The sequence below is a fragment of the Clarias gariepinus genome, chromosome 16 (genome assembly GCF_024256425.1).
Source record: "Clarias gariepinus isolate MV-2021 ecotype Netherlands chromosome 16, CGAR_prim_01v2, whole genome shotgun sequence".
NCBI lineage: Eukaryota > Metazoa > Chordata > Actinopteri > Siluriformes > Clariidae > Clarias > Clarias gariepinus.
Window position 1 is genome coordinate 21,694,550 of NC_071115.1, and position 129,005 is coordinate 21,823,554.

Consider the following 129,005-nt stretch of genomic DNA (forward strand, 5'->3'; position numbering starts at 1 on the left):
CTTTTGCAGGAGAGAAGAGAGCATGCATACACACAGAGGATCCTTTGTAGCCACACCCACAGCTGAGCTGTCCAATCAAGAGGAGTCGCTTGTGGGTGACATTCTAGACTGGAGCCTTGATGCTTCCTGCTCAGGCTATGAGGGAGATCAGGAAAGTGATGAAGAAAGAGAGTGTGAGGGTGAGTAATGAAGTACTTGCTTGTGTTAAGTTTTGTTGTACTGTAAGTTTCTGCCAAATCTTATTTTAATATTGAAAACACATTGTGATATTCTGTTTTTACACCAAAATCCCATCCTCTTGCAGATAATGCAAGATCTTTTTTTTTTCAGAACACCATGAAATTGTACACAAACCAAACTTTATTGTGGGGATTTTTTTTTTTTCATAAATTATGAGTAATAGAGAAATATTTTGTCCCCACAGTCTCAGTCTTCCCAGTCCAGCTACCACTGTGTGTGCAGTCTGCTGATGTACGGTGCCACTGCAGTACTTTCTCTAGTGATGAGGACAACACGGGTGAGCCTGCCGCCTCCTGCTCTTCCTTTTCCTCCAAACGCCCGCTCCGCATCAACCTCCACAGTTCTGGATACTCTTCTGTCCAGAGCAGCAGTCCTTCCACAGCCTCTTCTTCCTCCCTGGTGCACTGCCATCTATCCCCAGTCAACCTGGCGCCAGCATCACTCCAAGCCTCGCCCGGCTTCCGTCTTCTGGTGCCCATGCAGAGACCCTCTGGCTCCAACCAACGGCAGGTGAAGAGGAAGAACACGGCAGCCCACAGTGGTGAAGAGGTGGAGATGGATAGGGAAGATGATGAGATCTCAGATGATAAACAGGTTTTCTTCAGCTTGTGACAAAACTGTTTACTCCATGTTTGAGATTAAGGGTGCCACTGTTACCTCAAACGGCAGCTTTCCAAACCTTGTTCCACTGTGAGCCTTAGAGGATGCTCCAAAAGCATACATTGCTAAAAATAAGAATGCATTAGGGACCAGGTAGCATTATGTAAATAAAAGTTTGCTAACTGGCTTTACCAGCTTTTATTCAGTGTTAGCTGATTGATTATTTGGATAAAATGTCTCATTAAGACAAAGAGGAAGAACATTGCTAATGGCCCTGTTTCCTTCACCATTGCCTTATGTTGTGTTAAATTATGTGTTTAAAAAAAAAAAACTTTGGGAATACCTCCTTTACAAGTTCATTTGCTGGCTTATTTTCCATTAAACCACTGGAATTCTTGAAAAAGGTTTGCTTGTGAACTTGTAGCGTCTCTCTGAGACCTGAGCCGAATGAAAAGACAACCTCCTCAAAATACAGCTGTTTCATTGAACTCTCTTCAGGGCACTGGTGTTTGCTTTTTTTGGCCTGCTGTTATGTGGAAAAGTAAATTATACTTAGCATTTTTGTTTTTTGTATGTAGATGTATATATGCTTATGTGCCTTTTTCATCATTTTAATGACTTCTGTCTTGTGCCATGTTATGATGCCAAAGGTGTTGTCACTATTTTCAAGTGTGGTCAAGTTATTCATGTACTGTAACATTTCATACATAGCGTGCATACTGCAAAGTGCTGACTGTGATACCATTTTTCACCTGTAAAAAGTTTTTAACATTATGGGATAACACAGAAACTGTGTTGCAACATGCTCAGTTTTAATGCACAATATCAGACATGTCATTTCTTCTTAACCTCAAATGAAGCAAAGCACTTTTTTGTTTTACAACACTGGAGAAGCAGTGTTCCTAGACAGTGGTGTACGACTAGTGAAAAGTCAGTTACATGTGTTATTCAGTGCTCTACAAGCAGAAATGTTCCTGTATTTCTGAAACATTACAATCAGTGAAATGATTTTGTGATGACTCTCTTCAGTACTGTAATTAAGGTTTTGTTTTTTTACTTACTGTAACTGATTTTCATACCTATGTATGAAGCTGTGAAAAACCACTACTTGAAGCCTATAGATATTTGAGAAGTGTTTTCAAAAACAATAAAATAATGCTGCAGTAAGACTTTCCCCCCCAATCTAGTTTCATTTGAACATATTTCTTGATGTTTAACAAGCAGTAAGCCACATTAATAAATATTTTGTATGAGCGTTTGGATTGAACCTTATATATAAATACAATGTGTACATACATTTAAAGCAACAGTGAAATAACTATTGTGCCATTTTATTTCTTCTCTATACCCCTGGTCAGGCTTTCTGTATATCTGGAGTAGCCATGAGAGGAAAATAAACCCTGAATGAGTTGGATAGCCATTGCATACCACCCATGTACATATTTACACCTAGGGACACCAGTGTAACCTTTTCAACTCCTGGCATGCTTTTGGGATGCAGGAGTAAATTAGAGAACATATAGGAAAAAATATCTACACGTAGAGAGAAAATTCTCCACATAGACACCCCATGGTGTCAATGCTGCTTCCCTTATAATAATTAATCTTTCTACAGTATATTAAATTTATAAAACTGAAATTCTGTTTGCTTGTATGGGCAGGCAGGGAGTGTTTGGACAAGTAGACAATAGCCAGCATCATCAACTTTTAAGTCATACTGTGAGCATGTCACAGGCACTCCTTGCCAACTGTAACAGTACACAGTGTCCTCGTCTACGTTAATATCATTCTCTGAGAATGTCACATGCACACCTCACCGAATGTAAAGAAAGCGCAAACGGGTACATCAGGCCGAGCTCACAGGCACTGAAACCGTGATAAAGACTGGAGAGGGTCTACAGAGGGCTGCTGAGTGACAGCAATTGACCATAAATGCACTATTTGCAGGTAATGTTATAATGCAGATGTCAGGACCCTCTAGGGCATCATAGAATAACCATAAGCTACTTGTATGAGTAGTGAAATGTATCAACATACAAAGAAAGTACAAAGTCCAGTTGACATAATTCTAACTTCCAGATAACCTCACTTTTCTTGCTTGTGAAAACCTATGTATTCATAATTAGCAATGTAAAAATAATTGCTACAGTTATAAACAGTTTCTTCTTTACACTTTCTCTTTACTCTTTCTCTCGAAGTTAATAAGAAAAAAATGTCCCAATATGTGTTTAAATGAAGCTTCATATTCCACTAATAATTGGAATAATAGGCAAATAAAAATAAAAATCATTATGTACTCTAAACAGGTTGGCCTGATCCAGTCCAATTAAAGGTGTAAACCTTTAATAATCTGTTTAATAGAAAAATATCAGTCACTTACTCCTCGTCTATTCCATTTATCCTGTATACAGGGTCGCTGAGGCCTGGAGCCTATCCCAGGAGACATAGACCCAGGTGCCAATCCACCACAGGGCACATATACACACACACACACACACACACACACACTCACACTTCTTCTTCTGGGCTTTAGAGTGAGTGTAACCACATTGTCAAATAGTCAGATTAAATGCTTTAAGAATGTAAACACTGCGTGTTTCAGTGTCCATGTAAACAGATAAGCTGGCATCTTTAATCAGACTGATATTAATCAGAGGCGATAATAAACAGCTGATGAGAAACTGAAATCCACTGTCCTGAAGACCTGGGGTGAAAGTAAACTTACTGTTACAAATGCTGACACCTTCCAGAAATCTCTTACATATAATAAAACTGTAAAGTTGGTGTTTGTACATTGAAGATGAAGATTTGCAAAAAAAAAAAAAAAAAAAAAAAAGATTAATAATTTGGGGGGATGTAAAATGAGTAATAAACACATCAAGATTTCTGGAAATTTTTGTCCGTCTGTGCGCATCGTGTAAAAACTGAATAAATTTTATGGATCTTGATGTAATTTATAAGGTTTGTTTTATCACGGCCCACAGGAGGAGAAGATTTTTTTTTTTTTCTTGGAAGAGAAGATTTGTTACTTTAAAAGTTAAATGGACACAGATTCGACACAATTCGACAGATGGCGCTGTATAGATATTTTGTAATGCGCGCGGATGAGTGTGCCATTGAAATCTGCTTAATAGACGCACGTGATCTCACAGCTTCACTCCACGCACGTACAGTAACACGTAAAAAATGTAGTTAACTCCAAAATTCACCAGATGGCGTTGTACATATTTAAAAACTCGCTTTTAATTGTGTATTTAAATTACACGCGAACGAAGTCGCAGACACACCTAGTGTAGTTTTAAACGTAGTGGTTAGCACTTGGCTTGCGTCTTCTCCTGTGTGTGTGTGTGTGTGTGTGGGTGTCGTGCTTCCTCCGGGAACTCCGGTTTTCTCTCACAGTAAAAAGACATTAGAATAAGGCTAATTGGTGTTCCCAGATTGCCCGCAGTGTGTGTATACATGTGTATGATGGACTGGTACCCTGCCTCGTCCCTGAGGTCTTCTGCGATAAGCTCCAGGTTTCCCACAGGATCAGCAGTATGATGATGAATGTCTCCTTGTCAAAAGTTTCATTTTTATTTTATTTCCTATCAAAAGTTTATTAATCAACGTCTAAGCAAATTCGAGATTCAATACAACACAAAATAACATTTCCTTAATTAAGCTTTGACGTGTCGTACATCCTCGAGACAATGATGACGTCATGTAAATTATTCCCTGTTCTACTCGTTTTCTGGATGAAGCAGGCAGTACAACAAACAAGATCATTTACAAAACAATAAACAAATTATATTTGTACCGAGGGTCTGAAATGCTTGTATTATATTTCAGTCATAGTTGTTTTTTTTTGTTAGTTGTTCCGGACACGTGACCATAGCCGGTCCGTCACGTGACTCCGTTTGTTGACGAAGGTTCGTGTGTGTTTGATCGCAGACGAAAGCAATGTCATTCCAGCGGAGGCGATGTGTTCCAACATAATGTCAGATCAGGGATCTTTTTAAAACAGACCGGACGCATGGACACCCCTCCGGATGATTAGGAGCAGGCTGACAGATTTAATGTCTTTGTCTTGAAAGGAAGGATTTTTCTTGCCAGCCGGTGAGAGAACGGCGCATGAAGCTCATCCTGCAGGCCCTCTGTACCGAGGTAATGGCTTTACACCGAGCTCCAGGCTTTTAGAGAGAAAGATCTCCTGCTGTGATCAAGAGCCGGTCAAATACATGGCACTGTCACACACACAAACACACACACACACACACACGCAGGGAGGGACACACGCATACGCGCGCGCGCTTCCTTTGTTCTGTGTGTGTGACACAGCTGTGAATGTTTTTATTTCTTAGTCATCATCCACTGCAGCTCAGCTCTCTGACGGATCTGACTGTAATTTATTGAAATACAATTTCTGGAATATTTAAGTCTCATACATTGCTACATATGATATAATTTCTTTTTATTATCACAGGCAATGGATTATATATCATCTATTTTCTTTTTTCATATATTTTTTTCTGTTTAGTTAGAATTTTTTGTAAGAACAGTTATAACAATAGAGTTTTACAGAATTCCTGGTGTAAATATAAAGCCTCTATCTATCTATCTATCTATCTATCTATCTATCTATCTAGCGGTTCACTTGCTTCAGTGCTTGCGAGCACTGTGTATTCTTATCAGCCATTTCACAACATCACAAGTACAAAAAGAGAAATCGTTCAAAATAGTACACTAGGTAATGTATGGGGTGTGGCCTTAGAAACAGGCAACATCCTGAGCATCCTGACCGAGCTCACATAACAGCTTCTGGCGGTGAAGGATTAAGAGATCCAAAGATCGTTATTTATACTTGATAATGAACACAATATGAATATAATTCTTAAAATTGAATATAACTTCCATTATGATCTTCCATCACAGCAAATATCTGCTGGTGTGTTTCTAAAGGAAACCCAGAAACACATTAAATATTTTCATATTGAAATATTTATTTTCATATTTGACTATTGATTCTGTCATTAGCGGTTTGACATCTTCTTGCTTACAGTTACTATAACAAGAAAACTAAATCAGCAACCTTAAACATAATAAAAAAAAAATATTTTTGTTCTTAATGTCTAAAAAAAGGAGGGAGAGGTTTGTTTTTTCTCATGGTTTTCCCATTCTACTCATTTCCAATGATTTGCATAATTGAAAAAAAAACTAAAGTCTACATGCAAAGTTTGTATTAACTTTTTTAAGGATGTGTACTTATTAAGTATTGTTAGCTGTTGGTATGTATGGTTTTAGAACAGTGAGCTACCCCTGTCCCGTGATGCATCAGGAATGTGGTTGCTTTATATACGTTAAATGATGTTTAAACTAATCCTTCTTTTTAGGGGTAGCTCAGTGGTTAAGGCACTGGACTACTGATCGGAAGGTTCCAGGTTCAAACTATGTGCCACTGTTGGGTCCTTAACTCTCAACTGCTTAGATGTATAATGAGATAAAATGTAAGTCACGCTGGATAAGGGGGTTTGCCAAATGCTGTAAATGTAAATCATTCTGTAAGTTTTGTGACTTTTATGCATAATGTCTTGAGTAATGAGATCTAGAATGATATTAACACTTGGTGAACAATAACTTAAAGCTGTTTTTTTATGAAATTCCTTATAAGTTGTAGTTGTGTATTGCAGGTCTAACAAAACACACAAACTGTTGCTTGTATGTTTTTTTACAAGCTCCATTCTTAACACAATAAATAATTTTGTATTTAAATATTGGTGATGGATTTGGAGATTGTTCTTGGTGCTATATTGTGATTGTTATTTCTGTGAAAACGTAAAAAAAAAGAGGAAGAGCATTTTTTTTCACTCACCAGTTCCAGCATAATTTAATTTCATATTAATCAGAAATCCAGCAGACACATTGTGGAAACTGTAAACAAGGAACCGGCTACTAGAGATGTGCCAAGAGACAGCTGAGTTAGTCACTGATACCAGTATTAATGTTAAAGCTTTTCAACCTCAACTGTTTGAGGAAGTGAGAGTGCTGGACAGACTGAAGGCATCTATCTCTTTAGCTGGAGATGAAGCAAGGTTTAAATCCCACTGGGGAAAACCATTGTGTAAATGAAAGTAGAGTAAACCAACAATGCTAGCTTAGGATTTGACCACGTGTTTGTTGTATATTTTTTTAAACAGGGATTTGTGACGTTGGTGTCACTTTTAAAGTTAAAATGTTAATAACAGCAATAAGAAAAAAACATCAATTGTATTACTAATAATAAATATAATTGTTTTCATCATCATCATCATCATCAGAATATTAGCATTTTTGTATTTACTCAATCCATGACTAAAAATGAAAACGCCATTTCAAACATTCAAAAAGAGCACAAACTATTCCAAAAATCAAAGCACAAACGTCTGGAAATAAATAATTTCATATGTTGTGCTTATTCTTTTTCTTCATCTTTCCAGGTTGTGAAGCATTGGCTGTAAACTAAACATGGCTTTGTGGCGACAGTTTGGGCTCCTTCTCTGGAAGAACTACCTGCAGCAAGTGGGTTTTGATTTTCTATATTTCATTACTAAACGGGTAGCTGAATTGAGGGGGAAACCCAGCAAAGGGAAATTCTGTGCATCTAAAATAACATGCAGTTTTGTTGCTTTATATCTCAACAAGCTATTGCTAATTATTCATTAGTAAGGATATTTCTATGAATATTTCTATAAGAAGAACAGATGATGCTTATAGAACAAATTGGGAATTCAAGACAATCAAAATGTTTTCAGGGGCCAAGTTCAGTGCTGAGTTCACTGCTTGTTGAAAGCAAGGCTGTTTAATCTGGTAAAGGTGATTCACAAACTCAGCTAATACTTTATCTAATCAGCTCGTGGTGAGCAAAGAGGAGCTTCCTACTCAGGCATAAGACATCACTAGGTAAACCTTTTAGACCTCATGAGAATCTTGGCCAGTGATACTTTTTGGTTTTTACTTAGACAAAACGATTTATTTTAAAGACTTACTATCAGGAAAGTGTATGCATTTTTCATATTCTGTAATGGTCTTATGCAAAATGCATCCTGTTTAATGCACTTGTTGACCAGATCAGTGATTGTTTAGTTTGAATTGAGAATATAAGCAAATCTTTGGGTGCAGTTTGGGTAAAATGACACATTGATTCATTCCTTCAGCTTCACTTTCAGTGAAAATCTGTACATGAGGTGGGATTAAACCAAGATGCTGGTGTCATCACATATAGGGGAAATTTTGAGTTTCTAATTCACCTACATAGGATTGTTATTCACATTTATGCTACACTATACATTTATTGGAACAGCCATTTAGTGGAGGAAATTAGACACTGCATTTCATAGAACATATTCTTCGTGATTTCTCAGCACCAAATAATGTTTAGTAGTCATTAATTACTGATAATCATCATTCATATCCAGTGTTACAGACAGGATATATATTTCATAGTATTCACAAGTTGCCCACCTGCTTGTATGCTACCTTTATTTTTAGGTGACCCGCACGCATGTGCAACCACTCAGCGAGTTAGTGATCGAACGAGAGAGAGATTAATTCAGTTTTTTTGTATGTTTGTATCTATACAACACCACTACAAACAATTATATTTAATACATATTTCTATGCTACTTATTTGCCTGCTAACAGACATAATTAAGCTAAATCAGGCTACATTGCTAACAGCACAATTAAGCACTAGTAACCTTAAAATAAATGTGCACACGGATTATACAGGATTACAGCTGCCGGCTCCCCTGTTTATATCAGCTAAAAAAGAAAAGAAAATCATGTACACATGAACTACAGATATAGACATAAGTGAGATTATTGAGTAAAGACTACAACGACAAAATATAAATCCTTTTTCCATATTAGCTAATGGCACATGGACCTAAACTGTTGTGGTAATTTCAGAAACAGGTTGATGCCTGGATTCATGCTTACAGTAGGTGGTGGATAGTGTGTTAATTAGGTTAGTGTCTATCCAGTGCTCTGCAAGTTAGGTCAGCAGTTTCTTCAGATGTGAGGAAGAAGTCAGGATCCAGACTGTAATAGTGGATGTGAGAATGCTGTCATAGATTTCTCAAAAATGAAAATGCCATTTCAAACATTAGAAACTGCCACAGGAAAAAAAAAAAACATCTGCTATGTGCAAAACAAATTCTCCATCCATTTGAGGTTGGTGTGAATAGATTTAAGACTTTGAAAGTCTTAACTCTGGTCAAAGTGGTGTCATGGGTTACCAAAGGTGGATAGATTGGGGTCCACACTAACCAGATGACTATTCTATGGTTGGTTTTGTATGAAATAACTGCACACCTGCTGCAGGCTTTAGTTATCTACTGTAGGTACTACTAATAAACCTGCATCAAAGCAGGTGTGGCAGATTGTGGCTTAAAAATTGTCTCCTGCAACATATTGAGTAAGGGATAAGGAGGTGAGACAAAGAGCCACTCTGGTTAAGCATTGGATTTTTGTTAATACTCATACTGAAAAAGATGGTCTTAACTAAATGCATTTTCTTCTGGTTGTCACGACATTATAATATTCTGACAGATTGCAGATGGGAACAGCAGATGAAGGAGCTTGAAGGTCGAGGTGACATTGACAAAAAAAAAGTCTGATATACCTGTAGACAGCTTGCATAGGTGATATTATTGTAGACTGGAATAATTCCAATTTAAAGACAACTGGTTGTTGTGCATCTGCTTAAATGTGTGATTAATTAAATTCAAAGCTGTGCAGATGGAGAGCAAATTTGGAATGTTTTAAAGAAATAACCGGGGTTAGATGGGTAAGAGAAAAGAGGTAACCTGATAGCTTGTTTGTCAGGATTGACTGGTTTGTCTTGTGTAAAACACAGTAGTGGCTCAGTGGCCAAACAAATCAAATCAAAGGATATAAATTAAATCCCCTCAATGCCAAGGTGCCAATATTAAGCTCTTGGGTAAGGCTTTTAATCCTCAGCTGGGTTTGCCAGGGGCAACATCACTGATCCTGTTCTCTGAGTTTAGCCCCATCTAGGCCATCTAGTAAAAATAGGAATTTTCTTGAACTGTCCATATACAGTTGTGGTTGGAGGTTATGATACTCCTGCTTGGATTGTACAACAGACTTTTTCTTTTCTTTTCTTTTCTTTTCTTTTCTTTTCTTTTCTTTTCTTTAAGAGAATAAAAAAAAGAATTAAGTGCACAAACTTTAAATTATGCTTGGTTTTCCTGAAATTAACACAGGTTAAAAACTATACGTACAGGGTCAAAAAGTTAAGGACAGTCAAGCTTATGATTCGAATATGTTGCCTCTCTACTTTGGATTTCCTCTTCTTCAGCACATTCATGGTCATCACATTTACCCACTCAGCTTTTATCATAGATTAAAATGTAGCATGCTGTTTTAACATTTTCAGCTGTTCACACAATCTTGAGAATTGTTGGAGCACTCCCAGCCTTTTCATACTTAGCTATAATGGTAGGAGTGGGATTCAGTCAGGGGTGAAAGTGTCACCTTCCAGCATCGCTCCCAGTATAGATCTTACGAATTTCAGCCGTACAGTCTAAAACGTCTAAAGGTCATTTTAGTTACTTATAAAAAATAATTTCACTTGTTGTAACATTCGGTTTTAAAAATTCCACCCCATCCTTTCCCAATATCTCAACAAGCTCTTTGTATCATCTGGCAGCTACCAGGTATAAAGTGTGAGGGGAAGCAAGTGCTCTTCCCACATCACTTCAATAAATTGCTAAATTTAAAAAAAATATTTTAGCCGTAAAATCTGTATACAAGTGTTAATGGTCTACAGTGGCATGATCTAGACATGATCTAGGCAACAAACACAAGTAATATCTCTTGCTTTTTGTTCGGTCAGTTCACAGAAACTGACCTGTGACTCATCTACTCGTATAGTAAGAGATGATTGGAAAAATGTATTACGGTTTCTTGAAATTATCTGGCTGTGGACTTGGTGCCTTTTTTCTTCATTTACTCATGCACACAATCAATAAATCAATAGTGGAGTGAGTCACTGAACCAGCCAGCCGCCTCCGCTTCCTAACCACTGCAGTTACTGCAGCTCTAACTCTGTTTGTTTGTTCTTTATTTCCTTCTTAAATAGGGACATTTAAGCTTTGTGAACTGACCATTCAAAAGTCCTGTGAGAAGACTTGTTATTTCTCCCAAAGATGAGGCTCGTTCTTTGTCCTTGTTCCTCTTGCTGCTGCAGTCAGGGTTGCTAGGAAACCAAGTCCAAGGGAGGATGGCTAGGAAACCCAGGAATAGCATGTGTCTTGATAAAAGAAAAAAGGGTTATACAGGGTCTAGAATTTGAAGACGTGGATTAATCACATGAGTAAATCGAATCTGAAAATACAACACAAGTACACTTCCATGGATGGTTTTTATAATATTATTATAGTAATATATAAAAATTATAATAAAAGTTGTTAATTAATCTGGTTGAGTACTATTATAATGTACAGATATGTATGAAATTAAAATATGTATGAAATACATATTTGATGAAATTGCTATTACCTCTTCATTGTGCATGTCCACTGTGAACATTAGGATAACTCTGGCCAGAGTTAACCATGGAAATCAGTTTGTCCTTTTGCCCTTTGTCCCTTTTACCCATTTCAGCCAATTAGGTCATCCGTATCCTTCTTTAATAAATTCTAGTCAGTTGCACTTATACATAGTATTGTGAATGCTTTGAGTGTCTATCAATGAAATACATAAACCCTGCACCAATTCCAGTATACCTACTTCCTTCAAAGCTCCCTCTTCTTTCTGTCTACCTGTCTCTAATGATAAAGGGAACAGTTATGTGACAAACTTCAGTTCAGCTTTCACACAGTCATCTCAGAAGAGTTCAGAAAAGCTGACTCTGAGCTGAGGTATTCAATACTCCCTCTGCAGCGGTATTTCTGTATCATGTGTTAATACGATTTCCAGCACCACAATGGTGCTTTGCAGGGTTGTGTGCTCAATCTGTTGCTGTTTAGAATCACTTGCTTAGTTGTGAAGGCCCAGCAACATTTTCAATTTCTTCTGGTTGTTGAACCTTCCCATCTCCATTCCCACCACCTTTTACAGAAGGACAGTAGAGAATGCCCTGAGGAGCTGTCGTACTTATTGTTATGGGAACTGCACAGTTTCAGACTGTAATAGAGATCCTGCCTGTTTGACTCCTCACCCTCCTCACACCTGGCAGAAAAAACTCTAGCATCCTAATGTTTCCACTGCTGCCCTCCACCCCTCACCTAGAGTAGTCAAACTATGACCCAATGATGACAGGGTCTAACTATGTACCATGGAGGCCAGTGGTGATTACCATTGAATTTATTCCCATTTTAATGACTGTTATAGGACCTCTTTACACACATTACAGGCAATTTTGGATCATGGGAGGAACATGCATGCAGTCCTTGCACACAGACCCTGAGGCGGGAATCGAACCTGGACCCTGGAGGTGCAAGGCGACAGTGCCAATAAGCCTATAACTATAACGTTGTTATAGTAATATTAGTACTACTACTAACAATAATCTAGTGTCAAGATTTGTACATCAGCAGTAATATTGCACAACATGAATATAAAAAACTGCATTATATTTACATGACAGTACAACAAAATGTTTTTGTCACTAAAATTAGTTTATATTCCTGATAAGTTATTTTGATCTCAAAATTGATAAAAATAATTGTGATCAATAAAACATGCAGCCTTAACCAAACTTTCACTGCATGACCATCTCTGCAAACCTGCCCTTTATAATGCTTTTATAATGAGATTATACTTTTTATTTGGCTGTCATATACACAGTATTGCTGATAAACATTTCTTGCATTATCATTGTAAAAAAAAAAAAAAAAAAAAAAAAGGTTGCTGTAATTAAACGGGAACAAAATATAGTAAAAAGGTCAAACAAAAGACAAGTGTATGCTTCATTACTGACCAAAACATGGGTGATGCTTGTGCTGTGTGCTGTGGTGCTGTGCTTCTTGCATGTCAGGATAGGAGTGAGGGCCACGCCTCTAGTTGAGTTCCTGGATTGGGCTGCTGTAAAAGCAGTTAATGATGTTTTCAGAGTAAACATGGTTTTACAATCAGTTATACTGGATATGCCACAGATTGCCGCTCCACTATACGAGAAATATTTATATGGTAATATGATTTTTATAGACATTATTGTAACATATTTTTACATATGTACTGGGTGAGGCAGTGATGGCTCAAATGGGTAAGGCTGTAGGTTACAGGGCTTCTGTTGGAAGGTCGGGGGATTGAGCCCCGCAATGCCAAGTTGCCACTGTTAATACATTGTGGCTGTCATATACATTTGACCCTAGCTTCTTAACTAGGATGTGTGCAAAAAAATTTTTTTTGCCTGTGCTGTAAATCATTGAGTCTTATCTTATCTTAACCTATCCAAGGGCTATATTGAAAATAATGCAACCGTGGGCATAACTGTTTTAATATATAACATCTCATAACACCTTTGTCACAGCTGATGGTCATCTGTGGACCTTGCTCTTATCATTGGTGACATCTCTGTAAACATTTTTGCAGCGCAGTGAGAGACCATCAACTAAAGGGGATTCTCAAAGAGTATTTGAGAGTTGGATAAATGTTTATATAAATTAATATAAAAATGTATTTTTAAAATGTTGGGTTGCAAATTTTGCTAATTTTTAATTAACTGCTAGTAAAACATTTTAGCATTCAATAAAATAATAATCCTTATAAATAATGATAACCACATGCACATTTTTCCCTTGGTTTACGTTTTATTTAAACCATACACATTTTAGGTACATTTTCTGTTCTATATTATTTCTCAGTTTTTTTGCTTTAAATCCTATTATTTTGACCACAGCAAATTGATTTGCTCAGTCCCTCTCTCGCACAATAACACACAGACCAGTGAAGAGCCTTCCCCTCTGTGCACACATCGGATGTGCGAGTGAAGTGGTGTATCTCATAAAACACTTACCTGACAGTGTGTATTAATAAATGGTCGGTTTGCTGAAAGTGTTTTAAACTCTGGGTGGGTACAGTTGAGTTAATTTGAGTACGAAAAAAAGTTATTTAAACAAGCATAATTTAAAAACAATAAAGCCATTGAAAATACAGCTAGCGGTACAATGTCTGAAACCGCATACTGCTTGAAGCGCAAGTAGGAAACTTTTATGATGTACAAGGAAAACACAAAACAAATCTTATCGGTTAATTCGTTTCTGATCTGTTAAATTCTAATTCTAATTTGTATTCTTAAATTATTAAAATAACATTTTAAATTATAAATTAACTATATTCAATTAATAATTTTTTTTTCAGTCAAATAACAGCTAAAATCTATGAAACAAAAATATATTTGCTGTTTTTAAATATGGTAAAAAAATTATTACATTTTACAGTCGATGATTGCAAAAATCCAGTAAGTACTTATAACGAAACAGATATTTTGATTTACAGTTTGCCGTGTTTTATAAAGAATGACATGAAAATTACTATTTTATTCTGTAAAGTACACCCCTTTACTATTTGTAATAAATGTTAGTTGTTTTGGCGGCACGGCGCAAATCTCCAGCTGCTTTGTCCAAACCTGTCACATAAAAATAGCAACTATATTTTGAACTACAAATGAACTAGATTGAAACTCCACTTTGTTTCTATATCTCACTTTCTGTCTTACACTTTCTCACTGTCCTTGCAGAAGCGTCAGATCTTGGTGACATTGGTGGAGATCACACTGCCCCTCCTGTTTTCCGCCATCCTGATTGCATTGCGGCAGAAGGTGTCCTTTACCAATTACCCTAATGCCACACATTACAGTAGCTTTTCATTGGAATGGCCTCCTGCTTTCCTACCTTACGGCTTGCAACTTGCCTACGTGCCAGGAAACTCCAGTATAGTACGGCAGGTGGCTGAGGATGTGCAGCTCAGCCTGAAAGCGGGCTTCATCAGTGCTGGTGAGGCCATTATAGAAAGAGCAAATGTTTAAATTATTGAATTATTCATTCTGTGTTCTTTTTCATCTCTCCACACATCTGGAACAGGTATAATAACTAAGTTACTTGTCTTAGGTGTATCATGTGGTGACTTTTTACAAAGGGGGAACTTTATAATTGATTTATTTTATTATTATTATTTTTTTAGTTGCTATGTGTTAACATTCTGCATATTGGTATTTGTTTATATAATCTCACAAAAGTGAGTATGCCCCTCACATTACAGCAACCAATGTATTATATGTTCTCAAGGAACAGGACTATAGAAATGAAAATTGTATATACTTTAGAGTAGTCAATGTGCAGCTTGTATAGCATAACTGGCAGCGAAAATGAGTACACCCTAAGTGAACATGTCAAAACTGTGTCCAAAGTGTCAATATTTTGTGTGAGCACCATTGTTATATAGCACGGCCTTAATCCTCCTGGGCCTGAAATTCAGCAGAGCTGCACATGTTGTTGCTGGGATCCTCTTCCACTCCTCCTTATTGATATCACGGAGCTGCTGGATGTTAGACGCTTCACCACCTAACCGCCACCTTCCGCATGAGGATGTCCCACAGGTGCTCAATAGGGTTCAGGTCTGAAGACTTGTCCACTGACAAACATATGAACATGATGGATTGAACATGTATTGTTATAGAATTCTACATAAGTATTCATTGTTTGGAATCCCTGCAAGTAATCCTGAATAGGTGAAGATAATGGAACCTGGATTTATGGTGAGTCATGTTGACTTATTACTCTGTGCTGTGTGCAGTAACTGCACTGTATGGAGGATGTAAAGGGCATGCCATCTGACCATATTCTCTTTTTGCACTAACAGCAAGACAGCTCTTTACAAGTCACAAGGTCAATTCCAAGCCGCTCACAAACAAGCTGACTGCTCTTGTATTTTTCTAGAAAAGAGGAATGAAAAGTGCTTATTTTCCTGATAGTGCAGTTCAATCCAGTTTGCTCAGAGTGGATCATATGAGGGAACTAATTGCTTGGGTAAAAACAAGATCTGCTTCCTGGAGCCCATGGATGTTATTTCTTTGCTTTGTCATTCTTTGGTGCCATGTTGCAGGCTGAGCTTGCAGTTTATTGTGTAACTGAAATGTTTCCTGTACCACTGAGCATGTGCAGTAACTATTTGTCTACATATAAAAAACTGGTGAAACTTGTTTCTCCAGATCAAACAAAAATGAGAGGACAACAAAGGCTGTTCTTCAGGCAAGAGAGGTGAAGAGAGTAGTCAAAGCAGACCAAAACAGAATCATACTGTGGAACCTGTCTGTCCTCATTTTTTTTTCCAGCTAAGGGCTGTAGCTCTTGTGGATGACAATTTTATTCTGCTTATCTTTTTAAAACCGAGCCTAAGTACGGTAGATATTAGCAAGAAATTTACCATGAACTAAACTCAGAACTGAAATACTATACCCAGCATCTAGTGACAACATATTTAACATTAAACTAAAAACCATCACACAACTGTATATCCTAGGGATTTAAAGGTTCCATATTGTCCCATTTCTAAAAAGTTAACAAGTGTCACCCAAATTGTTTATGTGTTAATGCTCCAGCTAAAATTACCCTCAGTGTATTTTTTGCACGTCAAACTTCCTCTCTTACAGTCCTCATCCAAATGAGTTGAGAAATTTCTGTATCTATGCAAATGAGCTGCTGCTGAGTCACGTCCCTCAAGAGAACAGCAGACCTGAGTAACAATCTGGGGGAGGGTATCTTGTTATATGAGGTCACAATAGGGGGAAATCTAATTGCCTTTTTAAACCCTGGCCAATAGAAAATTAGGGAATGTATTTTTTTCACTGGGAGATCCATTTGAATGTCTAAAAATAAATTTGTTTATAATAGATGCTCTTTAAATATAATCACAAAAAGTGGTAAACAAAAAACACCTAAAACCAGACAAACATGGCAAGTAAACAGAACACAAATTAGGAAATTTAAAAACTGAAAAAAATTATGTATATGTATATCTTGTCATAGAATCACTAGGTATTGCATAATAATGTGTATATTGCTCTACCATTAGAAGCATCAACAAACATGATTTGTTTTGAACTGAAATGAAATTTATAAAGTCCGTCAAATGGTTGTAAGACATGGTGTGTGTCTAAGCACTTGTCCATTCAGTGGGTTAGTAACAAAAATTAGCATTTTGTAAGACTGCATCTTTAACCTGTTCCAGAATATATGGTGAGAATAAATGTTTGATCACCTGTAGATATTTTTTTCAGCGATTAGAAACATTGAAAAATGTTACCGAAAGCATAGATAGAAAATGTTTTTGTTTAGTTAAAGCAATTGTACGTAACTTTAGGAACATCACACAGGAGCTTCACAGTGAGGAGTAGGGAGGTTCAAACAGAGCATAAATAAAGAATTGAGACACTGAACTCAAGGAACAACAAGAGGAACTTGTTCACAACAATGACTCTTTTTGCCCGCCAGCTGTCTGGTGTTCTAGACCTCAGCTGAGGTACTCGTTCCAGTTCTACCTTTTATATTAATGGATTTAGTTTCACACTGGCTTTATAACACTGGCACTGATAGGCATCTGACCTTCTTTGTTGCATGATTATGCATGTATGCATGAGGAATGCTGTTAGTTCCAAATCCAGCAAGATGGGTTACATTGCCAGTTAATTTACATTTTAATATAAAGTAATATATTTGCTACCTATGATTTTATTTTTATTAAAAGTGTTGTTTTAATTATAATACTTGGTACTTTATAATGATTCAATGGAAGTAGTCTTAGTATGCTTAGTATATGAGAAGAAACTAAAGGATTAGTAGTAAAAAGTCACACACACCAAGTTTTTATTCAGTCACTTTTAGTTTTGAGTAGGACACACAATGTGGTGTCCAGTTCATGTGTGAAAATAAATCCTCATGCTCCCAGAGCCATTATTCAATAACCTGGACATTCAGTACATACAGGTCATCAGCAACCTCAGATCATCCAGAGTCGTGTGCATTATGGCACTATGCATGACTCTTCAAGCGCTTCCCTTCTTACACTGATGCAACAATGTCTCTGAAATAGGGTCAGTCTGAACTCATTAGGTCATATGGTCAACGCTCCACGATTCAATCTTTATGCTCTTTAGCAAGTGGTTTTCTCTTGGGGCTGTTTAGTCCCAATCCTGGGTGTTCTCATCATATTGCACATGGAAATGCTCTTACTTTAACTGCTGAACATAGCTGTTTTTTACTGTTGATTTTTTTTTACTGCGAAACTCAAGTGAAACAACAAGTGTTTAAGTAATCACCATTCATGATTTTTTTTTTTTTTGTTTTTCCAAATACATTTCTTCTTTTTTTTGGTCAGGCAATGTAGCATTGAATTGTTTCCACATAAAAACATAAAAATATATTTTGCTTTCTTTTTGCAGTGCGTGGGTTTGAAACTGAACATCAGTTTGAGGAGTTTGTAAAGACAGACCCTGAATCAGCAAAGATCCTGGCAGCAGTGGTGTTTGAGCACTCTTTTACTCAAGATGATGAACCTCTCCCACTTCAGGTGCAAGATGAATGCCTAAAAAACAAAACCCTGTTTCCTGCTAAACCTGTTTAAAAAATGCTTAATAAAATGTTAACTGTTTCTGTGTTGTGTAAGTAGTGATCATGAAGTGTGGAACAGTCAAAACAGTAAACCTAAGCATGAGGAATTTGACCTTTAGAATCACTGGGCTTGAATTATATTAAAACTACTGTAGGTTTAATTAGTTGCACTGGGTTCATGCCCTGGTGTCTGTTTATCTCCTTGGTGGAAGGTCACATTGCGGGATAGTTATAATGTGATAATTTATTTATTTGTTTATTTATTTATACATTTATCACATCTCTGTCAGTAAATGTCTCCAATTTCATATTTTTCTTTGACCTGACTTCTCCCTGCAGGTCAGCTATGATCTGCGCTTCACCTATAGCCCCCGGAATGCACCTTCCAGGGAAAAATCTGAGCTGAACCCGAACAATGACCTCGACTGGCACACTCTCAGCCTATTCCCGCTTGTTCAGCTGCCTGGACCTCGAGAGCAGCATGATTCTTATGGAGGCACTCCAGGTCAGTAGATTAAATGCTTCACCATTTTGTTATTGCCGACTTCATATAAGAGTCAATTTAAATTAGTCAGCTTTTATAAGGGTTTTCTTCAGTTCCCAAGCAGTTGATATCATATAGTAAGTCATGGCTTAGTCATCAGTCAATTATCCACTACATCAAGCAGTAAGGACTGTTTATGCTTTCTTTCCATGTATTTAACTGGTTGATTAACCTGAGGACACAAGCTACATGCAGTAATGTTATCAGCACTTGAGGTGATTTGAGCTCATGTAACAAATAGAGTTGTGTTTTTATTTGGGGAGTTAACTGGATCTTATTCAGATTCATTTAGTTTCGAATATAATAATGTCTTCAAGTGCTACTACTGTGCTACTACTCCAAGTGCAGTTACAATCTAAGTTCTCAACTTAACATGAACATCTCTCCAGGTTATAAGTGAGAGCTTTGTAAACACATGTTTGTTACTTATTGCCTTTTCAATGATGTTTCTGTTTCAGGGGTTGATGATTGTTAAAAATGGTAAAATGATTTAAAGGCTCTGCTTAGTGCCTATGTAACACATTCATTATATAAAGCATTGGATAAATACGTAATTAATGAATGATGGAGAATTTATAAAAATAGGAATTTTATGTCAAGTTGAGAACTTTTACACGCTAGCATGCAAAGACAATATTATATAAAAATAAAAAGATCTGAATAAGATCCAATCAAGTTCCCATATAAAAATGCAAACGCTCAAGCCTACTAATGCTTAAGAAGTGTAAGTGTCTAAGAAGTGTAAATCTCCAACCTGAGCTGAGAGAGTTGGTTTTATAAACTCTATGCCTGCCTGCTCTCACAGATGTTGTTCAATAGTCACACCTGCTCTCTTCAGAATTTTAACTTGATGGATAATTTATCCATTTTGGTTATTTAACCATAAAAGTCATATAAAGGCAGGCTATTAGTTGAGGTTCTAAATATACATTTTCTGTCTTATGCTATGAATAAATCGATAAGTGCAATAAAAAAGCCTGCATGCTGGAGTTTTACTGTGGATATTAATAAGGTAGATGTGAATAAGCACTGATTTTCTTTTCATGATTTTTAAAAATTAATGTTCATAAATGATGCTAGATCATAGTTGCAAAGGGATTGTCTAATATGGGTGGTGTTTTGGTGAAATTATATTGGTGACTCACAGCTCAAGGTCCAAGATTCAGGGTTGGATTACTGTTCGTGGAATTTACATGAGCTCTCAGGTTTCTTTGGGTTCTCTGATTTCCTTCCTCTGGGTTCTCTGATTTCCTGTTAGAGTATATGGAAGTAGGTATATAGTGCCTATGCTAAACTGTCCCTAGGCATGCATTTGTATGTGTGTATGCCTCCTCCATCGAAATTTGTATAAAATAAAAAAAAATGTGTACGAATCAAAATGATAAGATAGTGAAAGTCTTGAGCCACACCTTATTTCTGCATATTAAATTAAATTAAATTAGATTATGTGGGTTAAATGAAAGAAAGTGCTTAAAAATAATACTTAAGAATTGGTTGTTTAAGTAACAACTTGTGTAACCTCTTTTTCCTCCTCTCGTCTATTCTAACATCTCAGAATTCAGCATCACCAGTAAACTAATCACCGGCCTGATCATCTGTCATCATGTCATCTGTCATACCTGTTTTCAACTGGTATATGCCTTAAGTTAAATGTTTATTTTTAAGTGATTCATAGGTCACTGTGTGGCTTAAAAACTAAAAACGTTCTGAACGTATCTGAAACTGGTCAGATACAGAGACTGGACTGAAAATGAGAGACAAAAATTTACCAAAAATAAGTGCCAAAAAGTCCTTGAGGAATCCTGGAGAACTATTCCTCTACACTATATTAAAAATACACATCTGGCTCTTTGGAAGCAAAAAATGGAGAAATGAGGGATGTTTTAAGACTTTTTCCCAGTACTGTATGTATTAATTTACTCTATACTGATTGTTCTGAGAAACCCATTTATCAATGTCTAGCAGCATAAAGTTGCTGAGTATTTTTCTGATTTACACTTGTACAGGCGTCACAGGCGGATATTTTGGGGGATGCAGCTGAGCATGTATACCTATAGTCATGACTGTGTGTGCTCCTACTTAGTGTCATATAAATTACAAACCATAGGACGAGTAAAAAAAGCAGGCATTTATCATTGCTGTAGTGATAAATGAGTAAGAAATATATTTTTTTGCTGTCATGTACAACAAGGTTATTACCGTGAAGGCTTCCTAATGATCCAGCATGCTGTGGACCGAGCCATTATGAAGGCGTACAACAGGACAGCGGCGACTGCCCTCTTCATGCAGACATGGGTTGTGTTGTCACGATTTCCTTACCCAGCTTTCATCTATGATGTCTTCATCTTGGCTATCCAGAACCAGCTGCCCCTTCTGCTGGTGCTCAGCTTTACTTACACCTCCCTCAATATTGTCCGAGCCATAGTGCAAGAGAAAGAAAGAAAACTCAAGGTATGTTTGTGTAACTTGTGGACAAGATGCATGAAAATGGTATCCATATTTAATAGTGTTATTTTGTGTAATTCCTGAATAACGTTGTAATGTTTTTCCCCCAGGAATACATGAAAATGATGGGTCTGAGCAACTGGCTGCACTGGAGTGCCTGGTTCTTCATGTTCTTTCTTTTCCTCTCAATCTCCATCTTCTTTGTCACCTTGCTCATCTGTGTCCAGGTGAATTTTCCTCATCCTCCCTGGCTTTATTTTGTAATGCTGTTTACTCAGTCATGGGTTAGCCTTTCAGTTATAAATACATCTTGCTGTTGATGGTTATCTATCTCTAAATGAGCCTGTTTATAAAGCATGTCTTATTGTGTTCTTGATGTTAAAGGTGAGTCCAAATGGAGCAGTGCTGACCTATAGTGACCCTACGCTAGTCTTTGTCTTCCTCCTTGTATTTGCTGTGGCTACTATCAGCTTCTGTTTCATGATCAGCTCCTTCTTTTCCAGAGGTAACATCTTTAGACTTAAAAAAGATATATATATGTGGTACTATGTGTGAATCCCTTCCATAATCTGAACACAGTAATCTATATACAAGAACCAGCACCTTGTTCATAATGAACAGATATTTAAGATCAACCCTTTTCCATCAGTATAAGTCTTTTGCCCTAGTTACAAGTTTATCAGCCATGCTGACTGTCTTAATCCCAAATTTGCTTTATTTGTATTTACTGTAGCTCAAGTGTTTACAAGACCAGGTCAAGGTTATTGAGAATGTTTCCAGCTAACTAATTTATCCAGCATTAGTACTTTAAAAACAAAAAGGCTGAAAGGGAATTTAGAGAAAGTTTGCTTTTAATAAAAAAGTGCAGTATTCAGGGGCTTTAAATGCTTGATGAAATCTGAACTAACGTATTATTGTATATACAGTTGCATTCAGACGTTAACATACTGTACACTCCTCATGCTTATTGTGGGCTTTCAGTGATTTTTTTTTTTTTGAGTTTTCTAGGAAACATTGATTGTAGAACATATAGAACACTTTCTTCTTCTTTCACAAGCAGGGTTTCTTTTTGCAGAAATTAGAAAACAAACACAAAAAGGGTAGATAAGCAGGTCTCGGTGGACGTTTCAGGCTCCATAGCTCTATAGTTAGAGTGGTGGCTGAGTGATTAAGGCTTTGAACTATTGATCAGAAGATTTCTGGTTGAAAGCTTAGTATTAACAAACAGGAATAAGGCCATTAACCTCTAATTGCTCAGTTGTACCACGACCCAACTCAAGCTGCTTTCAATAAAAGAATCGGCTTAATGAGCCAATGTAAATTTAAGAGTTGGTAGGAAGCTACTGTACAAGTTTGCCATTGTTGACCTTTAACCATGTTATTTTGCCCTTACATAGACCTCAAAATGGTTTTTACTGTCTAGTTTTGTTTTAGTTATTGACTGGTCTTTCAGTAATACCAGTGCAGTAAAAACATCATATGGCCAAAAGTAAAGAAATGCGTGACAGACAAATCCAGATGTGCTTGCTGACAAACTTTTTTAAAACCATGGATAGTAATTTGGGCCCCCTTTGGCTTTTAAAAAACTTTGCTGGGAAGTTTTGTACTGTGGATGTGTCTATTTTTCCATTCAACCACAGAAGCATTAGTGGGGTTGGGCACTGATTTTGGGGAAAAAGCCCTTGTTCCTTAGTTCAAGTAAAGGGTAATAAACTGTATGTGTACAACATTGTGGCAATAGTTTGAAGAATATAGTTTGTCTCTCACATCATCTCCCACATTAATTTATTGTCAGGTGTCCACAAGAGGGACGTGAGTGTGATAATGTCATATTTGCCTATTGCCAGTGTTTCCCAGCATCATGCCACAATATTTTTATGCCCTTTATTTACTCTCCATTTTTTCCCAATTATTTTTTGGATGTGTGTCTGATGAACTACAATGGACATCCTGTCATCCTGCCATCACCCCTCTGGATACCTAACAGCCCTGACCAGGTTAAAGCAATACTGAAGATAGATGAATAAATAAATGAATGAATGAGTTTGTTTTCATTGGTAAAATAATCATTACAAAAGTGTTGTTTGCATTGCTGGCAAATTTGGAGCATTTTTAGGTCCCAAACCAATTAGAGCCACATGGTCCACATTTTTGTCCATCCTCATGTGATGTGATGGCATAGAGCAGAAATGTGAACTAGACTGGTATGAGCTTCACAGGTTTATCTCATGTATTTCTTACGGTTTCTTGATGCATGAATAATTTATTAGAAATGTATCAAGTTACAAGTGGTTCTCACTGTTTCTCACTGGTTCATGCCTTAAGCTAGATGTTTGCTTTTTTTTGAAGTGTGAATGATTCATAGGTCACTGTGTGGCTTAGCAAACAAAAACATATAAGAAAGTCTGGCTCTTTGGAAACAGAATATGAAGATATGAGAGGTGGCTCAGGACTTTTGCACATTATTGAATATATCAGAACATACATTTCGAATCTGCATGTTTTGTTAACATAAACTTATTTCATTTATAATTTTTATATATAGACAATATATGGTGTGTGAAGCACTCAGCACTAAAATAAAATTACTTTAATCATCACAGAGGTTCATTTAAAACAGAAATACATGTGTGGTTTTCAAGATATCATTTAAAAAAGTTATTAATAAATTATGCCATGAATTTATTACTATTAATAAATTCATGGCATTTTTATTCTATGGTTAATAATCCAGTGACGTTTAACATTGAAATCCTTCTTTCTCCCTTTCTTCCCTTGGTGTTAATATTTCTATACGCTCAGCATAGGGAGTTCGTAAATAAATCACTTCTGTGTTTTATTAATCACTTTAATGGTATGTAAAAATAGGACTTTTGGCAGGGAACAGCTCTTTCTTTTTCTCCAGTCTGTAAAGGGATGAAGCACTCGGCCTCCTACAGACATAAAACAAGTTGCAACTGGGCCTTAATAAATATCTGTGCTGTCTCATTACTTTCTGTTCTAACACAGAATGCCACATTGTGATGTGTAAGGGGGCCCTAAGAACCTTTTGTGCTTGTCCTTGCATGTGGATGTAAAAATAACCAAGAGAACAATTTTCTTTTACACTGGCACAAGGCCTTTACCATTTTCTTCTTTTTTCTCCCCATTTTTTTCCTATCTGTGGCTCTGTCACATGGCTGCGGCACACAGAAAGGAGTGTGTGCACATAATAGATTGAAGACATAAAATATGTGGAATATCACATGTACCTGCCACGTGTGTGTGTGTGGCCATGTGTTTTTTTTTTTGTGTGTGTGCTCCTTTTTCAACTAGTTGCCTCCAAAGAAAAAAAATGTCAGTTTGACCTACAGTAGTGGGGTTTTGACTATTTATCAGGTCACTATGAGAAAAACACATAACAAATGTGGTGCATTTGTTTCTCAACTGGTGGGTCTTGAACCACAATAACCATGACCTATTATGATTATGTTGCGGATGCCTGGGTATGAAAAAAAAATGGCAATAAAGCAAATGACAGTTTTTGAAGGTAAAATCATGTCACATGTAATGTATCTATAAACAATTTGATCTAACTTTTTAGATCAAATTGATTTAATTTCCCTCTTTCTTAGAAGGAATAGAAGAAACTAAATGTAAAGGTTTTATTGCAAGGTCGATGTAAAGACAAGCCAGTTTACATAAAATATGGCTTCATGTGCAAAAAAGTCAAGTATGGTCTGTGCAGACAACAGTGTGTTTTGTGTGGTTGAGAATCCTTGCTGAGTCTGAGCCAGACTGTGGGTCCAGGTGAAAATATTTATGTTGGCCTGGTCAGTATATCTAACTTGAGGTACTGCGGTTCACACTGCTCTATCTGCCATGTGCTTTCTATAGATTCATCTTTTATGTTTGAGTCTCCTGAAGATTTGGTGCATTAGAAAGATGTCAGACCTGTAATTATATTGTAAAAAAAAATGCAGTAGTTAAGTTAAGGCTGGTGATCATTACTTTAAAACCGTAATAGTTTAATTGCAGAATCCTGGTGGGTGGACATATTATTGGTCTTCTAATTTACTCTCTCTCTCTCTCTCTCTCTCTCGCCCTCTCTCTCATACACACTCTTTCACACAGCTAATGTAGCAGCAGCGGCAAGTGGTTTCCTCTACTTTTTTAGCTACCTGCCGTACTTGTTCCTGTGGCCAAGGTATGACCTGCTTACTCACTCTCAGAAAGTGTCTGCCTGTCTCATCTCCAATGTGGCCATGGCTATGGGTGCCCAACTTATTGGCATGTTTGAAGGCAAAGGTATCAGCATGACTGTATTTCTCCCCAAGACTATATTTATTCTTAATGAATAAGTTCATTATCTTTTGTTTTCCCATGTGGTAATTGCATTAACCAGACTAGCTTTCTTATCCTATTCTAATTAGGCATAGGGATCCAGTGGAGTAATCTGTTTGAGCCTGTGACTGTGGATGATGACTTCTCACTGGCTCAGGTTCTTGGACTCTTGCTGCTGGATGCCATACTGTACAGCCTGGTGGCTTGGTACATCGAGGCAGTGTTCCCTGGAGAGTACGGAATGCCACGACCATGGTACTTTTTCATTCTGGTAGGTGGTTTTGATGTTCTAATTGTATTATTACATTTATGTATATCCATTTCCACTTTATCATGTGAAATCCTAACATGTATGAGGCTTTTGCTAAATTCAGGTAAACCTCAAATGTTCATTTCATTGATATTAATTAATTATTAATTTATTTTTTTCTTTGCTATTATAGTTTTCTATTATTAGTATTAAATAAATGTGGATTGCATTTCATACAAACCTCTGTAAATTAGTTGGGACTAGAAGTGGTTTAAACATTAGTATACAATATGATTGATTAGCATATTTGACTTCCTTCCCTTTTTTTTTTTTAATGACATATTTTTGGGGGGATTTTTCCCTGATTTTCTCCCTAATTTAGTCATGTCCAATTCCTCCCCATCACCAGGGGGCTCTCACATTAAGGCTACTCCTACTAGTCAGTCAGGGAGAGCTAAAGACTATCACGTGTTTCCCCCTAACCACGTCACGCCAGCCGGCCGCATCTTTTCAAACTGCTCGCCAACCAGTCTTCTGACCAGTAAAATTTGAGAAATCAGCAGTGCAGTGGTGTACATTAATTGTTTATTTATTATTACACATTTTTTTACAGTCTTGTGTAGTTTGTACACCCTCTTTTCATCCTATGCATTTTTGTGTAAAAGCATGATAAAATATTTTGATTGTAGTGTAGACAACAACATTTTCACTGTGCCAATATTAATTTAACAAAAAGGAAACCAAAAGGGAAAAAAACATGTGGGCAATACAAAGTACCCCTTATGTTTTTACAGAATTTAAGAGGTTAAGTTGCAGCCAGATACTGATAATCATCAGCCCTTGATTAATTGATCATCAGCAGATGTGAAGACAGTTTTCTGGTCTAGAACATGTGGGTGTGTGTTAACACAATGCCAAGAGGGAGACCTAAGCAATAGTCTTCACCTACAGGCCTTACTGAGCATGTTAAATGTTTAAGTCTATGATAGCACAATTACATTGACTGAACTACTCTGGTTTATTTGGAAAGATTTCCATGAGAAAACTAACATGGAAGCATGACTGAGGTTTGCAAAACTCCCTCTGAACAAAGGCCAAGACCTTAGTGGAGTTACAGTACTTGACATTAATGCACAGCACCATGTTTGGTTTAACATTTTAGCAGAAAAACCTGAAAGTCACTGTCACAGGTGATGATAAAAGCTGGTTTTGCAGCCACAGGACTGACAATGAACTTCTCTATGTACTAGACTATTCTAAAGGGAAATGTGAGGACATTTGTCCGACAGCTAAAGTTAGGTAAAAATGAGTTCATGCAACAGGACAGTAATCCAAAGCACACCACTAAATCTATATCAGAGAATGGCTAAAAAAGAAAAAAAATTGGAATGGCCAAGTCCAGATCTCAACCCAACTAAAATGCTGTTACAGGATCTTAGGAGAGCTTAACATCATAAGCGAATGCCCAAAAACCTAAATGAAATAAAGCAATGTTGTAAAGAAGAATAGACCAAAATGATGTGAGAAACTGAAAATTAGTGATGAGTCGTTCATAAACGATTTGTTCTTTTTGACCGATTCTTTAACATGACTCAGAAGAACGTATAGTCTCAAAGAGTGATTTGTTAATTTTTTACTGGGCATGCATGCGCAAAGCATTGCAAAACCTCTGTAGGTTATGTACAGGAAACAAAAATGAGTAGTTACCTTTAAGTCTTTTAGTCCGAATCGCTCGTTCTTCTGCTATGTAGTGCGTCTAATAGATTCAAAAGAACAAACGTCTCGGACTAGAAGACTCATTTAAAATACTGCTCAATTCTGTTTCCTGTATAATGCACTGCATAGCGTCTATAAGAGTCACATGACGAAAGAACAATTCGGAGCAGGAGATGTTATGGTGAGCTGCTCGTTCTGTTTATCATAAAATTTCCTTAGCTGCATTGTAATATTTTCATCGCTGGAACTATAGACCAAATTGTTGTATGTAGATGTGTTGGGGGTTTGTTTATTAAAAATGTAGCATTTTATTTAATTTTTGATCAAAAGAACGAAATTATCTAAATTACTGATCCAAACTTCCCATCTCTACTGATAATGTCATACAGTAAATGATTACCGATTACAATAGTTTAAGTTATTGCTCCCAAAGGTGGATCTACAAGTTATTGAATCATGGGAGTACTTAGTATTTCCCATGTTTTTCTTACGTTTTTTTTTAAATTGCCTTCTTTGTTGTGTCTGTTGAGCACTCCATGTACCCTCCATATCAGACAACATTATATTAGGTTTTAATTAAAAAACAGTAAAACTGAAATTCACTCAGTAACATAGTTAACAGCCCTGCACATGTTTAAGCATGAAATATTCCTATGGATGCACAGTTTAAAGCTAAGGAGTATATCAGACTCAAATAAGCATATAGCATTTTTTTTAAATAAAAGAATATAAATATTTCATAATGTGTAACACTTGCTACGACAGCCTTCATACTGGTGCAACAGCCCTCGAGTTGCCCTGGTAAAAGAGAAGGAGGAAGAAGAGGATGCAGAGAAAGCACTAAAGGGCGAGTTCATTGAGGAGGAGCCAACTGGATTAGTCTCGGGGGTCAAAATCAAGCACCTGACCAAGGTACAAGGAATGTGTGTATTATTTCGAGGGTAGGTGGTTATTTAGTGTGCAAACACAGTCATTATGATCTGCATGGGGGCTGTTTATATTAGGCCCTATCCATAAATCATGTAAAAGATTTAGCTGTAATTAATATTTTCTTGATTACAGGTTTTTAAAATGGGCAATAAGACCAAAGAAGCAGTAAAAGACCTTACATTAAATATGTTTGAAGGCCAGATCACGGTGCTGCTTGGACATAATGGGGCCGGAAAGACCACCACACTGTCTATGCTGACTGGTGAGCTACATAACTGATTTAACCAGTGAATACTAGGTTCCTTCTCCTCATAGTCATCCTGCTCTTATTTGATCTTGCTTCCCACTCACTTAATGTGTTATTTCTTGTTTTTTCAAGGCTTGTTTCCTCCCAGCAGTGGCCGAGCTTACATCAATGGCTATGATATATGTCAGGATATGGTGCTGATCCGCCGTAGCCTAGGTCTGTGTCCACAACATGATGTGCTTTTCGACAACCTCACAGTCCGTGAACATCTGCTTTTTTATGCCCAGGTAATTAAGTTTAGCTCTAGAAATTAGAAATAAAAAAATTATATGATACAATGTAAAGATTTATAATAGAGAGTCTAAAATATGTGAAACGTCATATGGACTTGTGTGTTACAGTTTATTTTAGAAAAGTATAAAATTGTTATTACCTGGTAATTTTTTTATTATAGCACATGACTGTTTAACTTTCAAATCTGATTGGTTCCAGGGTACAGTGAAATCTCAGATTATGAGTAACTCGGTTTATGAGTGTTCCACAAGACGAGCAAAGATTTTTAATCAATTTTGACTTGGAAAACGAGCATTGTCTTGGTTTGGTCCCGGGAGCACTGAGTATTATGTATCATGCATGCGCTTCTTGATTTGATGCCGAACGTCATGTGATCACAACTGAGCCAACATTTTTTTACTCTCTCTCTCTCTCTTTGTCTCTCTCTCTCGCCTTTAATGTGTTTGTGTGTGTGTGTGTTTGTGTGTCACTCACACACAATCGGCACGGTGTCAAATTACGCGCACACACACACATAACACACACTCAGCAGCGCAGGGGAGAGAAAAACGCACACACATGCCTGTGCGCATAAATGGAAAAACTTATCTGTCGAGTTTTATTTTTACTTTATATTTTGTGTTAATTATTTTTATGTATTTATTTTTTTGGGCTGTGGAACGAATTATTTTAATTTCCATTATTTCTTATGGGAAAATGTGCTTGATTTACGAGTGTTTTGAAATACGCATATGCTTTCGGACCGAATTATGCTCGTAATCCGAGGTTCCACTGTATTTATAATTTTTTTAACATCATGACTAACAGTTGTGCTGACTCTTCTTTGTAATGTATTTGTTAACATAGTTATAGTTAATTACAAAGTTCAGGTCACATAATTAAGAACTAAGCAAAGTCAGTGGATTATAACATAATCGTAAAAGTATTAATCTATAGAAGCGTGGCTGGTAAGGGAGCGATTGATGATAACATAAAGTAATTGATGATAGGAACAGGAACTAACCTAATAAACAGGATAGCAGAAACTAACTGGTTTTGTCTATATTATACTATAAAAAGTATGTCATGTTAAAAATATAATGGTAGACAAACTGCTATGTTACAAAAGGAGTAAAACACACTGGGACATGCTGTTATACTATAGTGAAATAATCAACTTTTATTCATGCTGTCTTATTCTTGATAATTTAATAGCACATCTTATTTTAGGTCTTACATATGCAGTTTACGATTGTAATGTTCCACTATTTCTCCTTTGTATCGCTAGCTAAAGGGCTACCCTTGTGAGCAGATTCCAGATGAAGTGGAACGCATAATGCTTATCCTAAATCTGGAAGATAAGAAGAATGCACGGTCAAAGACCCTTTCAGGTGGAATGAAGCGCAAGCTTTCTATTGGAATTGCACTTATAGGAGACTCAAAGGTCAGTCATGTTTTCTATGTTGTATGTGACTGTAATGAATAAATATCATGTCTTTATTCATTATGCTTTTGGCTTAGTGAGATCAGGTGGCTGTAAATAATCATTAAATAATTAAATAATATTATATTCTGTTGATCTTAGGGCTCAATGAACTGCTGAAGTTTATGTTTTTTCATGTTCTCATTGATCTCCCGTACCAGAAATATCAGCAGTTATTTAAAAAAAAAATGTTTTTCACAATTAGAGAATTTAGTATAAATACTGGATGCAGTTACTTAGACCATCACTGTCACGAACTAACCGGAATGATCAGAAGACTTAGCACTTAGCGGTTAGCCCTTTGTAGCGTGGATGGTAAACCCAAACGCGGAAGCACGCGAGTAGGCAGGATAACCACGCGATTTGGTCTAAGGACTCTCACGAAAGGGGAGCAAGGGAAAAACACAAATTTAACCCGCGTCCTATAAACACACACTCGAATCAGAAAGTAGACCCAAGAAAAGTGAGTACTCACAAAATGGCAGACAGGCGATCTGAATCGGCATCGGGCGAACTCAATGACTGAGTGATGTGAAGCGCCATCTTGGCTCCTTTTATGCTTCCTGTTTTCGCGACCGTTCTACTTCCGGGTCCTAGTGCCGGTCGCAAAACGGGTGTGTGTGACAGTACCCCCCTGTCCAGGACCGACTCCCGACGGTCCTGGGGTGGAGGATACCCGGCGACGGTAGTCCCTGATAAGTTCCGGGTCGAGAATAAACCGGGCCGGAATCCAAGATCGCTCCTCGGGACCATAGCCTTTCCAGTCGACCAGGTATTGGGTGCCTCGGCCCCTAGGACGCGAATCGAGGATCCGACGTACGGTGTAAGCAGGACCACCGTCAATGATTCGGGGGGGAGGAGCAGGGGGGGAGGGTGGAACCATAGGAGACGTGGTGAAGGGTTTCAGCTGTGACGTGTGGAAAACCGGATGGATTCGGAGCGCCGCAGGCAGCTGGAGCCGGTAGGTGACAGGGTTGATGCGGAGTGTAATGCGGTATGGGCCGATGAATCTGGGTGACAGTTTCTTTGATTCTGTGCGGAGATGCAAATTCTTTGTTGACAGCCATACCTTGTCACCTACATTATACATTCGTCCCGGTGGGTGTCGGCGGCGATGTTGCGTAGCGTAGCGGTGGTTGGCCCTTTGGATAGCTTGATTAGCTTGTCTCCACAGCCGCCGACACCTGCGAACCAACTGTTGGGCCGACGGTACGTCAACCTCCGGTTCTTGATGTTCGAACATCGAAGGCTGGAAACCGTGGCATACCTCGAATGGACTGAGATTTGTGGCCGAAGAAACATGGAGGTTGTGAGATAGCTCAGCCCATAAGAGATAGCGGGCCCAGGAGCGCTGACGATCGGCGACAAAACATCTGAGATAGCGCTCCAGTTGTTGGTTGGTCCGCTCCGTCTGACCATTAGTCTGAGGGTGGTATCCTGATGACAGACTGCAGGTGGAATTAATCAGACGGCAGAAGGCCTTCCAGAACCGGGCAGTGAACTGGGGCCCCCTGTCCGAGACGATGTCTTTTGGGAACCCATGCAAACGGACTACATTTACATTTACATTTAGGCATTTGGCAGACGCTCTTATCCAGAGCGACTTACAAAAAGTGCTTTAATGTTTACAACATTGGATACATACTTACACTGGGTTAACTAGGTTAATAACTAAGTACCATTAGTCCAACACAACTGAGGTTTTTTTTTTTTTCGGGGGGAGGGGGGTTAGTCCAAGTACTGGAGAAACAGATGCGTCTTGAGTCGTCGTTTAAAGATAGTCAAAGTCTCTGATGTACGGACATCTAGAGGAAGTTCATTCCACCATCTAGGTGCCAGAACAGAAAAGAGCCTGGATGAATGCCGCCCTCGATCCCTGAGAGATGGTGGGATGAGGCGAGCAGTGCTGGAGGATCGGAGGCAACGTGGTGCAGTGCGTGGTGTAATTAGCGCAGAGAGGTAAGTGGGTGCTGGGCCATTTTTGGCTTTGTAGGCAAGCATCAGTGTTTTGAATTTGATGCGGGCAGCTACAGGAAGCCAGTGCAGGGAGCGGAGGAGTGGGGTGGTGTGGGAGAACTTGGGAAGGTTAAAAACGAGTCGTGCTGCTGCATTCTGGATCAGTTGCAGAGGACGAATCGTGGACAGAGGCAAGCCTGCCAGGAGTGAGTTGCAGTAGTCCAGTCTTGAAATAACAAGGGACTGAACAAGCACCTGAGTAGCCTGTGAAGAAAGAAATGGGCGAATTCTTCTGATATTGTAAAGAAGAAATCGACAAGAGCGAGTAAGGTTAGCGATGTGTGGGGAAAATGACAGATGATTGTCCACGGTTACCCCAAGATTGCGGGCGGTGGTTGAGGGAGTGATTTGGTTGTTGTCCATGGATATCACAAGGTCTTGACCTGGAGATGAGTCACAAGGGATAAACAACAGTTCGGTTTTACTGAGATTGAGCTTCAGCTGATGAGCAGCCATCCAAAATGAGATGTCTGCCAGACATGCTGAGATCCGGGTGGAAACCTGAGTGTCAGAGGGAGGAAAGGAGAGGACAAGTTGGGTGTCGTCTGCATAACAGTGGTATGAGAATCCATGCGATGATATGACCTTACCAAGAGACCGGGTATAGAGGGAGAACAGAAGAGGACCAAGTACTGAGCCCTGCGGGACACCAGTAGAGAGTCTACGTGGGGCAGATGTAGATCCCCTCCATGTTACCTCATATGACCTATCTTTAAGGTAAGAAGCAAACCATTGCCACGCTGTTCCACAAATTCCAAGGCTTGTTAGGATAGATAATAGAATCTTGTGGTTCACGGTGTCAAATGCAGCTGACAGGTCCAGGAGGATGAGGACAGATGAAACTGAAACTGAGGATGATGGACTACGTGCTCTAGAATCAGCTCGGCTGTCTCTTTAGCTGACGGGAGTCCGGGAAGAGCCACCAGGTGCACAGCTTTGGAGAACCGATCCACGATGGTCATAATGGTCGTCTTTTCTTCTGAAGCCGGCAGGCCCGTGACGAAGTCGACGGCAATGTGCGTCCAGGGTCGGCGAGGAACCGGTAGTGGCTGGAGCTCACCAGGTGTCGGCTGGTTGGTGGTCTTGGCCCTGGCGCACACTGGGCACGCCTGAACGAACTCCTCGATGTCCGGGATCATGGAGGGCCACCAGAAGGCGCGTTGGACGAACTGGAGGGTGCGTCTGGTGCCGGGATGTCCAGAGATGGGTGATGAGTGGCCCCACTCCATGACGTCGCTCCTGACCGCTTGAGGCACGTAGAGTCGTCCAGGCGGCACACCTGCCGGTTCGGTCTCCGCTGCCTGTGCCTGGCGGACTCTGGTCTCTAGATCCCAGTGGAGAGGTGCGATGATTTTTGAGGAGGGGAGGACAGGCGCGGGTTCCGCCCGGGTGGCTTCCCCCTCATATTGTCTGGAGAGGGCGTCGGCCTTGGTGTTCTTGGACCCCGGGCGATAGGACAGATGGAAGTTATAATGTTCAAAAAACAGGGCCCACCGCGCCTGCCTCGGGTTGAGCTGCTTGATGTTCTGGATGGTGATTAGATTCTGGTGGTCGGTCCAGATGATGAACGGCTCGCTGGCGCCCTGGAGCCAGTGTCGCCATTCCTCCAATGCCCACTTTATGGACAACAGCTCGCGGTCCCCTACTCCGTATCGCTGTTGAGTGGGATCAAATTTTTTGGAGAAGAAGCCACAAGGGTGTAACTTCTGATCTGGACCTCGCTGGGAGAGAACAGCTCCGGCGCCCACATCCGAAGCGTCCACCTCCACAACGAATTGTTTGTTGATGTCTGGATGGAGAAGGATTGGAGCGGTGGTAAAACGTCGACATAATTCATGGAAGGCGGAGATGGCGGTGGAGTTGAGGTGGAAGTGATGAGACGATGGACGGGTCAGGGCAGTTAGGGGTGCTGCAACTGTACTGTAGTCCCGGATGAAGCGACGATAGAAATTCGCAAACCCGAGGAACCGTTGAAGCTGCTTAAGGGTCTTGGGTAGGGGCCAATGACGCACAGCTTCTAGTTTCTGCGGGTCCATGGCCACACCCTGGGGCGAGATGACAAAGCCCAGGAACGTGGTGGAGCGCTCGTGAAAAGCGCACTTCTCCAACTTACAATACAGTTGATGGGCGAGCAATCTCTTAAGGACCGCCCTGACGTGTTGGGTATGTTCTTCAACTGTTCGTGAGTATATCAGGATGTCGTCCAGGTAGACGAATGCCCACCGCCCCAGCATGTCTCGCAGGACATCATTTATGAAACTTTGAAAGGCGGCAGGAGCATTACAGAGTCCGAAGGGGATAACAAGACTTTCATAATGTCCAGTGGGAGTGATGAAGGCCGTCTTCCACTCATCGCCCTCTCTGATACGCACCAAGTTGTAGGCGCTCCGAAGGTCCAACTTCGTGAAAATGGTGGCACCAGAGAGGGCGTCCAGGGCAGAGTTGGTAAGAGGCAGAGGGTGTCGGTTTTTGATGGTAATGTTGTTTAGCCCCCGATAATCGACACATGGGCGAAGTTCACCCCCTTTCTTCTTTACAAAGAAGAACCCCGCGGCGGCGGGCGAGGAGGAGGGCCTGATGGTACCTTGGCGAAGGGCATTCGACACGTATTCCTCCATCGCCCGTGTCTCGGTGGGTGTGAGAGAGTATAAATGGCCGCGGGGGGGAGTCGAGCCCGGCTGGAGGTCAATCGCCAGGTCGTAGGGGCGATGAGGTGGAAGATGGATGGCGCGTCTCTTGCAGAACACTTCAGCCAGGTCTCGATATGCTGGAGGGATGGCGTTGGTGTCGACATCGGGGGCCTCGGACCCCCTAGAGCACGTCCCGGCCGATGCCGGTAGGCAAAGTTCGCTGCAGGCCGGTCCCCATTGTAGAATCCGGTTCTGAGTCCAGGATATGAGAGGGTCATGTTGTAACAGCCACGGATGTCCAAGGATGATGGGTGGTGATGAAACGGATGTTAGATGAAATTGAACCTGTTCGTGATGTTGCTGGATGATCAGGGTAATGGGTTCTGTCTGGGTGGTGATAGGGCTGGATGATAGGGGCCGGCCATCTACAGAAGTGATGCGAACGGGCTGGGATAACGCCTCAGTCTTTACCCCCAGTTCTTTGGCATAAGAAGAGTCAATGAAGTTACCTGCGGCACCGGAGTCGATGAACGCGGTGCTCCTGACTCGTTTGTGGCCAAACTGGAGGCTTACTTGGACCGTGAGACGGGAGATATTGGTCGTGGTGGCGAAGAGTTGGAGGCGACCCGGTGAGCTCTTCCCCTCGCTCACTGGGTCTGGGCGTTTCCCGGCCGGAGAGGACAGATGGCTCTGTGGTGGGCTCCTGACCCGCAGTAGGCACAGAGTCCCTCCCTGAATCGCCGTTCCCGTTCTGCAGCGGTCAAGGAGGCGCGTCCTAACTGCATGGGTTCCCCGGCTCCGGTGTCAACCACGGCAGGAGGTGGAGAACCGACAGGTCCATGAGTAGTGGAGGTGACTGTGGTTGGAGTTCGTGGAGTGGAAAACGCGAAGGTGGGTGTTGGCGGCAGGGTTCTCGGAGCTGGCTTCGGGCGAGATAAGAGGCGTTGGTCAATTCGGAGGGCGAGTTGAATCAAACCCTCCAGGGTGGCAGGAAGCTCCTGCCCGGCTAGCTCGTCTTTTATCCTAGAAGCCAACCCCTCGTAATAGGTGGTCCGGAGCGCGGCGTCTCCCCAGGTGGCTTGTACGGCGAGAGTGCGGAAATCAGCCGTGTAGCGGCTCACGGACGAACTTCCCTGCCGCAGGTGGTACAGCTTGGTGTCGGTCTCCACCTCGCCCGCAGGGTGTTCGAATGTTAACTTCAGCTGACGGGTGAATTCATTGTAGGAATGGGCGGTATCCGAGTCAGCACGAAGAACTGCCGTGGCCCACTCAGCTGCCTGCCCCGACAGCAACGAGACAAGGAGAGCAATGCGCAATCGATCGGTGGAGTATTTGGTGGCATTGAACTCAAACACTAGATCGAGAGCAGTTAGAAAAACACTGCATCTCCCGTCCGTGCCATCCCACTTATCCGGTAGAGCAAGAAAGACATCAGAAGTAGGGGGGGGGAGGGGGGGCGGAGCTGCGGCCGCTGCGGCGGGCGAACGGTTAGCCGCGCTAGCAACAGCCTCGCGAAGGGCCGCGTTCTCCTGCCGGAGCTCCGCCACCGCGCAAGGCTTGGACGCTCCGGCGAAGAGTAGCGAGCTCTCCGTTTAGCTTGTTGATTAGCTCGGCGTGCCGATCAACCACGTCGCAAAGGTGCGCATAATCCGCTGGGTTTACCGCGGAGGACTCAGTCATTCTGTCACGAACTAACCGGAATGATCAGAAGACTTAGCACTTAGCGGTTAGCCCTTTGTAGCGTGGATGGTAAACCCAAACGCGAAAGCATCGCGAGTAGGCAGGATAACCACGCGATTTGGTCTAAGGACTCTCACGAAAGGGGAGCAAGGGAAAAACACAAATTTAACCCGCGTCCTATAAACACACACTCGAATCAGAAAGTAGACCCAAGAAAAGTGAGTACTCACAAAATGGCAGACAGGCGATCTGAATCGGCATCGGGCGAACTCAATGACTGAGTGATGTGAAGCGCCATCTTGGCTCCTTTTATGCTTCCTGTTTTCGCGACCGTTCTACTTCCGGGTCCTAGTGCCGGTCGCAAAACGGGTGTGTGTGACAATCACTTTATGATGAATCAGCCCACCCAATTCAATGACAGCATAGTAAGCGCATGATAAGTGCATGATAAGCGCGTGGTCAGAGTGTAGTACAATCTGATCGGACATAGTAATAATTCGGTTCGATCTCACTGGACCTGGTGAGCTCATGATTATGTGTGTGATGGGAAATCAGTGACGACATGATAGCAGCATTGAGGAGCTGACAGAGAAGTGTCTAGAAGGTAGAATGAACTTGGTAAATCCAATTTTTGTTCATTTTGATCATGTTCCCGCTGCATTCTTGAATATTTGCATGGAGATTGACGGAGAGAAAGTAACGTTTGTCTTAATTTAATCCATGTGCGAATGCTTATCTGCTTACATACTAATACTGATCAGATTTAATAAGGCTGCACATTACTTAAAATTCAGCAACAATTTTGTGTTACACAAAAGAAACAGCAACGTCTGTTTCTAACCCATTGTGGAGTTATTGTTTAATGCAAAGTCAGCTTTGCTGCCATTTTTTTGTAGGTGGTAATGCTGGATGAGCCTACTTCTGGCATGGATCCATCAGCTAGACGAGCGACATGGGATCTTTTGCAGGGTGAGAAACGAGGTCGAACCATTCTTCTCACCACGCACTTCATGGATGAGGCTGACCTACTGGGAGACCGCATTGCTATTATGGCTGGTGGGGAACTCCAATGCTGTGGCTCACCTCTCTTTCTCAAGAACAAATATGGTAAATAGACCATAAACTTGGGGAGGGGTCGACGGGATTTTTTTCAGTTTACATGTATACCTTATTATTGTTTCACAAGTCTTAAATACTTATACACATGTTAAGATGCCTTAGCTTCCTTTCCCTACACATGTACTACTGATGACCGAAAGCATCATACATGGGGGTATATGTAATAAACTGTTAAACCTTGTTCTGTCTATTTCTCCCAGGTGCTGGTTACCACATGGTGATAGTAAAAGATGCGATGTGTAATGTATCAGAGATCAGCCGACTGGTCCACATGTACGTGCCGAATGCCACCCTGGAGAGCAGTGCTGGGGCTGAAATTTCATACATCCTGCCAAAAGAGAGCACGAGCCGGTAGGACAGCACTCTGAATGTGTGTATTGTCTAAACAATACACATACAGTACATATGCTTCACCCATAAATTTAACTGCCAACATTTTTAATTAACAGTTGAATTAACCAATTATGATATATCGGTGATATGATATATAGCTCATCCATGATGAGCACCTAAATTGAAATTTTTACTTACTGTTGAGTTGCAGAATGTTTGTACGCCATTTCCTCTGAGTCCATAGCCTTCAGTAAACTTCATATACCAGCTTGGCTTTTAAACCCAACATTTTATTATCTGAAATTTGCTGATCTACTACACTAGTGTTCATAACACTAACTAGAGTTAGTTTGTGAAATAGACCAGTTCAAATATTTAAATAAAACTTTTGTACTTTTTTAAAGAAAAGTGAATAATAAAAGTAAAAGATGTAAGTAAAAACTCATTGAACAGGCCTAGACAAAAATTATGGTACCCCTAACTTAATAGTTTGTTGCGCAACCTTTTGAGGCAATGACTGCAATCAAACGATTCCTGTAACTGTCAATGAGACTTCTGCACCTCTCAGCAGGTATTTTGGCCCACTCCTCATGAGCAAACTGCTCCAGTTGTTTTGTTGGAGGGCGCCTTTTCCAGACGGCCTGTTTCAGCTCCTTCCAAAAATGCTTAATAGGATTGAGGTCAGGGCTCATAGTCCACTTTAAAATAGTCAAATGTTTTCCTCTTAGCCATTCTCGGGTGTTTTTTAGCTGTGTGTTTTGGGTCATTGTCCTGTGACTGAGACCAAGCTTTCTGACACTGGCCAGCATATTTCTCTCTAGAATCCCTTGATAGTCTTAAGATTTCATTGTACCCTGCACAGATTCAAGACACCCTGTGCCAGACGCAGCAAGGCAGCACCAGAACATAGCATATGCCTCCTCAATGTTTCACAGTAGGGACAGTGTTTTTTTGTTTTTTTTTGATATGCCTAATTTTTTCATCTGTGAACATAGAGCTGATGTGCCTAGGCAAAAAGTTAAATTTTTGTCTCATCTGTCCATACATTAGGACATTCTCCCAGAAGCTTTGTGGCTTGTCAATATGAAGGTTGGCATATTTCAGTCTGACTTTTTTTATGATTTGTTTTCAATAATGGTGTCCTCCTTGGTCATCTCCCATGTAGTCCCCTTTGGCTCAAACAATGACGTATGGTGCGATCTGACATTGATGTTTTTTGAGCATGAAGTTTAACTTGGATCTCTTTAGAAGTCTTTCTGTGCGCTTTTGTTACCATTCGAATTATCCATCTCGTTGATTTGCCATCAATTTTCCTCCTGCAGCCACGTCCAGGGAGGTCGGCTACAGTCCCATGGATCCTAAATTTCTGGATAATATGTGCAACTGTAGTCACAGGAACATCTAGCTGCTTAGAGATGGTCTTATAGCCTTTACCTTTAACATGCTTGTCTATAATTTTCTTTTAAATCTCCTAAGACAACTCTTTCCTTCACTTCCTCTGGTCCATATTAAGTGTGGTACACACCATGTCACAAAACAACACAGTGACTACCTGAAGCCCTATATATAGGTCCACTGACTGATTATAAAATTTGTAGACACCTGTGATGCTAATTTGTGGACACGCCTTGAATTAACATGTCCCTTTAGTCATTTAGTCACATTATTTTCAGTCTTTTGTCGGGGGACCATAATTTTTGTCTTTGTCTCTGGCCTGTTTCAGTTTTTTATTTTATTTTTTAATTACGTTGAAGCATGTTTGAAAAGCAACGTCTGACTTTCATTGGTTAACATTCATAGAATTTTTATTATTATTTTTATTATTACAGATTATTATTTTGTCAGATTAAAGTTATTTCTGTGACCATTGAGTTTTTCTTTCATTGACCGAAGGGTACCAACAATTTTGTCCATGTGTTTAACTGATTTAGCATAATAGCTTTAAAATCACTGAGCTAAAACTGTGAAGAAAAACATCTACAGTATTTTCATCCTTAATCAGCCTGACCTTGGACTGTCCTTTGACTGCTACACCTTTTTTTTTACTTTAATTTTAAAAGCTATCTTAGAGCCAGGAAGGGGAAATATAGCCATTGATTTGTCTGTTACAGAGTGTCTGTCTCCTTCTCACATACTAACCACCATTTAGGCAAAATCAATAATGCCATGGTCCTCCTTATGCTTATTTCGCTACAGCAACCTGTGCTTTAAGCCTTTATATTAGCCAATTGTTTAGTTTGTTTTTAATATCTTTGTAGTTCATATGGCCATTTTTTACGCCGTGTGTTAATAGATGAATTATTGGTACACAAAAAATGTAAAACATTTCTGTACTTAATTTTTAAATGTTTACATTGCTTGCTTTTTATATCAGATCTGCCTGGTGCTCATTTTCTGCTGCTGTAAATGGTCCCACATCAATAAGCTAAAGATATTTTATTTCAACAAACCAGTTTATTTTTCTGTAACTGTAAATTGTAACATGTCATTTGTAGTCACCTTATTCAGTGTTACCCAAAAGAGGATAATTTCCTGTTTATGTTTGCTTTTCGTCAAGGTTTTATCCTCATGCCATCTTGAGGGCTTTTTTGCCACATTGTCACCTCTAGTTTTCTCACTATGCACCTAAATCTTGGTTGGTTTGTTTATGACACTGTGAAGTGCAATACAAATGCATAAACAATTTTAATACAATTTTATGCACACTTGAAATTTTATAGTATATGATTTATCAACTTACAGCCCTTGTGGACTTTTGCAGATTTGAACTCCTGTTTGCTGAGCTGGAAATGAACAGAGACGAGTTGGGCATTGCGAGCTATGGAGCATCTGTTACCACCATGGAGGAAGTTTTTCTTAGGTACTTGGATAGGACCAAATGAATATACATTATTTAGCTGAAAGCTTTGGCCACCTGACACATCACATCGATGTGTGCTTGTTGAACATCCTATTCCGGATTTATTCCTTTTGCTTTTATAAGAACCTAGACTCTTGGGGGATTTTACTAGGCTTTGGAGCATGGTTGTGTGTATTTATGCTCATTCAGCCACTAGAGCAATAGGGAGGTCGGGCACTGGTGTGCAGTTTCATGCACAGGGACTTTGTCACACTACTAATTGTTATAAAAGATGGTACGAAAGTTCAGGGAACAAAGATTGTACTGCTACAGCATACAAAGACATAAAATTGTTTGCTTTCAACTTGATGGTCAAGTGTCTAACATTTTGGCCATATGGTATACAAGCTTCTTTTGTCCTACTACTGTTGAAAATGTATATCTAATCATACGTTATTAAGGTGCTATGATGTTTGAATGTTAAAATTCCTTTAGCAGGATGCTTAAGTCTTCAAGAAAGGGCTTCAAGAAAGTTTTTTAAGCCCTGTCCATTTCAGCCTGAATCTTAAAGGACTGGAAAAAGTAACAAATCTAATTTATTTGCACATGTCCTATCCAGTCTTTTCTATTCCTTTTTCAACATATTGTGAAGCTTTGAATAGATAATTAATATTGTCTCAGTACAAGGTGACCATGTTGCTCTATAAGGAATAAAGCAAAGACCAAGAATCAGAAATTTTATTTGTAAATTGTGCCAAAAGCACGATTAATAGAATGTCTTGGAGCAATTTACAAGGTGCCTTTCTGTCACTCTATTTTCCTCCTTTATTTGTAACCCAATCCATCTGCAAGGTTAGGTATAGCTAGGTTGTTTGTTGACCCGATTGTTTTATATCTTTGTGTGTATGTGCATGCACAGGGTCGGCAAGCTGGTAGACTCCAGTCTAGACATTCAGGCCATTCAGCTTCCAGCTCTACAGTACCAGCATGAGCGCAGGTCACATGACTGGACAGTTGATGACGCTAGCAGTATCAGTGGCATGACTGATGTGACTGACTTCACTGATAGTGGTACATTGATCTCTGAGGACTGCTCTAACATCAAACTCAACACAGGGGTCAGTGTCTAAGAGCATAAAATAATATAGTTTCTGTTTTGAATGACCTCTCTTTCCTTTATGTTATTAACCAAAATTCTTCTATATTAGGCTAAGCTGTACATTCAGCAGTTCTATGCCATGTTCCTGAAGAGGGCACTGTATAGCTGGCGGAACTGGAAAGTGATGGTGGCACAGTTTTTAGTGCCACTTATCTTCACAGTAGTCGCCCTTGTGGTGGCCCAAACACTCCCTGGACAACACAAAACGCCGGAACTTCACCTAGCACTCAGCCGTTATGGCCAAACCACTGTGCCAATGGCCCTGGATTCCGACGCTGGACCCCTGGCTACAGCACTTGCTGAAGCCTATGCTGCCCAACTTGCTACCCAGACAGTCACACCAGTGACCAATCTAACTGGTAACATCTTTGAAATGAGATGAACATACAATAGTGACCTTTGTGAATAGAATGCAGTAAGCAAAAACTAAAAGTGAATCAGAAGGGTTGAATCAGTGTGTTCTATCTTTCCAGACTTCTCTGAGTATGTATTGAACAATGCTATGAGAGAAGGCGGAGCTTTCAACGAGCACTGTGTGGTGGGTGCTGCATTTCGGGGTCGAACCAGCAGGTTTGCTGAAATCACTGGCTACTTCAACAACCAAGGCTACCACACACCGGCTACTGCGCTTATGCTGGTGGATAATGCGCTGTACAGGCTCCTCGCTGGCCCTAATGCTTCCATCCAGACAGGAAACAAACCCATGCCCCGCAACATGTCTGAGATAGCCCAGAGCCAGCTCTCACAGTGAGTCTGAGTGGATTCCAGGTGTTGGTGATGGAATAGTTCTTACTAGAAGACAAATCCATCTGAGCACATGACAAAGGTGCTTCAAATGATGGAACTAAATTTATGTTTTAATTCTGCCCCAAATTCTTTAATTTGTTAACCAAGCTTCAACTGAACTATACTGTATGTCATTGCCAAAAAAAACCTGTGCTTGCAGTGTATTATGTAAATATAGTTTTTCAGCCAGTAATAACACTTGGAAATAGCAGTTAACCAATACTTTCTTCAGCTCAAATCTAAATCTGTCATTTTAGTTTCTTGTCCTTTTTATAGTTGATTTTTTCTTTTGCTCAGGGGTCAGACTGGCTTTGCCATTGCTATTAACCTCATGTATGGAATGGCATCTTTGGCCAGCACCTTTGCACTACTCCTGGTTGTGGAACGCTCTGTGAAGTCCAAGCACGTACAGCGGGTCAGCGGTGTCTACATCTCCAACTTCTGGTTCTCTGCGTTGCTCTGGGACCTGATCAACTTTTTGCTGCCTTGTCTTTTAATGCTGGTCAGTGTCTCTCTACATCTTCTAAAAAAGGAAGAGGGCAGACATAAAAACATCATTCACCTACTTTGTATGTGAAAATGAGTTCATATGCATGAATTAATTTCGGCTTCAAGATATTGTGTTACAAAGCTAAAATAACATTATCTTTGTAAATGTGCAAATATTTATGTGGCAGGACATGGATCCTTAGGTAACTGTCATGTTTGAGTCTTACTTACTTGGAATGTTATGGAATAGTTTGAGATTGATGCAAGTGTAGAGTATTTTATTTAAAGTTAATTAAAATACTTTACACTTGCAAAAGTCCTTTTGTTATATTTCTTGCCCTTATACTGAATATTCATAAGGATTATTAATACTATACTGTCTTCCCTACACTTTATTTGAATGCTAAAATACACTACTCACAATAAGTTAGGGATATTGTTATTTACATGAGTGCTTTTCCTATTTGCTCTGAATTTGAATGAAATAAATAAAAGTTCCCTTTAATTTTACTAACAATGTATGAGAAGAAACACCATTTTCATTAGTTTAATATTTATTACCCCAAAAATTTAAATAGCCCCAAATAAGAAAAATTGACAATGTCAGTAGAGGGTGTTTCCACCATTTGCCGCAATGACAGCTTGACAGCGACGTCTCATGCTCCTCACTAGCCTCATGATGTTGTTCTGAGGCAATGCATTCCACTCTTCCTCAAGTGCTACATGCAGTTCTGACAGGTCATGTGGAGGTGGGGTACAATCATCCAGTCTCATGGGGTTCAGGTCAGGGGACATTGATTGCCATACCGTATGAGGCACTCCAACTTCCTGAAGTTGAGCTGTGACAATTCTACCCTGATGTGGTGGAGCATTGTAATCCATGAACAGAAAGTTGGGGGTGTGCTGGCAAAATTGGGAGATGATGATGGGTTCTGTGATGTCTTTGAGGTAAGAACGTGCAGTGACTGAGCCATGTACAATAACCAAATCTGTTTTGCCCTGACTGTTGATGGCTGCCCAGACTGTTGATGCCTGTCCAGAATGTTGCACCTCCTCCACCAAAGCAAACCCTGGGGACCATATTGACCTCAGCGTATCAATTACCTCGCCTTCTCCAGCAATGCTGACAACAACCATTTCTGTGCACATGACGGTAGACCACTACTGCATTGTCCAAGTCACATGGTCGCTTGTGGGGCTCCACTCCTGGGTCTGTCCTGAACTCTGCTAGTAGTTCTGTGTCTTGATGCAAGCCTGCTGATGACATTTTGAGACACACCAAGTTCACAAACAAGATCTGACTGCCTGCCACCGACCTGAAGGCGCACCATGGCCAGGTGGCACTGCTCGTCCGTTAAGTGACGTTGTGGGTTTATGGCTGTTTAAATGATGAACTTGATTGAAATTGATGCCACAATCCAATACAATTGCCTTCCCATTCCAAAAATGTCTGAAATGAAACAAACACCATATGTATGACATCCACCAAGTCTCTTACAATATCCTTAACTTATTGTGAGTAGTGTATTTACATAAATGAGCCAAAGAATTATGATCGATCACTGATGAAGCAAATAACACTGAACATCTTGTAACAACAAGGCATGTCAGAATCTGTAATACATTAGATACTGTAATAAGCAAATAGTCGGGTCTTGTAATTTACATGTTGGATGCAGGAAAAATGAGCAGGCTTGAAGACCTCAGCGACTTGACCTCAGTTTAATGTGTGCTAGTTACCTAAACATTGTGGTGGACCAGTTACACCACTCCATTGAAGTGGTATCCCAACATAAGAGAGACTTCTTTCAGCAAGATAATGTATCCTTTTCAGCCTGCACACAGTGCCATGGAGTGATTTAGGCAGTGTGACAAAGAGTTTAAGGTCAAGAGTTTAAGTTAAGACAAATGAGCATATGCGTTATATACCCGGCTCGATCCACAGTGGCTCCATCAGACAATAAGAAGAATTTCTGCTGATGTCTAATTGCTGAAACTTTGATTATTGTAGATCATATGTCTTGTAGGGCTCATGCCTCAGCAGGTCACTATTGTTTCGGCAACAGCATGTTAGGCAGGTGGTCGTGATGTTCTGGCTCATTGTTTACTTTTCCCCACTGTGGTTTAGGTGGTGTTCCGTGCGTTTGGTGTGAAAGCCTTTGTTGAGGAAAATCACCTGGTGGATGTGTTGCTCATGTTCGTGCTTTATGGCTGGGCTGTGATTCCACTCATGTATATTCTCAGCTTCCTGTTCTCTAGTGCTGCTACTGCCTACACACGCCTCACCATCTTCAACATCATCAGTGGCACAGCGACATTTCTTGCTGTCACTATCATGAGCATTCCTGGTAAGCGGTCTTATACACATGTATCCAGCTACAAAAAACACTGGGACCTGGTTAAGAGAAGAGTTTTTCAAACAGGCTAATGGTATAAATAAAAAATGAAAGAGGGCTCGGTTAAGAATGCCAATGAGTCTGTTGGCAACTGACTTGAAAAAGTTTAGACAAAAAAAGTTTTAAGTATCTATAATCACTTTTTTTATTCTGCTACTGTTTTTAGAGTTGCAGCTGCAGACACTTTCTCGGCTTCTGGACAAATTATTTATGCTATTCCCCAACTACTGCCTCGGCATGTCCTTCTGCCAATTCTACCAAAACTATGAGACCATCAGCTTCTGCACCACCAACATCTTAACTAAGGAAATCTGCAGAATTTACAGTAAGTTTTATTTTTATATTGTTTAGTGCTAATGACTCAGCAGGAAGTGTTACTGTTTTATTCTCTGTGTTTGTACATTATGGCAAAAGGCATTTAATATATTAGAAATAAAGGGGGAAAATCAGATACTGTATGCCTAAGCTATATCCTAAGCTACTTGTATATTTAATCATTCTTATATTCTATTAATATCATATGTTAATCTTTAGAATTCACTTTCCTTTTGATCAGAACTATGGTATGTCTTTTCATGCGATGTTGGAATATAAGTTTATTTTAAAATCATTGCAATCATTTAGTAGAAACACCTGTACACTGGACATGCAGATCTCCTGAGAATTTCACACATAACATTCTCAGAATGGTGTGAAAAACATCTTTTTAGTGGACTGAAATGATGTTGATGAGAGAGATCAAAACATGAATGACCAAACTAGGTTGAGCTGACAGAAATTCAGATATGCACTATTTGCAACCATGTTGAGCATAAAAGCATTTTAGACTTTTACAATCATCTGGTAACAACCATGGTGTTGTCAAAGTCACAGGGATCACAGTTTTTATTTATTTTGATGTTAAGTGTTCTAAGTCACATTAGAATTGTATTAATTTTAAAAATATGTGATCAACCAGATTTATCCCAGATGTTAAGGGAAAAGAGTATTTATTCATATTATTTACATCGTTGCTTTACATCTTTACAAGTTGTAGCTTTAATTTTTGTGGTTTTCTACAGATATCACCTACCAACTAAACTACTTCTCCATGAATGAACCCGGAGTAGGGTGCTACCTGGTGGCCATGTCCCTCCAAGGTGTGGTTTTCCTTGTCCTTCTTTTTGTCATCGAGCTCCAGTGCATCAGCACAGTCTTCAACATCTGCAGGAGATGCAAAAAGGTGTGGGAGCAAAGGAAAGAAAGCAGCAGTTATGTTTTATAGTTGGCCATGTAATATTTTGCTGTACAGAGGCTTAGACATGCATTTAGACAGAAAAATTTACTAATCTTTAATATGCCTAAATGCATGTCAAATGTAAGGTGTTCTAAGGCTGAATTTATACATGGTGCGTGGATTCACACAAATCTATTTTTATGTCCAAGGGTAAGCTGGTCAAAGATGAAGCCCTTCAACCTGAAGACAGAGACGTGGCTGATGAGAGAAAGAGGGTTCTGGAATGCCAGCCTGTGGTGGAGTCCATGGTGGGCAGTCCTCTCATTCTGCAAGAACTTACAAAGGTATCAGTTAACCTGCATTTCTCTTTTTGTGTTAATATGTAAATGAGCATCAACAATCCTGGAGAGCTACAGTAAAACAATTTCAAGGCCTTTAGGTAAAGGAGGCTCTTGATGAGCATGGACTAAAATGTTTAAAACAAAAGCAGCACCTACAGTACACTATTTTCAACTTTATTTTCTAACATGATTCATAGAACAAGCCATTTGTCAAACAGAAAACGTACCTTTGGCTTTTGTTTTTCTCTTTTTTGCATATTTAGCAAAATTTGAATTTAAAGATTATGTGAACCCACTTAGGTGAGAAGATTACTTAAAAGTTTTTATCGCGGTGCTTGTGAAATGAAGGGAGATAATTTTATTCTGTGAATGATAGGATAGGTGACATTTAAAGGGTAAATTTGTGGTCATTAATTGCAATGACACTGCCATAATCAGCTAGGCATGATGGCTCACTGAATGTTTTGATAATTATGGAAATAATGGAAATTATATACTCTGATTTACTCACTAGATTTCAGTCCAGGTGAACACTGGTAGGAAATTTTGAACCAACGTCCAGACAAAAACCAGGCTTTTAGACAGCCCCCTACACCCCCACTATCAAAACAACACCTGAGGGAATATCTAGTGTAAAAGGGACAAAATAAGATTTTTTTTTTTTTTGCATATTATGATTTTCTTTTCTTTTTATTATCTATTTGTCTTAATTTGTTGCCTTTATATTTGTCACTTGCCTGCACTGGTACTGTTAAAATTCCATATTACCATGATGCACAATATCACAGAATGGTTTTGTACAGGGTTCAAAATTTGATTTATTATTTTATCTTTTAAAACACCAGCATACACAGTACATGTTTAAATTAAAATTAGTTTAGCCCCAATTTGCTTGCTGGTTACAACTCTTCAAAAATCTTGAGAGAGATGTTTCGGAGTGATGTTAGCCTCTGTACATGTGCACATTTTCAACAGTATAAATTTACCTTGTCTCTTATTTACATTGTCATACTTAGGTCGGCTTTTAGAGTAAGGTGTGTTACTGTGTGAATAGGTGTACCCAGGGAGTCAGTCTCTGCTGGCAGTGGACCGCTTGTCCCTGGCTGTGGGAAAGGGTGAATGCTTTGGCCTGCTAGGTTTTAATGGCGCTGGAAAGACAACTACGTTTAAAATGCTGACTGGGGATGAGACTGTGACTGCAGGAGACGCTTTCATCGATGGCTACAGTATTCTTCGGGATGTAAAAAAGGTCAGACATTGGTTCACAATTTTGCATATATTATATAATACAATAAAAAATATTGTCTCTAAAGAAAATTGGAATGCATTTTTAGACATAAGTACTAGTAGGTGCAGTATGTTTGTCAGAAGGTGCTGGTTAATTTTTTCTGCTTTTATTGTAACCATGACATACAGGTACAGCAGCGGATTGGCTACTGTCCTCAGTTTGATGCTGTGCTGGATCACATGACTGGCCGGGAGACTCTCAGCATGTATGCAAGGCTTAGAGGAATCCCAGAGAAATATGTGTTTGCGTGTGTGGAGAATGTGCTCCGCTCATTGCTACTGGAGCCACATGCTGACAAACTGGTCCGCAGTTACAGGTATTAAGATAAAGCTGTAGCTTGCAAAGGAGCAACCAAATATTATGCATGCTGTATGTATAATTTTGATGTTAGGTAACAAAATGGATTATTATGCCCTGACTGAAATAGAATTGTTGTTGTCGTCAGAAGTTCATATACAATTATCATGGCAATATTAGGCTTGCTATAATTTGCTGAATAGGTTATATCATAAGGTAAGTAAATTATAGCAAGCCTAATATTGCCATGATAATTGTATATGAACTTCTGACAACAACAATTCTATTTCAGTCAAGGAATAGTTAGAAAGTGTGTTATCAGAACTGTTTAGAGCGTATTGATTGAATACAATACAAAAAAAAAAACATTGGTCTGCCTTACAAAATGAGCTTATCGCATTTAATGTTCTGTGTGAATGTTTTTCTGCATGGTTTCTGTCATACAGTGGGGGCAACAAGAGGAAGCTGAGTGCAGGTATGGCTCTGATTGGTGGGCCACCTGTCATCTTCCTGGATGAGCCATCCACTGGCATGGACCCTGTGGCCAGACGCTTGCTCTGGGATGCAGTCACGCGCACCAGAGAATCTGGCAAAGCCATTATTATCACTTCACACAGGTGATTTCTTCACTGTACAAGAAATGGAAACAAAGACAAAAAATGATTAATTGTATTCCTATAACATGATGATAAGGAAATAAAAAAAAAAACTCTTGTACGTAATCCTAAATTTATAACAAAATGCTGTGACATCTTTTCTATAAAATGTTTTTTTTTCCTAAAGCTTATTTTCTTTTCTTTCACCTTCATTTACTTACTCTAAAAATTTTACATAGGCAATGCTCCATTGAATATAATTATACACACCATGCCCAGAAAAAAGTTAGAAATAGCATACCCATATTACCTCACTTAAGCCACTGTTAAACTTAGTTCTGGTATTAAATGCACCAAATAAGATACAGTAATTGTTTAGATCAACAATTGTTTAGATAAAGCACAAAGATGGCCATTTGGAGGCCAGTTAAAACATTCGTAAAGTTATTTAGCGTTAAGTTTGTGATGGATATTTAATTATGCAAGATGAATACATTTGGACACTTAAAATAACCAACTGGCGACATTTGAGAATTATACTAACACATATTTTATATATATTTTACACAAATGGTACAGTTGTCATTAATTAGATTAAATTAGTTTTATCTGGGTTTTGTAGTTTCTTCCTACCTTCCAAAAAATGTGCTGACAGGTCAGTTGGTTACTCAAAGTTTTCCTGCGCAGTATCATAGTGCCCTGTAATAGATTGGCATCTGTAAGGGTTAAATTCCTGGGTTTGTTTTCACATCCACTGTGACCCTGACCACAATAAAAATTAACCATAACCAACAAAGAAAACAGACCAGTTTACACTATAGGGCATTTGCTACAGAGTGGTCCAGAGCTTAAATTTTTGCAACTTATAAAAATGACAGGACACACCGTTCCTCAAAATAATCTAATACAGTACTTAAAATGACTAAACAACAATTGACAATTGACCTGTGTCTCTAAATAACAATTGACCTGTGTCTCATTCATTTATTATGGGAATGTGTGGGGTTGAAAATTGTACTGCAGCCAGACACTAGAGGGCCTCAGACATATTTTGGAGTCACATGTACAGTAATGATGTTATTACATGCATCTATATGCATATACTGTACGGTACAATTATTAGTCAGTACTAAGTAAGCTGTAATAAATCTGATTTGGCAAGTGGATCAGGTGAAAAAGAATACTTAGAAGAGTCATTTAACTAATCAGATTTAGTATCAGATGACTGACCAGTTCATATCCAGCATATTCAGAGGGCTATACTTAATATTACTGTTCATTATTATTAGGTTATTATAATAGTTACTTCATACAGTTGCAGAGTAAGTAAATATTTTGTATGATATTTAAAATGAAATATTTTTTTAAATTAGGATAGAGATAAAATAAAAATAATAAATAACAGAAAGCTCTTTTTCCTGTTTGTTGCCGAGCATCTGACATACCATACAACGATACAGTATGTCAGCATGCTCTCAATGGCGCAACAGTACTAGGGAAGATAGTGTCACTGTTGTGCCTTCTTTGCCAATACTGTGGTGTTTGTGGTCTGGGAGAGATCATCAGTGATGCGCCAAAATATACAGTACTGAAATAAAAAAGACGAACAGTATTACCTTGTTGGGATGTGTATGGGAAGGAGTTGTTCTGTCACATTTTTTAAACTTACATTTATGACCACATCCATATGAGTGGAAATAACACACAACTATAAATATTTTTCCTCTAAAATAAGCTGTAGATGTTGAATAATCTGCTGACTTCTGACTGTGTAACTGTGTGTGTGTGCTTGAAGTATGGAGGAGTGTGAGGCTTTGTGCACTAGACTGGCTGTGATGGTCAATGGACAGTTCAAGTGTCTGGGCAGTCCACAGCATCTAAAGAGCAAATTTGGCAGTGGATACACATTGTTGGCAAAAATCCATATGGAGGCTGATTTAGAGGAGATGGACCTTCAGCTCTTTAAAGACTTCATAGAGAGCACCTTCCCTGGTAGGTGTCCTAGATATACACTATGGCTGCCATCAATGTCTCATGCACTCACTCATGTACTGTTTGCTATATACAGTGTAACATCTCAAAAGATTAGAACATTTCTACTAATATGTTAAGATGCTGGATTTTTGATTTTCGTAAGCTGTAATCATTGAAAATAATAACAAAACAGGCAAGAGATATTTCACAACAATGTAATGAATCAATATAACATGAGAGTTGCAAATTTTAAATGAAATTATGAAAAACAAAAAAAAAAACTGAGTGCATCTTGCATACTTCTCTATATAGCACTAATATACTAATGTGTGTAGAACAGTGCTATATAGAGTAGCAGTGAGGGGGAGACAACACTGATTTTAGATTTGATAGTGCACTTAAAACACATCACCGTGACCCAACATGGCATAAACCATTATGATTTGAAATACACATTAATAAGTTGCTGTTGGGTTTTGGTTGGTAAAGCCCTTTACATTTGTACATGATGTAGACACTGTTGGATTTAGTGCACTACAAGTAATAATATAGAGAACACTACAAAATACCTGACGCCCATAGTTCACTATATGGTTAGTAAAAAACAGAGGTAGACATTTACCATGGGTTAATATTGAACTGATGCTAACTAGTCTGGTAAACATTAACAACTGTGTTATTACTGCACTTATATGTTCACAGGAAGTTTACTAAAGGATGAACACCAGGGAATGGTTCATTATCACTTAACGGACAAAACATTAACCTGGGCTCAGGTACTTTACCCGAACATGCTGTTCTTATTCTATATATGTACATCATGTTTTCTTTACGAAATAATGTTTGTATGTTGGCTGTAATTTTGCATCATGTTTAATAAAATGTGTCATATTTGTACCACCTTTTGATCCCGTCAGGTTTTTGGGACCCTTGAGGCAGCTAAGGAGAAATATGGCATTGAGGACTACTGTGTGAGTCAGATCTCGCTGGAGCAGGTTTTCCTGAGCTTTGCTCAATTTCAGCACTGTTCAGAAGGCTTGAGAAAATCAGACTGAGGAAAAAAAGAAATTCACACTCTTGCACTCTTAAACCTTACTTTAAGCCTTTATGGTGCAAAATGGGCTTGAGAGAAGTTACCTCACAAGTTCAGGTCAACTATTTTTTCTCCTCCCCATTCACAACACCCAGGTTTCAACCACTGTATTGCACGGGTACTGTACTTCAGTAATTGCAGATCTTGGACAGTACTTTGGAGGTTTGGACTAAGCATGTTTTTGTTTAAACATTTTTTTGTTTAAACTGTATGTTTGTGTGTGTCTGTGTGTGTATGGAGGGGGCAGGGTGGTTCATAGCAAGCAATGTGACATGATTGGAGAGGTTTTTGTTTGCCATCACCAAGGACCTGTTGAGATTTAAAATCTTTGCACTAGTTGTTGTGGATAGAAACTCCATCCGAATCATGATTATCTATGATAGTCTAGATGAAGTGTAAATGTCTACATAGTATAAAGCTGCTTGAGATATGTATGAATTTGCGGTGGGGTTTTTGTTTGTCTTTTTTATCTTTTGCTGCAGTCATACATTAACCTTATGTGTATTTAGGCTGTACTGCAAAATATTTCCCCTTAAGGAATTTAAGAAATCTATAACAATGCCATGCCATCCCCATCTATAAAAGCAATCACATACATTGCAATACATAAATGTTACTTTATTATATATTTTTACTCTGTATTTTTTTTATATAAAAGATGAATAATTTGAACTGTTTGCAAAACTTTTTGCAAACATATTACCTTATAATTATACCTTTTTATAACATATTACACCCTTTAAAAAAAGCCATGCTACAGAAACTGCAACAACAACAAGTACATCCCAACAACTTCCTGGGCGGGAAGACTCCCCTTCATTGGGCCCATGATGTGTGCTGGTAAAAGCCTTCGGGAAGCCGGCTCGCCGATAAGTCTTTTTATGACCAAGGCCAAGACCAGGATAGGAACCTGGAACATCAGAACCCTGTATTAAAGTGGTAAGCCACCTCAGGTGGCCAGCGAGATGAGAAATTACAACATCAAGGTTCTTGGATTATGTGAGACCCAATGGAATGGAAGCAGCCAGACCAGACTGTCTTCAGGTGAAACCATAATTTACTCCGGGCACGAAGGGACCACGATCACACCCAAGGAGTCACGCTACTGTTGGCGCCAGAGGCAATTAAGAGGGAGAAGATAGTGAAGAGGAAGGAGGTGAAGCAGAAAATCAACAGATGTGAAGATCAAAATGAGAAAATAGGCCTCAGAGCACAATATTGGGAGGTGAAAGAAGTGAAGAAGTGTGCCAGACGAGACAGAAGGCAATTTGTGCACAGTATGACAGAAGAGGCAGAAACAGCAGCCAAGCAGAACAACATGAAGAGAGTGTATGAGATCACCCGGACTTTGTCAGGAAAGAGTTTCAACCCAAGTAAGCGGGTCAAGGACAAAAATGGGATAACCATCACAAGTGACGAGGAACAAAGAAGAAGATGGGTGGAACATTGTGAAGAGATCCTAATTCGGGCACCACCACAAACAGTTCCAGACATCCCACCAGCAGAAGAGCCCCTCTGTATCAACACTAATCCACCAAAAGCCATCAAGTCCTTGAAAAATGGAAAGGCACCAGGGCCTGATGGCATTCCTTCAGAAGTTCTCAAGGCAGACGCGGCAATAGCAGCGAAGATGCTACATCCTCTCCTAGTAAAGGTATGGGAGCAGGAGCAAGGGCCTGTCGACTGGAAGCTTGGGTACCTGGTGAAGTTCCCCATAAAGGTAACACATCTTAGTGCGGCAACTGGCAATTATGCTGCTGTCCATCCCCAGCAAGGTGCTGACCATCTTGGAAAGAATGAAGAAGGCACTGGACAAGAGACTGAGATCAGAGCAGGCAGGATTTAGACATGACAGATCATCCACATACCACATCACCACTATGCGCATCATCAACGAGCAGTCCAACGAATGGCAGTCCGCCTTGTATACAACCTTTGTCGAATTTGAAAAAACTTTTGACAGTGTGGACAGGGGGACCATTTGGAAACTGATGCAGCACTATGGAATCCCACAAGAGGTTCATCAACATCATCCAACAGCTATACGAAGACTCGTCCTGCCAGATCATCCACAATGGAAAACTGACCAACAACTTCCCAGTGAAAACCGGAGTGAGGCAAGGCTGCATGCTGTCACCAACAATCTTCCTGATCGTCATGGACTGGATCATGAGAAGAACTATAGAGGGCAACAACACCGGTATTCAGTGGACCCTCAATAAACAGCTGTAGGACCTGGATTTTGCAGACGATGTCAGCCTTCTGTCCCACATGCAGCAACATGCACAGTCTAAGCTTACCCGGCTCGCTGAGGAGGCAGGAAAGATCGGCCTGAAGATCAACGTCAGAAAAAAACGGTGATGCGGCTGAATAATCAACAACAAGACTTGGTGGAAACTGACCGCTTTGTCCATCTAGGAAGCCTAGTCAGCAGTGATGCAGATAGGGATGTTAGGAGCCGGATCAACAAAGCAAGGCTTGCATTTAACACCCTGAGACCCATCTGGAATTCCAATGCCTTATGTCAGCGCGGCAAGATCCGCATCTTTGACACCAACATGAAAGCAGTTCTCCTGTAGGAATCTGAGATGTGGCGACCAACCAACACCATTACCAACAACATACAGAGTTTCATCAATAAGTGCTTGCGGCACATCCTTAACATTAGATGGCCTAAGAAGATCTCAAACACAGATCTGTGGAAGAGAACCAGCAAGAACCTGGTCAATTAAGACACACTTCAAAATACACTTCGAAAACCATTCAACAATGTCACAAGGCAAGCATTGGAATGGAACCGACAAGAAAAAAGGAAAGTGGGGAGACCTAAACAGATGTGGAGAAGATCTGTCAAGAGCCAAGTGAAGGCCGCCGGAATGACGTGGACCCAGCTGAAGAAAATGGCTCAGAACAAAGTCTGCTGGAGTGGTGTTGTTGCGGCCCTATGCTCCACCAGGAGTCTACAGGCTTAAAAAAAAAAAAGAAAGAAGATATCTTATACCATGTTACAAAAATTATATTTGCACTGGAACCAGTCATCCAAAGAACTAGTTATTTTAACCTGGTTAAAATAATTTTGCCCCTTGGCTTACATATGAAAAATCAAATTGTATACGTATTGTCTATACAGTATATAGTGATATCTTTTTTTTTGAAAATATAGAACATAAACTACATGGCCTAAAGTATGTGGTCACTGACCATCACACCGATATGTGCTTTTTGAAAATCTTATTCCAAAGTAGTTTAGCCCTTTGCTGTTATGTTACAATAAACTCCATTCTCTCAGGAAAGCTCTAAGGTCTTCACATTCAACCACCAGAGCATTCAAAAATTCAACCTTGGCAAACCAAGGTATTCTAGACAAATGTGTGCTTTCACCTATGTGACAACTGTTTAGGTTAAGGCATGATGGTCAGATCACCAAAAACTTGCCCCCCCCAAAAAAAATAATAAAATAAAATAATAAATAAAAATAAAATAAATTTTATACCTTAAATAATAGAATTAAGCAGTTTCAAGTGTTGAGGCTCTGTGGATTACATTGTGATCAACATACTAGTAAAACACCATCTATGTTGTAACTTAACATAAACATGCAAAATCTTTCGAATCCAATTCAAACATCGAACACTTACAGTTAATGGCATAGTATATGTAAGCTTTTTATATGTTGAGTAAAGAGTAGTACCTAGTAGTCCTATTCACTATCGATTCCAAAGGAACACTACACTACTGTGTTGTTTGCAAGTACCCATTTACCCATTTGTAAAAAAAAAATATATATATATATATGTTTACAACTATGTTTTATTTTACAGTCCTGGACAAATAACTGCATTAGTGATTTGGGCCAATCATTTGTTTTTAAAAACTGATGTCAATCTTCATGAAAAAAGAACTATTTAAATATTAAGTATAGATGACTAGTAGTCATACTAGTGTACACTATGTTGTGATTGGTACATTCCAAATATCCTGGCTAACATTACATGTCATATTCACTTTGTTTTTATTGATTGATTTCTCACTAGTGCATACTCTACTGGTGCCGCTTAAAGGTCTAATTGTGTACAGGACTTTTTCAGTTTTTATTGTTTTTTAACAAGAATGAATCGAGTACTTATTATCTTAAATGGTTAAAAGGGAATTTAAATCATATGTACTGTACCATTAAATTAATCTTGACTAAAATGTTTTCAATACCATTTATTTGTCTTTATTTATTTTTAATAAATTTGCCTTAAGAAAAAATGGACTGAATCTGTTTTGTCATCAAGATATTTTGTCACCCAAGAAGGTCACCCTGATCACACACTGTTTATGGTTTTATATTTAAAGTACTTTGTGCATAAATAAATTGTCATTGCTAGAATATGGAAAGGCTATAGCAAAGGCTGGACCCTCTTAGTTTCAGTATTCCAGTCCCATTCACTAACTGGATGTCACAAACACAAAACTAAATCTTTAGTGTGCTAATGCATCATTCGCAATGCATTTTTATATAATTTGTAAAATCTTATGCTTATGACTTATGTGTATATCTTAACATTTGTTCTTTAAAAATTTGGTTTAAGTCAGTAGACCTCTGAATTTGAGTGATGAATAATTATGCAGTGCATAATGGATTTTTAAAGATAGTTCAAATATGGATGCTACTGTAGTTTATGCCAAACATGCTGGCCATGTGCTGTTTTGTTTTATCATTAGGAAATTGTTATTAAGTAAAAGTGTTTTCTTGCTTTTTCCTTCATAACTGTTGAGTGGTGATGAGCCCACAACCAAAGAAATCATTAAACAGAACCTCTGGACCAGAGACATGTATTTTCCCAACTACTGCTATTACTATATGTACTACTACTGTAACTACACTTTACTGCTAAGTACATTCTGGTCTACATATTTTTGTTAAATAGACAGCTGACTTAAAAAGCTTGTACATTTGTAAATTGTTAATCTTCAAAACAAACAAATAAAAACCCTGTAATAATATAGGTGAGGTATTTACAGCACTTTGCTCCATCATACAGACTAAAACCAGACTAAAGGTAACATCTGAATTGACTGACAGCTCTCGTCTTGTGCAGTGCTGTATCAGCATTTACATATTCCCCACTCACAAGTCATTCAAATTAAACATTGCACAATATATTAGGTAAAACTGTGGCAGAGTGTACAGGAATAAAACCATAAAAGGACATAAAATGTCTTTGTCTTTGAAGTTTGCAGTGTAATTAAAAGTAACTGAAGAGTTGGTCTTTATTCACTTTTAAATCTTTGTGTTGTGGACTGAACTGTCAACAGAAAACAAAGTAATTTAAAGGACAATCAACTGAGTAAACTATAAATGTGTATATAATAATATAAATTCATATGCACAACACCAGGACTTCTTTGCCTGAAACTTGTTTGCTTTTGGCAGTAGGTTACATGGACACTTGTAAAATTAAAATTAAGTAAAATTCTACTAAATAAAATCACACAAATGACCTGGGAAAAGAAATATTTATTTTGCAATGGCCATGTCAGTCTTGCTGAAAAATGTTGGTTTAAATGGAAAAGGATAGATTAGCACAAAGAAGTTTATGAAGGACCTTAAAAGTATGTAGTCAACCTGTCACTAATTATGTACATTTTTCAGTCATTTTAAATGTCATTTTAGTCATTTGTGCAATGTAATTTGTGCCAATGCATACAGGTCAAAATGTCAATCAATAAAATACTATTGATAAGTTCAACTACACAAAATAGGTATTGACTCAAAAATATGAATACCCTCTTTCCCCACTTTTGTTCTCTATTATTTACTTAAAGGCTTATAATATACATATGTCCCTTTATAGGTCAATTCTTGAGGAGCAAAAACATTATAAATATATGCTGGTTTAAATTAATAATAATAAAAATAAAAAGGATGCTCGTTCATGACCTGATGACTTTTTTAAATGAAATGCTTTAATATCATTAGGCAAAATTGTGGAGTGCTTCTTTTGTCCTTGTTCCTAAATAAGACCTTCTACTTTTGGTGATTGGTGCATTTTTGTTAGTGAAAAAGGTCAAAATAAGTTTTTCTAAAATACAAATTTCTTCTTTCTTGTGGTCCAAGGAAGGTCAACCAGTTAACTGCCCTGTCTGATCATGTCCCACAAAAGGTACTGTAGTACGATTTGCTGAAAATGTTTATGCGGGCAGCTTGTGCCCATGCTGTCCCCCTGTCCCATGTGTGACAGCAAGAGAGGACAATTCTTTACATGAACCACAACTTTCATGATTTCTCTTTTTTTACTTTAAGTGTAAACAATATAATAAATATATATTTAAATATAATATAAATGTTTGTACATGTGTTGAAAATTATTACAAATATAATTTTTAATGAGGATAAAAAGGGCTGTAACTGCACTGCATGCATGGTATCTTTCCACTTTCTAAAATAATTGTAAAAAATCTGAATGGTTGTTACAACACTCTTCACAGTTGTTTCTGCTGCTTTGTGATCAACACCCACAGGATTGTGGTAAAGGTTAAACTGAGCACTGATGACTGACAGCTCTGACACAGCACAGAATCACCTTCACACAGATTAAATAAACTGAACAATAAAAATCCTTTAACTAGCCATAATACTTTGAACTGTGTGAAAGGGTTTTGTGTTAGGAGAGTGACATAGAAAAGAGGGAAGGCTGTTAAATAATGTATAGTTTATTGCCTCCTGTACAGTAAAGAACACTAAATAAAAAAAAAAGTTATTCATTTATCTTCCATGCTGCTTTTCGTGAAGGCCTGGAGCCTATCCCAGGAGACTTAGGCCACAAGACGGGGTACACTCAGTAAAGGGTGCAATTCATTGCATGGCCCACACACACTACCGGCAATTCGGGAATGTTGGACTGTTGGAGAAAACTGGAGTACCCGGAGAAAAGCCACCAAGCTGGTGGGAACATCCAAACTCTATGCACACAGCCCCAAGGTGGGGATCGAACACTTGACACTGGAGGTGCGTCCACAGTGCCAACCACTATGCCATCATGCTGCCATAACAAAATACACTCACTCCTTCACTCATCGTCTATATCATTTTATTCTGTATTCAGGGTCACAGAGGGCCTGGGTCCTATCACAGGAGACTTAGGGCACAAGGTGTGGTACACCCTGGACAGGGTGCCAATGCATCACAGCATTACAAAATTGACACTAAAGTAGTGAGGAAAGTATCAAGAAAGCTATAAAGAAGAGTTTTATGAACTTTAATTTTGTCTGAACATTCGTTTCTATGCAAACGACACTGTAAAAAGTGCAATACATAATTTGAACCAAACTGTTTCTGAATATATGTAACTTCATAAAACATTATGTAACCACTATGTTACATAATCTTTTAAGTAGTAGTAGGGAGTTTCTCAATACTCAGGGGAGGAGTTCTCCTTTCCAAGAACTCCTCCTCTGAGTACTTGTGGCCTTGCCCTTCCTAGGTATGTACAGTATATCTGTTTGCCAGAGCATTAGAAACTTTGGTCAGAGAGTTAGATTTTTAGGATGGCTGTGGTAGAAGGTCTTTTTCTGCAGGCTACTGGTACTACCATATTACTTGGGTTTGTGGTTCTCCTGGTGGTTATTTATTTTTATTTATCAGGCTCTAGTTTTAAGGAAGAACCTAATGAACCTCCAGGACCGAAACCCCTGCCTTTTTTGGGAAACCTGCTTCAAATAGACTTGGCCAGACCCCATGAATCACTTTCTGAGGTAAGGTAGTGGCATCACATATAAAATTAGGCATTTGGCAGATGCTCATATCCAATGCGGCTTAGAAGAGTGCTATGTACTGTAGTTTCCATCATTGGATGGTTACTTACACTGGGTTACTAACTAAGTCGTGGCTTTATCTTAAGTCGTCGTTTTAAGATCATCAGAGACGGAGATCTAGAGGAAGTAGAGACTGAGTGGACGTTACACGATTTTAAACAGGAGCTTGTATAGGATGCACAGTCGTACCCAGTCTGTCCATGTTTGCACAAGCTGTGGCCAGTTGGTGCAAAAATCTCTTAGGCTACGTTTACACTGTCAGGTAAATGTGACCCAATTCCGATTTTTTGCTCGTATGTGACACATATCGGATATGTTCTATGTTCTATGTATGTAAACAGGAAAAAACGCATGCATTCCGATATTTCGAGATCGGTTTCAGGCCTCCTTCATATGTGGAAATAAATCAGATATGTGAGAATGTGATTGTTGTATAAACAGACAGATCGGGTTTGCTAAGGCATTGTGTTCTGCGACATTAAACTGCGACTTTTTCGCGGTTTAATGACGTAATGTTATTCTCCGGTAGAAGCGCGTGTGGAATTATAAAATCGCAGGTGACATGGTAAAGGAAAAGCACCCATCCCCCCATTTAAAACTTATTTGGGCTAAATAACATTAAGAAATCAGTATTTGGTGAATGAAGCATATGCGAACTTTGCATATTTCGCAGAGTGTCAAGCATACTTCACCTTCGTCTATCTTGGCTAGTGTGTAGCGCAAGAACCTCCCTCTAAGTATGCGCGATGTTTCAGAAGGCATGGCAAGTGTAAACACGTGTATCGGATATGGGTCATAGTTGAAAGAATGTGTAAACAGACGGTCGAAAAAAATCAGATAAAGGCAACAAATCAGAATTGGGCATCGAGACCTGCAGTGTAAACGTAGCCCAAGTGTATGAGGTGTACAGATTCGAATCGGCAAGTGGAGAAAAAAAAGCAGGTAAAGCAAAGTCGCGCGCGCAGAAACGGTGCCTTGACTTCATAGAACTCATTTTCTTTGTATAAGAAATACGATATATTTTTCTTGATACTGACTTCAATTACCTGCCTATTACTAAGGTTTTTTTCATTGCACTGGGGTCTTGCACCTCCAGGGTTGAGGGTTCAATTCCTGCCACGAATGCGTGGAGTTTGCATAGGATAGTTTATGTATATGAGCTGTTTGGATTTGTAACAGTACAGTATATATTTACAGATTTGTGGTTATATTTATTGCAGGATTTTAGACTCCCTTTTGTGCCAATAGTTTCACATAAAATAAACTTCGAAAGCAAAATATCAAGGCATATTTTTACAAATGTGTACTCTACTGGGTTTTTAGGTTCTTTCACATGCCAAATTCCACTGTAAACCATGGCTATAATATAGGCTATCCCTGATTTTATTTATTTATTTATTTTTTTGACAGTGAAGCAATCTATTACTACTAGTGCAAAGGAACATGCTGATGAAAATATCACTGGCAATTTTGGCCATAAAGGTTTCACATAAATTGACATCAGCACCTTTCATTGATGCCTGCCATGCATAACAAGATGTACAGTAGTAGCAGTGATAATGGCACTCCACATTTATTGGGATTTAACTTTTGCAGCGTACAGTATTTAAAATTTGAGGGAGCTGTACCCTGAATAGGCAATACTGCTTAAAAATGTTAGGAAGACGTTGGTGAGGAGAGAGTTAACTATGTAATGTACTCTAATGTTGATGGTTCTCATAAATGTTAACTTTTTTCTCTAAATATTCAATTAAATTCTTTCTTTCAGCTCGCCAAGACGTACGGATCTGTGTTCAAAGTATATTTTGGTCCAAAGAAAGTCATTGTCTTAGCTGGGTACAAAACAGTCAAACAAGCACTTGTTAATTTCGCAGAAGAATTTGGGGAAAGGGAACTCAATCAAACATTTAAGTTTGCTGAAGACCATGGTAAGCAATGCCTACAATATATTTACATTATATTTAGACAGATGACGCTTCATGTCATGTCTCACTTGATTACTGTCGAGCTTAAATTACAGATATGTATTTCACATCTAAAAATTATTTGGTAGTCATATATTTATTATCCAGCAAAAATTTTACCTTATAGCTAAACATGAAACATTAAACTAAAGTGATGAAGAAATACCGGATGAACACATCCTCTGTTGTCTTTAGGAATCCTGTTTTCTAATGGAGAGAACTGGAAAGAGATGAGACGTTTTGCTTTAACAAACCTTCGAGACTTTGGAATGGGCAAGAGAGGCAGTGAAGAGAAAATCATTGAGGAAATCCAATATCTTAAAGAAGTATTTGAAAGCTTTGGAGGTACCCAGATAATTTAATTATACATAACCTCCTAAATTCAGCTTCCATAAAGTTCTTTGTAAACCTTCTTTGTAATATTTTGTAATGAGACAAATTATTACAATATTTTTCTTCTCCTAAGGAAAGCCATTTGACACAACTCAACCAGTAAACCATGCAGTCTCCAACATCATCTCGTCCATTGTGTATGGAAGCAGATTTGAATACACTGATCCTCAGTTTAAAGAAATGGTCAACAGGGCAAATGAGAATGTCAGGATTGGTGGATCGGCTTCCATACGAGTAAGTATTGACTAGATATCCTTGCTCATCTATAAGAAATTCTAAGGAAGTCAGATTGGTAAAATTAAACATTTAAAATATATGGATGAATACACATACCAACAGTGGGGTGAAAAAGTATTTAGTCAGCCACCAATTGTGCAAATTCTTCCACCTAAAAAGATAAGAGAGGCCTGTAATTTACATCATAGGCATACCTCAACTCTGAGAGACAAAATAAAAAAAAAAATCCAGAAAATCACATTCTAGGATTTTTAAATAATTTATTTGCAAATTATGGTGGAAAATAAATATTTCCTCAATAACAAAATTTCATCTCAATACTTGTTATATACCCTTTGTTGCCAATGACAGAGGTCATACGTTTTTTCTGTAAGTCTTCACAAGGATTTCACACACTGTTGCTGGTATTTTGGCCCATTCCTCCGCTGGGCAACACGGACATTTAACTCCCTCCAAAGATTTTCCTTGGGGTTGAGATCTGGAGACTGGCTAGGCCACTCCAGGACCTTGAAATACTTCTTACGAAGCCACTCCTTCATTGGCGGGGCGGTGTGTTTGGGATCATTGTCATGCTGAAAAACCCAGCCACGTTTCATCTTCAATGCCCTTGCTAATGGAAGGAGGTTTTCACTCAAAATCTCACAATACATGGCCCCATTCATTCTTTCCTTTACACGGATTAGATGTCATGGTCCCTTTGCAGAAAAACAAAGCATGATGTTTTCACCCCATGCTTTACAGTAGGTATAGTGTTCTGTGGATGCAGCTCCGCATTCTTTTTTTTTTTTTTACTATTTTACTGAAGTGACTCATACTATATAGATTCATTTTACACAGACTCATATAGTTCAATGTTTATTTCTTTTAATTCTGATGATGTGGCTTACAGCTAATGAAAACCCAAAATTCTGTATCTCAGAAAATTAAATTAATTAAGACAAAAAAAAACAAAACAAAAAAAACGTTAGACTACTGAAAAGTATGAACATGTACAGCACTCAATACAGGTCGGGGCTTCCTTTGCATTGATTACTGCAGCAATGAGGCATGGCATGGTGGCGATCAGTCTGTGGCACTGCTGAGGTGTTATGGTAGCCCAGGTTGCTCTGAAAGCAGCCTTCAGCTTTTCTGTGTTGTTAAGTCTGGTGTATTGCAATCCTCCTCTTTACAATACTCCATAGATTCCCTATGGGATTTAGGTAGGGCGAGTTTGCTTGCCAATCAAGCACTGGGATACCATGGTCCTTAAACCAGGTATTATTACTTTTGGCAGTGTGAGTAGGTGGAAGTTTTGCTGGAAAATAAAATCAGCATCTGCATAAAGCCGGTCAATGGGAATTTAAAGCGTGACATGCTTTAAAACTTCCAGGTAGAGGGCTGTGCTGACCTTGGACTGTGGACTAACATCAGCAGATCACATGGTTCCCCGAACCACCACTTACTGTTCAATCTTTACACTGAACCTCAAGCAACTTGGATTCTGTGCTTTTTCTCCAGACAGTTCTGCAACAGTTGTAGTCCATGTCCTGAATACATCTGTTCATGGTGGCTCTTGAAGCACTGACACCAGCTGCAGTTCACTTCTTGTGAAGTACGATATTTTTTCCCCTCTATTCAACTTTCCATGATTGTAGCCTACTGAGAGACCATTAAAAGGCTCAGGAAAATTTGCAGGTGTTTAGAGTTAATTAGCTGGTTAGGCTAATTAACTCTAAGGCTAATTTGTGGGTGACATCAAGATTCTCCAATATTGAACTTTTTCACAATATTCAATTTTTTAAAGATATTGAATTTTGGGTTTTTAATTAGCTATGTCAGATGTTAAATATGTCAGCCTGTGTGAATCTATACAATATATGAGAATGCAGAATGTTTAATAGTACCATATCACTGGCCGGTCAATTAAACAAATGCTGTGGATATCAATCTTTAGGTAAATTTCTATTATGTGTAACCCCGATTCATGCTGTATTAATGGCAGTATAGTTTTGATATTGACAATGTACATAACTGTTATGGACAAAAAAAGCCAGAACGTTCTATTAACAAAATACAGGCTGTGGAAAAGTGTGTATCTGATTGTTTGTGTTTGTGCTAATATTTGCATGACTTGTAGAATTAGTGAAAAGATTTGCATATACAAATTACTTTCCATTTTTTCTCTAACCCTACTATTTTAAGATCTTTAACATACTTCCCTGGGTTGGTCCATTTTTGAGAAGTTTAAGAAAACTCCGTGCAAATGCTGAGAAAAACATAAGCCAGGTTCGTGAGCTGGTGAGCGGTCTTCAGGAGACATTAAATTCAGATGAACGAAGAGGATTTGTTGACTCCTTCCTCCTCCGTAAACAAAGTGATGAGGTACAATCATGATTTAGCTTGAACAGACTAAAAATTGTCTTTGCTTGCATATGGAAGGGTTTCAAGAGTTTGCAACAATTGCTGCACTATCTAATTTTGCAACTCAAACAACTTAAAATGCATTTAAAACTGAAAAAAAATCTATTCATCCAAAAATGAATTCAGTGAATTCGTAATAACAGCTATGTGTTTTCTGGTCTCCTAGCAATCAGGACAGATAAACTCTCGTTTCAATGAAAAGAATCTTGTCACCACTGTGATCAATCTTTTTGTTGCGGGTACTGACACCACTAGCACAACACTGCGCTGGGGGATGTTGCTTATGGCCAAGTACCCCCACATACAAGGTAGGTGCACTTACATGGGAATAACGTTTCTGTTTCTTGGTCCCTGTGTATTTATAGCCTGCTAATCATGAATGTAAAACCATGTTTACACATAAAGATCAGGTCCAGGAGGAGATTGACCGGGTGATTGGAGGCCGCCAGCCAGTGGTGGAGGACAGAAAGAACCTTCCTTACACAGATGCAGTAGTCCATGAAATCCAGAGACTGGCTAATATAGTACCCATGAGCCTACCCCACACTACTAGCTGTGATGTACACTTTAATGACTTCTTTATCAAGAAGGTAATGTTAATATCACATGAGCTTAAAATGTTCCTTAAATATATTGTCAAACTATTGCTTTAATACTCATAAAATTATGATTATATTAATAATTGTCTATTCAAGGGCACAACTGTTTACCCTTTATTGATGTCCGTGTTAAGAGATGAGAGCCAATGGAAGAACCCACACACCTTCGACCCTGCAAACTTCCTTGATAAAGAGGGACGCTTTGTTAAAAAAGATGCCTTCATGCCTTTTTCTGCAGGTGATTGATTTAACTTAAAATACAATATAACAAAAACTATCCCAAGATTCATTTACAACGTTCAAAGATAAGCAAGTAAGCAAAAACAGGCCTATATACAGTAGTTATAGTATGTAGGAGTTTAAAAGTGCCGATATATAAGCTGTAATAGATAAAATAGAGGCCACAAAAAACAAAACAAAAGCATTTACAAATTTGGATTTCTCATAGATATGTGCATGCATAAATTATACTTAAATAAGTTCTTTAACTTTTTTTTCACAAGGGTTCTTTGTCTTGTTTCTCTGCTGAGAACTTTAGGGTTTTACATGTAACAAAACAAAAAAACAAAACAAAAAAACAGGAGTTCCCTTTCAGAAATGGGTCAGAATGGACCAATTAAAAGCTGTAGGAACCATCTTTGTAAGAGTGTAATGCCTGGTCTAAACTCAAGTACACAGAGTCGGAAAAACACATTTAAAACAGGTAACAGAAAAAGTGAATATACTGTAAGGACTGCCTTTTTTTCCAGGGCGCAGGGCATGCCTAGGAGAAAGCCTGGCCAAGATGGAGCTCTTCATCTTTTTCAGCTCTCTCTTGCAGCACTTCCGCTTTACTCCTCCACCAGGGATGTCCGAGGATCAGCTAGACCTCACAGGTGTGGTTGGGATTACAGTGAACCCATCTCCTCACAAGATTTGTGCAGTGAAACGGAACTAATAAAAGAAAGGAAAGGAAATAATATTTCAGATACTGTAAAAATAGCTTATTTTTCATGTGACATTATTTTACAGGATGTAAAAATAATGCAGTTCATGCAATTTAAAATCCTAAAACTTATATAACTGTATATTACCACAAATCAGTTTTTCTGTCAGTTTTTTGTTTCCCATTAATGTCAAAGTTTACTGACACCCACATGACAGCATGTATACACTGCAAATGTTCAAACATGTTGAGCTGAAAATTAAAACTAATATATTTTGTCTTAAATAAGTTTAAAACTTTTAACACAAACAGGATATATTGTATGCTGTAAGAACAACTCTAATGTGCACAATGATTGCTTTTATCAAAGTTATTCCTGATGATTCAACCTGCCCCATTAGTCCAGTGAGAGTATTCTGTCTCACAGAAGCCTGGATCAGTGGACTTTTACTGTCAGTCTCTGCCTGTATAAAATATTGAGGGTTGCCTAAGGAAGGATATCTGGTGGGAAACCTAATCATGCAGATTGGATGATCATAGACTCACTATTATGAATTTCAAAACAATTTAGACAGGGGCATTGCAGAAAGGTTTGTATTTTATTTTACTTAAAAACATTTTGTCTAATGTTAATTGTTATATAGCTCCTTAATGGGTGCGTCTGCAAACCTGCACTGTAGTTGATTAATTTGTGTTTATTCGGAGCAGTCTTGGATATTTGTTATTTCTGTTGCTGAACAAAATTTTAAATCAATATGCATTATAACTTTTTATATTTCACATGAACTATGGCTATCATATTATAGTACTTTTTGTTGTTAAAGTACTAATCGTTTGGCTTTTGTTTTGTGGTCTAGTCACTAAACTATACTACTGTACCTGACCAAAAAAGTTGCACACTCTTTGGACCACCTTTGATTGCAGCATGCATTTGCCATGCTTTTGTTTCTACAACCTCCTGGAATTTCACAGCACTCATTTCCATCCAAAGTCCCATTCATTTCATTCTCCAGTACATCCCAAATACTTTTTAAAGGCAATAAAGCTGGTGTGACATGGAATAAAAAAAAAACCTCACTCTTAAATGTCAAATAAAAAAACATGTTTAAAATTTGAGCCTGTTATATATTATATATATTTTTTTATTTGAATATTTAATTCTCTCTCTCTCTCTCTCTCTTTTTCTTGCTCACACACACACACACACACCCTCGGGACCAGTGGCTGATCCACTTAGGTGGTCTTTTCTATCCTACAATTGATTATATATTGCATTTCCTCTTTTACACCCTGTTCTGCATGACAAAAGTTTCCTTGCTGTCCTCATACATTCTTGTTGTTCCATAGCTCCTGAACGACTGCTGCATTTCACATAATACTGTGTTGTTGTTTTTTTAATATATGCTCTTAATTAAGTTATTTTGACCCAAAGTATTATGAATATAAATAGTGATAAACTGTTTTGTGTATCATCAAACTTTATGCAAATAAAGTTTCTCTGTTCTAAATGTAAATAATTTTACTGCCTTCACAAGCATCATAGTCAGGAGTAGGGGTGAGGGCTTGGTGGAAGGTGGGGTGACTACCCCATGCATGTGTTGTGTCACTTTTACACTTCAAGGCTAAAATATACAGAACCTGTGGCATGCAGGGAAAGATGTATGTTTAGTGTTAGACAAAATGGCTAGGCATGCGCAGTGGGGATGTTGTGTGCCTGTACATGCTAAACCAACGGCCATATTTTCAGAATCTCACTCCAAATTTTTCGGAGAAGCTGAGAGCTCTGCTTATACAAATATTAATCTACAACAAATCACGATTTCTCTCAGTATATTCATGGTATAATATGTAGAAAAAATGGAGAATGGAGAGGGTTAATCACATTTAAAAATTATTTTAGTAATTAAAAAAAGCTTTAAATGTATAAATCTACACATTTCTTATTTTTTATTTGTATATGTCCGAAGCTGCTTTGTGACAATGTCTATTGTTAAATACACTATATAAATGAATTTGAATTGAATAAGTTTATTCAATGCAAAATAATTCAAAAGTAATTCTAAATGCTTACTGGCTTATCAATTAAATTAAACCATAAATCACTTTTACAATGCTATAATAAAACAGCAAATCTGTAAGATGAAAGTTGAAAAATCGAAAAGATCAAACTCTCCCCCTCTTTGCTCAGTTCTACAGCATAAGAATACATTTGAATACCAGGAGCTCAAAAATGTAGGAAAAAGCAACGTATCATTAAGATTTATATAGCAGGTAGGCAGATTGTAAATACAATGTTAAAATAATACAGTTGAAATTACTTTTATATGTTTAGCCTTATTTAACTTTGATCTTGTTATTGATTGCAGGCATGTAAGCTTATCTTTTACTTCTTTGCTCACTAATACAGTATGTTAGCCACTCTTGAATTGGTAACATTAGTCCTCAGCTGCTGTCCGAAGGCCTTGGGGGAAGGGCGGTACCGCTGGCGTCACGACCAGGTACTTAGGGCTGTGGCAGACATAGTCAGCACGGCAATCACCAATTGCAAATACCAACACACCTCCAAGCAGTCCATCACCTTCTTCAGAGCTGGGCAGAAGTTACAACAACGGCCAAGTCCACCTGGAGGGCTTCTCAACACTGCTCAAGACTGGAAACTCCAAGCCGACCTGGGGAGACAACTCAAGTTCCCAGAATACATCTTGACCACTTCATTGCGCCCAGACATGGTGTTAACATCTGACGCATCAAAGCAAGTGGTCCTGTCCCTTGGGAAGACAGATTGGAGGAGGCCCATGAGTGTAAGAAGGCCAAATACGCTGAGATAGTGGTGGAATGCCGTAACAAAGGCTGGAAAGCTCGCTGCGAGCCAGTGGAGGTTGGGTGCCGGGGCTTCGCTGGTCAGTCATTACCCCGCATGCTTAAACTCCTTGGAATAAAAGGGCAGCTGTGCAGAAGAGCCATCAAAACCACCATAGAGGCTGCTGAGAAGGCCATAAGATGGTTATGGATCCGGTGGGGGGGATCCGTGGAGTAGTGGGCCACTTGGACACAAGTTGGGGACTGATCACCTCCGGCTGGGTCGCCCGAGCGAGGGTGTTTGATGATCAAAGACCCGAAACATCCTATGACCTCGGGTTCATCACTGGACGAGGACATAAATAAGATCATGGAGACAACATCAAAGGGCGACGCAGACCACAAACTCCTCACTATGTGCACCCTCATAATGACCATCTGTGCAGAGCGGTTTGGGGTGGCAGAACAGTCAACGGGTAGTAAATTAGCAAGACCCAACCGGCGGGAGAATAAGATCAGTGAGCTTAGGCAGGAGCTGAAAACCCTTAGGCGCAAGTTTAGAGTAGCAAAGGAGGAGGAGAGAAGTGCCTTGTCTGAGCTCAGGAAGATCGTGGGAACAAAGCTTGTCACACTCAGACGAGCCGAGTGGCACAGAAAGAAAGGAAAAGAGAGGGCCAAGAAGCGCAAGGCATTCATCAACAACCCATTCAGCTTAACTAAGCGACTTTTGGGACAGAAGAAGAGTGGCAACTTGTCGTGTACTGTAGAGGAGATCAATCACCACCTCAATATCACCTTTGGTGACCCTTTAAGAGAACAAGAACTGGGCCCTTGCGAGGCACTGGTCAAGCTGCCAGAGCCCTTGGTTAAGTTTAACACCTCAGAGCCCACCCTGAAAGAGGTCAAGGAAGCAGTAATGGCCTCCAGATCAAGCTCCTCTCCAGGACCCAGCGGAGTCTTATACAGAGTCTACAAGCAGTGCGCCAAGCTCCTCGTACGACTCTGGAGGATCATCAAGGTGATCTGGCGAAGGGGAAGGGTCGCTGCCCAATGGAGATCAGCCGAAGGAGTCTGGATTCCCAAGGAAGAGGAGGCCAGTAACATCGAGCAGTTCCGCATCATCTCGTTGTTGTCCGTCGAAGGGAAGATCTTTTTTAAGATACTGTCCCAACAGCTAATGGAATTCCTTCTGACAAACAGTTACATTGACACTTCAGTGCAGAGGGGGGGAGTCCCAGGCATATCGGGATGCTTGGAACACACTGGAGTGGTATCCCAGCTGATCAGGGAGGCAAGGCAAAACAGAGGAGACTTGGCAACACTCTGGCTGGACCTCACAAATGCCTATGGATCCATTCCTCACACGCTGGTTGAAAACTCACTGACAAGACATCATGTGCCAGAGAAGATCACCAACCTCATTTTGGATTATTACAACAACAAGAAATAATGCCTGTGTTCGATAACTTGGTTTAAACAACAACTGACAAATTTATCCAGGCCTAATTTTTACCTTGATTCATGGAATACTACCCACATAATAAAAACCTCATTTACCCATGTAATGAGCAGGTTTATATAGGAGAGTTTGTGTTCCATAATTTACAAATTAATAATGTTCTTTAAAAATAAGATCCACAAAAACTAGTCAGTAATTAACAAAACTGAAATTTGATTTCCAAATAAATAATTCATTTAAATAAAATAAGATGCACAAATGGCTTAGTGTGGTTCACACACTAAGGGGGGCTTTTATTCTAGCTATCTCTAGCTCTTTTCATTGACCACGCCCAGAAAAACATTTAACCAGAATTTAATCTTAAGCTCAGTGTTGCTAACTTAGCGACTTTTCAAATCCCTCTAGCGACATTTTTTTAAAAAAGCGACTAGCGACAAATCTGGCGACTTTTTCTTGTGTTACTGGAGACTTTTGGAGACTCTGATGTGTCTGTACTGACTCTTCTCAACTTGCCACGGCAGCTGCCGCCGCCGGCCCTCCCCCGTCCCAAAGCACTCACAGACAGGCCTGTCCTCTCGCAGGAGTACCCCCCGCCCCCCCCAGCTGCAGTTACAGCAGGAGATGCTCACTCCTACGAGTCTCGACTGCAAATGAATTGCCCATGCACGAATCCGCCGTTAAGTGATCCCGCCCTGGCTTGTAAGCGGGATGCAAATAAAAAATATCCTGTTCCGATGCATATTAAAAAATGTTCTTTGTCTAAAATAAATTGCTGCACAAGAATAAATCGCTGCATTTGACTCAAACAGCCTCATTACTTACCTCATCCACTGTGTGTGTGCTTCTCTGTGACTTTAGCATAAACATATAGCTCGCTAGTTCATGATGTCTCAGTCAAAACTATACTCTCAGAAATTCAGAAAGGAGTGGGAATCAAATCCTGAATTCAACAGATGGTTGAAGCCTTTTATTGGAGATAATACACGGGCATACTGCCTGTATTGCAAGACAGATTTTTATGCCAAACTGCAATATAAAAAAACACGTCAACTCAGAAACATACACAAAAGGCAAAGTTTTACAATAGTTTCACACAAAACAAACTGCCATTTATGGTAAAAAAAATTACTCTTCAAAAAAAAACTGAAGCCACCATGGCATTAGTTATCGCTTAAACACTTTTCTATGCTGGCATGTGATCACACTGGAGAAGCAGGTAAAGCTGCTTTTTCACACTGTGCAGCGTGCATTATGCAAATTACGTGATGACGTCATCTAGCGACTTCTACGACAGCCAACAGCTACTTTCCTTACTGACGAGTTGGCAAGACTGCTTAAGCTCTCCCATTTTTCAGTTTACTGCTTTTTAAACTTTAAGCAAAATACATTGCTCTCAGATTACCTCTTTAGCAATGGTTCTGGTGGAGGAGATTTTCCTGCAATCTACAAGCACAGGCATGTTGCTTGGGCTGTTGATAATGTTATTGCTGATTATTTATCACCTTTCTTCTAATGTCAAATCTCAGGGAGAAAACAAGGAACCTCCAGGTCCTAAACCACTGCCTATCTTGGGAAACATGCTGCAATTGAACCTAAAGAGACCCTACCTGACTCTATGTGAAGTAAGTGCTTTTATTTTTGTAATTGCCATGTACACTTGCACTGAATAATTATTGTTTAATTGTCAAAATTAGTTTGTGCTCTAGGTTTCTGGCTCTAAGATCTAGTTTAAGGTGAGAGCCATTTTCAAAGGCATTTACAAGTAATTGTTGTGTCGAAGTTGGTTACCCCATCAGGATCCGTTTTTAGCTCCACCCCCGCGAAAATGGCGCAGGAAACGCGCGTTTAGGAGAAGGCTCATCTGCGAGGGCGTTTTTAGATCCCTGAAATGGAAAAGACGGCGAATTTCACGCTCTGTGAAAAGAAGACTAATCATACTATGCTTTGTATTTTTTAATTACTGGTATACAATTCCCATAATTTATTTATGCTACACTCAAAAAAATAACTTGTTGAATGAACGTAATTAAATTATGGAAAGAATTTCCACCTGATTTAATGGCTTTCTTTCAACATTAAGCAATTTTGTTGGCCCAACTTAATGTTCTTAGGTTCAGTCAAATTAATTTTATTAGGTTCATTTAACTTATTTACTACAGCTGCGTCCAACATAATTTAATACTGTTAACATAAATGAATAGCGTTGGTACAACACATTTTTCAGTTGTAAATTAAGTTGATCCAAATCAAGTAAATTTAAATTTTAAGCCCTGGGCAACAGAATTCTGTGAAGGAAGGAAGCGTAAGACAAACGGGATAAAACGGAGATTTTTATTTTACACCAGCAGCAACTTACAAATGAAGTCTCAATTTGAAAAGATGTACAAAACATAAAACACCACAAATAAGTATTAATCATAGAAAAACAATTTAACACCAACAGAAACGTTTTGTACTTTATAACTGTACGTTATGACTTTTAAATATGACCGTTAGAGACGGTTGTTTAGGACACTCATGAAGTCAGATGCAGACAGGACACTTTCAGTCACAAACTCCTGTGAAAAAATACAGAGATAGATACTTAATTTATCAAATGATTTATCAAAATTATAATATCAAATTATCATGAATTTATTCATGATACTTAATTTATCAAATGAACAATATTTATACTTTCTTCCTCTCGCTTCACAACTCATAAGAACAGACCGAAACCAGAGCCGAACCGCAGATTAAGCACGCGCATATAACCCTCGGTGTTTTAAGTGTGATTAAAATACAAGAAATAGCTTAAACCAAAATAACGTGACTAAACATCGCTAAACAGAAGATGACATTTATGTTCAGTATTTCGTTTCCAGGCCCGTAGCCAGCCTAGTGCAAGGGGGGGTTCTTTTTTTTAAAAAGTGGACCTTTTTTCTCAGTATTTTGTATTTGAGTATTTACTCATTTTGTATTTCATTTTGAGGATTAAATACTGCATTTTAGTGACATGTGCTGGATTAGCTTGTCTGCTGGTATCATAATGTGCATGCTTTTGATGCACCAAAAATATTTACTACAATGTTGTCAAATTGCTTATCAAGATCACGTGTGACTTTTTTCACTTCAAAAACACACCCACACACAGAGTTTAAAAGTTGAAAAACCACACTAACAACAGAATACATTTAAGGAATTTTTACTGGAATATTATTAAACTACAAATTCAACTTCTCTCATCAACATGCTCTCTCATTTCTTTGTCTTTGCCTCTTCACTTTATTGAACTTATATAAAATATATTTAATATTCAACGAATTGTTATTTATATAGTCTATTCATTAGGCGAAATATAATAAAATATGTTAAATTCAACCTTTAAAATCCCAGTCATATAGCATAATTCAATCTTTATTGGCATGTCGAGCATTTACAGTAGGCTATCATTTACATTCAGAACGTAAAGTAAAGAGATCGAAATGAGGAATATAAACAAATATAAAAATATTACCAATAATTATCTAATAATAATAATATACAAATATTACGGGGAAAAGACGATCAGTTAATGTACTTACAAGATTGTGGGATGGATAAAAATTATTTTTTTGTGGGCTTATTTTATTTTATGTTTTATGTAACAATTATTCATGATAAACTTAATTCGAATGCTGTCTACACCGCATATAGACACCAGACAGCATCACCTATGGTTAATAGAATAATTTAATACATTTACTAATTTAATATAATAATTTATTAATTCAAAATTAAATGTTAATAAATCCTAGCATGGTCAAGCAGGTTTTTTTACGCATTGAACTCGTCGTCCTTTTTTCTTTTTTTGATGGATTAACATTTTTAACATAATAAATTCACAGATCCATCAGATAGGCTACTGTCTGTTAATGTTTATTTAAGATGTTACAGACTTGTCATAGCCATTCAGACTGCTCAAGAAAAGGCACAAGAGAACTATTCTGTGTGTGATGTGGGGTTGACGATTAGCTACCACTTAATTAGCGTTAGCAATTTGATCTTGAGGTAGTAACAGACTTACTCTGTTTTGCAGTCTTTTTGAACATATGTTCAATATTCTGCGATAATGACGCTGCTGCCTGCTTTCTCTTCTGTCTCTCCTGCTCTTTTCGACCCATATTATACACCGCCGGATGCCGCCGCACACATTTAAAAAAACGTCAGTTGCTGCGCAGATTTGTCACGTCGCGTTTTTTTTTTTTTTTTGTAAATTGTTTTGTAATAAAGTGTTATTTTAAATAATCCCCAACCATTTTAATCTGTTTAAAAAAATTAAATAATAATAACAAAAAATTCTGGACCTTTGGCAGTGGGGGGTGGGTCGTTCGAACCACCCGAACCCCCCCTGGCTACGGGCCTGGTTTCTATTTAGAAAGATGGGAATTAATTCCTGCTTACCTTTTCCACACGCCCGCCAAACGTTTGTCTTCTCAACACGCTGTGTTCTCTTCTCGCGATGTCTTCTCGCGAGATTTCCGGTTTTGCTATTTCCGGTTTTCATAGTGACAAAATCTCTTTGGTTTATCTCAACATGATTAAATCCAATACATGTTAAGTTGTTGAATTTCATGTAAATACAACATAATTTATTCATATTCATCTTGGAAACATGAAATTATTATGTACAAAACACATATTACATTTTAGTACATGTAACAGGTAGCCATGTTCATTTTTTTGAGTGTATTTTACAAATGGAGTTTAAAAAAATATTTTTTATAAATAAAATGGACCACTACCAGTGCTGATTCCTTTTATAAAGTAAAGTTTGGGTTTATTTAGATAGATGTGACCTAATGAGTTGACATCACGCGAATAAAATGCTAATAATCTCCATTATTATTATTATTATTATTATTATTATTATTATTAATGTCTTGAGACTGTATCTGATGAGTCTCTATTTTGGCATTATGAGCAGAACCTCAGCTGAGTCAGCTGTAGGCTATAAACATGTCAGTATTACAATTTTGACAGCTGTGGACACATCTGTATGTGAAAAGTATAGGGGAAACCTTATCTGATAGCACAAACTCTTGCCATCAGGATGTGTTTCTGCTGCATATGGACATATGAGCAAGTGAGCAGTAACAGAACTTCTGCTACTTACTTGGAACATGGACATATGAACATAGTGTTAGAATCAGGGCTGGACTAAAAACGGCCCAGGCATTTTTGGCCACCAAAAAACGGCCCTGGCATTTTTGGCCATAGCGGCCCACCATGATTATTTAAACAATATGCTGAGGCAAATGACACATCAAAGGATATATGCGCTCACTGTTTTGTTTCAAACATTAAACCACAGTAACCTGCATGGAAGCGAATAACCTTGATGAAAAATTATTCTTAATTATTATTATTGTTATTATACAGTCTTTTATTAGCAATTCTCACTCACACACACACACACACACACACACACACACACACACACATGAGTGACCTTCAACCTAGCAAGGATGAAGTTCTGCACAAAACTCAGTGTACTATTAAATGTTTTGTTTTTCAGTCTGACTGCAATAATTAGAGCATTTGCACAGTGTTAGCCTACAAATCCTCCAGATAGCTTACTATTTACTGAAGATGCAGGCTACACTTAACATTTTCATTGTTAATTCCATGGGCTATCATCGTTCTGCGTGTGTGTAGGCCTACGTGTGTCTACCTAGAAATCCACTAGTCAGCCACAGGGGCGGACTGGGACCAAAAAGTAGCCCTGGACTTTTTGGCCCACAGCAGCCCACATCATAATACATTGGCTCATTAATGTAGAGATCAATTTTTTTAACTCCAGTTACAAGTATAAAAATATAACACAATACAGAAATCAATGCTTTTTAAACACCTTATTTGAAGTATCACTGAACATACTGTATATTGGGTCATATTAGTAAAACAAAGAAGCAAAGGAAAGAACATCAAGAAAAACAACATATATATCTATAAAGACAATATTTTAAAGAGAATGTCAATAAAACTAAACAGGTTAGCTAAAATAAAATCAGTAGCAGCATTAGCTCAAGCTAGTAAACTAGTTACTTATTTTAATTATTATGGTAGTCAATATTAATTCGAAATAAGACTGAGAAATATTATTTTGAATTAATATTGAATACCATAATAATTACTAGCACAAGTTAATGCTGCTACTGATTTTATTCCAGCTTACCTGTTCAGTTTGATTCTTTTCACTTGGCTCTGGTAGATCAGGAGAGAAGTGTTGGTCATCATCAGCAAGCACTAGTTCATCATCACTGACCCTGCCGCACTTGCAGCTTACACTGATGAGTGGTATATCTTACACTGCATCAAGATGACCACCTGTGAAATGTTCATGATATCTCACAAACAAAAAGGCCAATTTCTCTTTTCCTCATAAAGTGTTTAGGTAAATTTTCCACCCATACAAATGTGAAAAATATGCAAAGATAAAAAATCAGAAAGGGGCAAATACTTTTTCATGGCACTGCACATGTAATCAGATTGTTCCACTGGGATGAAACTGGCCCAGTGGAGTTATAGCACTTTTAAAATCATACTAACTTTACACTGATCTGAATAACTTTGAATAATGAACTTATTGTTCTTTCCTTTTTTTCTTTGTTTTACAAATAAGACCCAATATATGTTCAGTGATGTTTTTTTAGTTACGTTTTTGTTTGTGTTATATTTTTATACTAGTATGTAGTTTTAAAAAATAAATCTCCACTTTAATGAGCCAGTGTATTATGATGTGGGATGTGGTATCCCTGACCATAATGTTAGAGCCATCAGAGCGGAACTGGAACTTTTCTTCACACCAAAGGCAGAATCTGTTCATTTGAAGCATTTCACAGCATTTACTTCTAAAGCTTTTTCTTATTTCCATGTAACTTTCAGCTCCACCTTTTCTTCTTCCTGCTTTACAATCATTAAAATTATTATTAATTTGCTCAAAGAAATTCGCTGCATCGAGAGAGGATCAATTTCTCTACCTTCGTTAATTAAAAGTGAAGGTGTCTAATTAATATTCCCGCTTCAACACGCTCTTTGTCGGCAGCACCCGTGCGATCGACGCACTCATCCATATAAGTAGGAAAGAGATGCAATAATATGGTTTCCGTCATTTAAAAAAAAATATATAGTACTGACTGGGCCGGACCACACTGGCCAGCAGCCCACCGGGAAAACTCCCGGTACTCCAAATGGCCAGTCCGCCACTGGTCAGCCATGTCATTTATATAGCTCTGGGGGTTTATTTGTTGTACTGCGTGAAGATTGACAACAATTTCGATCATTTTGTGAAAGACTTAAGACCACTCGTTAATTTGATGTGGATGGCAATGTACCTAATTGGCAGATGGTTCATTTGCGAGTAGCAGCTAGGTAGGCAAGTTGTTGATCCTACCGGACTCGTAGCTATTCTAAAGCCTTCCTTAATCTGTCCCTGCTGAGTCATGTCTCTCACCACCTTCTCCATCAATTTTAATAGCTACTCCTTCTTCACCTGTGTAACTAATGTTGACGTTACTCTGTTCTACATTCCCTTGTGCCTGAGCACTCTGGACTGCCTCTGCACTGTTGCTGTTGATGGCCCTACACCAGCAGCTGCAATTGAACGTGGTGGTGGCAAACATTTCTGTGATTTTTGCACATTTTGCTGCTTCCACTTGTAGGCTTTTGTGTCTTTTCTCCCGCAGCTTCTCTGCACCCCCCTTGCTCTTTTCTCTCTTTTTCTGGTTTATCCATTTTTATAGACAGACTCATCTGAAACTCCGATTGAACTCTAAATAGCAGATTTTGTTAAGGGAAGATGAGGGCTGGCCAGAAGGGAGGCAGGGCGTGGCCAGAGATTTCATTGGACTAGCTCAATGTCCTTTAAGACAGTCAACCAATGGGCTGCGATTCGTGTCTCAGATACTCTTTTGTTGCGGTAATAAATAAATTGGCCTAATAAACCTTTTTAAAAATATTAAATTATGACTGACAGCCCCGGCCCAAAAATGTGCGTCGGCCCACCCCTGTGGTCAGTCCAGGCCTGGTTAGAATGATGAAACTCAGAGAGCCGCAGTAGTAACACTCTGATACATGAGGGAAGTTATTTACATATAAAGCAGAGTGGAATCAGTATCTGACAGTGAAAATTCCATCCATCGGGATGTGTTTCCCTTGTTATAATGAGCATACTTAGAAGGATAAAACTCTAATTCACCTGTGGTGTGGGATCAAATCAGTGGCAACAGTCTGATATGTGTGGAAACATCTTTACTTAGAAAATATTAAAGACAAATCTGACAAAGACAAAGCACGATCTATTTCTTTGCGTGTGATTGTTTAGTTTTGAGTGTCCGATCTTTATTGTCAAAAAAGAAAAGCATGAATTAGAATAGGTACTTTCCTATTATTTTCCACTAATTCCCTCCCGTTTATTGCGCCCCATCTGTCATGTCTGTATTCCCCACTAGTGGTGCGCGCTCCACACTTTGAGAACCACGGGGCTAAACTAATAATTTAAATCACTTTTGTGCACTTGGAGGACTATAATACATGCCATATGTTCACTTAATATGATTGGTCACCACTGTATACCAACATTTGTGGAGATTAGTCCCAGGATCATTACAACCAATTTTGGTGATGAGACAACAATTGTGACCTGCGTGACATTGTGAAAAATGTCTTAACTATTTCTTCTTGCATAAGGTCTGGCTGACGTTAAAACCCAAAACACACATTTTGGATGATCATGTAAATATATATTTGCATGCTCTGCTTGTCACAAAATTCAAATCTCCACTGAGCCTCCAGTTGATGTTAACATTGTGGCATTTAGCTTCTGGTCATTATGCCATCCAGCCATAAAAAATATTGAATCAGAAATAAGATGAGTTTTGCAATGTGTTTTTACTATGACTCTCGGGTGATTTGTCTATAACTAGTGGAATCGATAACAAACTCCCTCTCCTTTTTCTTTTTTAAATGGTTGTAAATTACAGATAAATTATGGATATACAATCCTAATACTTCAGTCTTTACACAGCTGACATTATTTTTGCTGTTACTTTGTTCATTTAGTTTACAGTTTGTAATATGCAATATTATTTCTGACACCATGAATGTTGTAATAATTGCATTCATTTTTTACTTTATTCAAATAAATTGTGACTAGGTAAATGAGAGTGCAGTATAAAATTAAACTAATTTTAACAATTCAAGGGTGGCTAACATGTTAGTGAGCGAAGAAGCTGATGATAATTTGGGCCTGCAATAAAAAAACATTACTGCACAAGATGGAGCTTAAATAATGCTACACATACAGTATACCAGTAATATTGACTGTATTAATGCAACATTGTGTTCACAATCTGCCGACTTGATACATTGCTTTTTTCTTACATTTCTGTGCTGGTCGTATTTAAAGGCCTCTTCTTGTGTCTTGTGCTTTCCACACTGATTTTTACTAATTTTACAAATTTTTACTGATTTTTGCTACAGAAAGTGGCAACAAAAGTCTCTTATTCGCATTACCACTCAATTTTTATTTACTGATGGAAAATATAAAACATTTTGTTATCGTTTTCAGATTACTTTTATTTAGTTTTAGTCTTTGCCATAAAAAATGGGTCATTAATGAATATTTTTCAACAATATCGTTATTGTTTTCATTGATGAAATTAACACTGCTCTGGAGGTGTAAGTGGCACATGCAGTACTGCACTGTTCAACTCAAAGTAGATGAAGAATGTTTATAACATGGCACACAATAAACCAGATTTTCCTTTTTTTTTCTTTTACAGATGTCAAAAAAATATGGATCAGTATTCACTGTGTATTTTGGGCCTAAGAAAGTTGTTGTCTTGGCAGGATATCAAACTGTTAAGCAAGCACTTGAAAATTATGCAGAGGAATTTGGAAACAGAGACATCACTCCAATTTTCTTTGACTTTAACAAAGGACATGGTAAGAGAATTAACACTGTTCTTCAGTGAACAATTTCAATTTAAAGTATTTATATTTTAAATGTTTATAATTTAAATATTAATGAATTAAAAGAAAATCAAAATTTAAAAAGACTTCTTTAACAATATTATTTTATTTTTATTTTTTTATTTATTTGTGTCAGAGTTTTAACCAAACCTGGTTGGGTGTCAGTTAATGTATACACTTACGGATCCTTTAAGGAATTCGTTTGATTGTATTTTATTTGTGATGTCACAAACTTTAAAGGAGACCTATTATTAAAAAATTACTTTTTAGTCATTCTTAGGCATTCAGATCCATTCAGGATCTCTAGTCTGTGTTAACTCAAAGAAAATGCAAAAAAAATCCCAGTTTGTCATTTTTTAATTTTTGTAGTGGCCATGGCTTAAACCAAAAAAAGGAAAAAAAAAAAAATCGGATTTTCCCTTACTGTGTTGTAACTAGTGATGTCATTTTTCGATGCTAAAATATTGCTGGTCTAGGATAAGTGACATTCACTTTTTAATTAACCCACGTGTGTGTCTGTCTGTTTGTGTCTCTATCTGTGTCTGTCTGTCTGTGTATGTGTCTGTCTGTGTATATGTGTGCGCATGTCTATCTGTCTGTGTGCATCTGTCTGTGTGTGCCTGTGTGTCTGTGTGTGCCTGTGTGTGCCTGTGTGTCTGTGTGTCTTTGTCTGTGTGTGTGTCTTTGTCTGTGTAAACATGTCCTCTGCAAACCTCAGCATCCTTCTACCGATATATTCACCATCTCTCCTCTGAACATGTCCAAACCACCTCAATCTCAAATTCAAATTCAAATTTCAAATTCAAATTTTATTTGTCACATACACAGTCATACACAGTACGAAATGTAGTGAAATGCTTATACGACTGCCATTGACCCTAAAAGAGAATTAAAGTTTACAAATAAGTAATAAATATGAATAAAAGAAATACGATAGAAAATTAAATAGAAAAATTAAATTAAACTAGGTAAAATAGAACTAAAAATAAAAATAAAAATGTGCTAGGAAAAATAGAACTAAAAATAAAAATAGAAATATGATGTACATAAAAATAGAAATATACTGTACAAATTAAAATATACTGTACTGGGTGTGCAAATATGCATAGAACAAAGTGTCTTTGTGCAAAGGTTATTAAAGTGTCTTTGTGCACTGGTCCAGGATGTAAACGTAAACATGTAGTATAGTTGTGAAGGTAGGTGTGCAAAGTTATTAAAGTGTCTTTGTGCAATGGTCCAGGATGTAAACGTACAACATGTAGTGTAGATACTGTATGAAGGAAGGTGTGAGTGTAATTGTCCAATCTGGCCTCTCTGACTTTATCTCCAAAACATCTAACATGGGTTGTCCCTCTAATGAACTCATTCTTGATCCTATCCATCCTTGTCACTCCCAAGGAGAACCTCAACATCTTCAGCTGTCCACTGTCTCTAAGCCATAAAGCATCGCTGGTCTCACCACTGTCCTGTACACCTTTCCTTTCATTCTCACTGATACTCTTTTATCGCACAACACACCTGAAACTTTTCTCCACCCATTCCAACCTGCCTGATCCTCTTTGGATTCTCTCATTTACACACATGTATTCCGTCTTACAGCGGCTAACCTTCATTCCTCTGCTTTCCAGAGCATACCTCCACCTTTCCAAATTTTCTTCCACTTGTTCCCTGCTCTTGCTACAAAGCACAATGTCATCTTTGTGATTCGCATCATTGATTTGGCAAATGTTTTTACATCGGATGCCCTTTCTGACACAACCCTCTGGATTTAACCAGACTTGGTTAAATCCCCGTGGTTCCCCCGTGGTTACATTAAAAGGGTGGTTTACCATTGGGGTTTAAAAAAAAAGATAGATCATTTTATTTTGTGTCTTTAACAGGAAAAGAGGCAATGATTAAACCATTCTTCTAACTCCTGTGCATGTGTGTGTCTGTGTATCTGATTGTATGCGTTGAAATATGTAAGTGAAGGAAAACCACTTGGCATGTGTTGACTGATGTGATAAAGAATCAACAACAACAAAAAAATATACTACTGCTAGTACTATTGATGATGATGATGATGATAATAATAATAATTTCATAATTATTTTCCCACCCTTATTATTATTGATGTTTTTTGTTGTTCTTGTTAATAATAATAATAATAATAATAATAATAATAATCACAGCAACAACACAATAATTAAATGTCTAAAATGTGTAATTTTTGATAGTAAGGACAAGAACAAATTATGTTACTACTCGTAATACTACTACTACTACTACTACTACTACTACTAATAATAATAATAATAATGAATTAATTAATTAAGAATAATGACAACGTTCAAAGGGATTGGGAGGATCGGACTAAGATTGTACACTATTGTATATGATCCTTTCTACATAAAACTAATAAAAATGTATCCCAAAAAAAAAAAGAATAATGACAGAAGACAAAAGAAAGAATAGGCCTATATATATATATATATATATATATATATTTTTTTTTTTTTTTTTTTTTCTCGTCTTCTGTTCTTTTTTTTAATTTATTTTTTACCTGTATCCTCTGTATTGTTGCTATTATGGTGTTATTATTATTATTAATTTTCTATCTATCAATCTATCTATCTATCTATATATATATATATATATATATATATATATATATATATATATATATATATATAAGGCAAGTGAGTTTTGTTTATGGTGGCCTGGAGTGTACAATAGGGCATCCTACTGTAAGTGGTGAAAGAATAAGAGTTGGTTTTGAAGGCTTTGTGTCCTGTGCTCTCCGTCTCAATCCTTTATGAGGTCCAATTATGGTGCAGTATACAGTTTATATATATATATATATATATATATATATATATATATATATAATATAGGTCACCTATATATATAGGTCACCAAGCCTTCAAAAGCAACCCTTATCCTTCCACCACTTACTGTAGGATGCCCTATTGTACACCCCAGACCACCATAAACAAGACTCACTTGCCTTATTTTATTTATTTATTTATTTTGACATTACAACAAATATATGCATGTCTGAACCGGTGTGTGCTGCATTAAAAAAGCGAGAAGTGCAATGTAGTGCCAGCCAAGGACAGAAGATCAGGGCGATTGGGCTCAGAGATACAGTAAGAAGGTCTAAGCACCCCAGCCAACATTGCACCCACTAACAACTAAACCACCCAGCACTTTATGGTGTCCAGCCAGCCTATACCCACTAGGGACCCAAAGCAGGCAGCAAATTCATAAAATAAAAAAATGGCTTTAATATGGATTACTGTTATCTCTTCCCATCTCTACCCCTCTTCATAAATAGGTATATGGATTTATTTGTGATTGTTTTTTCTGTCAAAGAAGTTGATGATGGAGACCGAGAGGGTTGTGAACCTAAATGTACTATGTGTGGAAGTGGACATTTTTTCCATGGAGATGTAATCTATTAGTAAGGTTTTCCAAGATGCAATGTGTAATTTGTTTCTTGATTTCCAGTTCATGAGGATAGTTTTCTTGGCAATAGTTAGCGCCACACTGAGTAATTTGTGTTGTTTAAATTGATTGTAGATATGACAACTATTATTCAGAGGAAAGGACACTGGATATGACACCCATAACAACATATAGTCATTCAGTGACATTATCCCAGAATGGTTTAATTTAGGTGCAATGCACAGATAAAATTTCCGAATTTAATCCGATTTTAAACAGTAAAATTTATGGAGTACCTTATAGTGTATGAGTTGAACGTTGACATAATTTTTAATAAAATACATGTTTTTACACATTTGTGTCCAGAAACTCACAAGTCAATAAACTTTGTAACGTCATATTTTCTTTTTAAACATTTATTTCAACTTTAGGAATTCTGTTTAGCAATGGTGAAAACTGGAAAGAAATGAGACGATTTTCCCTCACCACACTCCGAGACTTTGGGATGGGCAAAAGAGGGAGTGAGGACAAAATCATAGAAGAAACGCACTATTTAAGAAAAGTGTTTGAAGAATATCAAGGTAAAATCTTATAGTAAATGACTTTAATTTACAGTCAAAATGTAGCTACTGTTTCATTTCTTTAAGAAAAAAAATATTTTAATTAGAACTTTGTTTTTAGAACTTCTGCATTATCATATTTCTGCATAAAAGTAAAAAAAAAATTCATTAACTTTCAGCAATCTGTACTGTATATTACATTGCAGTTACTTTAAGTACAGTTTACTTATTGTTGGATCAAATTATTTTAAATTTCTAAATGATTTTGGTCTTAAAAAGTAAGCCATCTTTTTCTTTGATACAAGTTTAAGTTTAAAGTTTTTATTTTGTGTGCACTTTTATGCATCTTAAAACACATAACTCTACTGTATGTACTTCTTTCCATATATATTGGCTAACAGAAGCTTGCTGAATGCTTTGATGTTGTACAATATAATGTACACTACAGATTTGCTGTAACTAAAATTGTTTCTATGGTATGCTTTGTGTACACATAAATACATGTTTTTGTTTATTCAACTTTGATACAAGAGGGGACAATGTTTTTAAAACTAAAACTATGTTAAAACTATTAACTGTTGCTTGTTACTTAACAGGGAAACCATTTGATACCTCACAGCCTTTAAATTATGCCACCTCAAATGTCATCTCAGCCATTGTGTATGGTAGCAGGTTCCAATACAGTGACCCTAAGTTCAAAGAAATGGTTAACCGGGTCAATGAGAACATTAAACTCACTGGCTCACCTTCTATTCAGGTACCATGCTCATTATAAATGTCAACAGTTGATTGTCTCCCAATGTTTGTGTTCATTGCTGGTTTCCCCTTTATTAAACTTCTATTTGCATCTATGAACATTGCTTAGTACGTTGGTGAAATGGTAAGATTTCTGTAAATAAATGGAGACTTTTACAAACAATTTGATATAGAATGCATTACTTATTATGAAGAATATGTTGAAGTACCTTTTTGTGGATTTTATTTTTCTCTCTCTCTCCTTCTTCCTTTTGCTTGGAGTATAGTAATTCTGGACTGTATTTGTATGTACTTGTAGATCTATAATATGTTTCCATGGATTGGCTGCTGGCTAAAGAATAGGAGACTTATAATGGAAAACTATGAGACAAATATAAAGCAAATAAAAAAGATTTTGGACAATTTGGAGGAGACCCTTAATGTTGAGGATACCCGATGCTTTGTTGACTCTTTTCTTATCCGGAAAAAAAATGCAGAGGTAAATCATTCATGTGATGTATACAGAAATTTTTAATATGTAAAGAACATTTTTATTTTAGAATGCAATCTTTATTTAGATGTGTTGCATAAATCTTTCCACAGACTCTGGGATGTTTATGCAGTAAATGGGGTTTCTATAACTGCCATTTAGATACATTTATATTTGATTTTCTCAAAGTAGGATATTAAAAGTAGTGATCTCAACCCATTTAATCTCAAGTTTTACCAGAGATGGCAGCTATGAAATGATATTGCCTTTGTAATGTTATTAACCAATCAATGTCAATTGTGAAAAAAAAAAGAAAAAAGAAAAAAAAAACTTTGGCACTCACGTGGTCTACAGTAGGTACAGTATAATAATATGGAATTCTCAGTTGTTTAAACTACTGCACTTGTTGGTGTGTTTCAGTCCAAAAACATATTTTTTACATTAACAAAGAAATCCTCAGTGTCTGACTTAAAGTTCTAGTAATCACAATAACATGTTTCATTTGCACAGCAAATGAAATGTCAGATAATATAAAATTGTAATGTGCATGGGTAAAAATTCCACAAAATTTTTATTTTATCATTAACAGAAATAAATACATTAAATGAAATAAAATGATCTCTTATAAAATAAATTAACAGTAACTAAAAAAAGAGCATTCAAATATTGTAAGTATGAAATATTTAGACTTGCATGGAAGAAGTGCCAAGAAACATGAACAAAACATTACAAAAATAATATGATGTGCTGCATAGAACATTGTTTGATGAGAGCAGTCTGTAGTCTGTAAATATTTATTTTATGAGTTTCACGCTAGTGATGCGCGGGTCGTCTGGTAACCCGCGGGTCGGGTAAAGAAATTGTCACTTTATTTTCGGGGCGGGTCATTAAAAACAAAATTAAATGAAAAAAATTCATGCATGTTGCGTGCAATTTCCTATAGCCTATATTAAATATTTGGAAATATCTATTTTCATATTTTACTTCCATAAGGTTGCGTCACGTCGGGTCTATGTGTATAAAGTTGGCATGTTCTCCCTGTACTTGGTTGGTTTCCTCTGGTACTCCGGTTTCATTGCAAAGACATGCAGATTAGGCTACTTGGTTTCCAAATCGCCTGTAGTGTGTGTGTGTGTGTGTGTGATGGATTGGCATCCTGTCCAGGGTGTTTCCTGCCTTGTGCCCCAAGTCTCCTGCGATAGGCTCTGGGCCCCAGTGACCCTGTGTACAGGATAAGATGTATAGACGATGAGTGAGTGAGTTTCACACGGGCTAATGGTTATACATGTTGTTTTTGTTGGACAGAAAGCTGGAGAAAAAGACAGTTTGTTTCATGAACAGAATCTTATTATGACAGTTTCCAACTTGTTTGCTGCTGGTACTGACACAACTAGCACAACACTGCGCTGGTGCCTTCTGCTAATGGCCAAGTATCCCCAGGTTCAGGGTAAGATTTAAAAATAGCAAATGTTTAAACTTGTACAAACATGGTCCACAGGATGATTTTTGTCTTTGTGTATATAATGCGCCTCTGTTTTCCTGTAAAATGAAGTCAAAAGTGTTTCCTGGTTGTAGAACGTGTCCATAAAGAGATTGACAGTGTGATTGGAGCTCGTCAGCCGGCGCTGGAGGACAGAAAGAATTTGCCTTACACAAATGCCGTGATCCATGAGTCTCAGAGACTTGCTAACATAGTACCTATGAGTCTCCCCCACACCACTAGTTGTGATGTTACATTTCAAGGATTCTTCATCAAAAAGGTCAGTTTATGTTGCTAATCATTAATTAACTGTTAGCTGTAAGCAAACTGTAATTACAGGGAAAAAAAAAGATTTTTCTCTATCAGAAATATAAGAACTTGACTATAGAGATTGGCATGTAAAGCTTTTGTTCTTTGCAGGGCACATGCGTGTTTCCTCTCCTGACATCTGTGTTGTGTGATGAGAGTCAGTGGGAGAGCCCACATACCTTTAACCCTGCACGTTTCTTAGATAAGCAAGGCCGATTTGTTAAGAAAGATGCCTTCATGCCTTTTTCTGCAGGTAGATTAAATGCCTTTGTCTAGTGAAAGCAGTGCTTTACGTTTTTTCGATTAGTTTCAAAACAACTTTCTATTTTTGCAGGGCGCAGATTGTGTCTTGGAGAGAGTCTGGCAAAGATGGAGCTCTTCATCTTTTTCACCTCCTTACTGCAGCACTTTCATTTCACTCCTCCACCAGGGGTATCTGAGGAACAGCTGGACCTCACTCCAGCAGTGGGCTTCACGTTGAACCCCTCTCCTCACAAGCTGTGTGCAATTAGCCGAACCTCTTAAGACTAATAATTTACTAAAACACCAAAATGTTTTTAGTTATATTAAAAATTAACTGAAATTCGTAAATTTACTTACAATTAGCAATTTCTTGATTTGATCATGATTGCAAATAAACTATGAAAAGGGATAACATATATAAACATAACATATAAAAAAACAATACCCTTTAAACATTAATTTGCTTAGAAAAAAAACTGGCAATTTTCACTCAAGTAAAATAAAAATGTATATTTTATGTATTTTTATATGTCCTAACTCATTACAATTATCATTTTCATTTCATTTTCAGGTCATTAAGTAAATGTACTTATATCGGTCTTCATAAAGACTAAACCATATTGCTGATGTGTATCCCACACATCTAGCAAAGAAACACATGAACAAAGAAAATTATAGAAAGACTCAACTTTCAAATCATTTTTTAAATCATAGGCATTTAGGCCTTGTTCACATGGGCATTGAATGTTTGGATAAACAAACGCGCTCTGAATGTCCTTGACGTTTATGTTGCGTTTTGTAGTGGCGCTCGATTGACTTCTACACTGGTGTTAATTTGGCTCTGTCTGCATCCTGCAGCCCAAATTGTAGTTGTTAACCTGTGGAGGCAGTGTCGGGAACTGGATATGAAAGCGCTTGTCCTTTTAGTTGAGGTGCCTCCTTTTAATATGGACCATTTCGCTATATTAGACATTAATCTTATTGTTTTAAAATTACGTTTAAGTTTTTCAATTACTGTCGGATGTCAGTTTTCACTTTTGATTGGCTGGATCAACTTCCTCCCACATTTTGTTCAGCTTTTTTCCGCACTAAAAGCGTTTTCCTTGTGTTCAAACAGCAAGAAAAAGCTGCATGCAACGTTTTTATGACGCTGTATAAACGCGCAGCCAGACAAACGCATGTCACCAAAGCCCGTGTGCACACTTCTATGTGTAGAAAACCCTCGGTGCTTGATCCACGCTCACCGGACGCTACGAACGCCAAAAAAACGTTCGATTTTTACGTGTAAAGGCCTAAAACACACAACAGACATTAAAAACAGCTTAAATAAGTATAAATTTCTGTAAGTATATATGCCCATCAATAAATATATTATTCAGTTAACATTACTACATTACATAGTTTACAAAACAATTGCAAAATAATAATAAATGTAACCCAGTACATTTAATTTAAATGTAAACATTGGATTTTATTTACATATTAAGATTAATTAACAGACAACTAAGTTTAATTAAGTTATTATAGTAATTTGCTTTTAAATGTAAAACTCGGATTTGTTTTGGTGCCTTTTTTTCTGCATGTAAATTTGAAAATAAACTTGCTAATTAAGTATATGTCATATACATTTTATAATGTTTGAGTCATAAAACAATAATGCAAAGAAATATATGTTTAATCTTTTGCATATACAGTACGTAACAGCTTAACAATAAACATATTTTTCAGCAAATTGAGATTACTCCGTTTTGCAGTTTTTTTTTTTATTAAGCAAGAACTATTGCAAACTGATAGAAAACATGTGCAAAATATTTTAAAAAGGGTTTTAAATAGTACAAATGTCAAAATATTTTATTTAAATTTTTTGGTTATATATCAAATCATGTCTGAATGTTGTGTGATTTATTTATTTATTTTAAAACTCCATTTTCAATAGTTTTGTCACAATGGACAATTGATAGTTTCTGTGGTCTTTAAGGTACACTTCAGCATAAACAAGTTTAGTAACCAATTTGCACTGCTTTTTTTTTTTTTTTTTAAGTTTTCGCAACTTTTAGAGTAATTTTCTGGCCAAAGAAAAAAATTTACATTGCTTGTTTAGTTGACATTGCTTGTTTAGTTGACTCTAGTTCAAAATCTTAAGTTGCCTCACCTTGTAAGTAAAATTTTTACATCAGCTTAACTAGTATTGGCTGTGGGCTCAATTAATTATGGGTTGTTTTAGTCCAACTTTTTATCTACTACTGTCTGTCATAGTAGAAAATTGATGTAGTAGTTGTTTCAGGTGAAAATAAGTTGGCCCTACAATACCCTGACAATTAAAACACAAATATTATTTTTAAAAAAAACTTTATTCCTCCAAAGCTAGTCAAAGTTAAAACAGGGATCTGCATAAAGAATACAAGTTCTATTTTTGTTAAAGGTCATTAAAATACCTGGATGACACTAGATGCTTAGCAGTCTTTTACTTATTCTTTTATGTTACAATATCAAACAAATTTTAAAAACTAGCAAAGATTTGACTTTTGACTTTTCATGCATTCACTTTACTGTGGTGCTTACACTACAGTATACCACATAGTTTTGTTAAGTATTTCTAACTTGGTTGCTGGTTATATTGCTAGTTGCTAGCTAACTTAACATTGGATATAAATTTATATGTTTTTACACATAATGTAAGCCTTCGGTAGAACAATTACAACCTAACCAAACTTTTTTTTTTTTACTATTTACAGTAACAATTTATTTTTCTTTTTTTAAGGGAGCAAAGGGGATTTTCACCCAGGGTGATATATACAGTGAGGTCAATAAGTGTTTGATCACCAGGTCTTTGAGGGTCAGAAATCTGGCAGATAAGCAAGTGATCAAATATTTATTTGGCACAGTAATTTACAAATAAATTGTTAAAAAATCATACAATGTGATTTCCGGATTTTTCTTTTTAGATTCTGTCTCTCACAGTGAAAATGCACCTGTTGAAAATTGTAGACCCTTCCATGATTTCTAAGTAAGAGAACTTGCGAAATCACAGAGTGATTAAATACTTATTGCCCTCACTGTACTGTATGTGCTAGAACTTCCACTGAACTCAACTATTCTTCTCACTTTATACACAGAGCACCTTTTTCCACTTAGACCATGGGGAAACAGAGTTGCCTTGAGACATGAACAAGTGGTTTCTTAAATACAGTGAAACCTTGGATTGTGAGTAACACGGTTTGCAAGTGTTCTGCAAGACGAGCAAAGATTTAAAATGAATTTTGACTTAAAAAACAAGCAAGTCTTGGTTTACGAGTACAGTGTATTGTGTATCACGCATGCGCTTCTTATTTTGACGCCGAGCATCACGTGATCACAACTGAGCCAATGTTTTTTTTTTTCTCTTGCGCTGCAGAATTATGGGTAATTGTCTTCCCTGCTGGGTCTCTTACTGGTATAATTAACATCCATGCACGCGTGTACTGTTTACTATACCACTGTGACCGTGTGTGTGTGTAAAACACATTTTATTTTGTGTTTGAAAGCGCGTGTGTACAGTGCGAGTGTACAGTTTCTTATAACACACGTATGCGCGCGTGTAAAGCAAAAGAAAGTCTCATTAGAGGTTCTAAATCCATATTTTCTCTCTCTGTCATTATGTGTGTGCATTATGTTTGTTTGTTTGTTTTACTTTATAGCAGTGATTGTTAGTATGCACTCACACAAGTGTCATTAGCGATGCTCCTTCAAAACAGTCTTAATTAAGATAGACACTTGCGTGATACTGTCCCACTCTAACAGACCTATCTTGCCCTCCAATTATATATAAAAACCACATTATTCTATAGATCAATAGACAGTACAAAGAAAAGTTGTAGATGTGATTGCACGATATCGCTAACATGTAGTCAGTAGACACAAGGTAATGTAAGAACTGACCTAGTTTACTAAATTACTACACTTAAGTTACTAGTGCAATGCAACTGTTCTTATTATTTTAATAATTGTTAGTTTCGGTTTGTTTTTAATTATGCATATTAATATTTATAAACAATAACATGTAATTTACTTTTCAGTTATTACTACAATAATAATTAAGTAACATCCTGTAAGACCAGATTTTTCATTTTAAAATTTCAAATTCAAATGTCAATTTTTGTAAAATAACTTTGTCTAATAAACAGGTATAATGCATTTGGTAAGCTGCAAACAATATGGTTTCACTATGTTTATTACTTAGTTTTACTTTGTTTATAACTCTAAAGGTTTCAAAAAGCATCACAAGAACAAGATAAGGCCAAAGTACTGTTGGAGCATCAGGGGTTTTTACAGATTTCAGATAACAGACCCCTCTCCTTTTTAAAAATAGCTGTGAATCGTAGATAATCACTGGATGTACAATGCTTACAGGAGTTGCTAGCTTAGGTACAGTCTGCAGTAGTATTTCTGACACTATGAATGTTGTAGTAATTACAGATTCCGTTTCCCTTTTACTTTAATCAAATTGTGTATTTAGTAAGGTACTGTAAATGAGAATGCAATATAACAATAAACTAATGTTACCAATTTAAGAGTGGCTAACATATTGGTGAACAGATAAGCTAATGATAATAAGCTAACATGCCTGCAATCAATAAAATTGCTACACAAGATCAGAGCTAAATAAGGCTTAAACATATAAAAGTAATTTCAACTGTCTTAATTCAAAATTGTATTTACAATCTGTCTACCTGCTATATGAATCCTAATGATACGTTGCTTTTTCTTACTTTTTGGAACTCCTGGGATTTAAGTGCCCGATCGCATTGTTTGTATTTTTTCCACTGTTTTTTATTAACCATACGTTATCTAAATTCTTTTTCAATTTTTAAACCACCAATCATTGGGTGCAGTCCTGTCGTTTGTAAATGAAGGCCTGGAGATTATTTGATAGAAAGATAGTGATTTAAAAATAATTTGTTCAGGTATCTGTCATCCACATTATCATTAAGTTTTCATTAGCTGATTTAAAAAAAAAAAAATTAAATCTAAAACATATTGTTATATAGATAAATCATATTCTATCCTATTATGGGAGTTTTTATTTTCCAGATGTGGCCCATGCATTAGCATAGGGCAAAACCTAGCTAAAGTTTAACAACAAATGTTTCTTACATAGCACGCAACAAACCAGTTTTTATTTTTTATTTTATTTTTCAGGCGTCAAAAAGTATGGATCAGAATTCACTGTATATTTTGAGCCTTAGAAAGTCATCGTCTGGGTAGGATAACAAGGTGTCAAGTAATCATTTGTAAATAATGCAGAGGAATTTGGTCTGAACAGAGATGTCGGTCCCTTTTTCTTCGATTTTAGCAATAAACAAGGTATGAGAATCAACACTGTTCTTCAGTCAGCAAACTTAATATAATTTACTTACATTGTTAATGTTTTTAATTTAAATATTTTATTTAGGGATATAAATTTTCTTTGTTCTTGTTAATTGTTTGTGTCAAAATTTCAATCAAACCTGGTTGGATCCTTGAATTACTGCACAGGACTTAATATGCAACTTTGTTCAACTTTTTCTCTGCTGTTGTGTCTTCTGTTGTTTTTTCTCTTTTTCTTCAGCAGGTACGGAAGCAAATTCTGACTATATTTTCTCTCCCCCTCCCACCCCCCCCCCTTTTTTTTCTCTCCTTTCTTTTTCCCCTAAATGTTTGTTTGTTTATTTATTTATTATTATTATTTTTTTTAATTATTATTATTTATTTATTATTATTTTTTAGGTTGATTTTTTTTTTTTTTTACTCTCTTTTCCCTTTTTTTGGTCCCCCGGTCTTGTCTGTCATAATATGAAAAACAAACAAACAAACAAAAAAAAAAAAAAATAATAATAATAATAATAATAATAATAATAATAAAAAAAAATGATATAACTAGTGATGTAACTTTGTTGATGCCAGTATATTGCCGGTCTAGCATACTGTAAGTGAAGAAATATGTGTTTGCCAGAGACTTGCTTTGTGCTGAACTAAAAAAAATAATAATAATAATTACAATATAAGTGAATAAAATTGAAACCAGTTTTGATCACACAGATGTGATAGGACTCGAGTAAACACCTGAGTAATTACCTAAATAAATACTTTCTCATGTGCTCATTTTAAAAATTAATTTAAAACTCTTATGATACAAAAAAAACATCTGCGGGTTCATAGTGAATCCCTTAACACTAAACCTTACCTTTAATTTAATTAAGTTTTATAAAATTTTATTTATATAGCACTTTTAACAATTTAACGGCAAGGAAAAACTCCCTAAAATGGCAACAGGAAGAAACCTTGAGAGGAACCAGACTCAACAGGGAACCCATTCTCATTTGGGTGAAAACAAATAGCAGGGATTGATCTGCAGTCATACTGTGTGTTAGGAGACTGAAAGTTCAGTATACCAGGAGATGTGTTTAAGTATATATGCATTTGTAAATAATGCAGAGGAAATCGGTCTGAACAGAGATGATTTTAGCAATGGACATGGTATGAGAATTAACACTGTTTTTAAGTCCATATGGAGTCCAGTTTGTTATTGGAGGCTCAGTTAGACTGTAGGAAATTCCAGTTCTAACCTATCAAGTGACTGCAGTCACACGTCCTCTGAGAACAGCTGTCAGCATCAGTTGAGGCCAGGCCAGTCTTTGTGGAAACGTTGAACCGCTCCCAGTCACCACACACATCCCAAGCAGACCACACAGGGCATCCATGCAACGAGATCACAGTCACACAGTGTAAAAGGTGAATGTATATTTAGTGCAGAGTGCAAGCAGGGATTTAGACAGGACTAACTATGACAGCATAATTAAAAGGGAGGGCCAGAAGGTAACACAGACATGAGGGCTCTCATCTCATCTCTTCCCCGTCAACAAACCTGAGTGATCAATGAGAGTTGGGAAGACAGCATCTAAACATACCAGTTCACCATAATACTCTACGTCCATGAGTCCCCCAGATCTGCTCCTTTACCTAGGCAAATCTATTTACAAAAATGCTTGGCTAAATAAATGGGTTTTTAGCTTAGACTTAAACACTGAGACTTTGTCTGAGTCTCAAACATTGGGGTGTTGTAAGAAAAAGCTCTGCCCCCTGCTGTACAGTAGTTTTCATAATACGTGGTACTGTCAAACAGCTTACATCCTTCGATCGAAGTAAAAACTAAAAAATGCTGGGTTGTTTCTTCTACCCAAACGCTGGGTTGCCTTTGTTGGTTCATTTTTCTGGGTTATTTACAGAGAGTTGGGTAGTTTTGGTGTAACCCAGCTGCTGAGTTGAAGTTTGCTTGGCCCCTCCCTCAAAGTTCACCGGTGGATTCAGCTTCATGTCTTCTCTTTTGAGCACTGATGACGGTTCATCCTCCTCGTGCATTTAAGGGAAATAACGTAAATACAAGGTCTGTATACACATGTTCATTTACCTAAGTCACATATGATTGAAAAATTATCACTATATGTAACATTTATTACTGTTACCGTGTTAAGGTTACACGCAAACTCCAGGGAATTGGAAAATATGGCAGAGAATAAAATAACTGCAGAATTGAAGTCTCAAGATGTGATAGATGTGAAGAGAATCACAATCAAGAAAGAAGGCCGCGTTATCAAGACCGGCACTTACATTTTAACCTTCAACAAACCCCAACACTAGTTGAAAAGATTCAACTAGGGTACTTAAGTGTCCCAGTTGATATGTTTTTACCGAACCCACTGAGATGCTTCAGTTGCCAGAAATTCGGACATGGTTCAGCTAGTTGCAAAAATAGACCCATCTGCTGTGGAGAGAAAAAGCATGGAGAAGACTGCAACAGACAGCTAAAGTGCAGTAACTGTGCAGGGAACCATCCAGCTTCCTCAAAAACCTGTCCTTCCTGGATCAAAGAGAAAGAAATACTAAAGGTAAAAATCACCAAGAAAGTGAACTATAAGGAAGCTTAAAGATTAGTTGAAGGTACCCACACCTTTAGATTAGAGAAAACCTTTGCAGCTGCAGTGAAACCACAACTGTGAACTGTTGAAACCCAAACAGAAATAACTTGGATTATGAGTGATAAAGCACAAAAGACAGGGGAGACCAAGAACAAGACTCAAAGTAGCCAAAGACAGACAACAACACAACAGACACAAGCGAACCAAAAAGACAACCCTTTGACCGACAAAAAACAATCAAGCATCCTCACATAAATTAAAAATAAACCAAGATAGCAAAGAAAAGAAGACTGACCCCACTAAAGACATCGAAATGACAGAGGACACATACTCTCGAAACCGGAGTCCTCTCCAAACGTTTGGAGTAAGGGACACCCCCTTGTCCTACCCACTTGAAACTGGATAGACACCTAATACAGTGAAACTGGTGTAGACTGAAAGCCAACTTTGCTGAATTACAACTGCAGTACTCAACCCTCTCGTTTTGCCTCCAGCAAACTTACCTCTTTCCAAATTGCACAATGTCCCTGAAACAGTTTACTTTTCTAAATGCATATGGCCCAAACATTCAACGTCCATCAGGTGGCACAACTATATTAATAAGGAATGATGTCATTCACAGTCACATCAAAATAAACACCAACATACAAGTAATAGCAGTCCGACTGACATTACATAAAACAATTACGTTGTGTTCCATCTATATACCTCCAGATAACACTGTAACATACCAAGAATTGGAAAGACTTAGAGGACAACTACCAACACCTTAAATCCTCATGGGTGACTTAAATGGTCACAATCCTTTGTGGGGAGGCAGAAAGGAAAAGGAAAAAGAATTGAAAAGCTTATAATTGAAAATGACTTGTGCCTATTAAACGTTGGTTCACATACCTGTTTACATCCAGGCCATGGAATCTTCTCTGCCATCGACTTACCTGATTTGCACCCCCGAACTGCTGACCGATTTTTCATGGCTTGTATGGGATGACCTTTGTAAAAGTGACCACTTCCCACTGAACAGTAACAGTAACTGAAACAGTTTACTTTTCTAAACGCATATGGCCCAAACATTCAACGTCCATCAGGTGGCACAATTATATTAATAAGGAATGATGTCACCAATGTAAAAACCAGCTGAGCACAAGCATGAAGATACATAAAAAGAAGCAAAGAAACGAAGCTGGAATCTATTTGTATCAAGCCTGACAATAAACACATCTACAAAGAAAATATGGAATGTGATAAGAAGAATGAAAGGAAAAGGAGGTGGACCACAAGTAAAACATATAAATGAGCTAGGTACCCTTCCAACCCAGAAATAAGAAATAGCAAAGAGTTTAGCAAAAACATAAAAAAAACCCTCCAATCTTTTAAACCAATTTTTTAAACACATACCCCAAAACATATTGTCCATTCTATTGGAAAACTTTAATAAAATCTGGAGAACTGGTAGTATCCCACCATCTTGGTTATACCTGAAGCAACAGTTATACCTATACCTAAACCAAACAAGGACCATACAGACCCTAACAACTATCGACCCATAGCACTAACAAGTTGTATACGCAAAACCATGGAAAGGATGGTAAACAATCGACTCGTCTGGAAACTGGAATCCGGTCATCAAATAAGTGACTTCCAGTGTGGTTTTAGAAAAGGAAGGAGCACTCTAGACCACCTTATAAGACTTGAGCAATATGTCCGTGATGGTTTCATTAAAAAGGACCATGTGGTAGCTGTCCTTTTTGACTTAGAAAAAGCATATGACACCACCTGGAAATATGGGATCCTAAAAGATCTACCTAACTTCAGTTTTCTATCTAACAGAAGCTTTCGTGTCCAAATAGGAAACTCTATGTCAGACTTGTGTACTCAAGAACAAGGAGTCCCCAGGGCAGCATCCTCTATCACACTGTTCATGATAAAAATAAATAGCATTGTAAATACTATGGGCCCAAATATACTGTGTAGTCTCTATGTTGATGATGTCTGTATATGTTACAGGGGGAAAAACATGAGTACAATCGAAAGACACTTACAGTTATGCATAAACAAAATACATGAACGGTCAATAGAAAATGGGTTCAGATTCTCTAAGACAAAAACCGTCTGTATCTACTTTTGCCTCCTGCGAACCCTGCATCATGAACCAGAACTATTAATCGACAGAGAACCAATTAGAATCGTCAAAGAAGCTAAATTCTTAGGACTGCTCTGGGATAACAAAATGACCTTCATTTCTCATATTAAGTCCCTAAGACACTGATGCCTAAAAACTTTAAACATCATTAAGTCATTAACAAAAACTAAACGGGGCTCGGATTACACAGTATTACTATGACTGTACAGACTACTGGTCCGATCCAGGCTGGATTATGGAAGTATCGTCTATGGATCCGGCAGAAAATCATACTTGCAAATGCTAGACACTGTCCACCACCAAGGACTGAGACTCACATTGGGAGTCTTCAGGACCTCACCAGTTCAAAGCCTATACACAGAAGCAAATGAACCACCTCTTCATATAAGACGCTTGAAACTAGCTCTCCAGTATGCAACAAAGGTAAAAACAAATCCACAAAATCCATTTTATAATCCAATCTTACGCACCAGACCTCACATGGAAAATTTGGGCATAAATCTGGACATCCTAAGTCAGACACACTTTTGCGCAATACCTCCTTGGAGCTTGGAAAAGCTTAATATAAATCTCGAACTGACTTATAATAAAAAGGCTGAAACTCATCCGTATATATGTGGCGGAGGAAATTTTGCCACCGCCTTGTGGGGGAAATATTACACACTTTGCTAAGGAAGACTGAGTGGGAATCAGGATCCTAGTCCCCCCACCCAATGCTTTGAGTCTTTGTATAACAGGTGGTTATATGTTGGTGCCTATCGTGTTGCTGAGTGATAATGCGAAAGATGAGGTGAGGTCGGCTCCAGGAACTTAATCTGTGCATGATGACCCCTGGAGTATATTTATGCAGATAACCTGGAAGGTGAATGCTGTCCTGCAAAACCCACTCTTCCTAAATCTAACAGGATAGGTGAGACGCCCCCACTCCTAAGAAAAGTGAATCAGTTTTTATACATTGTCTAATCAATAATATTTATTTATGTAGAAATTATTATTAGTATCTTCTTAACTTATTGATGAAATAAATTAATTATCTCCTTTTGTTTCTTCACATATGAAATTGAATTATTTTGAAACTCAATATACAGCATATTCCCAATAACATTAAACAAACATAAAAAAGGTAATCTCAAGCATGTGACACCTTCTTAGTTGAACATCAAATATAATCAGTACTTCTCCTTTTAACACACTGAAAAACAAAAAAACATCAGTTCAAAGAGTCCAGTAACTTAATTGTCCAGCTCAGCATAAAGTGAAAAACTGTCCGTGAATGTACCCAACTGTTCATGGATAAAAAAAAAAACAGTTTATAAATCCCTTTAGAGAAAAACCCTCAGTTCTCTATTCCCCAAACAACAGATCAGTTCTTAAACTCCTTGAGAAGAAAATAATTATCCGCTTACCAGAGTTCAGCAGAAAAGAAATGAATATACTGTATCATATTACCACTCTTAAGTCATGGATTGAGTGCTGAAGGATGTCCAGATAGGCAGGGCACTGTCTCAGCTCACGATCCCCCAAACGATTGGCCCCGTGATCCCAAAGGCCACAGCTTGATCCAATGAGGCCACAATCCAATTTGGCGAAGATCAACACAAAAATGAATACTACTCGCCCAACCTAATGTATCTGCCAGCTCTCCCTGTAAAAATAAGCGTCTTAATCCACCAGGTTTTGAGTTCGCATGAGCTAACAAAAACGGCGGTAAAATACACAAAAAAAAAGGTGGGAATTCTCACTCAACCACTGAACAAACTCTAAACAGGCCTGTCATCCAGCTTTCACGTAAACACAACGGAGAATTCGTCTCGTCAATCACAATTTTCGGACATATTAAGAGACACGGAGGCTTTAGAGGGGATATCCTGCAGCACTTATGCCTGTGACGCATTAAACATAACTTTTCATGTTACAGTGGTTAATCAATCGGAATGTAGGTCCTACCGTCGCCGCGCTCGGCGGTACCGTTTGGCTTTGTGCGTTTGCTGGCTTTTACCGTTGAGTGGCGCTATATAACTACAGACTGACGCCTCATGCCTTAGTTCATTCTCTGCTGGATTAATGAGACACGGAGTTTTAGAACTGCACGTAGTAGCGGATAAAATCAAGTAAAACATTGTAGTTAAACAAATTTATAATCACAGAACTAAAATGACGATACAAATGTAGAATTTAAATTAAATTAAATCTTATTAGGATCAAATTTAAACAAAATAAATGTTAACACAGTGAGCCTTTAAATTTTATCACGTGTAATTAGAAAAGACGTGTAGGGTTTTGTGTCGTCTTATATCTTGTGTTCTTTAAATTTATAGTAGATTTATTAACTAAAATAAATGACCATAAAAATTATAACATTGTCAGGACGTTCTACTGCGTCAGCTGATGTCGGTCATTCAGCCCCGCTTGTGTTTGTGCGTTATTATAAGAATGAAATGCAGTAGACTGTTATGACCTGTAAACGGGTTCGACCCATGTTGCACGGGCGGCACCATAAAGCACGGACACGAGGCGAGGTCTTACGGGAAAAGGGTAATTTATTTAGGCAAAATGGGGAAGGAAAGTGTTGAAGGAGGGAGAATGGAAGGAAAGGGATAAAGGTTGTGCATGTACAGTTCCGGGGGCTGTACCACACTGGCATGCGGGCAGCGCTCCTGCACGCTCCCTCGTGACGGCGCTTCTCCCGCTGTCGATGGCCGGCGCGAGTTCTCCCTGACGCAAAAACCTAACCACACTTTTCCTCTTCGGCAGCGGGGCTGCGAGGGCGGGCACGGTGCGGGAGTGAAGATGCCGCGGGAGCTCACGCAGCTCTTTCTCGCGCTGTCCTCAGCGCGGAGATCAAAGGGCGGAATTCTAATGTCCTTGTTTAAAGTCCCTCGGGCGCGTCACATCTCCCCACTGACATGCTTTTTTTTTTATATTCTCCATTACATCACGTACTTCCCAGACCTCAGACAAACCTCCGCGCCTTGCTTTTATAATGCGGAGCAAGCCCGAGATCATATTAACGTTAATTATCGCCAGCCGGCACAAATAGGCGGCTCCCGTCCCTTTTCTGCCTATTCAGGGAGCCTACGGAGTGAGGGAGTAGTTATAGTAGATTTGGCCGTACACCCATCACACGCGCACGCCGTGGCAGATCATCATAATTGTCCTAAACTTGTATTTCATAAGGTTTTCCGAGCGGTGGTACAGCGCAACGGGGGTCATTATTTACTATTAAACATTAAACGAATTTACAAAACTTAATGCGTGCGATTAAGCGCTGATTCTACGTAGGAAAGTAAAGAAGAGGATCCTAATGCTCAACATTCCGGAGACCAAACCCCATTTAAATTAAATTAACAAATATTGCATGTAAATAACAATAGCCCACGTTTGAAAAAGCATTTTATTTAGATTATAAAAAAATAATCCTGCATCTGTTTTAGGTGTTCCAGCTGCCACTGTTCTAGAATTCAAATTAAATCAAATCTTATTAGGATCAAATTTAAGCACAATAAATGTTAACACAGTGAGCCTTTTGATTCTATCACTTGTAATTAGAAAAAAAGCGTGTATGGATTTGTGTCATCTTATTTCTTGTGTTCTTTAAATTTATAGTAGATTTATTAACTGAAATAAATGACCATAAAATTAAAACAGTGTTAGGACGTTTTACTGCGTCAGGTCATTCCGCCCTGCTTGTGTTTTTGCGTTATTATAAGAATGAAATGCAGTAGACTGTTATGATTTGTAACGGGTTCGACCCATGTTACTCAAACAACTCAGTTCAGGTGTAAGTAAATGGATAGAAAGTAAATGTCTGTGCTGTTTGGGGGAGGGACGTGCTAATGATTTGGTCGGCTCTGTGTGTGTGTGTGAGAGAGAGGGGGGTGTCGCGGTGGTTGATTATTCAGTGAAACAAAGGCTCAGCTGAAAAATGTTAGGCACATCAGTCACTTAACCCCCAATAAAAGGTATTTGAGTGTTATGATAGTTGTAATATAACAGATGCGCACTGAATACTAAACCTAAACCAGGCACGGAGATTAATGAACCAAGATAGCCCCCATACCCGTTTAAAAAAAATAAATAAATAAAAATACCAAAGAATATTATTGTGTATAGACTGATTAAAAACAATGCAATTTATGCTATCATAAGGAAAATAACAAGTTCTTCCATTCCAATGATTAAAAAAGGTAACAATGTCAACTTTAGAATCTAGAATCCAGGAGATTAAAATTACACAAATTGAAATCACTGAAAGTCTCCAGAAGAGCCTCAGATTCAAGAGGTTTTTAAAGTGGGGAGAAGTGCATTTCAGTTCCTCTGAATGTATAGGTGAGAACAGCGATTCACACCTGGGGAGGGTGGATAATTTGTGTTTGAATGTTGTCTGGCATTGTAAAGCACTATAGTGACACTAAAAGAACAACCCAGGATTAATAGGAATTCTTATACTGCATAAACATTATTTAGCACAAAAAAATTCCTCGCGCTCGGGAAAACTATGCGTGCGGTTGAGCGCTGGTTAGACTATAGAAAATTTAATCGGAGAGTTTTTATTTAGACTATTAAAAAAATAACCTGCGTCTATTTTTAGGCGTGCCAGCTGCCACTTTTTAGTTAGAAGTTTTCAATACAAAGCTTATAATGCCCACATGACATGACGGAATAAGGCACGGCTGGTGATGATTGGGGTTTGTTGGGTTACAGTGAATTTAACTACGTGGTGTGAGTGCAATGGCCATCCGTCTGCTCGCGCTGACTCTGCTCTCCGCGGATGGCCCTACCGCCCCCCTCCCACCTCTCGCTCCTTTGAAGTCCCCTGGGCGCGTTCCATTTGCCCTGCTTGCATGCCGCACTTCCGCGTTGTTGCACGCGAGCTGCATACACAGAGCGTAGTAAAATCCACTGTAGCCCAACAAACCCAGAGTATTTTATAGCGCGGCGTGCAAGCCCGGGCAACGATAGCAACGATAGCTCACCAGTCATGTGTAATTCTGCGGTCCCGCTGCTTCGCATGTCTGAAGGGGAGGCCGCCTAACTAGTGAGCGAGGAGCGATATTGATTTGGGCGCACGCCGTGACAGGCTGAAAAAACTGTGTCAGATTAATGTGCAAAAACTATATAATAAAACTATATAAGACTACATGCCTTTATAAGACTTAACTTTTATTTAAGCGCACTCACAATAACGAAAAAACGTTGTGATTTTGTAAGTGTTGTAAGCTGTGCTGCTCTGTATTGTTTTTGGTGAACTTGAGCGCGTCAGAAAATGAACGCAAACGTTTTTTTTAAAGTCTGCTTGCTGTTTTCCCCTGACGCGTTCATAATCATTAGTCTACTTCTGCCGGTGCGCTCTGGAAAACTCCATGCATGCGGCTGAGCGCTGATTAAAACTATGGAGTAAATTAAAGAGGAGAATCACGATTCTGAAGTCCTGAGCCCAAACCTCATTTAAATTAAATTAACAAATACTATAAGTAAAAAAAAAACAATAGCCCACGTTTAGAAACCGTTTATAAAATTATTTCCGACATGAGTTGGCCCGGTGTTATGCGCAGAGCGCCGGGAGATTTCCTGAAGTTTCGAAATCGTGGGGCATGTTTTCTAAATAGATGCTATCTTTAATAACTGATGGAGGTTTTGAACTGTATACACACGCATTCCTGCCTAAACAACTCTTAAAACTACACCTGTGACACAATAACAGTAATATTTCAAACATTCTGCAGGCTGATATTTGGAGAAAGGAAAGAATAATGAATAAACCAGTTGTTGGGTCAAAATAACCCAACCAGGTGTTCATTTGTAAACTACATCCCATATGAGCCAACATGAGCAACCCAACAATATATTAAATAAATAAATTATTTTGGCCGCTGACGTTTTTACGCGGCGGTGAGCGCGACGGTAATAACCATTCCAATTGATCAACTACTGTATATCCGAAAAAGTTCCTATAGCACATGCTCACTGCTACTCCTCTCTACTACGGTCTCTCTCTCTCTCTCTGCACGTCGCGCACATGCACCGGGCCAGAAAAATGGTGGCGTCCATGTAAAATAAATTTAAAAAAAGGTTTTACAAAAAAAAAAAGCATCTTGCACACAAACAGAACCAATGAAAACTTTGAACATTTTTCCCTATAGAATTTGAAATAAAGCACCATAATGGAAACTTATGCAACATTTAGATTTGCACAGAATCACTTTAACTCATAGTCAGTCCTATACTGTACCTAACAGGTAAGATACCTCTGTTCAAACGCTGTGAATGTCTGGGTTCAAGGATACTTTTAGCCTGACTTTCTGCATTAGATCCAACATAATCTACCGACTCAGGTACAGACTGATTTACTGAATCATCACTTGACATATATTCATCATCAGGTTCCCCATTATCTACATGTAATTCAGCCCAGTCTTCCTTATCTCCCATGTTCGTGGGTGTGTTAGTAGCTAGTTTACCAACAGGGATTGCAAAAACGTCTAGTTCTTCTGAATCAGTGTGTGCCTGCCCTAGATTGGTGTCTAGGTGCGCAGGGTTGTAGTGATGGCTGGAAGGTGCAATGCCTAAGTTGATCCCTGTGTACTACTTTGCATGGGCCCCCTTTCTCTGGGCCAATCGTGAAAACGAGTGTATCTGCGTGGTTTTGTTTCACCACAATGTAAGGCAGAGGTTCCCAATAGTCTTGAATTTTATTTCTTCCCTTATGCGAATGGTTCCGTAGCAGAACACGGTCATCAGGCCTCACAAGTGCGCCATGTGATCTGCGATCATAGACTCATTTTCTTCGTCTTGAGACCTCTTGTGCTGCTGTGTTGGCCACTTCAACAGCTGTCTTCAATCTGTCATGATGGCTTTTCACCCAGTCATCAAGATTGTCAACTTCACTCTCTTTCAAATTCCTTCCATTAAGTATGTCCATCGGCATTCGGGCATCCCTCCCAAACATTAAGTAAAATGGCGAATAGCCAGTTGAAGAGTGAGTCCAACTACTGTAGGCCATAACCAGTTCAGGTAGGTATTGCTTTCAGTTCCTTTTTTTTTTCTGGGGGTAATGTCCGTAACATGTCATGCATGGTTCGGTTAAATCTTTCACACTGGGAGTTACCCTGCGGGTGGTATGGAGTTGTACGACTCTTTCCAATTTCATAGATCTTACACAGCTCCTTGATGACATTGGCTTCGAAGCACCGACCCTGATCGGAGTGCAGTCGTGCTGGACATCCATAGTAGGCAAACCACTGCTGCACCAGGGCCTTTGCTGTGGTGTGGGCCATCTGGTTCCTGGTTGGCACTGCCACAGTGAAACGAGTGAACATGTCAGTTAAGACTAGAACATTCTCATACCCTCCCACAGATTCCTCTAAGACAGTATAATCCATTGCAAGCACTTCTAGGGGTGCAGACACATTGGTGCAGGTCATTGGGGCCCGAATTTTCGGGAAAACATCCTTCGCAAAGGTGCACCTCGTACACACCTGGATCCAACTTCGAATGTTGCTAGTTATAGTTGGCCAGTAGTAGCTTCGCTTTATCCTGTGTGCTCCTCTCTCCGAGGTCGGCACCACCAACTGACAGATTTCCTCCCCGTCTCTGGGGTCAAAGATGGATCGGAATAACACTCCCTTTTTTATCTTGAGTCGTATGAATTGTCTGGCTAGTTTCTTTAGCTCAACATTTATGTTGCGTTGCTTGACTGTACTCAGATTCTTGTTGCTCATTATAGCACGGTAAACAAGACTTATATTTGGGTCAGCCTTTTGTAACTCTTCTATGTCAGTCCAACTATGTCCAGGGACTCTTATGACCACTGACACCTGGGCTGATGCTTTCACCCTTTGCTGCTTTTCGACAACAGCCATAAGCATGCACGCACTTCATCTGAGTTCATTTTAATGAAGTCTTTAGCAGAGTCTTCTTGCTCAGGCTCCTCAACAGATGGGATCCTTGACAACACGTCTGCATTTGTGTTCTGTCGCCCTGGCTTATAGGAGACTTCAAAATTAAACTCTGCTAACTGGGCCACCCACCGTTGTTCGACAGCTCCTAGATTGGCCGTCTCCAGGTTTGCGAAGGGTTATGATCTGTTATCACAGAGAACTTGGAGTAGATCAAGTATTCTTTGAACTTCTCAGTTACAGCCCATTTTAAAGCAAGTAACTCCAGCTTAAAAGCACTGTAATTCTGGTCATTCTTTTCTGATCCTCGAAGGCCCCAGCTTGCATATGCGATCACACGCTCGGTTCCTGCTTGTCGTTGACTTAATACGGCCCCAAGACCATGCATGCTTCCATCAGTTGTGAGTATAAAAGGCTGACTGAAATCTGGGTATGAAAGGACAGGTGGAGACATTGGACATTGCTTTAGTTTGTCGAATGCCGCTTGACACTGGATTGTCCAGTCAAGAGACTCAATCATTCTCCCTTTACCTCCTTTACCAACCAGGGCATGGAGAGGCTGGGCCAACTGAGCAAAACCGGGAACAAACCTCCGGTAGTAACTCCTAAACCCGAGGACTTGCCTCAACTCTTTAACATTCTTTGGCACAGGCCAAGTCTCTAATGCTTGGGTTTTCTCTCCATCCACCTTTATCCCTTGGGCGGAAATTAAATGACCCAGGAATTTCACTTCAGGTTTCAAAAGAAAGCACTTGCTGGGTTTCAGTTTCAAACCATGTCGTCTCAGCCTACTAAACACAATATCTAGTCTTCGGCAATGACTATCAAAGTCTTTTGAAAAGACAACAATGTCATCGAGGTAGATGAGCAGTACATCAAACATCAGATCGCCAAGCACCACCCCCATCAGGCGCTGAAATGTCACTGGGGCATTGCAAAGCCCCAATGGCATTCTGGTCCATTCAAATAGACCAAAAGGAGTGGTCACTGCTGTCTTCGCTCTGTCTTCCTCACTCATTGCAACTTGGAAATAGCCAGAAGTAAGATCAAGGGTGAAAAACAGTTGCGCATTTCCCAAGGCATCAAGCGATTCCTCCACGCGAGGGAGAGGAAAAGCATCTTTACAAGTCACCTTATTAAGCCATCAATAATCACAACAAAAACGTACGTTACCATCTTTTCTTGTTACAATCACAGCTGGAGATGCCCATGGACTACAGCTCTCTTGGAGGGTACCCCAAGACAACAAATCGTGGACATGTTTCTTTACCTCCTGAAAAATCTGAGGTGGAATCCGTCGATGTCTTTGACTAATGGAGGGTGCATCTCCGGTGGGGATACTGTGTGAGACGGCCATTGTAAAACCAAAGTCGAAGTGTTTTTTTGAAAACAGATCACTGTGTTTTGCCAAAAGGTCTCGTAGTTGGTCACACTGAGTTTCTGTGAGATTCTCAAGATTTACTTGCACAGGTACTGGCAACTGCTCTGGGCTGTTTCCCTCCACTTTCAGTTGACGTTGCTGCACAGCCTTAACATGCAAAACGCCCTCCTTCTCAGCAATCTTAACAAGCACTTTCGGCACAACTTCCTGTGGCTTGCACAGAGCAGCAATCCTACATCGTGGCGGGAGACCTTATGGGCCTTTCACTGGAATTTAACACTCGGACGGGGACTTTACCATCCGCTGTCTTAGCAAGCACATTAGCAATTAGGACACTCTTAGGCAAGCTAACTTCCGACGAGGCCTCTACCAATACCTGGCGACTCACTTTTGGTGAAATTCTGCAACGGCCTTCCAAAACTCGTTCACTGAAGGGAGGAATAATTACTGCTTGCTTCCCAGCTACCTTTATGGAACCAATCCTATTTCCACTGTCCAGTGTCTCACTCTGTGTCTCAATGTTCGCCAGCACACGCCGAACATTTGCGCTTTTAACACCATGGCTATGCCGGTCCAGCTTCTTTACATCTTTATTAGCCATGAATAAATTCTTAATATCACTCAACAGGTTCATCCCAACAATTCCAGGTTTACACTTTTCCCCCTTTGGCAAGTATGCAAATATGTCACCATTAACTGCTGCATGTAAGCTAACCAGGTAGCTCTCCAAAGTTGCTTGTGACTAAATTAGTCAGTCAATGCGACAACTATGGGAAAAAAGTACCACAGCTGTAAAGATAACTACTAGATGGAAGTATTAATATTTGGGTCATTGTAATGTGCCAGTATGACACCAGTATTGATAATGCATTTCCTCAGGAATTAGCTTCAAATCAACGCAGACCACAAGATCAACTAGTCTTTTTGACTAGTTTATTTTTGTTGTTGTTTGTTTTAAGTGAAACTAGTTGTGATATCCTTAAAGCCATGCTTATTTTGCTGTTTTATTTTTAATACAAAAAACAATAATAGCTGTCTATTATTGTAATAATTGTAATAGCTGTCTTCATGTTTTTGTTTCAGATTATATGGACACCTTTGTCAGTAAAAAATTAACAGAATGGCAACTTCCTGAACTGATAGATAGCTTTACAGGTAAGGAAGTGTTTTTTTTTCTTCTTCAGTCAAGTAGGACATTCTTTTTTTTTTTTTTTTTTTTATAATTTACTCTTCACCCACAGCATGTTGAGTCTACATTGCAACATATTGGCTATCTACAGTAAACACTGCCAGAATTTGATGGTGACAACCCATTTATAAATTAGATTAATTTTGCATATATGCTACCTTCTGGTTGTCACATTTACTGTACCTTGCTTTTAAATAAATGTGCCATGAAACTATATAATTTATTTTATGCCTTATTTAAAATAGATTTTTAGCATGCTCTATATGTATTGTATTATTAGTCAGGCTACAGATGATAAATAGCTTCTATGATTTTAATGTTGACAAGATCTCTTCGTGTTTTGTTTTGTGTTGTTTTGTCTTTCAGATCAGGCAATAGATGAAGAAAGCTTTCTGCTTTTAGATGAGGGGACCATCAACTGCATAATCCCAAAAACTGGCCTAAGGCTAAAGTTTCTAAAATACTTCAGAGAATTTGTAAGTAGTTAAGTGTCACAGTCAGGCCAGGCTCCGAAACAAATCAGACTCAGCGACCTCTATCACCAGAATACTAATCACCACCACCTGAAGCCAATCAACCGGAACACATAAAGACCACGCACCACGCCTCAGTCGTCGTCCGAGCTTGTACATACGAGGGTGGACTCATCTCAGGATCTTCCAAATGAAAAGAGAAATACTTACCTGTTTACTTACCTGTGTCTCTGTTTTCAGAAGCTTTCCTGCTCACCGTCCCTGGACGAGGTAGCGCCGCAGTACCGTGGTGCGTGGGTCTTCGCCGAATCTCCTCGACACCCGATTCGCTCCGGTACGGCAGTACTCTCTTGGGCACTACATAAAAGAACCAAGTCGCCGTGGGCCGTACCTAGTAACAAGTAATCCTCTGAAGCGTTCTTCTCTGTTCCTACCGATGCTCCATTGCCATAGCCTGCCGCTAAGTACGCTAACTGCTAATAAAACTACTCATCTTAAAACTTACCTCTGTGTGAAGTCCATCTTTGTTACATTAAGATTACTACAGATGGAAAGGGCTTAATTTTCCCCACTTTTAGTACTATTATTTTAGCAAATAATTTGTCAAATTCTACAAAGATAGATGGCATATGTTTGCTTTCGGTGTTAAAGGAAAATTCCTGGGAATGTCAGGAGTCTCTTCAAACATTTACGAGCTGTACACCACATAAACAGTTCATCAACATATTTCCAATGTAGTAAAGTGGTTGTGGGAGAACTTTTTCTTAAATCAGGTCTTACAGAAGACACCTAGTGAAGCAGCATGAAAACCAAGTTAAACAGACTCTTAATGAGCCTTTTGAACGGCCGGCCCAGCCTGATGATGAACTTAATGCTGAAGAGGAGTTACTGTAGGACAGGAGGTTAAGGATGAATAGGATGAAGAGGAAATTACCGAACGGATGGCCCTTTTAAAAAAAATTTTTTTAGCTAATCTGAAGTCTAAATCTTCCCAGACATTTTCTAACTTAAACCTTGTAGTACAACAGACCTCTAGTTTAATATGCGATATTGTGAGCAGACTACAATCATGGACTATGTTTTTATTTAGTCAGTTTGGTCTTGATCAGCCCAAAGTAGAAGAGCTCATGTTGCAGTTCTCTGATGCAGCTGAGCCTTTCAGAGAACTGGAAACAAACTTTAAACAGATGCAATATTTAGCTAAATCAGAAAACTTAATTTAGCCAGTTGAGGAGTTTTTGCCTGGGGTTTTCTTTGTACAGCAATGGGATTCCACCACTGGCACTGTCCGACAAGTTGCAGTTTTTGATTCCTATCAGTGCATTCCGCTACAGTGCCTTCTGGTCAAGCTACTTGAAATTCCTGGTATTTTGAAGACCATGATGGAATGGCAGCAGAGAGAGGGAGATGCACTTCAGGATGTCTTTGATGGGGAGTTTCGTAAAACACATCCACTATTCTTGAATGAGGTTTCTGTTCCGCTACTGCTGTACAGTGATGACTGTGAAACAGTCAATCCCCTTGGATCAAAGACGTTTAGTTGACTTTACCTAAACAGTCAAAGGCAGACAAATTCACCTGATGCAGACAAATGAGTCCAATTCATACAGACAGGAAAGTCCAAATCCTACGGACAGACATATTTGTATCAAAACAAAAGTTGTTTGATACAACTTTTGTATCAAAACAAATGGCTGCTTTTTAATGAAGAAATGGATTACAGACAAAATTTTGAAAAAAAAAGTGTTCAAAAAGTGTTCTAGATTTCAACACTATGTTCAACTCAATATCAACAACAGCACTGTTAGCATCATAAACTGGACAATTGTATTTTTAATTTATGCACACTTGCTAAAGTAAAAATTTAACTACAATTAAGTTAATATGTCTATAATTATTCCAACACAAAAATAACCTTTGTTTGAGTGACAAAGATTTCTTAAACACAACTTTAATATCAGGCAAGTGTATATTTTAAATGCTGTAGCTAAAGCTTAACTCCAAACTTCTTGTTTTACCAGCAAAAAACACAAATACTTATATTTAAACATTAGCTTTCTGTAATTAAAGTTATTTCTATCTTTTTCATTAACTTTATCTGTTAGCCTAGACTTTGGCTAGCTAGCAATAAGAGTTGGCTATCTTACTAGCTAATGTTTCGGTTACTTAAAACAAATTGTGCTTTATTACATTTACATTCAGGCATTTGGCAGACGCTCTTATCCAGAGCGACTTACAAAAAGTGCTTTAATGTTTACATAATTGGATACATACTTACACTGGGTTACTAGGTTAATAACTAAGTTATTACTTTACAGGTATAAAATACGAGTCAATGTTATAGTCCCGGTAAAACGTTTGAAATCATGTTTTTTTTCTCCTGCACATTAACATTAGCTAAGCTAGCTTGTTATAACAAATGTTTGCCTAAAGAAAGCTACAAATGTGAACTCCTCGTCGAGCATACAACAATGACCACAAATCTTATGAGAGATAAGAATAAATGTTACCCTTTGCTTTCATGATATAATAAATAGACAGCATGTTACAAAGATATCTTACCTTTAGCCCAGAAGCTTGAGAAATTAACATGTGCCTCAAATAGCTCATGCTTACAACAGAGCCAATGTTTTGGGGTATATATAATTTTTTTTTTTTTTAGGTTGCAGTTATTACTATAAATAATTAGGTAGTGTGGCTGATTTTTACTCATTATTATATAATTAAACTTGCTGAAATAATAGGTAAATGGTAGACTATTTGCAAGGGTAGTATTTACCACCCACCAAAATAATTTTTTACAGTGTACTTTTGTTCAGTTATTTCCCACACTGGTCATGAGTTTTAATTGCTCAAATTAAATTATTTATTGTTTTTTATATTTGCAGGGGTCTTTCTGACATTTCAGAGATTTGTCAAAGAGCTTCAACATGAAAAGCCAGTGGTGCATTTGTTGCATGTGGAAATGGTGGCCATTGTTAGAGAGCTCCTGAGCAAATTTATGAGACCAAAGGCTTTTCCACTAGTCACAAGGAAATTCTCAAGGTTGATGTACGGAGCAGGGATTTGCAACTGTCAAACCAGAGGCTTTCTGTTGGACAATTCTGCTACAATGCAATGAACAAAGCTCGTGTGGGGAGGAAGGTATGGGTTGGACATATCTACAGTATGACTCTCTCAGAGAAGGGTATATGAGGTCAGCAGAGTTTCTGCTAAAAAACCTTGCCCTGGATAACATCATATTAACATCACTCTCTGCTCTAACACCGTCTCTAATTTAATCCGATGCAGTTGTTAAAGCATTCACTACATTAGGATAGACCTTGCTAAATGTTGTCCCTCCAGAAGAGATTGGTCAACTGGTTGAAGAATGCCGGGCCTACCAGATGGATGCGACATGTTTCTTCGCGTACCAAACCACTGTATATCGAAGGGGACTGTCGAGTTGATGTAGACTGGTGGAGCCATGTTGTTTCCTTGAAAAATGCAGTGTGAGGTGTGAGGTATCCCACACTGTGCAAACTTGTTAAAGCGCTTCTGTCCATTTTTACAGGCCCCGTGGTGAAAGGATCATTCAATTTAATGGATGATATCCTAGAGTCTGACAGGTGCTCCATGAATGTGGAGCACCTGCTTCCTCATTCCAAAACTACCAATTACATTTAAAGAAAAAGAAAGAAACTGCGCAGGCACTAAAGCAGAAAAGGCTTAGTGAGGCAGGAAGGATTCTGTCCTCAAAGGAGGCAAACAAATTGTCTCAACAGGCCCGAAAAATCAAAATGCCAGCAAAATCCTCCTCTGCACAAGCCTCCACTTCCTTTGCTCAACAGACCCTCCTGAAAAAGAAAAGACCAACCCAACCCTCCTCTGCACCAGTCTTCACCTCTGTACAAGCCACCATCTCCTCTGCACAAGCCTTCACCTCCTCTGGTCAACAGGCCTTGGAAAAAACAAGGCCATCCCAACCCCCTTCTCTGCACCAGTCTTCACATCATCTGCACCAACACAGTTTTTTCCTCTCTTTTATCAATTCAAAGCATCATCAAACATGCTAAAAAGAAAATGTTCTGAGGACCAAAAACAATGTTCATCAAAAAGGAAGAAATGAAGGAAGGGAGACATGTTTTCCACACTGTCTTTTACAGTTATTTATTTTGGTTTTGCAGTTCAGTGGTCACCATTTGCATGTTGTTGTTTTTTTTTTAATTCCATACAGTCTTTTATAGTATATTTATTAATTTATTCTGGTTTTTCAGTTCAATGGTCCATATTTTTCACTATTTGCCTGTTTTGGACCAAAAACTATGTTTAGAAAGGAAGAAATAAAGGGTAGGAGAAATGTTTTTTGTTAATCCCATACTGTCTTTTACAGTATATTTATTTATTATGGTTTTTCAGTTGAATGGTGCAAATTTTGCAGTTAAATTTGTTAAAGAAAAATGAATGTATGTCCTTTTCCTGTCCTTTAGTTAATTAATTCCTGTGTACTTTGGAGTACTATTATTGCCACTTACTGACCTGTCTTGGTATGGCTGTAGCATCTGTAGCATTTACTTCCAGTGATTGTACTAAGATCGGCTAATACTGTAATGTCAATCTAGGCACTCAACATATTAAAAAGAAAATGCTGTGTGAAGAGCCACTTGACAATAATGATGATCAGGGATATATATAGGCTGTTTATATATTTGGGCCCAGGGGCCAACAAGTTATGTGTTAAAAGTGTGTTGCACACATAGTACCCCCACCCCTACTCACTTCGGGGGCAAGGAAAAAAAGTTCAGGCTCAGGAATTTTTTCCACTATCAGCCCTGTGTGTGTGTGTGTATATATATATATATATATATATATATATATATATATATATATATATATATATACTCAGCAAAAAAAGAAACGTCCTCTGACTTTAATGTGTAAATATTTGTATGAACACTAAAAGAGTCAACACCATAAGACATAAACTAAAAATGTTTTACAATGTGTCCCTGAATGAAGGGAGGCTCAAAATCAAAAGTACCAGTCAGTATCTGGTGTGGCCACCAGCTGCTTAAAGTACTGCAGTGCATCTCCTCCTCATGGACTGCCTATTGCGGACAGTCTGAGCACTGATGGAGGGATTGTGTGTTCCTGGTGTGACTCGGGCAGTTGTTGTGGCCAACCTGTACCTGTCACGCAGGTGTGATATTTGGATGTACCGATCCTGTGCAGGTGTTGTTACACATAGTCTTCCACTGCGAGGATGATCAGCTGTCCTTCCTGTCTCCCTGTAGCGCTGTCTTAGGCATCTCACATGGCAATTTATTGTCCTAGCCACACAGACAGCAGTCCTCATGCCTCCCTGCAGCATGCCTAATGCACGTTCACGCAGATGAGCAGGGACCATGGGCATCTTTCTTTGGGTGTTTTTCTAAAGTCTCTTTAGTGTCCTGCGATTTTAGAACTGTGACCTTAAATGCCTACTTTCTGTAACCTGTTAAGGTCTTAACGACCATTCCACAGGTGCATGTTAATTAATTGATTATGGTTAATTGAACATGCATGGAAAACATTGTTTAAACCCTTTACAACGAAGATCTGTAAAGTTATTTGGATTTTTACAACCTTATTGTTGAAATACACAGTCCTGAAAAAGGGGCGTTTCTTTTTTTGCGAAGTATATACAGTATACTCACCTAAAGGATTATTAGGAACACCATACAAATACAGTGTTTGACCCCATTTCGCCTTCAGAACTGCCTTAATTCTACGTGGCATTGATTCAACAAGATGCTGAAAGCATTCTTTAGAAATGTTGGCCCATATTGATAGGATAGCATCTTGCAGTTGATGGAGATTTGTGGGATGCACATCCAGGGCACAAAGCTCTCATCCAAAGATGCTCTATTGGGTTGAGATCTGGTGACTGTGGGTGCCATTTTAGTATAGTGAATTCATTGTCATGTTCAAGAAACCAATTTGAAATGATTCGAGCTTTGTGACATGGTGCATTATCCTGCTGGAAGTAGCCATCAGAGGATTGGTACATGGTGGTCATAAAGGGATGGACATGGTCAGAAACAATGCTCAGGAAGCCTGTGGCATTTAAACTTCAATTCAATTCAATTCAATTTTATTTGTATAGCGCTTTTAGCAATTTTCATTGCCGCAAAGCAGCTTTACACAATCAAAAGAATTATTTAAGTTTGTATGAAATGTGAATTTGTATGAATCAGATAACAGAAAGCAGTAAATGATCTGCATGTATACAGTGTGTTATGTGGCAGGCAGTTTAGCTATAATAGCTGATGTTAATTTATGTTAATATGGAGTCCAGGTAGTTGTTGAAGATCCAGGTAGACTTGTAAGAAGTTCCAGTCCTGAACTATCGAACTGTCAAGTCCCCAGAGAAACAGTTGCCAACACCAGACAAGGCCAGAACCATTTTCTAGGTAGAGAGAATCATCCCCAGACACCAGACGCATCCCAGAGAGACACACGGGGCATCCATGTGACGAGATCTTCAGCCAGAAGCGGGGCACCAGGATGGGTCAGACAAGTCCGGAGGGCAGAGGGAGTCTGGAACACTGGCAGCTCGGGAACAACATGTGTAGCTCGACAGAGAGAGAGAAAGAGTGAAAGGGGTAGACAGGAGGAGAGAGGAAAGAGAAATGTGGGGGGGGGGGAAGATGAGGAGAGATGGCAGTTAGGTATGGTCACAGTCACACAATGTATAATGTGAATGTATATTAACTGTAGAGTGCAAGCAGAGACTCCGGCAGGACTAACTATGACAGCATAACTAAAAGGGAGAGCCAGAAGGAAACACAAACATGAGGCCTTCCTGAGATGTAAAGCAAACAATCACCTCACCGTCAGCAAACCTGGGTGATCAATGAGAGTGAGGAAGACAGCATCCAAACATACCAGTTCACCATAATACTCTACGTCCATGAGTCCCCCAGATCTGCTCCTTTACCTATGGCAAATCTATTTATAAAAATGCTTGGCTAAATAAATAGGTTTTTGGCCTGGACTTAAACAGTCCCGAACACTATTTGGAAGACTATTCCATAATTTTGGGGCTTTGTAAGAAAAAGCTCTGCCCCCAGCTGTATTTTTCATAGTACGCGGTACTGACAAGCAGCCTGCATCCTTTGATCGAAGTAGGCGTGGCGGATCGTAAGACACTAGCAGTTCGCTCAGGTACTGCGGCGCGAGACCATTTAATGCTTTATATGTCAAGAGTAGTATTTTAAAATCAATGCGAAATTTCACAGGGAGCCAATGCAGTAAAGATAAGATAGGGGTGATGTGCTCATATCTTCTGGTTCTAGTGAGGACTCTCGCTGCTGCATTCTGGACTAGCTGAAGCTTATTTATGCATCTAGCTGAACAACCAGACAGTAAGGCATTACAATAGTCCAACCTAGAGGTGATAAAAGCATGAACTAGTTTTTCTGCATCATTTAGCGACAATAAATTTCTTATCCTGGCAATATTTCTGAGGTGAAAGAATGATCCTGGTAATATTATCTACATGAGCTTCAAATGAAAGGCTGGAATCAATAATCACACCAAGGTCTTTCACTGTTGCATTTGATGGAACAGAAAGGACATCTAAAGTCACGGTGTGATATAAAATTTTACTCCTAGCTGTATGCGGTCCTATGACTAGAACTTCTGTCTTATCCGGATAAAGCAGAAGGAAGTAAATTAGCATCCAATTTCTTATGTCCTGCACACATTGCTCAATTTTAGTAAGCTGTTTTTTCTCATCAGGTTTTGCTGAGACATATAACTGTGTATCGTCAGCATAACAATGAAAACTAATACCATGCTTATGAATTATGTTGCCCAGAGGAAGCATGTAAAGGGAAACAAGCAGTGGACCTAAAACTGAACCTTGCGGAACGCCAAACTCCACTAAAGAACATGCAGAATAATTACTATTTACTGTAGGTCTACATACTGATCACGATGGGTCAGATAGGATCTGAGCCAGGAGAGGGCTGTACCCTTAATTCCTACTACATTTTCTAATCTGTGAAGAAGAATAGCGTGATCAATGGTGTCAAAAGCTGCACTGAGGTCGAGTAATACAAGCATAGTTACACAACCCTGATCAGAGGCCAATAGGATGTCATTTACTACTTTAACAAGTGCTGTCTCTGTACTGTGATGAGGCCTAAATCCTGACTGATACAGTTCATGTATGCCATTTCTATGTAGAAATGAGCATAGCTGCTCCGCTACTATCTTTTCCAAAATCTTAGAGATAAAGGGGAAGTTTGATATTGGCCTGTAACTGGACAGCTGACAGCGGTCGAGGTCAGGTTTCATAATTATTGGTTTGATAACTGCTAATTTAAAAGATTTTGGAACATAACCAATGCTGAGTGAAGTATTAATTATTCTCAACAGGGGTTCTGTTATTGCTGGTACTATCTGTTTAAGAAAATGTGTTGTTACAGGATCTAATATACAGGTTGATGAATTTGCAGAAGAGATGAGTGAAATTAGTTCATTCTCTTCAAGGGGAGTAAAGTATTCTAGGTTCTGATCTGACATGGCTAGATTAACATCTCCATCAATTACATTGTTTGGTTTCAAAACTTCAATTTTACGCCCAATATTTACAATTTTATTATTAAAAAAGTTCATGAAGTCCTCACTATTGCATGATGTTGTTGTGGAGATTTCTGCAGTGGTCTTATTTCTGGGTAATTTGGCTACAGCATTAAATAAAAATCTAGGATTCTTTTTTTTATTTTCTATAAGAGTGGAGAGATATGTTGATCTAGCTACACTAAGCGCTTTTCTATAGTTCAGGATGCTCTCCTTCCATGCTATTTGAAATACTAACAATTTAGTTTGACGCCATATACGTTCTAATTTCCAAGTGGTCTGTTTTAAAGTGCGCGTGTGATCGTTATTCCAGAGTGCAAGTTTCTTATTTAGTTAGTTAGTTATCTCTAATAATTTTTCTTTTAACTGAAGCTACATTATCAAAGGTATAGCGAAATGTCGACTCTAAATATTCAGTCGCCTGATTGAGTTCTGTGGGATCAGACGGTGATCTAATCGAAGTTGGGAACTCTGAGAGATTACTGATAAAATTCTGTTTGGTAGTTGATGTGAATGTACGTTTTATATGGTAGCGTGGCGCTGTGCGTACATTATTATTGTGACACACTTGAAGTGAGACAAGATAGTGATCTGAGATAACTTCAGATAGTGGAATTGTAAATAAATTTCTTATACTTAATCCGAATAATATTATTAAATCTAAAGTGTGACCTGCTTTATGAGTGGGTCCTACTACACACTGATTTACTCCCACCGAGTCCAGTATGGCCATAAATGCTGTTCTCAGAGGGTCTTCTGGATTTTAAAAATGAATATTAAAATCTCCAGCAATTAACACTTTGTCTACAGAAACGACTAGGTTTGAGAGGAAATCTGCAAATTCACTAAGAAATTCAGAGTACGGCCCGGGAGGTCTGTAAATGACAATTAGCGGAATTGACTGAGCTGACTTAATATAGTTAAATACACTTATGTTACTATAAAGAATTTCAAATGAATTAAATTTGTTTCCGTGTTTTTGTACAATAGTCAAATTATCATTGTGAATAACTGCGACGCCTCCTCCTCTACCAGTTAACCGAGGCTGTATGTAGCTGTATCCAGGAGGACTAGCTTCATTTAGGGCTACATACTCGTCCTGTTTAATAAAGGGTTTCTGTTAAACAGAGTATATCAAACTCCTGATCTGTGATAATTTCATTAACTATAACTGCTTTAGATGCGAGAGATCTAATATTTAACAGTCCTAGCTTCAGATCAGAGGTGCCGGCTGCGCATTCAGTATGATCTGAGTTTGTGGTCTTTATGTTAATTAAATTACTAAAACAGACTTTCTGAGTCTTTCTAAATTAGTTTTTAGCTCGGGGAACAGACACAGTCTCAATATGATGAACTCTGAGTGACGACTCTATGCAGCTAGCAGACAGTTGGTTTAGCCTGTCTGTCTGCTCCCTGGCCGGGGCTCTGGATTGTCACCGATTAACTAGGCCTCTTCTGAGACTATGAGCTATACTGCAAGAAATGAGAGCAGCAACTTCCCGAGTGGGATGGACACCGTCCCACCCTAACAGGCCAGTTTTGCCCTCAAATGTCTTCCAATTATCAATGAAGCCCACGTTGTTTTTGGAACACCACCTGGACATCCAGCGGTTCAGCGACCATAACCTGCTGTAAGCTATGTTGCCACGTCTCATTGGGATGGGACCAGAGCATATTACGTCATCGGACATCGCCTTCGCTAATTTAAACACCTCTATAAAGTTATTCTTACTAACCTTTGACTGACGAAGGCGTATATCATTAACTCCAGCTTATACCACTATCTTGGAGAACCTGTGTTGTCCTAGAGCCCTAAGATTACCTGCTATGTCCGGTGCTCTGGCTCCCGGGATACACTGCCGCTTAACGATGCCCAATTGGCACTAAGGGGCCTAAAGTGTGCCAAGAAAACATTCCCCACACCATTACACCACCATCACCAGCCTGCACAGTGGTAACAAGGCATAATGGATCCATGTTCTCATTCTGTTTACGCCAAATTCTGACTCTACCATTTGAATGTCTCAACAGAAATCGAGACTCATGAGACCAGACAACATTTTTCCAGTCTTCAACTGTCCAATATTGGTGAGCTTGTGCAAATTCTAGCCTCTTTTTTCTATTTGTAGTGGAGATGAGTGGTACCCGGTGGGGTCTTCTGCTGTTGTAGCATATCCGCCTCAAGGTTGTGCATGTTGTGGCTTCACAAATGCTTTGCTGCATACCTCGGTTGTAACGAGTGGTTGTTTCAGTCTAAGTTGCTCTTCTATCAGCTTGAATCAGTCGGCCCATGCTCCTCTGACCTCTAGCATCAACAAGGCATTTTCGCCCACAGGACTGCCGCATACTGAATGTTTTCCCTTTTTCACACCATTCTTTGTAAACCCTAGAAATGGTTGTGCGTGAAAATCTCAGTAACTGAGCAGATTGTGAAATACTCAGACCGGCCCGTCTGGCACCAACAACCATGCCACGCTCCAAATTGCTTACATCACCTTTCTTTCCTATTCTGACATTTAGTTTGGAGTTCAGGAGATTGTCTTGACCAGGACCACACCCCTAATTGCATTGAAGCAATGTGATTGGTTGATTAGATAATTGCATTAATGAGAAATTAATAATCCTTTAGATGAGTGTATATATATATATATATATATATATATATATATATATATACTGGGAAGCAAGGAAATTATATATATATATATATATATTATTACAATATTATATATATTATTGTAATATGGGTCATGGACACTGTCAGCCTCAGAAAAAAAAAATTATTTGCACTTGGGCAAAGTGGAATTCCTCGCTCTTAATTGGGCAATTACAGAAAGGTTCTGTGACTATTTGTACTATGACCCCTTTTTCACAGTTTATAGTGACAACAACCCCTTGACTTATGTTTTGTCTACTGCTAAGCTAAATGTCACAGGTAGCAGATGGGTATCGGAATTAGCTGATTTCAACTTCACTATTTCACTATTAAGTACCGCCCTGGTAAAGAGAACAGCAATGCGTATAGTTTGTCGAGAATGCCAGTAGATGTGGAAAAGATGATCAATGAGTGTACAGAGGAGATGTCCTCTGATGCAGTGGAAAGAACTGCTTAGGCAGTGGAAACATAGCAGGAGTCGAATGCCTTATGGTCAATGGCCATTTCTGTCAAGAGTCTGTTTGTTGCTCCAGGTACTGCCATTGTTTTGCTAAAACCAGCACAGATACAAGAAGATAAGAAACATGACATATACACATTGGGCCAGTGTTACAGTGTAAGTTGTCTGGATGAAGCCTTTGCATAATGAACTAAAAGAATTCAGCGCACAGAGCTTTTGTCTCATTCGTGAATGGGAAAAATAGGAGACAGATGAGAATGGAGTCCTGCGAAGAAGGACAGTGCACAGAAAACAACTAGTGTTGCTGGACAAAAACAGAATCACAGTATTGAAGGAGCTACATGACCAAAAGGGACACCAAGGTAATGATAGGACAGTTTCATTAATTAGAGACCATTTTTTTTGGCCATACATGACCTGTGCTTGTCTAAAACAAAAGAAACCTAGTCGTGAGACAAGGGCTCCCCTTACAAACATTATCACCACACAGCCATTTCAACTTGTGTCAGTTTATTTCCTCCACCTTGATAGATGCAAAGGGGGCTATAAATACTGTATATACTTGTGGTTGTAGATCATTTCATACACTTTGCACAGGCTTACCCAACAACATCAAAGTCAGGAAAAACTGTGGCTAACAAAATATTCAAAGATTATGCCCAGCACGCATCCACCACGATCAAGGAAGGGGATTTGAGAATCAACTCTTTTCCCAACTGAGCAAGTACTGCAATGTGGCCGGATTGAGAACAACCCCTTGCTATCCACAGTAGAATGGACAAGTGGAAAGCTAATGCAGATGCTTAAGACCCTCACCAATAGAGACAAGCTGAACTGGAAAGACTCCTTGACACTAGAAGCGCCGCGCCATATCTTGCATTATGGAAAAGACGAACGCAGATGCAGATGAAAGTACAACGAATTTATTGATTGTTTTAAGTTCAAACAAAAATGGAAAAGCTGTACACTCTGGTCGCGTCCCCAGGCTGGGTCTGCAGACGGGCTCATGTAAGAAAAGGAAACTAGGAATAACTTAGATCATCCTTGAAATGAACACGAGGGCTAATATTCTTTCAGCCTTGACGTTGACCTTTAGAAAGGTTCTCCAAAATGTAATACACCTGCGCCTGCAGACTCTGAGAATAAACACATACACACAAAGAGATTAGCGACACAAAACATGAGGTGGTAAGGGTTCGACTGGGTTAAATAGTGAGACACACGAGGTAGACAAAGGTGACTTCAATTTGGTGTTAGTAGAACTTAATGGGGAACAATTACACACGTAGACACACTAGGGGGAAACAAAGCGACGGCTCAGTAATCCGGTGAGCCAGATCTTATTCCCCAGGGCTGAGGTGGCTCACATGTGACAGTATACACCCACCCTCTTTCCACCCAGGATTCCCGAGGGAGGTGTGGGATTTCTGAGGGAGGTGTGGGCCTGATGGGATTGCCGGCAGGCGGGTCGGCCTGGGGGTCGTGGCGCCGTGCTTGATGGAAATCAGAAATTAGCTCTTGACTCAATATGTCACTAGCCGGGACCCCTCCCAATCCACTAAGTATTGAAGGAAGCCTCCTCTCCTCCGGGAGTCCAGTAGTTTTTGTACTCTGAACGCAGGGGCGCCTGCTATCTCCACAGCCCCGGAGAGCGAAGGGTCTGCGACGCCTCCGTCCAGGGGCCCTCGTATCACTGGCCCGAGAAGGGAAACATGAAAGACAAGATTAACACGCATATGACTGGAAAGCTGTAACTTAAAAATATCAGCGAATTTTTTGAACCAGTGAACTGCTTGGGAGATGTTGGCATGCGCATTCTCCCATACTTTTTCCACTCTTTTAAACCACTGATCCACCATGGGGATATCAGTGGGAGTGGCATTCTAGGGACAGAGCGGTGGTTGGTGTCCGAGCACGCATTGAAACAGCGTTAAGCCAGTTGAGGAATGCCGTAGTGAGTTTTGTGCATACTCCGCCCAGATTAAACAGTCTGCCCATTCATGTTGCCGACTACTACAGTATGCGCTTGGACTGTCCGCTCTGGCTGTCCATTAGACAGTGGTGATAGCCCGATGTTATGCTAACGGTGGTCCCCAATTTCTGAAAGAAAGCTTTCCAGACTTTAGCGATAAATTGAGGACCACGCTCAGAAACAATGTCCTCCAGGATGCTGTAGTAGCAAAACACTGTTTTAAATAGGGTTTCTGCCACCTGGAGGGTAATTGGGAGGGAGTGAAACGGAATGAAACGACAGCCTTTAGAGAAGCGATCTACTACCACTAGGACTGCCGTGTACCCTTTTGACACTGGTCGATCCGTCACAAAGTCCACCGCGAGGTGCAACCACGGTGTGTTAGGTGTTGGCAAGGGCATTAATATTCCAACGGGCAAACCTCGAGGAGTTTTGTAGTTGCACAGATAGCGCAAGATGAAAGTACTGTTTTCCCGGTTTCCTGCATGTTTGGCCACCAGAACTTTGGTTCTAGTAGTTTAAATACAATACAATACAATTTTTATTTATAGAGCACAATTTAAAACCAACCGAGGTTGACCAAAGTGCTTTACAACACTATTAATAAATACGCAATAAAACAGACACAAATTATAAAACATAATATCACACAAGCTGTAAACACAGGCGAAGTTCCTAAGGCCAAAAACACAGAACAATAGTTCAAGAGATGTTGAACGGCAAGAAAAAAATTGATAGGTTTTAAGAGTGGACTTAAAAACAGACAAGGTTGGGGCAGTTCTGATGTGAAACGGGAGATCGTTCCATAACTTTGGACCAACAACAGAAAAGGCACGGTCACCTCTGGTTTTTAGTCTTGTCCTAGGCACTTGCAACAAGTTAAAATTAATAGATCTGAGTGATCTTGATGGAATGTAAGGCTGTAACAAATCAGTTAAGTACTGTGGGGCCAGACTATGTAAAGATTTAAAAACAAAACATTAGGATTTTGTAATCAATTCTATATTTAACTGGCAGCCAATGAAGTGAAATTAAAACCGGCGTAATATTCTCGTATTTGCACTTTCCTGTGAGAAGCCGGGCTGCTGCATTTTGGACTAACTGCAATCGAGAGACACAAGACTGAGAGACACCGACATATAAAGAGTTGCAGTAGTCAAGCCGAGATGTTACAAATGCGTGCATAGCTATTTCAAGCTTCTTTAGAGATAGAAATGGCTTTACTTTTGAAAGAAGACGAATATGGTAAAAACAAGACTTAACCACTGTACTTATCTGCTTATCAAATTTGAGGTTACTGTCAAACAAAACACCCAGATTTCTGACACATGAGGTACTGTACGGTGATAGAGATGTACTTTTAAAATCATATACACATTGATCAGTAGGGCCAAACTCTATGAATTCAGTTTTACTCTCATTGAGGCTCAAAAAGTTTGTTGCCAGCCAAAGTTTTAGCTCCTCCAAACAATCCAGAATAGGCTTAAAGGCATTCTTATTTCCACGCTTTAAAGGAATATAAATCTGAGTGTCATCTGCATACAGATGGAAAGAGACCCCATATTTACTAAAGATAGACCCTAATGGAAGCAGATAAAGAGAGAACAACGCTGGACCCAGAATCGATCCCTGACGTACACCAGATCTTAACTGTATCTCAGAAGAGGAATGGTGCCCAATATTGACCACAAACCTCCTATCAGTAAGATATGACCTAAACCATTGTAAAACTATGCCCCGTAAACCAACGCACGTTTCAAGACGCGAAATTAGAACGTTATGATTGACCAGATCAAAGGCAGAGCTGAGGTCTAACAAAACCAAAGCCGTAAACTGGCCAGAGTCCGTAGTCAACATGATATCATTTAAAACTCGTAAGAGGGCTGACTCCGTGCTATGGCAAGATTTAAAACCAGACTGAAACTTTTCGTAAATAGAATTACAAGATAAATGTGACTGAAGTTGGTTTAAAACAACTTTCTCAAGGATTTTAGATAAAAAAGGCAGATTTGAAATGGGACGGAAGTTAGACAGCAGTGTGGAATCGAGATTTGTTTTTTTAAGATGAGGTCTCACTGTAGCAAGTTTAAAATCATGGGGAACAGTACCAGTTTGGAGACACTTGTTAATAACAGACAGCAGATCAGGGCCAACAGTGTCAATAATCTGCCTGAGAAAGCGTGGTGGAATAACATCCTGGGGACACATTGTGGATTTCAAACTAGACATAGTCCTAATCAAGGTGTTCAGGTTCACAGACTCAAATTCAGACCAAATAGAACCAGAATATGAAGCATCAACCAATTTGTATGAAGACATTGACAATGTAGCTGTTATTTCAGAAATCTTATCATTAAAATAAACAGCAAAATTCTCACATAGAGTGACAGATACCTCAGAAAAAAGACTAACTTTTGGATGAAGTGCAGTCTCAATAGTAAAAAAAAATATTTGGCTTATAGCTGTTTTGTGTTATTGACTCTGAGAAATATTTACACTTTGCTGCTTTAGCAGCTCGCTGAAAGGCAGAAAGAGAGTCCCGTAGAATTTCATATGAAACTTGTAATTTGTCTTTATTCCACTTTCGTTCTGCCTTTCTACAAGCCTGTCTAAGGGAACGAGTAGTATCATTATGCCAAAGTACTGAATTTTGCTTACGTTTTTTCACCCTTAGTGGTGCGATAGAATTTAAGATATTTGAACAGTTATTATTAAAAATACTAAGATGTTCATTTGCATCCAAGCAACAGGTGAGAGAGTCCATAACCTGAGTAGCACTTAATAGTTCATACTTCGAGGAAAATTCTTCACTTGAGCGATCCGTAAAAATACGGATCAGTAACAGTGATGATTGGCTTGGGTTATTTCCGTTGAACATCATAGAAAACCGAATAGGCAGATGGTCAGATATACCAGCGTCCATGATCTTTATGTCCAACAGTGACAGACCACGAGATAGGATCAAATCCAATGTATGTCCCTGAACATGAGTAGGTCCAGTCACCCATTGCACAAAATCAAAGGAATCAAGTAGACTAAGAAAATCCTTTGAAAGTGGTTTAGAACCACAACACACATGGATGTTAAAATCTCCCAGTATTGAAATCCTGTTATAACTAACGACAATTTCACTCAGAAATTGAGCAAATTCATTAAGAAAATCCTTATTAACATTGGGTGGTCGATAGATGACAGCAAAAACAACAGGGTTCACTAGAGAAAGTTGAAACAGCAGAACTTCAAAACAGTTATGAGGCCCAGTTGACAGTCGGTCCTAGCTGTTTCAAAAGCCACTCGAATGTTCAGAAGTGTTTGGCGGTCATACACCAACGCCGTTTCACAGCTAGTAGTTAAAATAGACATTAATAAAAACATGAGAACTAAAAACAACAGAGACAGAGAGAGTGAAAAACGGCGTGCCAGATACAACGGCGCCATCTTGTCAGAAGCCTTAATAATAATAGCCTAATAATAATAAAAATAAATGTTCTTAATACGCCGGGGTGTCCAGATGAAAAGTTAGTGTGCGCCTTTATCGTCACTTGTTCTCGTAGTGTCTCTGGAACGTATGTTCGACTCGGAGGACAGCCCGGTGGCACGGGATGGGACCGTGTCGCTTGGGCGATCTCCGAGTCAATGTCCCATACGATCGGAGCCACCACGAGTGATGGGGGGAAAAATAGGTTTCGGATCCGGTTTTCGGTTCGCCGTTGGGAAACAGCGGGATAACGCATCCGCTTTCTTATTCTCATGCTGGGTCAATATATAATAAAAAAAGTGAAAACGCGTGAAAAACAGCGCCGATCGGGCTTGACGAGTGTTTAGTCCCTTTGCTTGTTGGAGGTACTTTAGATTTCGATGATTCCCTAACTGACTTGGGTTCCGGCCATAGTTGTACCGCCGTGCCTTTGGCTACGCTCGTCTCGACCTCCCATGGTCCTATGCGATAGCCTAGAAATGCGATTTCCCTCTCGTGAAACATTTCTTTGCCTTCACATAGAGCCCATGTTTGCGCAGCCGACGAAGAACAGCGGTTACATGACGGACGTGTTCAGCATATGACTGTGAGTATACCAGGATATCATCCAGATATACTATAATAAAATGGTTTAACATATGCAGAAACACATCATTCATGAACCCCTGAAACACCGCAGGTGCGTTTACCAGTCCATAAGCCATCACGTTGTATTGGTAATGACCTGATGTCGGGCTAAACGCAGTTTTCCACTTGCGAACATAAATGAGCTTATAAGCTCTGCGGAGGTCGAGCTTAGTGAAGATAGACGCGCTGCGGAGCTAGTCGATAGCGGCCGGTACCAGGGACAGTGGATGCTTGTACTGTACTTTACTGTGCTAGTATTAAGTCCTCGATAATCAATACAGGGCCTGAGCCCCCCGCCTTTTTTATTCGAAAAAAAAAAAAACCCTGCCGACCCAGGCGACGTGGACCTGCTGATGAGTCCCTGCCAGAGAGCCTCACTTATGTATTCCTCCATTGTTACGGAAAATGGATAAATGCCTAATCATGGCGGTGTTTTCCCCCGGCAGGAGCTCAATCGCGCAGTCCCGGACGGTTAGGTGGAAGTCGTGCTGCTGCCCTAAAGCTAAAAACGTCTTTTAAATTATCGTACTCTGATGATACTAGGGCGCTAGGACTTTCAATAGTAGTAGTTTAGATCGTCAATGCTGATGGTGTACAGAATTTCGCACATCTTGGGGCCCATGAGGTGATTCAGGATCCTGCCCAATCAAAAGTTTCACCGGGAAAAGTTAATTGTAGGGGCACAGAAAGAAATTAAACAGGCTATTGTTTTCATGGTTTGCCAACTAAGCTTTAACTACGTTCGGGTCTGGAAGCTTCGACACTGGATTTTGCAGCGAGGAAAGGAGAGAAGATGAAATGAAATTCCCAGCCGCCCCAGAACCTATTAGGGGGAAAACCGAAACAGTGCGGTGATTATACGACAGAGAGGCATGTAAACAAAAATAGTGTTGTGTGCGTGGTGGTGTGTGTGATGTTACTTGTAGAAGCGATGGAGCAGGCGATTCAGCACTATCAGCCTAATCAACCAAAAAGCCAGCTGAAAGGAAAACATGATGAAGCCTACTGTATGGTGCATTTGGATTCTTGGAGGGGATGGTGGTGCAGAGGAGAGACCCGTGTGTGTTTTGTGTCTTAAACCGCTGGCAGCAGACAGCATAACACCCAACAAAGTAGGAAGACACTTAGAGACAACACACCCCAGTCACGTTAATAAGCCACTCGACTTTTTTGAAAGAAAGCTCTAGATAAATGATGAAGTAAGCCTGTTATAACAATTGCACGTGTATTTTATCTGTTTTAAACTTAATGTTATTTATATAAATATATAATGTTATTTATATATTTATAGACTATAGACTGCACACTTATGTTTTGACATATCTGCAAGTGCTGAAAATGCATGTTTAAAAGGACTAAAAAAAAACAGCTGAATGTAACAAAAGAGTTCCAGCCTGTAACAAGTGTTTGAACATATTTTGTCATACTTGATTATTGAGGGTCAGAGATAAGGATGTTAAGGAGAACAACTAATT

The 129,005-nt window shown here is 38.6% G+C and overlaps 3 protein-coding genes across 5 annotated transcripts in view; all 3 read left to right on the forward strand.

Moving 5' to 3' along the window:
- The window catches only part of ccnf (cyclin F), a 12,581-nt gene extending 10,475 nt beyond the window's left edge, over positions 1–2,106 (forward strand). The window contains exons 16-17 of the mRNA XM_053514356.1: positions 10–179; positions 425–2,106. Coding sequence (XP_053370331.1) covers positions 10–179; positions 425–852 — 598 coding nt within the window. The 3' untranslated portion in view covers positions 853–2,106. The remainder of the gene's footprint in view (positions 1–9; positions 180–424) is intronic.
- Positions 2,107–4,470: 2,364 nt separating this feature from the next.
- abca3b (ATP-binding cassette, sub-family A (ABC1), member 3b) lies at positions 4,471–58,043 on the forward strand. Of its 2 annotated transcripts, none has more exons than XM_053514354.1 (32): positions 4,471–4,986; positions 7,296–7,377; positions 14,567–14,822; positions 18,266–18,393; positions 18,774–18,939; positions 21,170–21,429; positions 21,534–21,650; positions 21,808–21,928; positions 25,537–25,710; positions 25,836–26,017; positions 28,478–28,624; positions 28,775–28,904; positions 29,022–29,176; positions 30,451–30,606; positions 37,868–38,078; positions 38,291–38,441; positions 41,185–41,283; positions 42,182–42,380; positions 42,471–42,780; positions 42,895–43,168; positions 43,505–43,709; positions 45,825–46,044; positions 46,259–46,417; positions 47,154–47,314; positions 47,518–47,652; positions 48,704–48,898; positions 49,066–49,253; positions 49,681–49,851; positions 51,626–51,822; positions 52,507–52,580; positions 52,722–57,237; positions 57,713–58,042. In XM_053514354.1, the coding sequence occupies exons 2-31, from the start codon at positions 7,324–7,326 to the stop codon at positions 52,857–52,859; spliced, it is 5,133 nt and encodes a 1,710-aa protein (XP_053370329.1). In that variant the 5' UTR covers positions 4,471–4,986; positions 7,296–7,323; the 3' UTR covers positions 52,860–57,237; positions 57,713–58,042. The 2 variants fall into 2 exon arrangements, with proteins under 2 accessions (XP_053370329.1, XP_053370330.1); XM_053514355.1 differs by lacking the exon at positions 4,471–4,986 and adding an exon at positions 6,138–6,326 and having other exon boundaries at positions 57,713–58,043.
- Positions 58,044–60,398: 2,355 nt separating this feature from the next.
- Positions 60,399–90,181, forward strand: LOC128544343 (cytochrome P450 2K1-like). Of its 2 annotated transcripts, XM_053514359.1 has the most exons (15): positions 60,399–60,640; positions 62,469–62,628; positions 62,860–63,009; positions 63,131–63,291; positions 65,476–65,647; positions 69,477–69,489; positions 72,927–73,098; positions 81,280–81,442; positions 85,327–85,476; positions 86,052–86,212; positions 86,510–86,689; positions 87,986–88,127; positions 88,256–88,440; positions 88,581–88,722; positions 88,804–90,181. In XM_053514359.1, exons 1-15 carry the CDS (start codon positions 60,434–60,436, stop codon positions 88,992–88,994), a joined length of 2,349 nt encoding a protein of 782 aa, XP_053370334.1. In that variant the 5' UTR covers positions 60,399–60,433; the 3' UTR covers positions 88,995–90,181. The 2 variants fall into 2 exon arrangements, with proteins under 2 accessions (XP_053370334.1, XP_053370333.1); XM_053514358.1 differs by lacking the exons at positions 69,477–69,489; positions 72,927–73,098; positions 81,280–81,442; ... (5 more) ...; positions 88,581–88,722; positions 88,804–90,181 and adding exons at positions 65,861–66,002; positions 66,100–66,284; positions 66,390–66,531; positions 67,043–68,334 and having other exon boundaries at positions 65,476–65,655.
- The last annotated feature ends 38,824 nt before the right edge of the window (positions 90,182–129,005 follow it).

Excerpts from the sequence above, each read along its gene's own strand:
- abca3b (XM_053514354.1), top strand. The coding sequence starts at position 7,324 with ATGGCTTTGTGGCGACAGTTTGGGCTCCTTCTCTGGAAGAACTACCTG. Across the intron at positions 42,381-42,470 it reads ACATCAAACTCAACACAGGG|GCTAAGCTGTACATTCAGCA; the intron begins GTCAGTGTCTAA and ends CTTCTATATTAG. Across the intron at positions 52,581-52,721 it reads AAACATTAACCTGGGCTCAG|GTTTTTGGGACCCTTGAGGC; the intron begins GTACTTTACCCG and ends TGATCCCGTCAG.
- LOC128544343 (XM_053514359.1), top strand. The coding sequence starts at position 60,434 with ATGGCTGTGGTAGAAGGTCTTTTTCTGCAGGCTACTGGTACTACCATA. Across the intron at positions 60,641-62,468 it reads CCCATGAATCACTTTCTGAG|CTCGCCAAGACGTACGGATC; the intron begins GTAAGGTAGTGG and ends TCTTTCTTTCAG. Across the intron at positions 86,213-86,509 it reads CTGGCTCACCTTCTATTCAG|ATCTATAATATGTTTCCATG; the intron begins GTACCATGCTCA and ends ATGTACTTGTAG.